Here is a 109,799-nt window from a genome sequence, read left to right on the forward strand (position 1 = left end):
TTGGGCCTCAGTCTCCTCAACTGTCAAGGACAAAATTCAAATTACCTACCGGGCATGCATTCATTCCTTAGAGTTTTACTTACGTGCCTGTTCTATGCCAGGCACTGGGGACACAGCCATGTTCAAGACAATGAGGTCCTGTTCTCAAGAAGCCCACGTTCCAGAAGGAGATAAGCAAACCTCTTGAAGACTGTAGTGCCCTCATGCTACTCTGGTCACTAACCCTGGGGCTTCCATGCACAAAAGCATCATGCCCCCCAAGAACCTGCCCCCCCCAGCCCCTTGACCTCAACTGCGCCTCAACTGCCCATGCCCTTGGCACATCCTGAACCTCTTCTTCATGACATTGATGCTCCCTCGGCACAGTCTTGTTTCCAAGCATCCACCTCTGGCCACCTCCTTTTCTCCTTCCAGCCCTCTTCCTCAAGCATGGCCCATAAAGCTCCTCTTCAGCCTCATTGACTTACAAGACCCTTTCCTCACCATCTGTGCAGTCACTATCCGCATCCTTGTCCAACTTAGATTCTGTGCTCCACCAATGGAGTGACCCCCTTGTGCTCCTCTCTCCTTCCATCTTATTTGTCTGGCAAAGCGCCCAGCTTCAGATGAACCCAATTCCCCTCTGCGCCTGCACCCTGGCAGCTGCCCATGGCCACGGAAATTACATAACCAGGCTGACCACATTCTCTCATGTTGTGATCTCGAAGCTCAGATAGACAGACTCTCAGGAGAGATGCTTTCCTCCTCCCAAGACCTTCCTACCTTCTCCTCTCCATCCCTACCCATTCTCATCTCAAGGATATCCTGGAGAAATAGCAGCTGACAGAAGTGAACACCATTGTCCTTCCACCACTTCATCAACAAGGGCCCCAGCAGCTGCACCATGTCCCTCCACCCCTGCAATGGAAGAAATGTCTGTTCCCCAGCCCGCACTCCAACCCCAGCTCCTTACTGCACAGCTCAGCACACTGAGCTGTCCCCTCTCCTCAGCCCAATGAATTCTACCACCATCATCATCATTTCCAGCCACATGTAAACATGCTCCATAATTTAACATCTTTGAAGGAAACCCTTGGGGGCACCTAGGGGGCTCAGGCGGTTGAGCAATTGATTCTTGATTTCAGCTCAGGTCATGATCTCACGGTTCGTGAGGGTCTGTGCTGACAGTGCAGAGCCTGCTTGGGATTCTCTCTCTCTCTCTCTCTCTCTCTCTCTCTCTCTCTCTCTCTCCCTCTCTCTTTCTGTTCCTCCCCTGCTTGTGCACGCTTGCTCTCTCTCTTTCTCTCTCAAAATAAATAAACTTTAAAAAATAAAAATAAAGAAAACCTTTGACCTCACATTCTTTTTTTTTTTTTTTAATGTTTGCATTTACTTACCTTTGAGAGAGCGCATGCACAAGCAGGGGAGGGGCAGAGACAGAGGGAGACAGAATCTGAAGCAGGCTCCAGGCTCTGAGCTGTCAGCACAAAGCCTGACACAGGCGCGAACCCAAAAACTGTGAGATTATGACTTGAGCCAAAATCATGTGCTCAACCGACTGAGCCACCCAGGCACCCCTTGACCTTGCATTCTGCTTCAGACCCCTCCCCATTCCCTTTTCCTCTTCACAGCGAAACTCCTCAAAAGAGTTGTTGATTACTTTCATTTCCACTTTCTCCTATTCTCCCTTTTGCCAATTCAAGTCTCCCCGTGGTCCCCCCTGCTCCATTACATCGCTTTTATCAGGGTCACCAACTTCCTTGCTCCCCAAAACAAAAGCAACCTGGCCTCCCTGACTCCTCAGGGAGCATTTGACACTCCACTTGGTTTTCTTCCATCCTCACAAATCTCTCCTTCCCAGCCTCTTCTGGCTCCTCCTCTGCCAGACTTCTGCCTGGGGCTCTGGCCTCAGACACGGTGTAGCTCAACTCTGGCTGCACACAGAATAACCTGGAGCCTTTTTATTTTTTTCAATATTTAATTACTTATTTTTGAGAAAGAGTGGTAGGAGAGAGCGTGCATGAGCAGAGGAGGGTCAGAGTGAGAGGGAAAGAGAGAATCCCAAGTAGGCTCCACATTGTCAGCACAGAGCCTGATGCAGGGCTCATGAAATCATGAACCATGAGCTGAAATCAAGGGTCAGATGCTTAACCGACTGAGCCACACAAGCGCCCACCTGGAGCCTTTTTAAAAATGCCCATGCCTGGGTCTGCACCCAGGGCCTGAGATTCCATCGGTCTGGGTGGGGCCTGGGCACCAGTGTGCTTTTTCAATTTCCCGCGTGATTTCAGTGTGAGTCCAAGGTGGAAAACCACTGCCCTAAGTGAGCCAAACCCGTCTCCCAGTTTCAAAGACCATCTAAATGCTCATGATTACAAAAGATATATCTTCAGCACAGACCCGTCCCCCTGAGCAACAGATTTAAGAATCCAATTGCACGCTAGACTTCTGGATGTCTGAAAAGTATCTCCAAACGCAATGTGTGAAAAGAGGTTGTGGGAAGGGGGGTTGTTTGCAGTGCTGGCCACAGACAGAAAAGTCTGGAAGGATGTTGAAATCATGGGGAGATAGATTTCCTTCCCACTTATGGAAGCTCCTCCTAAGACTTTACCCATGACAGGGAAAGTCTTCCCATGATCGCTCAGGTTGCCGGCCATAGGGCAAGCTAAGGCCAGGGGGATCCCCAGTCACTCTGGCTACAGCAGAGACCCCTTCACCCCATGGTGACAAGCCAGCCCTTGGCAGCTCAGCAAATCCCAGGACACACTGGAGGTTACTCAAAGTATTAGGGTGATGGCCAGAACTGGAACCCAGAACTCTGGATCTCTGTTCTGGCATGCTTTTCATTACAAATCCAAGCCTGTTTGCTTTATGGCAAAAAAAGTTTTTGTGAGGTCCCAAATGGTCTATGAAAGAGAATGTCTTTGCAGATCTCCAGGATTCTAGGGCCTCACCCCGGAACTGCAGGTGTCCCAGACACTAGGGGGCACTGTGTCCTAGTTTGAGGCCTGTTCCTTCCCTTGGGCTGCCTATGCAGGGAACACTGGTGGCATCATCCAGGTCTGAGCCTTGCACAATCTAAGGAATAGGACCCTGGAGTCCTCTGCTAGAGGGCTGCCAGGACCCCCAGGCTGCCACTTGTTCCTTTACTCATTTGCAGTTTCACTTTCTCAATCCTTCTTTCATCTGTTCATTCACATCTACTGTGTACAGACACTGGGGCAATGGTGGACAGGACAGACAAGTCCCTGCTCTAATGGGACTGACATTCTAATGGGGACAAAGGGCAATGAAGAAACAAGCACCTAATATAATGTGAGATGGTGGTAAGTACTATGGGGAAAAATAAAGCAGGGTAAGGGATTAAGTGCCTGATGCGAGTGAGGCATTAGGAGGCTATTGTTTTAGATAGGGTGATCAGGGAAGGCCCTTTGGAGGTGGCAGCAGCTGAGCAGAGACCTGAACAAAGTGAGAGAGCTGGTCGTTTAGATATCAGGGGAAACTGTGCCAAGCAGAAGGAGCTACAAGTGCAAAATCCCTGAGGCAGGAATATGCTTGATGTGTTGGAGGAACAGTAAGGAGGCCAGCATGCTTGGAGCAGAGTGAGCAAGGAGGAGAGTGGTGAGAGGTAGATTGAGCTTATTAATGCGATGTACATATTAAGGGCCTTAGTGTTATTTCAAGTGCAACAAGAACCTAATGGAATGCTAAAAGCTGAGGATGATGTGATGTGATTTCTGCTTAAAATATCACCTTGGCTGCTGCACGGAGACTCTGGAGTAGGTAAGGATGGAAGCGGGAAGATCTGTTAGACTGTTAAGATGTCCAGGCACAAGATGAGTGGCTAGGACAACACTGGCAGCAGTGACCAGATATGGAACATATTCTGAAGGTGGAATTTGCAGAGTCTGTGGTATAACAGAAAGGAAGAATAATGCCATATTTTTACTGGATCAGGTGGATGAACTGTGATGCCATTTACTAAGGTGAGGAAAAAGTTAGGCAGAAAATCACAAGTTCATATTGGGATATGATGAGTTGAGATATCTAGTAAACCTCCAAACAGATATTGAGCATGATGTTGGATATTAGAGCCTGGAGTTCTTGGGGTGATGTCAGGGCTGGACATATAACTTGGGAGTCCTTGGCATATAGGTGTTATTGATAGTCACAGGACAAGATGGGGTCCCAGAGAATGAATGTAGCCAGAAAACATATTATGGCCATGTTGAGAGGCAGATAAGAAGCCACCAAAGGAAGTGGAGAAGGAACAGCCAGTGGGGCAGGAGGAGGCACAAAGCCAGGGGAAAGAGGGAAGGCACCTGGACCAGTGCTGCTCCCTGGCAGGATAAGAGGAAGGCTGAGAAATCACCATTGACATGATGACGTGGAGGTCATTGGAGACCCTGAGAAGAGGAATCAGTTTAGAGGACTGGCGGAAACAATGGCCTGACTGAAGTGAGTTCAAGAAAGAGCAGGAGGTGGCTCAGCCAGTTAAGCATCTGACTCTTGGTTTCAGCTCAGGTCATGGTCTTGCAATTTGTAAGTTTGAGCCCCACATCAGGTTCTGCCCTGACAGATTGGAGTCAGCTTAGGATTCTCTGTTTCCCTCTATCTGCCCCTCCCCCACTTGCTCTCTATCTCTCTCTTTCTCAAAGTAAATAAATAAACATTTAAAAAAGAAAGAGCAGAAGGAAAGCAAGAACAGGAGGAAAGCAAGTGCAGACAAGGCTATAGATAACTCCTGTGAGAAATTCTATTCCCAAGGGGAATAGAACAAAAGAGCAATAGTTGGAGGGGAGATGGGGTCAAAAGAGGATTTCTTTAAAGATAACTCTTACAGTAGTTTGTTCAGTGACGGGAATGATGCAGAAGAGGGAAATGTGATGATGGCAGAGGGGGAGAACAGCAGCAGCCATGCCCTAGAATGAGCTAAGGGGTGGACGCCTATTCACTTACCCACACACTCTGGCTCTCAATTTCCCCTGCCACCTGCGCTGGCTGCCTGGGATGACCCATGGGGACAAAGTGGGGACTCTGCCACCCCCGCTAGATTCACCCTGTTACACCCCCACCACAGGCGCTGACCGCTCTGGAGTGGGGTACCAGGCAACAGCCCATTTCATCAGTGTGGGGTTGCCCCAGGGCAGAGGGCTGTTGACTGCCTGGGGTCAGGGAATGGAAAGGCCCACAGGTCAGGCTGAGAGCCAAGCCAGGGGCTCCCTTCAACTCTGTCCGCTCCTGCCATTATCTTCAGCCTTCTGTAGAGGGTTCTACAAACCTAGCTTCAAGATCCCCTGTCCCCATATCATCTGAACCCACCTCCATGTGCTCCACACCCGCAAGTCCTTCCGGTTTAGAAATTCTGGAGCCGCTGATGGCTTGCACCTTCCGCGGAACAACGCCTATCCTCACGATGGGCCTGCAAGGCGAGTATTATTGTCCCATTTTTCCGAGTAGGAAACTGAGATTCAGGATGTCTAGGTCTGTTTGGTACCGAAGGCCGCTTTCTTTCGGCTCGGCCAGAGGGAGGCGCATGGGGCTGCTCGAGCTGCCAGCTGGTCCCTGGACTAGGCGACCTGCAGACCAGACCCCGCCCAGGCCCCGCCCAGGCTCTGCCCAGACTCCGCCCCATCAAGGGATCGCGGGCAGCCACAGGCCTTCCAGCTCAAAGTAAAACGGGACTTCGCGATTGGGCGGGGCGGAAGGATTGGGTGGGGCTTCCCAGTTGTAGAGAGGCCGCTCGCAGGCGTGGCTTTGACGGGGCGTGACCTGTGGCTCCGCCCCCTTCCGCGAGCTCAAAGCGGACTGCGGCCGTGGGGGCGGGGTCAGAACACGGGTGGCCGATCCCAACGCGGTTCTGTGGGGCCAGCCACCGAGCAGCGCCTCGGCGGGGCCGAGCAGGTACTGGCGACCGCGCGGGCGTCTCGGGCTGGGCCAAGCTGAGGGCAGGAGCCTGCTGGGGACCACGGAGGGCACTGGGGTCGGGGCCAGTGTTGCGCTTCCTCTTGCGGGCCTGGGCCCCTGCCTCCGCCCCCGCCCCCGCCTTCCTGCGGCGAAGCCGGCTGCGGCAGGGCGGATTGGCGCCTGCGCTGCTTCCTGCGCCCGAGACTCTGCCAATGCTTTGGGCCCTGGTGGGGGACAGGGGAAACTGAGTCATGTCGGGATGGTAGTAGGCCTGTGCGGGAGGCACCACCCCCATTGGACTCCAGGATGAGCCCCCTACCTGGCCACGCTTTGGGGTCCTAGCCTTCTCTGATTTCCATAGGGGCCACGGCCCCTCTGTGCCGCCCCCAGCGCCTGGGAGTCCTCATCAGCCTCGACCCGTCTGGGAATGGCCAGGACCCGCTCCAGCAGCCTCCTTCCCCACCCCTCCCCCTCGCGTCCCGAGCCCCCGTGTGCTCCCTCCGCTGGCTCCGCACAGTGTCAGCTTACACGCCTTATATAGTCCGAGCAGGCTTCTGCGAGGCCTGCCTGTCGGGACCTGGGGGCGGGGGAGAGGAGCGCCGGCCCCTGACTCACCCTTCGGTCCGAGGGTTAAGGCTGGCTTGGGGGGAGTCCATGTCAAATTAGCTCTGCGGCCCACTCCGGAATGAAAAGAACCTCAAGACTGAGTGAAGGGACCCCCTCATCATCCAGTCCCGGGGGGGGGGGGGCGGGGATTGCCCCTGCCTCTGCAAAGTGAGGTCTGCCAGCCACACCTGACAAGATGTATGCCTACTGGTGCCCTGGGTGTGTTCAGAGGCTGCTCGTGCCTTCCTGGCACCAGTCCAAGGTTGGTATCCAGAGCTGGGCCTGCCTGTACACCCACCATGCTGTCCACTCACCTTTTCTTTCCTCCCAGGAGCAGGCACCATGGATTCCTTCAAGGTGGTGCTGGAGGGGCCTGCACCTTGGGGCTTTCGGCTGCAGGGGGGCAAGGACTTCAATGTGCCCCTCTCCATCTCCCGGGTGAGCCAAGGTTGTGGGAGGTGCTATTCCCAGGGGTCTTTGGGTGTCAAGTCTGTGGTGGGTGATGGGAAGGAGTGAGCCAGGTCCAGTAGGGCAGGAGGTTATCTAGGTCCAGAGATGTGGTGGGCACCCACCACAAAGGCTCTCAACCAGGTGGGTACTGGGAGAGGAGCACCCACAGTTCCCCAGCACTGTCTTGTACTTGATGCCATTCCACAAAGCTACTGGGGCCAAATCTGAGGCCCCTGGGGGATGCCCATTCTGCAGCAGGGGAGCCTGAGGTCTCCAGGAAGTATCTAACCTGCTTGAGGGAGCAGTGCTTGGAGCCAGGCTTCAGGAAGAGCACTCTTGACTGCAGGATCTCACTTCAACCTCATTGCCACCTGGGAAATAGCAATTGTCACCCTGTTTTTCCAAATGATGGAACTCAGGGCTCAGAGAGGTGGAGGGGCCCTTTCAGTGATTCCTTGGCAAGCAAGGATTTGAATTCAGGCACTGGGATGGTCTGCAGTTTGGTGGGGAGGAGGACCCTCTCCAGCCTCTGTGAGGTTCTCTATCTTCATCCCCTGGTGTTATTTAGGATGCAGTGGCCTCTGACCCAAAGCAAGGGTGTGGAATGGGGCTCTAGGGTTCTAACTTCAGCTCCTGAGGGCCTTCCCTGTGAGGGGCGGAGCTGAGGGGCTGGCTCCTCCCTGTGGCAGGGGTATTGCCTTATAAGCCCAAGAATGCAGCCCCACGCTGGGATGGCCAGCTGGTAGCTGGAGTCTGCAGAGGTGAAAAAGGCTGGCTGAGGCCTGAACCCCTAAATGCCATCGGTGGACCCCTCAGTGGGTGACCATGAGGCCATGGCTCCAACTGTAGGGTCAGTTGTGGGACACAAAGAGGGTGCCCAGAGAGAATGAGGCCAGCCTTTGGGCTGGTGTCTGTGGCCTGAGGGTCAGGAGGGGGTAGGGACTTCCTGCCCCCACATCGCCTGTCCAGAGAGGCCTACCCAATGAGCCCAGTGGGCAGGCAACTGTTGGCAGGAAGCCCAAGGCAAGCATAGCCTGGTGGGGGCCAGAAGGTTGTCTAGGCACTGCACAGCCTGAGAAGGGCCCCAAGATCAAGTTTGTCTATGGGAGTTGGCTTGGTGGCCAGGGCAGGGAGGCGGTCACTGTTCTTTCCAGGGACCTTTCCATGGGGTTCCCCTGGAAACTGCCCTACCCCTGGGTAGCTTACAGCAGTGGTCCCCCAACTACACAAACCCACCTCTACGCAATCTTCAACTCTTGCCAGCCCTGAGAACGTATTCTACATCTCCCTTTCCGGGAAAGTGCTGACCACTGTGGCTGGGGAGCCATAGGCTGGACTCTGAGAACTCAGTTTCTTCATTGGTGGAGATGGGCAACATAGTAGCCTGAGGGATGGACTTTAAGATGTGGCCTGTTGGGGGCACTCTGGGCCTGAGGTTCCTTGTCAGCAGCCCCAGCTGTGGGTGGGGCCACAAGCTGAGCCCAGCCCTGGAGTTGGACCTGGGCCCTGATGGGTGGTGGGGTAGGGTGGTCTTTTCTGAGGTAAGCCAGCCCCTCCCTCCCCCCTGACCCCAGGGAGGAGGGAGGGGCTAGGGCTGGCTGTGGGCCCAGGCCTGGGAGATGAGGTAATGTCTGAGACTTGGGGGTTGGGCCGCTCATTGGAGCCCTCAGGCTGACTCACCCCCACCCCTTGCAGTGTCCAGCCCTCTGGCTTTTCCCCTCCTTGAATCCTCAGGCCTCCCTGCTTCTCTAGCCACCCCACCCCACCCCACTCCCAGGGTTTTCTCCTGCTTCTGTCTCCACCTCTCTGATCACTGCTCTATCCCTCTTGTGCTTCCCATCCTCCTCAATCAGGAAAGGAAATTCCCACCCCTCAATTCCCCACCCCTCCCTGAGCGCCAGCTGCTCCTGCCCACCCCCAAGACCTCTATCTACCTCAGGCTCAGCCCACACCTCCCAGGAGTCAGCATGTGTGGGTAGGGAGTGGCTGGACCAGGTTTCCCTTCTATTGACTCACCATGACCTTGAGTAAGTCACTTCCTTTCAAGGGTGTCCCTTTTCTATGCTCATTATAAGGGGTTGTTGGATTGAACTGAAAGCAAGAGAGATCTAGGCCCCAGACCCAGCCAGAGAGTAGCAAGTTGTTCTAGGTGGGCTGACCTCTGAGTTGGGTCCCAGCACCCAGCAGAGGTAGCCTACTAGTGGAGCCTTAAGGTCAGCGTCAGACCTGGCCCTGCCTCTTGACTAACTGAGCAGCTTGAGGCAAGTTACATAACCTGTCTTTTTTCTCATGTGTAAAATGCATATAATCTGAGACTCCACTCCACAGGTTGTTGGAAGATTCACTGTTAGTATGTGACAGTACTAGGTGTTCAATAAATGTAAGCTGCTTTTGTTACCATGTAGCAGATGAAGAAGGAGGCACCCAGCTGTCTTGCCCTTGTAACCTCCCAAGCATGCAATAGAGCCAGCTCTCTCTTCTTGCCCTAGTCAGTCTTGCTGTCAGTCTCTGCATCTGGTCTCTCTGCCTTCTGGAGATCTCTCTGGAACCTCCTACCTCCCCTCTCCCTGCCTCAACTCAGTCTGTGCTTCAGCCCACTAGGGAGCCTCCTGGGGCCACGGATAGCCAGTACCCTGCAGTTCTACCCACCCCCCCTCCCCCCTCCGCCCTGACCTGTGAAGTGTGAATTTGCCTTCCAGCACTTCTCCCATAAAAGTCTACTTAATGCCAGGCTTCTTGCCAGAAACCTGGGCAGCCCTGTGGGCTTAAACCCATGAACAGCTGTCCCACCCATTTCTGTGTCGCTGCCTCCGGGCTAGAGGGCCAGTAGGGTCCAGTGGGATTTGTCAGGGTTACCTCTATCAGGGGTCTGGGAAATACCCCACTGGAGCTTTCAAACTGCTGATGGCCCCTCCTAACCTCAAGGCCAAGTCCTGGTTCCTTCCCCGCCCCAGCACTCAAGGCCATCATTAAGTAGACTCTCTCACCCCCTGGGCAACACATCCCGTTGTCCTTTCATCAAGGCCCACCACTTCCCAGAAGTCCTTCCTGGCAGGCTCAGTTCATGCTAGTGGTGACCATTACTGCCAGCCACTATTACCTTATTTGCCACAGGAACCAGAGATTCCCAAGGCAGAGCCCAAAGGATTAGGGAAGAGGGTGATGTGGCAATTGAAGGCTTGGGGGTGACACTCTTTTACAGCCCTAGCTGACACCTTGGGCCCCTTTCAAGCACTTCATGGGGTACCTGGAGATGATGGGGGCCTGTTCCTGGCTCTCAAAGGGTCCTGGCAGATCCCTGCAGATGGCTGCAGGACAGGGTGCTGGGATTGTAAGAGGTCAGTGAGAGCACCTCTTAGCGTCACAGAGGAGCTCACCATATGCACAAGCCAGAGGGTGGGCGAAATAGCCCAGGCAGGAGGCCAGCAGGGGGTTCAAGGGCTGTGGTTGAAGTTGAGAAGCTTGGGGTTTAACCTGAAGGTGGCTGCTTGTTGACATCATAGCAGTTTTCTGGGCTGCGGAGAGGAGGGTCATGGAGGTGAACAAACAACTAAATAGTGATTGGGGTGATTGTGAGGTTCAGGTGAACTCCACCCCTCCCAGATTGTTTTAGTATTCAGCAGCTGCCCAGAAATATGTTGAATGAAAAGGCCTCCAGGTTCTAGAAGTGGGGCAGCTTAAGCAGAGTTGACTAATGTTGGCTTCAGTTTGGTCTGCAGAGGCTTGGGCCTCCATGACCTTCCATCTGTCTGCAGCTGACTCCTGGAGGCAAAGCTTCACAGGCAGGCGTGGCTGTGGGTGACTGGGTGCTGAGCATCGATGGTGAGAATGCAGGGGGCCTCACACACATTGAAGCCCAGAACAAGATTCGTGCCTGTGGGGAGCGCCTCAGCCTGGGTCTCAGCAGGTACAAGGGCCCTGGCCTGTCTGGTGGATGGGGGCACGCTCAGGCCTGGCCTCCTATCACCCCTTCCCCTTCTCCTCCAGGGCCCAGCCGGCTCAGAGCAAACCGCAGAAGGTAGGCAACGGACGTGGGACATGTGAGCGAGACATCTGGGTGGTTGGAGGGGTAGGATTGGACTACTGGGCTGACCTGCCCTCCCCGGCAACTAGGAGCCTTGATACTTCCATCCCTGGCCTGGAGTAGAGGATGGGGCCAGAGCTGGGAGAGTCTGGGAGACTGGGAGTTGGTCCGGGGGCTGCCGCACGGTCTGGGCACCATGCATGACTGCCTATCTGTCCGCTGCCTTCCGCTGGCCTGTGCTACAAGCCGTACTCGTCTGCCCTTTGGCCCGCGTGGGCTGAGATCATTCCTCCCAAATGGGCCCCTTGAAACCTGAGCACCCCCCCACCTCCCCTAGGCCTCTGTCCAGATGTGTGGGGGTGGGGCTGGAGCACCGCTGTCCTCTCCACGACACGCCAGGGGGGCATTCACCTCCGGCTGAGCGTTCCCCCTGCCCAGCGTCCTCCCTGCCCGCCCTGCCCGGCTCTGTCTCCGCCCAGGCCCTGGCCCCTGCCGCGGACCCCCCGCGGTACACCTTTGCACCCAGCGCCTCCCTCAACAAGACGGCCCGGCCCTTTGGGGCGCCCCCGCCCGCTGACAGCGCCCTGCAGCAGAATGGGTACGTCGGTCCTGCCCACCAACCTCTCACGCCCACGCCATCTGTCCAAGGCCCCAAGCCCGCTGCCCGCGCTGCTGCTCAGTCTGCGTTGCGCCTCAGCCCGGCTGGAACCATGAGGCAGATCCGTGCGGCAGTGACCCCTGGCGGCCGGGGCGGGGGCTGTAGATACAGGGCCCCTCTGAGGGTGTGGCTCCTGCCCAGGGTCTGCCCTCCTGGAGGCTCTGAACTAGGCAGGGCCTCCCCACTGGTGGCCAGGGATTGGGGTGTGGTGTCGGGCCAACTGAGCCCCAGACACTCAGTACAGCCTTGACCCTGGCTACTCTGACCCCTTGCCATTTTTCTTCTTCCTTGTCTGTCCCTTTGTCCCTTTATCTGTCCATCTGTCTATTTCCTTCACAGGTGCAGACCCCTGACAAGTCAGTGAGCCCCCTCTGCCTGTTCCTTTCTTCCTTCCTTTTGGCATTCTGGGCGGTGGCCCCTCCCTACCCTAGCTGCCCTCCTTTCCTCTCACATAGCTACCCTCCCCACCCCTCACCTAGCAGGGCCCTGGCCTTGCCCTCCTCCACTCTCCTAAGCACCATAGCCCACATGCACCAATGCTGGGAGGGGCTGCCCCCACTACCCACCCCCAGCATGAAGTTCTGAGCCACGCCCTCCCCACAGACAGCCGCTCCGGCCGCTGGTTCCAGATGCCAGCAAGCAGCGGCTGATGGAGGACACAGAGGACTGGCGGCCTCGGCCCGGGACAGGCCAGTCCCGTTCCTTCCGCATCCTTGCCCACCTCACGGGCACCGAGTTCAGTAAGTGCCAGCCCAGGGCAGGGCGGACTCTCCTGCTGGCCCCTAGCCTGGGCCTGGGCTCAAATGGAGCCTGCTCTGGCGCCCTGTGACCTTCTGCCAGGGCTCAGGGCTGGGGTGGCCTTCTGTCTTCCCTTGGTCAATGCCTGCCTCTGCCCTCTCAGTGCAAGACCCGGATGAGGAACACCTGAAGAAATCAAGGTAAAAGGATGGGCAGTAGCCCCTCTTTCTTACCTCTTGTCTCTTCCATTCCAGCCACTGCCCTATGTCTGCTTCTGAGGGTCCACAACCAGGGCTCTCCATTTTCCTTCCTTTTTCCTTCCTTCCTTCCTTCCTTCCTTCTTTCCTTCCTTCCTTCCTTCCTCCCTGCCTCCCTCCCTCCTTCCTCCCTCCCTTCCTCCCTTCCTTCCTTCCTCCTTTCCATCCTCCCTCCCTTCCTCCCTTTCACCTCCTTCCTTCTACTTCCTCCTTCTTCTCTCTCTGCCCCCCCCAGGGAAAAGTATGTCCTGGAGCTGCAGAGCCCACGCTACACCCGCCTCCGGGACTGGCACCACCAGCGCTCTGCCCACGTGCTCAACGTGCAGTCGTAGCTTGGCCCTCACCGGCCGGCTGCCCTCTCTGCCTCTCTCTTCTGTTCCTCCCACTGAGGGCACCCCCTTTGGTTGCTGCAGCTTCTGCCTACCCACTCCTTTCCTGCCCCTGGACTGAGCCTCCTGCTGGCCTGGCAGAGAGCCTGGCTCTATCTGACACTGCCTTCCCTCTTTGCCCTATGGTACTGCTATCTGCCAGGTCTGTGCTGGCTTAGGCATGGAAATAAACATTCTCAGCCCTGCTTTCTCCGCCTTTGTCTTCTATCTTTGTGGGCTTGTTTTGGGTGTGGGGGTGTTAGGTGTTCAAACCCAGTGTGGGCCATGCCAGTCTGGGTCTCAGTGAGGGGTAGTACCTGCCATCAGAGCTAGATCTCTGGAATGAGGAAGCCTCAAGAGCTGCCTCAGAAGGGAGAGCCCTTCTCCACCTCCCAGTCCCACACAACAGACCTGATGGCTAGAACCTGACTAGGAGAAGCTGCCCTACACATACCTATCCCAGTGGGACCTGGAGTCCAGCCCAGCAACTCTCATGTACCCAGTCATCTCCCATGGGGCCAGGAAGACCAAGGTTGGGGGGTGGGGCCATGCCAGGAGCTCCAGCCATACAGGGCCTTGAATGGCAGATCTTGCAGCCAGGTGCCCAGGACAGAAGCCCCAGCCCCAGCCTCAACTACACCCCAGGAACCCTGGCCTGGTGAGAGAGAGTGGGCTTGGGCCTTGGGAAGGGTGGGTAGCCTCCAGGGGCATGCAGGGTGAGGGGGGGGGTGCTCCAAGTTGCCCCTGGCTCGACCCTCTGACACTTGGGGTCCCTGGGCAACCCCCTGGAGCCACTTTCCTTGGCCCTGGCAGGCCCTACCACCCCCAGCCCCACTAGCCGCCCACCCTGGGCTGTGGACCCTGCATTTGCTGAGCGCTACGCCCCGGACAAGACCAGCACGGTGTTGACCCGGCACAGCCAGCCAGCCACACCCACACCTCTGCAGAACCGCACCTCCATCGTGCAGGCAGCCACTGGAGGAGGCACAGGAGCAGGTGGTGGCAGCAATGGCAAGACTCCCGTGTGCCACCAGTGCCACAAGGTCATCCGGTGGGTGGCCTGGTTCCTTTCCTATCCTGACCTTTCCTGTCCTAAAGCCTGGCCCTGGCATCTTTCCGACCTCTGCTCCCCCGTCTGCCTCCCCACTCATCTCAGCTGTCACTGTGGGAGGATAAGGATTCAGTTCCCAGTTGCAGTGGGGGCAGGGACCTGGCCTAGGTCCTCAGATTCTGCATCCTGCATTACTTCCCCCACCCCACCCTGCATCAGCCTCTATCAGTGTTTGCCCTGCTGAAATGGAGGAAGTACCAACAATATATTCAAGCAGCACCCCTAGAAAGGCTGCTGTCTGGGCAGGGAAGGGCCTGCCCCTCCCAGCTCCTCTGCCTCTCCTTCCTGCTCACTTGGTCTCTGCCAAATCTCTGCTCTCAGAGTAGACAGGCCAGAGGCCTCTCTCTCCTTGCACTGTTCCCTGGGGCCCAGCAAGGTCACACAGCCCCCCAGAGTCAGTATGCTGGCTTCTAGAATCTTGGTAGTTCTCAGCCCTGGTCTTGTACTGCTCTCGACTCCTGTCAGCTCTCAGGCTCTGCAGAGAATCCCCTTCTTCAGACACCCTCATTTATTTGGGACCTGCAGGCCCTTCTCCAGGCGAGATGGACTAGGCAAGTGAGACAGGGTGGGCACCAGGGTCGGCTCAGTTACCTACTGGTTTTCGGAGCTGATGGGCACTCTGGGCCTCCCGTCCCCAGGGCACCAACTCCTCTGGTTTGTCTCATTAGGCCCAAGTCAGCCGCCCCCACCCAATGTAATCCTCCTTATTCCAATGCTGCCTCTGTCCCCATCTCTTGTCATCAAAGCAGCATAGTTTCATCACTGTGTCATCACTTGGGTCACCTCCCAAGCCTGTTTCTCCTTTATTTGGAAAATTGGGAGAAAGGGTTTCCCTTCCAGGCTTCAGAACAGGTGTTCACTAAACCCACTTGGGCTCTGGCCAGGACCTCCCACCTCTTCTGCATACACTCCCACTTACTGCCCTCGCCTCCCTCTTAGGGGCCGCTACCTGGTGGCACTGGGCCATGCATACCACCCTGAGGAATTTGTGTGCAGCCAGTGTGGGAAGGTCCTGGAAGAGGGCGGCTTCTTTGAGGAGAAGGGTGCCATCTTCTGCCCCCCCTGCTATGATGTGCGCTATGCACCCAGCTGTGCCAAGTGCAAGAAGAAGATCACAGGCGTGAGTAGGGCTGGCAGGTGGGTGGGAGGGTGAATCTGACCCTGTCAGCATGGGGGAGTACTATTGAGCAACTCTTAGGCCTAGAGGCTCTCCTGTCATGAGCCCTTTGGATCCTTAGAAGCTTCATAAACAGGCTGCTACATTGGCCTCATTTTGTGTTAACCAGGATCCTCTTAGCAAATGACCAAAATCCTGCTCAGAGGGGCTCAAGCAAGAAAGAGTGTACAGGTTTCCCCGGTTCTCTGAAAGTAGAGTGTTCCTATGAAAACTTTCCCAAGCCAAAATGGCATAAAGTGAAGAAGCAAGTACTGTTCATTTATATGGAAAAAAAACTTGAGCATTCCCAGACCCAAAAAATAACCTCTTGTAGGCTTTTCTGGTACCTTAGGACACATCTTGCTAACAGATGCACGAAGTAAATTGAGATAAAGCACAGATGCTCATAGACACAGTTCAGAACTGTGGCTGCTTGATGCTGAGATGCTGAGTGTGGTTTCCAGGGAAGGAGCTGGGCGGGGCCGCTTGCTGCTCAGGGTACAGGGTGTGTGCTGCCTCAGTAATGGCTCACTACAAAACAAAACGCTGAACGCTGTTTTCACTTTTCGCCTTTCTTCCTAAAAGCAAAATTCCTTATCGGATTCCTTTCAGTTGGTGGGTCTCTCATAAAAGTGAGGTGGTGTAACATTGACATTCGAAAAGCGAGGGATATGTGTATCAGCTCAAATAATCAGAACGCCCAAGGGGCACCAACTTCAGGCCCTGCTGACTGCAGGTCTCGGGGTCATCAGGACTTTTTCCACTACTTGCGTCTGTTTTTGTCTGCGTTGGCCTTGTTGCCCGCGTACTTTTCCCAAGAAGGTGGCAAAGATGGTGCCACAGTGGTGCCAGGGTTACATCTCCCCAGCTTAGCACTGCAAAGAGAAGCTTGCACCTCCATGCAAGCTGATGCGTCAAGGGGCCCGATGCTGATGCTCACTGGAATAGCTTGTGTCACATGCCCATCTCTGGACCAATCCCTAGGATTCGGATTAGCCAAGCCCAGGTGACACCCACTGAAGCAGGGGTCAGGCAGCCCTACCTGAACCATAGACTGAGTGAGGGAGGATTGGTTCCCTGAAATAAAACAAGATGACATTACCCAAAGAAAGAAGGTAGGTGCTGATGAGGCCAAAATAAGAGATGCTGGCTGTGTCCGTGGGATTGCATTCAGCTGCAATAACTAAACCCTACTGCAGAGATTTAAACAGAAGCGGTTTTTTACTTCAGCCATAAGAATTCCAGAGTTGGGGCAGCTGGGTGGCTCAGTTGGTTAAGCGTCCGACTTCGTCTCAGGTCATGATCTCACGGTTCGTGAGTTCAAGCCCCATATCAGACTCTGCCATCAGCGTGGAGCCTGCTTGGGATTCTCGCTCTTTCCCTCTCTCTCTGCCTCTCCTCTGCTTTCAGTCTGTCTCTCAAAAATAAAAAAAATAAACATTTAAAAAGAATTCCAGAGGGGCACCCTGGGTAGCTCGGTCAGTTGAGCATCCGACTCTGGCTCAGGTCATGATCTTATGGGTTGTGGGTTTGAGCCCCATATCAGGCTCCGTGCTGACAGCTCAGAGCCTGGAGCCTGCTTTGGATTCTGTGTCCCCCCTCTCTCTCTGCCCCTCCCCAACTCATGCTCTGTCTCTCAAAAGTGAATAAAGATTAAAGAATTTTAAAAATAAAAAAATAAAAATAAATAAAAAGAATTCCAGAGCTGAAACAGCAGCTTAAGGATGCCTATTAGTCTTTTCCTGCCTTTGGCTCAGAAATCCTTAGCATGTGGACCCTTGTCCCCAAGCCTATCATATCATGGTTACCAGATGACTACTCAAGCCCCAGGCCTGATATTCTTGTATATTCAGGCAGGAAGGAGAGGGAAGGGCCAAATGGCATTATTTTAACAAGGTTTTGCTTTTTGACTCTGGAAGAAAAACCAGAAACTTGCATCTTCATCTCTGTGTTTGGAATTGTTATCCTATGAGCACCTGGGCTGTGGAGGATTTTGGCAAACTCAGTATTTTAGCCTTTGTCTCCCATAAGAAAGGAAGGGGAAAAGGAAGAGGGTCATGACAGGCTTTGGGGAGGCCAATCCATAGTGTCTGCCATGTCAGTGCATGAGAGGACAGAAACTGACAGGTAACTCACTGTGTCTGAAGGGCATAGAACTATGGAGTGACAAAGCCAGAAATGCAGACACACAAATTTGTGATTCAAAATCCTGTTCTTTCCGGGGCTCCGGGGTGGCTCAATCGGTTGAGCATCCAACTTCGGCTCAGGTCGTGATATTACAATTCGTGAGTTCCAGCCCCACATTGGACTCACTGCTGTCAGCACAGAGCCCCGCCTCAGATCCTCTGTCTCCCTCTCTCTCTGCCCTTCCCTTGCTCATGCTCTCTCTCTCTCAAGAATAAATAAAAACATTTTAAAAAATAATAATAATCTTGATTTAAAAAATCCTGGGGTGTCTGGGTGGCTCAGTGAGTTAAGTGTCCAACTCTTGGTTTTGGCTCAGGCATGATCTCACGATTCATGGGTTTGAGCCCTGCGTCGGGCTCTGCACTGACAGTGTAGGGACTGCTTGGGATTCTCTCTGTCTCTCTCTCTTTCAAAGTTAATAAACACTAAAAAATCCTGTTCTTCCCACTGAAGCTAAGCACACAGTAGAGCCTGGCCATATTTTCTGCAGGGCAACCTAGCTGCCAACAGGAGCCAGGCTTGGGACTTTGGTCAGTGTGTGTCATGAGCAAAGAGTGATGGGCCATCTGCCTTCCCCCATTCATTCTCTTAAGTATGGGCAGTGTGCCAGATAGTGTGACCCATGCTTGAGGACACGTTGTGAAGTAACAGGCCCTGCCCGCAGGAGCTCACACTAGGATGGGAAGACTCAGAGGATGTCAGGAGCCAAGGGTACAGTCAGAGGCAAAGGGGGCAGAACAGGCAGGGTGAAAGCTAAAGGGGTTCCTGTTGCATATGTATGGAAATTGACACCCAGAGAGGAGGAGAAACTGCCCAAGGTTACAGAGCATGAGAGCTATGCTGGAGTGGCCCCAGGCACTGTTGACTCCCCGCTTGGGCTCTTCCTGACATTCATGCCTCTCCTTATTTCTGGATACAGAGGCAGAGGTACCAGATGTGGCCAGAGAGCTCTGTGGTGATGTCCATATTAGTAAGGATTACTTTGAGCATGAGCAGTAGAAAACTCAAAATAGTGGCAGCTTATTTCCCACTTAAGAAAGTCCAGAGGTGGGCAGTCCAGGACTAGTAGACAGATCTAGGCTTCTGTATCTTGATCCTTGGCCATTCTCAGCACAGGCTTACTAAACAGTCCAAGAAGACCCTTGAGTCTCAGCTAAAATCTCCACGTTTCAGCCAGCAGGAAGCTGGAAAGGGAAGAAGGAATGGAAGTCTTGTGGCAGCCATCTTTAGAAGATGCTGCCACCCAGCCCTTGTGCTTCCATCCCATTGGCCAAATCCCAGTCACATGACCCTGCTGAGCTGTAAGAGAGGCTGGGAAATATAGTATCTTTGGGGCAGTCATGTGCCCAGCAAAAAATGGAGGTTCCATCAGTAGACAGGAAGGGGGAATTGGATATGATCACAGTCTTTGTCACTGTAATGCCAATTTGTGTTGTGGTGCACTTAAAGTGTGTAGGCATCCGGCTTCACAATTGTACTATAGGAAGTCAGTTTGGTATTCCCGTCTTTTAGATGAGGGAATTTTGCCCAAGATCATAGTCATTTCCCAGCCAGCCTAGGCCACACCCCATTAAACTGTTTTAACAGAATGGGCTGGATCCCAGAACCTTTCCTGAGCTGGGCATCTACAAATCAAGGCCCTCCTGTTCAATGACTGCTCTGTCTGTGTTACACTGCACTCTTGTCCTACCTCACTCCACCTTCCCGGGTGGGCAGGGTTATCACCCAGGCCACAGATGGGAAGCCAAGGCTAATAGGGCCTGGCTGGCTCCCAGGTCCTGGAGTAAGCCTTGGGTGGCAAACCCTCTCGTGCCCCAGCTCAGGCTAATGTTCCACAGAAACTCAGGGGCCTTAGCTTCCCCTCTTACAAGGACTCAGGACCTGACAAACTCTAGGAAGCCCCCACCTCACCCTGGGGGGAAGGTGAAGGAAGCTTACCTCCGCAACCTGCTGGGTGCTCCATGCCCTGTCTGCACCCAGAGCTCAGAACTGTGCCTGCCCTGGGAGATCAGCGTGGAGCACGAGGAGAGAAATACAGGACAGTCAAATTGCCTCAGTGGAGGTGGAGGGAAGCAGCACAGCATGAGTGACACATTAGATGGGGCCTACCCTGGTTTGGGGACCGCATCTGGAATCCTATACTCTTTTCTTTCGTTCTTTCATTCTTTCTCTTTCTTTCTTGAGAGAGAAAGAGCACGAACCAGAGAAAAGGCAGAGAGAAGGAGAGAGAGAATCTTAAACAGGCTCCACACTCAGCACGGAGCCTGATGCAGGGCTTGATCCCATGACCCTGGGATCATGACCTGAGCCAAAACCAGGAGTCAGACACTCAACCAACTGAGTCACATAGGTGCCCTTGGAAACCTATACTCTTTAGGCTCACCTCTCATCACTAGCCCCTCTCCAGTGCTCCAGTCATGTGGGCCCTTTCATTTTGCCAGTGTTCTGTTTCCCTTACCACAGGACCTTTGCGCATTCTGTCCTCTCCACCAGGAATACTAGTTTAGCACCCTTTTTATCTTGTTCCTTCTCATCTTGGACTCATATCATTTCCTTAGGAACACCTCCCATGAGACGTGATCCTTCTACCAGGCTAGGGCTCCCACAGTTTGCTCATTACTTCCCAGTCCTTTTGCCCCATCTTTTCCCCAGGTGTGAACTCCATGGGCTGGGACCAGGGCTGTTTTGCTCTTGCTTTAGATTGGGCTCTGTGTACAGGAGGTGGTCAGTAAATGGTTGAAGGAATGGATGGAAGTGGCCTCTAAGCTGAACTTTAAAAATGAGTAGGAATTAGCTTGAAGAAGGGTCAGGAAAGAGCACTCCAAGCAGAAGGAATAGCTTGTATCACAAGGTAACACCTGGGAAGGGTGTGAGATGAGGCAGAAGAGGTGAGCGGGGGCCGTGTTAGGAGATTGGAGCTGGGGCTGATGAGGTCAGCTGTGCTGCAGCAAGCTTCCTCTGGGAAGGGGGAAACAGAGCTAGGGAAGGGAACAGGCTGCTGGGGCCTGGGTCAGGGCAGTGGGGATGGGAGAGGCAGACAGATTTAGGAACTAGGGCATAAAATAAACACTGGTAACTGACTTACAGGTTCTTCTGGATACCAGCAGAAATCTGCCTCCCTGCTCACACATCCACTGGACCCAGCTCTGGGCTGCCCATGCTCTTGCCCGAGCCCCCTGTCCTGCCAGCTTGCAGCCAAGTTCCTTCCCTTGGACCCTTGGTCCGCTCCTTGAAAAGAGGCAACACCAGACAGTGGGAAGAGCCAGCTTTGAAGCTAGCCAGACTTGGGCACAAAACCCATTTCTCCCATCTCTTGACTATGTGACCTGGTGCAAGTCACTGTCTCTGGGCCTCACTAAAATGGTGGCAGTAACTTCCTGGCCAGGATGGTTGTGAGGTATATGTGAGATGTGACATAGATGCAGAGGGCACAGATAGGCCGTCTGAGAGCTAGGTGCCGCCCACATGTCTTGCTTGGTCTACATTGTCCTTTTAAATTAATGGGCAATAGGGGCGCCTGGGTAGCTTAATTGGTTGAGTGTCCAATTTTGGCTCAGGTCATGATCTTGCAGTTTGTGAGTTCAAGCCCTCCATTGGGCTCGCTGCTGTCAGCACAGAGCCCATTTCGAATCCTCTGTCCACCCCCTCCCCCTGCTCCTCCCCTGCTCACACTCTCACACACACTCTCTCAAAAATAAATAAACAACAACAAAAATAATAATAAATTAGTGGGCACCATTTGAAAATCAGATTTCACTTTAACACCTAGATTTCAACCTGACCCTTCCAGGCATTTCTGCACAAACTGGTCTTCACCATCCCTACAGGCAGAAATAGGTGCTCCCCCAATGACACCTTGGCAGGCACAGGGTCTGGGACCCCCAACATAAATGTAGGAGCATTCTTTTTTTTTTTTTTTTTAAGGTTTATTTGTTTTTGAGACATAGAGAGACAGAGCATGAACGGGGGAGGGTCAGAGAGAGAGAGAGGGAGACACAGAATCTGAAACAGGCTCCAGGTTCTGAGCTGTCAGCACAGAGCCCGACGCGGGGCTTGAACTCACGAACCGTGAGATCATGACCTGAGCCGAAGTCGGACACTTAACCGACTGAGCCACCCAGGCGCCCCTGTAGGAGCATTCTTACAACAACCTGCAAGGCTGGGATTAGGTTCCCAGATCACAAGGGAAGGAACCAACTGTCAAGAGGAGGTAACTTGGCCAAGTTACCCAGCTAAGAAGCAAGGTCTGGTTGGAGCCACAGATCCGACCCCCTCAAAGCCCCACACTGCCCTCTGCCTGCTCTAGATCTGAATGCTGCTGACCCTGGTTGGCCCAAGGGTCCTCAGGATTGACAGCCGAGGCCAGTGAGAGCACAGACTCTCCCTGAGCCTCTGCTTCCTCCCACTCCAATAGTGCAGGTTAACTCGCAAATATTTGCTGATGAGCACCCACAGAGACAGGCACTGTTACAGTATATCCACTAATAGAACAGTCACAACTCGCTTCCTCCTGGACTTTACAGCTGAGCAGGAAGAAGGGAGGAAAGGCAGATGATAAGCCGTAGACACAATAAGTAAATTACTTGGTGGTGTGTTAGTAAAAGTGTTCAGGGATAAAGAGAACAGAGTTAAAAGTATTGGGAACATGGCATTGGAAAGGCAGATTGGGGGCACATGGGTGGCTTAAGTCGGTTAAGCATCCGACTTCAGCTCAGGTCATGATTTCATAGTTCGTGAGTTCAAGCCCAGCATCAGGCTCTGTGCTGACAGCTTGAAGCCTGGAGTCTGCTTCGGATTCTGTGTCTCCCTCTCTCTCTGCCCCTCTCTTGCTCGTGCTCGGTCTCTCTCTTTTTCAAAAGTAAATAAACATTTAAAAAAAAATTTTTTTTAATTAAAAAAAAAAAGGAAAGATTAGGAAGTATTAACTGGTGTTGTCAGAACGGGCCTCATGGAGAAAGGGATATTGAAGCAGAAACTTGAAGGCAGTGAGGGGTGAGACGTGGAGATACCTGGGGTAGAGCAGTCCAGGCAGAGGGGACAGCCAGCGTGAAGCCCCAAGACTGGCGGGCCCGGTGCATCAACCATAGGCAAGAGGCCATGTGGGGAGCTCAGAGGATACAGAGGCCAGAGGGAAAGGCAGGGAGGCATTCAAGCAGAGGGGAATGTGGTCTCACTCAGGTTGGTATCAGTCTGTAGGGGCAGAAGGAGGAGCTCAGAAGTCAGTGTTACTGTGCATCACCAAGGCCAGGGGTGCCTGAGGTTCACATCCCACGTCAGATAGGAAGTAAGAAGTGGGCAAGATCTGGATTCACCTTGAAGGCGGACCCAGCAGGAGTTCCTGGAAGATCCGATGTGGTGCATGAGAGAAAGCAGGGCATATGGCCTGAGCAGATGGAAGGATGGAGTTGCTGTCAACTGAGATAGGGACAGCTGTCGGGGAGGCAGGTTTGGGGTACAGAGGTTAGGAGCTGAGATTTGGACACGGCAAATCTCAGAAACATAGTGGACATCCGCGGGGAGACCTCAGGGCCGGAGGCAGAGTGAGAATGGTGTATGTGCAGATGTAACATTTACCACAGGAAGGAAGAGGGCCCAAGGCCAGCCTTCCTGTGTCCCCAGCTCTGGAGAGGAGGGGCCGAGCGGCCTGGTGACTGTAGCATCCTCCTAGGAGATCATGCATGCCCTAAAGATGACCTGGCATGTGCACTGCTTTACCTGCGCGGCCTGCAAGACGCCCATTCGGAACAGGGCCTTTTACATGGAGGAAGGCGCACCCTACTGCGAGCGAGGTAGGGGGGTGGCGAAGGGGGGGCACAGGTAAGGGATGGGGGTGGGGCAGGCCAGAACCCAGTGCCCCCTTCCTCTCTGCCTCCATCCTCAGACTATGAGAAGATGTTTGGCACGAAATGCCGGGGCTGTGACTTCAAGATCGATGCAGGGGACCGCTTCCTGGAGGCGCTGGGCTTCAGCTGGCATGACACTTGCTTCGTGTGTGCGGTGAGTGCCCCCCTCCCTGGACTTGGGTCTCACCCCTGTGCCATGTTCTTTACCAGCCTCCCTCCCACCCCCTGCCTCTGGAATTCCTGAGAGGTTGGGACGGGGACTCTCCTGCCACCCCCAACCGCATGTGACTTGACCTTGGCTGTCCTCAGATATGCCAGATCAACCTGGAAGGAAAGACTTTCTACTCCAAGAAGGACAAGCCCCTCTGCAAGAGCCATGCCTTTTCCCATGTGTGAGCCCCTCCCATCCACTGCTGCCTCATCCAGCCCAGCCAGAGGGATTGCCAGTTCTTGAGTCATCACCCCAGATTTCTGGATAGGGTTGGCAAAGGTCACCCCAACCCCAATTCCTGGCCTGAGCCTGGGGTTCCCTGGGCCCTGCCCTACCCCCTCCATTTCCCCCCACTCCCTCCACTACCACCACACATCGGTGCTGGCCACACCAGTCCCTGTTCACATTCAGTGCCACAATAAACCTATATCCAGCTATGCCCCATGTGTGCTGCCTATGCATTAGGAAAGGTGTGGTTTGAGGCACAGCAGGGTGGAGATTAAGATGGTTTTCCCAGGGCTAGCCATCCTGGTTATCCTTGTGATGGGGACTTGGACAGCTCATGGTCTGCAGGAGGAGGTAAATGGGGATCGCATGTGTGGGCCCCAGCACCTACAGGAGTGGGGGGCGCCTAATCTGGACTGGCTTGGAGGTCAGAAAGGAGGAGTTGGAGGTACATCTGCAGAGATGGGGTATGGAAAGCAGTGACAGCCAGAGTGAAGGCCCAGAGGTGTCAGTCCTGTGCTGCAACAGAGGGTAAGGCTGGAGAGTGCAGCCCTCAGGTCCTGGGAAGCCACAAGTGCCAGGCCAAGGAGCTGGGACTTAATCTTGAAGGTGGGGTAGGGGTGTCAGGGCACAGAAGAGTGTGAAATAGGAAGCAACCAGTTCAGATTTGTATTGTAAAAGAGCTCCGAGAACTGTGAGCAAGGTGGACAGAAGGAGAGGGACGAGGAGGAGGGGCAGGAGCCACAGGAAGGGAGGAGCAGAGAGTGATTTGGCAGAGATGGGACCCGATGACAGACCCCATGGAGCCTAGAGTGGGGGCCTGAAGGATGAGAGGTCAGGAGAGGCAAGAAGGCAATTCTGATACGCATCTGGAATATACCAGCCACTGCTTACACTGTCCCGTGCCATCCTCCCAGCCACCCTGTGAGGTGTTTACTCTCATTGTAGACATGAGAGGTTAGGAGACCTGACGAAGGTTTCATAGCTCCTGAGCCCTGAGCCACACTAGACACCAGGCCTGAAGCTGGGCACACAGTCCCGGGATGGGCTGGCACTAAGCACCTTCACCAGCAAGTGTCCCTTAAAAGCTCCCTTCTGCCTGCTATTACAAAACCTGGAGGCTCTGGTGGTGGCCCCATGTTTCTCTGGGGCCCCTTGCTTACCACTGATGCCCTCCACCACCCTGGGAGGACTGTCCTCTCTCCCATCTCACCTGCACTAGAGAGGGACCGAGGAGAGGAGCCCAAACTAGGGCTAGGATAACTCAGCCTGCCCATGGCCACCTGTCCTTCAGGGCTCCCTGGCATGAGGACCTTTAGCACATCTGAAGTTGCTGACATTCTCAACAGGTCCTTGGGCCCATCCTTTTTAAGAGAAGAAACGGCCACTCTGTTGTGTTCTCTTGAGGACCCCTGGAGCATAAGTGCAGCGCTTCCTGTGTTATTTTCAGAGCCTAGAACAGTGCCTGGCACATAGTGGATGCCCAATGAATGTTAAGTGACTGGATGACATGCCTGTGGGACATTTAGGTGACAAATTCAGAAAGCAGATGAAGAGTCAAGTCCGTATTCACCTCAGATTCAATTCAGGAATGAGTTTGGGACAGGGATGGGGAGGTCACAGATGCTTGTAATTGATAGCCAGAGAGAGGGCTGAGGAGCAGGGCCCAGGTAGGTCACAGCAGGAGTAAAGCAGGTGAGATGCGGTTTCCTTTGGAACTAAGACATCCCTAGCATATTAAACACAGTATCTTTCACTTCCACAAAGAAATGCACTCTCTCCCACTTCTCTTGAACCATGAAGCCCTCTCAGTCCATCCTTGGTTTCCATGGATACAAGCGAGCAAGAACACAGGGAAGGATGCTGAGTGCTGCTGGGAGCAGTCTGGGGGGAGCTTCTGGGGGCAGCCACTCTCGGCCTGAAGCAAGGGCCGCCATGTGTGAATGCTGAGCTGTGGCCACATCTGACAGATACCAAGGGCACCCAGAGATTCAGACTTTAATATGAAATCTGGTTTTTGGATGTTGGCAACTAAGTTAGATTCTTTTTTAACCTGTTTAAAAAAATAATAATAAACATGGAACAAATCCAGCATGAGGACAGCCACGGAAGAAATGAGAGGGCAGGAAGCGGCAACATCACAGCGCTGGGCAGAGAAAGCAGAAGGAGCCTCCAGAGGCAGAGGACAGATGACAGCTTCTGGAGAGCTAAGGGCAGGGAGGCGAGGGCAGGGCAGGAGTGTTTCCAGAAGTTGCCAACAGTGTCATCCAGGCAGATAAGGCCAAGGAGTCCCCATCGCATTTCGCAACAAAGTGATGATGTTTGCCAGATCAGTTTAGCAGAGAGCTGGGGCAGCAGCCAGGGTTAGAGGAACTAGGCGGGGGAGGGCCGGTGAGATGTAGAATGAGAGTAGATGAGAGAGTGTAGACAACTCTCTTAAGAGGCTTGGCTGTGGTGGGCCAGGAGGAAGTCTGACCACTAGCAGCTACAGTCAGCTGGGCAGCCAAGATGGGTGGAGGGAGGAAGATCGGCGGTATCTGCCCAGGGAAGGTGGTAGAAGAGAGGGAAGTTGGGGTGGGAGTGGGGTGGGGGCTGAGGCAGGGTTGGGGGAACAGTGGGGACAGAAGGGTGAAGAACAGAGAGTTGGAGACTGAATCTCAGGAAAGAGGAGCTAGCCTAGATGGAAATAAACACAAGCATGGAGCACCTGCTCTGAACATTGCCTCTCTCTACCTGGAACCACAGGGCAATAGCTTATATATAATTTAATCCTAGAAAATCACTTAAGAGAGATGTCACTAAAGGCATGTTTCATATGAGGGAACTGAGGCTCAGAGAGTGAAAATGACCTGTCCAAAGCCACTCAGCCAGAACATCTTGGATATGTTCCTCCAAAGATCAAAAGCTGAGGTGCTCCCCACTGCACCTCCCAACTGTCCCCTCCAAACCTTAGAGCTGCAAGGATCACAGTGTTCCAAAGCTGGGGTGTGAGGCTGTGCGGGTGGAGGCCATGGGAACTGGGAAATGTCCTTGTGCCAGGCAGGGGAGGCCATTAGCGCCCTTGGAGAGTGCAATCTCCAACCGAGGGGGCAGAGCCCACAGCGGGGGCATGAGTGGGCAACCAGAGAGGCAGCAGGCAGAGGAGGGGCTTTTGCCTGCTCTGAGCAGTTTGAGCTCATTTGAAGTCAGCAGGAAGAGAGGCAGTGCAGGGTGAGGGACTGGAGTACAGAGGACAGAGAACTGATGATTCTGGTCCTGCCTCCTCAGTGCCGGCTCCAATGTAGTCTTGGAACATGCACAGTCCCGTGGACCCCTCCAAGCAGTCCTACTAGGGGAAGGCAGCTGAGACCATGGGGGAAAGGGCTGGGCCCCTCGGTGCACGGATTCCAACAACCCTGTGAGTGGAGGAAGGGCCCCTCCTCAATGGAGCCTAAAGGGGGGAGGAGGACTAGGGCTCCAGGGGCCATAGTGGAGCAAGAAGCTTGCTGGGAGTCTGGGAAGAACTCACGGGGCCAGGCCAGCCCTGGGAGTTTGTGTGGTGAGGTCACTGCGAATGGCCAGGGAAGGCCCCAGGACAGGACTGGGTCCTTCCACTCAGGGCTGGGGTGGGGTGGGGCACTAAAAGGCCAACTCAGCTTTCACCCATTTCCCTGTCACTGACAAAAGTGACTACTACTTGGGTAGATTAGGAGGGACTCCTGCCATTCAAACGAGTTTAAGCTAAAACAGGAATAATTTGGCTCATTTAACTAGAAAAGTTAATGGCAGTGGGAGTCTCTCTGAGCTTGCTTTCTTGCTTACTCTCCATGTCTCAGCTCTGTTTTCCTCATGCTGGCTGTATTGTCAGGTGGCTCTCCCCATTATTGGCAAAGATGCCCCTCAACCAGCCCCAGGCCCACATCCTGCCAGCTCAGTAGCCCAGGTGGAAGCTTTCTTAACCGTTCCAGCAATAGGTTCAGAGCTAACACCCATTGGACCGACTTGGGAAACATGTCCATCCCTGAAGCAGTCCCTGCAGCTGACCACCAGTGTGGACTCCATGCTCCCCTCTGGAGCCTGTAGTGGAAAAGCAGCCAGAAAACAGGGATAGGGATGGCACTGGGCACACTTCCTCCCCTCCACACCCAGAACCCCGGCCCCCTGACTCTCACCCTAGTCTCCACAGCTATAGCCTCAAGAACTACTTCTGACCGAATTCTAGCCAGGCCACACCCCTGGAAATGGGGGTGACAGAAGGGGAAGCAGGGAGAGCATATGGTTGTGAAGTGACATGGGACAGACCTGGGTTCCCATCCAGGCTTTGTTCCTCACTAGCTGCATGCCTCTGGGCAAGTCACTGCCCCTCACTGAGCCTCAGTTTTCCCATCTGTAAAACAGTAATAACAGCTGACACATCAATAGCACCTACTGTATGCAGTTGTCATTTTAAGCACTTTCTAGATACTTTTTTATCTTTATTTTTTTAAAGAACTTTATTACTTTTTTAATTTGAGAGACAGAGTGCACACAAGCAGGGGGGAGAGGCAGAGAGAGAGGGAGAGAGAGAGAATCTTGAGCAGGCTCCACGCTCAGCACTCAACTCGGAGTCTGATGCAGGGCTCAATCCCATGATCCTGGGATCATGACCTGAGCTGAAATCAAGAGTTGGATGCTCAATCAACTGAGCCACCCAGGCAACCCTCTAGAAATGTTTTAAAAATCTTCAAACAGACCCTGTGAGTAGGTACCATCATGATCATCCCCATTTTATACGTGAAGATGAATGAGACAAGAAAGGTCCAGCAATGAGTCTAAGGACACATGGTTAGCAAAGTCTGTGCGGTGACAGCAATGGACTTATCAGGAGCAGAGCTAATGTGGTGAAGTGGCTGAGCACTCCCACCCCCTAGGGGCAGATGCCTGGGAAATGCTGTAAGCACTGTAATGATGACAGGCACTCTTGAGGTTTTGCTTGGTTGGAACCTGGCAGAGGCAGGATAAGGACAGAGAAGACTCTACCAGCTGATGCTGAAAAAGTCCTGAGGCCAACATATCAGCCTTAAAACCTTCCCTGAGAGATGCTGAGAAGCACAGAACCCTGGGGCGCCTGGGTGGCTCAGGCAGTTAAGCATCCGACTTTGGCTCAGGTCATGATCTCACAGTTTGTGGGTTCAAGCCCACATCTGGCTCCGTGCTGACAGCCTGGAGCCTGCTCCGGATTCTGTCTCCATCTCTCTCTGCCCCTCCCCCACTCATGCTCTGTCTCTGTCTCTCAATAATAAATAAACATGCAAAAATTTTTTAAAAAAGAGAGAGAGAGAGAGAGAGAGAGAGAGAGAGAGAGAGAAGCACAGAACAGAAAGATGGGCATGGGGAACAGCAAGCTTCAAGGAGAAAGGAAGGGGTTTCTCACCTTCAAGTCTCCATCTAGTCACATTTTATCCTTACACCTCATCAAAGAGGAAACTCAGAGAGGGGAAGCCTTTTAGCCAAGGTCACACAGCAAGCGGCCAGCTTCTGGATCTGAATCCTCCCTCTTTTTTGTTTTTTCTACTCTGGGGACCCAGAAGCCACTGGACTAGCCTACCAGTGTGGAGGGGAGCTTGTGCTTTGAGGATGGGAGAGACCTGATATGTTAGTGACCTGAAGGGTGATCAGTGCTGGGAGTGGTAGATAGGAAAGCCTGGTGGCAGGACCTCCAAGGAGGCACTCAGCACCCACCCAGCCACCAGGTGGGCTTCTGGGTTCATTTCAGGGGCAGCAGGTGGCTGAAGGAAGGCGGATGCACAGAGGAGAGAGTGATCAGTGTGACCTTCCTCTCACTGGTCAAGAAAACTGAAGATGACAATGGTGCCACTGAATTTGGGCAACTTAAGGGTCACTAGTGACCTTGGCTGGAATGATACCAGGGACAACAGGAGCAGGAGGAGACAGACTGCAGATATACAAATTATACGATGATGATGATGATGCAGAGGGATGAAGGGTGAGAAGATCAGAAAGAGTGGGCTCCAGGGCATGTAAGCAGGGAACCCTCTTTCTCTCCTGAAAATAGAGAAAACGGGGCATGGGACATGTGAGGACTCTGTACTATCTTTGTAATTTCTCTGTAAATTTAAAACTGTTCTAAAATTAAAAGTTTATTTAAAAATAAGGATGGCAAAGAGGTGAGAATGGGGTGGCTGGAGAGAGTTTGTAGGTGGCTGGGGGGAGGCAGGAATTTGAGGAAGGGAGAGCATGCTCATTGGACTTCTGTTTTTTGCATGTGAAACTGACTGAGCAGGAGGCTGGTGATGAGGAAGTGGTGGGGAGTCCTGGGCTAGGACATGTCAAAGGAAGCAGGAGGGGCATGAGGCCTGAGATCCCTCTACCTACCCTTCCCAGGCATCCTTCAGCCCTGCTGTGGTCTCCTCCCTAGAGGAATCCCAGGGACTCCCTAGAATCCCAGGGACTCTGCCTGGGCCTTGTTCCAAGTGGGGGCTATGGAGAAACTGCCAGGGCCAGGGGTCCATGGGCATAGTAGGTGCAGAGTTCCCCAGGCAGGTGTCTGTGAAATGTTTGGGGTTTTATTCCTACTCCAAAGTACCAGGATTCACTGCTGATCCACTCAAACTGTTCTCCTTCTCAGAATAATTGCCCAACTCAGAACTCAGAGGCCCAGCTGGGGACCACCTCTCTACTTCCTGGACTGGACCAAGTAAAGTTGGCTTGTTTCTGTCACCTTCCCGTAGAAGATGGGGGTGGGAGGCTTTGTAGGAGATGGAAAAGGCTTCTTAGAGCCGAGGAGGGTTTCAGGGTCTCACCTCAGCAAGGAGTGGAGATGTTCCAGGAGGCCCTGGCAATGGTGCTCACCCCCACACAGGGGACTTCTGTGCTCAGAGCTCTGGGAAACAAAGGTGCCAGGGGGACTGGCCCTGGAGTGTCCTTGGAGGGGCCTTGCCCTGGGAGTCTGGGGTTAGACGCTGCTTCCCTGCTTCCGGAACTCTATTTGGGATTCCTCTGAGAGGCCTGAGGCTCGGGAGAGAAGGCAAAGGAATTCCTAGGCTGGCCCTATTTGGAGGCAGCAAGTAAGGGAGGGGTGCTCAGAATAGAGGTGGAGCAGGGATGGGGAAGAAGTTCAGAATGCTGGGGTAATGAGCTGGGTTGGGGCTGGGCATGGTCAAGGAAGCAGGGATGGAGGGGTGTGGTTAGGAACTGAGATCCCAATGGGAATAGGGTAGGCTGGACTGAGTAAGGTGCTGCTAGCGATGGCTGACTGTGAATGTTTGGAGGTGTGGGCTGAGTATGGGGTGGGAGTAGGCAGGGAAAGAAATTGGATTTGGGGTGGAGACACAAGTGACAGTGGATAGTGATGGGGATGGACTAGGAATGGGCCCTTCGGAGGTGGGGATGAGCTGCAGATGGGCCAGGGTGGCTGGTCCAATTGGGTTGGGTTAGGGGGTTGGGACAGAAATGGGTTTAAACTGGTTTGGGATGACGGTGAGGCTGGGACGAAGAGAAATGAAGCACGGAGTGGGGCTGAGTGGGGCTGGGCCCGAATGGAATGAAGTGGGTTTGGAACTGGGACAAGGAGCTGGAAAGAAGAGGGGTGAAGCTGGGCCTGGGTAGTGGTTGCATACGGTAAGTGTGGTGAGGTAGGGTCTCGGCTGGGTAAAGGGCTGGAGAAGTGGGTGAGCGCCTACGTTGGGAACACTGTAGGCGAGGTTTTAGGACGTGGGTGGGACGCGCCTTGAGAGCTGAAGGGCAGACCCGCTCCCGGGCGAAGAGTGCAGGGGCTGTGGGTGAGGGGCGTGGGGGCGCCCCGGGGCAGGCCGGGAAGGGGGGGCGGGCCTCCCCCTGCGCCGGGCCAGGGCGGCGCTAGGACCGAGCGCGCGGAGGGAGTGAGCCGGGCGGAGCCTGCGCCCCCCGCCCCCCGCCGGCCGGCTCCCCTCCCCCCGGCCGCTGGCTCGCTCGGCTCGCAACGCTGCAGAGGCTCCGAGGCGGCAGCGGCGGCGACTCCTTCTTTCCTTCCCTGCTCCTCTGGCCGTCCGTCCGTCTGTGCGTCTGTCCGTTCGGTCTCGGTCCGGCCAGCAGCATGGCTGGCGTCAGCTTCAGCGGCCACCGCCTGGAGCTGCTGGCGGCGTACGAGGAGGTGATTCGGGAGGAGAGCGCGGCCGACTGGTGAGCCCCCCGCCCCCGCCCCCCCGGCCCCTTTGTCCCCGCGCCGCCGCCGCCGCGCCTTTGTTTCCACCCGGCTCCGCCGCCCTGCAGCCGGGAAGGGAGGGGGAGACCCCGAAATGGTGCAGCGGCCCGGGAGGGCCAGGGAGGGGCTGCCTTTGTGCGTGCCGGGGGAGGGGCCGGGCCGGGCCAGGCGGGGCACTGCCGGGCCCGAGCTCCCACAGGCGGCCCCAGTCTCGCGGTGGGAGCGGTGGCCCGACGCAGGTCAGGGAGAGGCAGGGTCCCAGAAGTGTGGTCCGGGGCCGCATGGCCCTGCGGTAGCCCATCCCCCGCCCTCTGCCCTTCCGCCCCGGGCCCGGGGGACAGGTGTGCACGGGGCGGCCAAGGGCACCTTCGCCACCTTCGAGCGGGCGAAGACCGGGCGGGGACGAGGCGGGGACCGAGCTAGCGGAGCCAGCGCAGCCTGCCTTGCCCAGCCCGGCCCGGCCACAGCACAAAGGAAAGCTAGGGCGGGGGAGGAGCAGGGCGGGCTGGGGGCCGGGGCGCCCCGCCCACCGGGGGGCCTCTCGGAGTTGGGGTGTGATGGAAAGACGTTCTTTGACACATAGCAATCACCCAGTGACTCCTGTTCCCCTCAGGGGTCGTGGAGGAGGCAGAGATGAGTCCTCTTCTCTCCGACCCGACCCAGAGGGGATTGTGGGGACTAGGCATCAGGGCTGGGAGATGCAACGGGGACTGAACTGCCTGGCTAGGTGGCCATCTGGGGTTCCTGGGAGGAAGCCCTCAGGCGCACAAGTGTGGAGGGAACCCCCAAAGAGGGATGAGAGGGCGAGTAGATCCACTGAGCCCCTAAGCCTCATGGCCCAGTGGCCAGGGACTCTCAGCTCCCTGGTGGGGGAAAGCTGAACTACCCTCTCCCGCTTCCCCAGCTGTTGTCTTCCCCTGAGCTGTATGAGGGGATGGGCCACCTGCTCTCCCTCTGGAGTCCCCTGGGTGGCAGGAAAGCAAACTGCCCCATTCAGGAATCATCTTGCCCCAAAATACTCTCTCCTGGGACAGGTACCCATTCTGTTCTCTAGGCCTGTTCTTCTCCTGACAGGCAGGAAACTGAGGCACAGAGAGAGGATAGGCGTGAGGGACCTCACCTGGGCTGGCTTCACCCTCACCTTAGGAGGGCAGTTGGGTAGGGACACTGACCTGGGGGCTGGAGGAGGGGCAAGATGGCCAGGCGCCCATGCCATGGTACTGCAGCACTGGCTGGCAGCCAGGCCTGGAGGGATGGACGCGGGAGACAAGCTCTCATGTCCTGCAGGTCAGTCACAGGAGAGGCCAGCACAGGCTAAGTGGGCAGGCGGCCCACCTATTGTCCCAGCCCTGCCTCAAGGGGGCTGAGATCATGGGAGGAGTTCAGGGCAAGTGGCCGGCTTGGCCTGGTGGAGAAGTTAGCCTTGGGATATGGGCCCTGTCTGCAGAGAGGCACAGCCCACCCTAAGACATCCCCCTCACCCCCCGGTCTGGTGGTTAGTGTCTGCCATCACCCCATTTCCCCCCTAACCTCCCAGAAATTGGGCTCTGGCGGCCTAGTACAGGGCCACACAACCACTGCTGGCCCACATCCTGCTTAGCAGAGGCCTGGGCTCCCAACGCCCAGCAGCATCCATGTGGCCAAAGCAAGTTATTCATCACTGGCATGCGTCACCCCCCCATCTGGGTTGTGTGTGGGACACACACACACACACACACACACACACACGCAGACACGCACCCTCGCACATGCACACATTTGCTCACTCCCAAGGGCCCAGATAGCATTTTGTAAAAAGAGTGTGAGAATCATATCCTGCGGAGTGGGCCATGAATTCCCCCAAGGCCCAATACAGAGCCAGGGGTACAGTGGGGTCTCAAGACTCATGGGCAGACCCTGCACTAGGAGGCCAGAGGAGGGCATCTTGGGTACAGTTGCTGTCTTGGTCAAGGGGCTTGGCACTGCCTTCACTTCCCTTGCCTCTGAGTGGGAGGGAAGGGGATGGGGGAGCTCACTCCTAGGTGGCAGAGCCTCTGAAATGGACCACTGCCCTGGCACTGGGCCCAGGAAGTCAGGTTATGTAGTGGGAAGAGCAAGTGTTGTCCTGGGTGTGACACTACTCACTGTGTGACCACACACAAAGTGTCTGCTCCCCTCTGGTCTTTTTGAAAAGATGAAGAGGCGACAGGACTCCACCATATCTGGGACCCCCAAGACCCTTCCAGCTGCAACATCCTGAGAGTAGGATTGTCCTGAAGAGTCCACCTGCCTTTGGTCCCCCACCTCAGCTGAACTCAGGATCTCCCGGGAGTGGCTACACTCCAGTCCCCACCCCACCCTAGTCCAGTGTCTCTGGCTTAGGTGGTTTCTCAGAGTTTGTGTCAGTATCACAGGTACCTACTGTTGCTGCCCTATGCTGGTCTTGGAACCCAGGGAGTGATAAGTGTGGATTGACCAAATCAAATGCTCAGCTTCACAAAGCTTACAGCTAGGGCATTGTCTGTCTTCAGGGGTTGGAGCTGGTAAGACAGGTAGATTCCTGGGCCTCCCTTCCTGATACCTTGTGGTGTCACCAGCTCCCACCCATGCAGGCCCAGGCTGCCTCTGATGTGTTGGAGGAGCTCAGGTCTAGTGAAAGCTAGGATGGGTTCAGATGCCTCTTGCTGTCCTTGCTGGGGTGTGGTAAGTGCTCTGGGAAGGTGCAGCTTAGGGCAGGGCTTTCTTGGGAGCTGGCACTGGGGGCCCTGAAGGATTTCAGCCAAGGGTGGGCAGTGGGGTAGAGAACTAAGTCTGGCCTTCCTGTGGAGGGAACCACATATGCAGAGGCTCCAGGGTGGGAAATATCCAGAATTGTGTTTGGGATAAGGGAGCCATCCAGCACACCCCAAGTGTTTGGTGTGGATATGGATGTCTGGCTGGAAAGACAGGTGGGGCGGAGCTCAGGGTTGAAGGCCTGCAACTTAGGCATGGTTTCTGCCAGGCAAGGGCTGTGGCCATAGCAGGAAAAGATGGCCAGAGGTGGGTAGGCAAGGGTTGGGGCGGAAGGGGTCCTTGGCAGGCAGGTGTTCTTGCGGGGAGCAAGGGCCCCCAGAGAGGCTGACAAGTTGTTCCAGCGAGATGTGATATCTAGAGCAGTGTCTGGCAGCCAGGGTCTTTGAGTTCTGCCTCTATTTCTGGTCTGCAGAATGGAGACAGACAGACTCTCCCTGCTTCTCTGAGGGCCCTTTGTTCCCAGTGGTGGGTTAGGGTAGCCAGACAGGTGGTGGGACAGCTGTGCTGGGAAGCAGCTGCCAGGGTTGGGGCCCAGGCAACAGTTGGACCAGGAGCTCCCAGCCCCACAGCCCACCTGTGTCCCTTTCTGGAGGGGGGGATCCCAAGAAGCAGGGGGCTAGGGATCTTGACTTGTGCTGACCCCTTGAGACTGGGCCAGGCCCTCCTTCCTTCCCTGGGCCCTCCTCCTTCCTTCCTCCCTCCCTCCCTCCCCCTTCTTCTCTCCCCCTCCTTCTCTCCCCCTCCTTCCTCTTCCCGCTCTCCCTCCCCCTTTCTTCCCTTGCTCCCTCTGTCTTTCGTTTTCTCTTCATCCCTTCACTTCCTTTCTTTTCTCTTTCTTCCTCCTTTCTTTCTGTTTCCCCCTCCCTTTCTCTTCTCCATCACCTTGCCTCCCCTTCTTCTAGCTCCTAGCCTCCTCCACTTGTTCTGGGAGTAGAGAAAGGAAAGCGTGGAGAAGGAGCTTGAGACCTCCTGAGCCTCCGGGACAAGGCTCTTCTTCCTCGCTCCAGTGGGTTCTCAGGAAACGTCTCTGCCTTCCCTTGCGCGAAATGGATGCTGTGCCACTGCTACTTGGGGAGAAAAAGCCAGGGCAGAAAAAGCTAAGGAGGGGGAAGGAAGAAGGCTGCTACAGTCAGCTTTCTGGTGAAGCTAAGGCAGAAGGAAAGGCCAGCATTCCCGGGAGGCCAGGGCCTCAGCTCTGGCAGAGGCCTAGGGCCTGGAAGGCCAGGAGAACATGCCAGGGGTCTGAGTCTGGGCAAGAGTGACAAGAGTGGCCACGTTGACCTCATCCCCATTTCTGAGAGGCCAAGATTGAGGCCAAAGCCATGTCCCCAGGGTCCTTTGTGTTCAGGAGAATGTGGGTAGGGTGGGCCAGTCATGTGCCAATTGCCAGGTTGCCATGGTTACCCAGGGATGCCCATCGAAGAGAGCACCAGGTTCTCTCTCCTCCCCCTCCCTTGCCATGGGAGGAGGGGCTGTGGGTACTGAAGAACACGCCAGGTAGGTTCCTGGCGACAGCCAATGGAGGATGAGGATCATGGTAGCCAGGGAACGGTAACCAAGGAACCGTCGCCTTGGAATCTCCCATCTCACACCCGCTCACTGGGTTGTAGGCTGCCAGGGCCCAGGCTCTGAGCATGGGACACATAGGCTCCCTCAAAGCCAGCGACCAGGCAGCGAATACTGCCCCATTGCCTACTCCCCAGCTGACCCAGGCCTCCCTGTCCCAGGTCCCAGGCTGCCTCCCACTGGGCTTCAGCCAGAATTGGTGCCTAGCCCTGCTGTCGTGATGACATGGCAGTGCTGGGCCAGAATCCCTACTCTTGGCCTGCCCCCTCTGTGTTCCTCCTCCTCCCCAGAGCCATCCCCACCCAAAATTGGCAGCCTGGGCCCTGACAGTACTCTGAGCCACCCCTCCCTTTCCCCAGGGCTCTGTACACATATGAGGATGGCTCAGATGACCTCAAGCTTGCAGCATCAGGAGGTAAGAATTCCAGCCATTCCTTTGCCTTCCTCTCCGCCCCCTCCTCTGGTTGTTTTCTTCCCCACCCGCCTGGCTGCAAGCCATCTCCTTGCTTGCAGCCAGTCGACCCACACTTGTCTGCCTGTGTCCTTCCTCCAGCCATCCCTAAGATCCCCAGGGTGGGGAGGGAGGGAGCCTTGCTTGCTATTTGATTATAAGAAGAGTGAGCCTCAGAAAGGGAGAGTGACTGCCCAAAGTCACTCAGCTAGGAGAGAAGGGGCCTGGCAGGTATGGCCCGGATCACTTCCACTTTCTCGGGAACCCAGGGGTTTTAAATTTTACCTCAGCGGGCACTAGCACGGTGTAAGAGATGGTGTGCGAACAGTGAGACAAGGGATGTGTGAAGAACAAACACTTCCTCAGTCCTACCCTAAGTCAGGCCCCAGGGGTTTCAGAGACAAAGCTCGCTCCTGCCTGCTGGCCCTGTCTCACACCAGCACGGAACTGCGGGGCCTCCAGATCTCTGGGTGTGCCTGCAGAGCCCACGAGAGGAGTCTTTCCTTCGGGCTCCAGGCCCTTTGCAGGGTAAGGGTTCAGGAGATGGAGAGTCCTGATACCCTCCTGATTCCCCCAGATGGGGGTTTGCAGGAGCTCTCCGGCCACTTTGAGAACCAGAAGGTGATGTACGGCTTCTGCAGCGTCAAGGACTCCCAGGCTGCTCTGCCAAAATATGTGCTCATCAACTGGGTATGCAGCTATGGGCTGGGAAGGGAGTAAAGGCCCCACTTCACCCACTGACACCACCAGAGAGCGCCCCACTAGCCCCCTGGAAAGAGAGCCCGGGGCCTCAGGCTGCTGACCCCTCTTGTCCTTTCCCGACCTCCTCTTCCCTGGGTACTTTGCAGGTTGGTGAAGATGTGCCTGATGCCCGCAAATGCGCTTGTGCCAGCCACGTGGCTAAGGTGGCTGAATTCTTCCAGGTGCGAGTGGGGTTGGGGCTTGTGGGAGCAGGGTCTCTGCACTGGCTGGTGGTAGTGATGGGACAGAGCCATGCTGCCTGAACACGACTTCTTGCTACAGGGTGTCGACGTGATTGTGAACGCCAGCAGCGTGGAAGACATAGATGCAGGTGCCATCGGGCAGCGACTCTCCAATGGGCTAGCGCGGCTCTCCAGCCCTGTGCTGCACCGACTGCGGCTACGTGAGGATGAGAACGCCGAGCCGGTGGTCAGTGTGCCTGGGGCAGGCTGGCCCTGCCAGGGCTGCACCTGCCCCACCACCCTTGGTCCTCACCCTTTGTGTATGGCAGCTCCCGGAGCACTCAGCCCATTCTCCCCACTCATGCCAAGCCATTTGACTTTGCAGGGCACCACCTATCAGAAAACTGATGCAGCTGTGGAAATGAAGCGGATTAACCGCGAGCAGTTCTGGGAGCAAGCCAAGGTGTGGACCTTGGCCCCAGCTTTCAGGCTGAGCTGCCCCTCCCTGACCCTACCCCAAGACATAGCTCTGGCTTCTATCCCCAGGTCCCTCCCTTAAACAATGTGTTCCATCTTGTTTGCTACCCCAGCTGAAAGAGGGAGCCCTTTTGGCTTTATGCCTATAGGGCATAAATCCCAGAACTGGTACCTCCCCAATCCTGGGTTGGGGATGGGCTGGAGGGGCAGAGGCGGGCCCCAGCTCAGGGCCTGCACTGCCTTGGTGTGGGGGGTTGCAGAAGGAGGAAGAGCTGAGGAAGGAGGAAGAGCGGAAGAAGGCTCTGGATGAGAGACTCCGGTTTGAGCAAGAGCGGATGGAGCAGGAGCGGCAGGAGCAGGAGGAGCGGGAACGGCGCTACCGAGAGCGGGAACAGCAGATAGAGGAGCACAGGTCGGCCCTGCCCCACCCCAGGCCACATGCTCCAGGCCTTCGGTGGGCCCACCCTCAGGTGTGCATGCTGGCTTATCGTTCCAGGAGGAAACAGCAGACGTTAGAAGCTGAGGAGGCCAAGCGGCGGTTGAAAGAGCAGTCTATCTTTGTAAGTTTTTAGCCAGGGCTCCCAGTCTCCTAGTGAGGGGAAGTGAGAATGGTCCTTGTGTTCCTGGGCTTCGCGGGAGGGGCGGGGGGATATCCGTGGCTTGGGGACAGTTCCAGGTGTTCAGGGTACCTTTGCATGGACATGGAGTATCACAGTGTGTCAGGCCTGCCACCTGATCATGTGGGCCTCTGTTCCTTGGCTGTGGAAAGAAACCTCCTTGGAAGAAGCTTCTTTTATAGAATAGAAGAGAAAATCTACCATGACCTTCACTGACCAGCCTCCCTCTACCCCTCCCAATGGAGCCTAAAAGGCTTGGGGTGGATTGGGCACACTTCCTGCACTTTGGGGTCTGGCGGCGTGGTCCCCACCACAGTTGTGCTGCAGAGCCACATGAATGAGCCCGGGCCAGTGCTCTGAGCATCTGTAGTATCTCCTTTAGAGTAGCCCCTGTTCCGAGGGTGCCGTCTGACATCCAAACATTGGGATGGGCCGTGGGACCTGACCCTTTAAAATCATAGTGGAGTTGAGTCTTCTTGCTTTGAATTGAATTTTGTATTTCAGCAATAGCTAAAGTCGTTCAGGGCTGAACATGGTATAGTTCAGGATGGGAGGTGGGTACTACTCATCTGGATTGGGACTATGATGGCCATTTGTGCTGCGGGGACACAGGGTCATACTCACAGGAGGCTGGGAGGGAGGAGACCGGTCAGCCCTGCAGAGGCCCTGGCATGAAGTGGCTGTCATAGTTCACTGTAATCACAGTAGCCCCTCAGGGCGGAGATGATGTGTGGTTAGTAAGCTCCACCTGCAATCGTTCATTCAGCAAACGTTTGTCACCTGCCATGTGCCAGGTGTTCGAAACAGTGGAGAACAAGGTGGGCAAGATTTTTTTCAAAATTAATCGGTGAATCCGCTTATTTTGAATTGTGCCGAAACGTATGTAACATAAAATGTGCCACCTTAACCATTTTTTAAGCGTACAGCTTAGTGGCATTAAGATTGCCAATATATTCGTATTGTACAACTGTCATCACTATTTATCCTCAAAAATTTCATCTTCCCATACTGAAACTCTGTCTGCATTAAACATTAAACTCCCCATTCTCTGTTTCCCCAGACCTCAGGCAACTGCCTTTCTACTTTGTATGAATTTGACGCCTCTGAAGTACCTCATTTGAATGGAATCATGTAATATTTTTTCCTTTTGTGACTAGGTTATTTCACTTCGCAGTGTTTTCAAGGTTCATCCATGTGTCAGAATGTCTTCCTTTTTAAGGCTGATAATACTCCATTGTATGTATACACCACATTTTGTTTACCCATTCAGAGCAAGGTCATTTTGAAAAAGTTGATTTTGACAGAAAATTTCACCATACGCACTCAGAAGTAGAAACAGTAGTAGAGTGAATCCCCTGATCACTCATCTTCCCCAGTTGTCAGCATTTTAGTCAAAGTCTTAGAAGTCTTAACACCATTACCATTACATTAGAGTCTCGTCTGGCCCTTCAAGTGTGGCTCATGTGACAGTGACAGTGGATGCTCTAGCAGGTCAGTGTGGTGACCCTACAACTGCAGGACTTTAAAGACAGTCCCGTGTGTGAATTTTGGAATTTAGGACCATAAAATGCTTTCTCCTTGCTTAAGCTGTTCTGCTTTCTGTCCTCTGTTAAGAATTGCATTCCTTATACTGAGTTCCGTTTTTGCCTGGGCTGCCAGGGAGCTCCCCATGTATCTGAAGCTGCTCAGGCACAGCAGTGCTTTTGACCCTATGATTAGTGTATTGATCTCACTTTCCTACCCAGAGCCCTAATTTGTTTCAGTGTTTTGCACGTTGTTGGTAGTTAAGGCTTTTGTGATGAGCTTGCCTCTAGTCCTTTTTTTGAATCTGTCAAAGGACTCTAGTGAGGTTACACTAGCCAGTGCTGGAACATCATCAAAGGCTGGTGGCATGTAATTTATAGGAAGGCAAGGACCCTGCCTGGAGCTGAGTGAGCTGAGGAGCAAGGGAAATATGAATGGAAATAGAGAGAGGTAGGTCAGAGGAGGACTTTAGATTTCATTCTGGAAGACACAAAGCTGTGGTTGGAGTGACATCCATCTTGAGGGGTACTTTGGAGGGCCATTTTCTTAATGTATCCTGAGGGGAAAATTGAAGTTTTAGATTATGTGCTCAAAACAAAGAAGCTCTGTAACTTCACCACCTTATCTGCAGCTTATTCTCTCTGCATCAGTCCCCTCCCCCAACCTACCCCATTTGCCACAATAGTAGCAGGAGCAGCATTGATTAAAAATCTTTGATGTAGTGAGTTCAGTTGTGCAAATGTGTGCCAACTGAACCATGTGCTGGCCGCTCACACACAGATCTGACTTCTCAGCCTGTGTCACCCACAGGGGGCAGAGGTGATGATCCCAGAAAAAGGAAATTATGATATAGTGTCATCTGTGGTGTATGCCTGGAACACCTCATGGAGACCCAAAAATGACCTGAATGGGCGAGGGTCCTTTTGTTCAGGAGGCAGTGCCAAACTGAGGCTGAAAGCAGGAAGAGTTGAACCTGGGGTGGGAGTTGGGCATTTGGGGCAAGAGGGATTGATCTCCCATGTGAAGGCATGGAGGTGGGAAATGGTGTGCGTGTTCCAGGAACTGTGACTACATTGTGCTGAGGACTTTGTGTTTCATCTTACAGGTAGTGTGGGTGAGTCACGGCGGGAGGAGAGTGTGAGAGAGGTGACGGGCTAGATCAGGCAAGCGAAAGGGAATGTAGGATAAACAAGGAGCCCCATCTGCCTTTACTCCTGGGGTTGCGGCCTCAAAACTGTCCAGTGCAGGTAGCTAGTGAAGTGCAGTAGAGGATGGTCTGCAGCAAGCTGGGGTGAGGGTTCCAGCAGTACAGCTCTGGCCAAGAGCACACGGGCCATTGTTGCCAGGGCTTCTGGCATTTCAGGAGAAACTAGAGATCCTGATTTCGGTCTGATACTCCTGATTTTTAAGTGGTAGCAACTAATGTTTTAAAAACATCATACTGGGGGTGCCTGGGTGACTCAGTTGGTTAAGTGTCCGACTCCTCTAACTTTAGCTCAGGTCGTGGATGGAGCCCCATATCGGGCTCTACACCGAGAGTGGAGCCTCCTTGGGATTCTCTCTCTCCCTCCCTCTCTGCCTCTACCCCATGTGTATACATGCACTTTCTCTCTCTCAAAATAAATGAGTAAACATTAAAAAAAATAATAAAAACATCATACTGGCAAAACAAAAGCTGTCTGTGGGCCATACTCAGCTAGTACTCACTCCGGCTCATGAGAAGCTCCCCAAGGGATGTTAAGCTAGGAGAAATCATGGTCTGATTTGGATTTTGGAAAAAATCTTTTTATGGGAAGAGAGCAAGGATATGGGACTAATGAGAAGCCTCCTGTCATAATGCCAAGATCCGGGCATCAGTGATGGGGGTGTGGTTGGCTAGGTACTGAGGTAGGAGGTCCAGGAAAAGTTAGCTACAAAGCAGGGAGCACTCCTGAATGACCCTGGATGCCTGTTGGATCTCGGGGTGATGGTGCAGGAGTCCCTGAGCTGGGTACCCAGGGCCTGTCTGAGCTGGAGATGAGGTGGCTGAGGGCCTTGTAGATAAAGGGACTATGCGACTGGGTAGTGAAGGGAGCAGGGGTGCCGCCCCCAAGCTGCTTCCTGCCAGGTTGTGGAGAAAACATGAGGCCTGTAAGAAGGCCAAGAGCTCCTAGGAGAGTGGGATGACCAGGACACTGTCTTTTTGGTTTCAGGGTGACCAGCGGGATGAAGAAGAAGAGACCCAGATGAAGAAGTCAGAATCAGAGGTAGAGGTGAGAGTTGGGGGAGCAGGACAAAGTGAGGTGGGCAGGGCTTGCCTTAGCTGGGCCTGGCTCTCACCCTTTCTTTGTGCCCCTAGGAGGCAGCAGCTATTATTGCCCAGCGGCCTGACAACCCACGGGAGTTCTTCAAGCAGCAGGAACGAGTTGCGTCGGCCTCTGCGGGCAGCTGCGATGCACCCTCACCCTTCAACCACCGACCAGGTAGTCCCAGGTCTAACCCCGCCCCCCACCTGACCCCCTCTCCTCAGGTTTTGGGCCTGAGCCTCTCTGCGACTCTTTCTTGGAAGGGAAGCCTTCCTTGCCCAAGGACCCCTTTGGAGAAGGCAAGGCCATCCATTCATCAAGTGTGCTTTCACCCACTGGCTCCCAGGTGGCAGGACTGAGAGGGGCTCAGGTGGGGGGGGGGGGGGGGTTGGTGTTGGCCTTGGCTGAGCAACAGGTAGTGCTAGAGGTCATCTGGGCAGCTCTGGCATGGGCTGAAACCACCCCTCCCGCCCCCTCCCCCCGCCCTTGAGTGTTGGGAGTGGCCCTCCTGGGGTTGAACTAGGTCTTGCCTGAAGGGCTGTGGGTGCATGTGCGGTGGACTCTTACTCTGGCCCTGAGTTTGAGCAGCCTGGAGCCTGTACCCAGTGCTCACCATTGGGATTCTCCCTGTGCAGCTTCCACCTCCCTCCACAAAGCACCCTCCTGCTGATCTGAGTGTTTGCCCCTGCTGTGTGCTTGGCCTTGTGCTGGGGTTCCAGGGGTGGGGCAGGCTGTCCCTGTACTGCTTTGAGTCTGGCTTTGTGTGGCAAGCTCATTGCTCTGCTTGTCTGGTGCTGGTGGGAATCATCTGATGGTTTGAGGCTGTGGCCTAGTATGGCTGATTGTGTGCCCTAGCGGAAGGCAGTTTGGACTTCTAGGGCCAGCCCTGGGGGCGGGTAAGGCCTCATGGGGGTGGGGGGGAGACTGACCCTCTCTTGTCCTCTGTCTCTCTCTGTCTGTCTCTCTCGGCAGGTCGTCCGTACTGCCCTTTCATAAAGGCATCGGACAGTGGGCCTTCCTCCTCCTCCTCTTCCTCCTCCTCCCCTCCACGGACTCCCTTTCCCTATATCACCTGTCACCGCACCCCAAACCTCTCTTCCTCCCTCCCATGTAGGTAGCAGCCCCAGGCCTCAGTGGGGTGGGGTAAGGAGGGCCCCGCTTCCCAGCAGTGCCCCTGCCCTCCCCCATCCTGACCGCTGATCTCTGGTGTTTGTCCCCAGAGCAGGTATTACCTGCCTCTTTCCCCTGGCCCTGAAGAGGCTCTTGTCCCAAGGGACCTGGCTTCTAGGGTCTGGAGCTGTGGTCTGGCCCCTGAAGGGCTGGGGGGCTCCTAGCCCCTACCCAGGCTCCAGACAGGAGGTGATGGCCAGGCCCCCAAGGTGGACAATCCTGGTCCCACCTGGCTCCCTTGGCCCTTACTGACCAGCCTGGGGGTTTGTTCCCATAGGCAGCCACCTGGACAGCCACCGGAGGATGGCACCCACCCCCATCCCCACCCGGAGCCCATCTGACTCCAGCACGGCTTCTACCCCTGTCGCTGAACAGATTGAGCGGGCTCTGGATGAGGTCACGTCCTCGCAGCCTCCACCACTGCCTCCGCCACCCCCTCAAGGTGAATGAGGGGCTGCACCCTAGCTGCACCAGGCCTCTCCCCAGTCCCCAGGCTGGGAACCCCACGTGGCCATAGTAACAACTCCTTAGGGATCTGGGCCACCCATCACTGGGCCTCCCAGTAGCTATGGCAGGGAGGAAGCTTGGTGTTGCAGTCAGACCTGCTATCTCTGAATCTCAGTATCTCTCACTGGAATGCGGATGGGGCCTTCCTCCCAGGGCTGCCGAGCAGTTTAAAGACACTAGGAGATAAAGGGGCAGCAGGGCCCAGTGGGTGTTCTGGAAGGTGCTCTGTATGGAGCTCTTAGTGGAAGCCTTCTGTCCTGGAAGTCAGGGGGTAGGCAGAGTACAGTAGGGTGGCTGTCCCAGGCCTGCTTCTTTCCCTGAGGGAGCTGACCACATCTCTCTCCTGCATTTGTGCTACTGCAGAGACCCAGGAGCCCGAGCCTGGCCTGGATAGCGAAGAGACCAGCAAAGAGGCCAGAGCAACAGCCCCTCAGGCCTGGGCAGGCCCCATGGAGGAGCCCCCACAGGCACCAGAGCCTCCCCAGGGGCAAGGCAGCCCCACGGAGGACTTGATGTTCATGGCATCTCCAGAGCAGGCTGTCCTGGCTGCCCCTCTGGAGCCTGCCATGGCCAACACCACCACAGCTGACATCCCGGTAGCTGATGCCATTGAAACCGACACTGCCACTGCCGATACCGCTGTTGCCAACACCATTTCCCCTGCCGCTGCCAGCCTCATTGACCTATGGCCTGGCAATGGGGAAGAGGCCTCCACATCCCAGGCTGAGCCTAGGGTCCCTACACCACCTTCAGGTGCCGAGGTCACTCTGGCAGAGGTACCCCTGCTAGATGAGGTGGTTGAGGAGCCACTGCCACTGGCAGGCAAAGGCTGTGCCAACCTTCTCAATTTTGATGAGCTGCCTGAGCCGCCAGCTACCTTCTGTGACCCAGAAGAGGAAATAGAAGGGGAGCCTCTGGCCACCTCCCAGGTCCCAACTCTGCCCTCTGCTCTAGAGGAGCTGGATCAGGAGCCAGAGCTGGAGCCAGAGCCAGAGCCCCACCTGCTGACCAATGGCGAGACCACCCAGAAGGAGGGGACCCAGGTGGGGCAGGGACAGCCTGGTGGTAGGGGTGGTGGTCAGGGTTCTAGCAGGCAGTACCTCCATTCTCTGAGACCCATATTATTGGAGGGAGGCTCCATTTCATTCTCCCTCCTTGGGCCATCTCTGCTTTTGTGCCCAAGGCAGGCATATGTTTCCCTGGAAACCACTGATAGAATCACTGGTTGCTGGGGAAACGCTCAGGCCTGGTAGGTCAGCCCTAGCCCTCCTGGGTGGGGCCCAGTGACCTGGAGCTTTCCTCCTGCAGGCCAGTGAGGGGTACTTCAGCCAATCACAGGAGGAGGAGTTCGCCCAATCCGAAGAGCTGTGCGCAAAGGCCCCGCCTCCTGTGTTCTACAACAAACCTCCAGGTAGTGCTGGGGTGGGTGATAGGGAGGAGTTCCGGTAGGGGTGCTGGGTTCAAGTGTGAAGATGCGCGCGCGCGCGCACACACACACACACACACACACACACAATCACTTGGGGGTGTTGCGTTCAAGTGTGGATACAGCCACAGCTCCCAGGGGTTTGGGGAAACAGCCATGGATGTGCTGGGCCATCTCCTTATCTTCCCTCCTTTCCCAACACCATAGAAATCGACATCACCTGCTGGGATGCAGACCCAGTACCAGAAGAGGAGGAGGGCTTCGAGGGCGGTGATTAGCGGTGGCGCCCGCCCTCAGGCTGCCCTCGCCAAGGCCGCCCACCTGTGCCGGCCTCTGGCCAGACGGCCCGCCGTGCCTGCACTCGCAGCAGCTCCGCCTGGCACCCACTCCGGATTCCGGCCCTGGCCCGGGACTTGGCCGCTTCCCCACCCACAGGGCCTGACTTTTACAGCTTTTCTCTTTTTTTTAAAGTTGATAGGAGACTTGTACAGTTGACTGGTTTTCCTCCCGTTGGTAGTTGAGACGCTGTTGCAAATTCTACCCCCTCCCCGCCCGGACCAGATTGTAGCTCTTAGTCCTCCCTGCTCACTCAGCTGGACGGGGTGGAGGCCTCGCCCTTCGTGGGAGCCTGGCGTCGGGGGAGCTCTGGTGGGAAAATGCCCCACCTCTTTTCCTAGTTTTATGTTTCTTGGAAAAATATCACTTTGTATTCTCTGTCCAGGGCTTCAGATATTTTGCACGAATTTTAAAACATGGCAATAAATGGCTCGTGGGCTCTGGCTCCCTGGGACCCCCTCCCCGCCCTTCTCTTGACCCCTCCCCGCCTGGCCCAAAGGAAGTAGGCCCAGCTGGGGCCCCTCGGCTTCCAGGCCCTTTCCTGCCCCCCTCCTGCTGGGCAGGTCCCAAGCTGGAGGCCCTAGGCGCGGATCAGGTTAGGGCTATCTATCCGTGGGGCCCGGGGCTTAAATGGCCCCTCCCTAACTCCTCCCTCTTTGCTTGGGTTCCTTTTTCACGTTCAGTAACTGTTTTTGGAAAGCACAAACTTCTGTAACGGGTCGTGCTCATGTCTGTTAATAAAGAAATCCAGATCCCTTCAGGCCTGCTGCTCCGGGCCTCCAGGGGCGGATCTGTGGTGTGCGGCCTCCCCTGACCCCCATTCCCAACTCTTCCCACCTCCAAGGCCACAGGGAGCACCCTCACCGTGATCTCACGGGCAGGGAAGGTAGGGTCTGGAGCTCCCAGGGGAATCAGCCTGTGAAGTTTAGTTCTTCAACCTCAGGTCAGTTTTTAGCCAGAAGACGCGTTCAGGTTCTGGGTCGCCAAGGCCCAGGCACGCCTGGCTACCAAAACCTTGGGCGCTAGCAGTGGGTGGCCCCTCCGCTTGTACCAAACCAGATCACACACCTTTATTATCCTCAAAATGTAACAAACGGGGTAAGAAATCCCTCCCTCCCCACCCCTCCCCGCAGTCCAAGGGAAGCGTTTAAAAAGCCCCGCAGTCAGGCCACGAGTTCGCGGGTGAGGCCCGGAACGCCGGACGCCCCTCTATACGGCTGTAGTCCTCCCGAACAAGGGGATGGAGACCGGCAGGCGCCAAGCTCCGTGCTCCAGCGGCTCGCGGCTGCTGAGTTCCGAGTCGGTCCAGCTGGGGAAGACCCGGCGGCCACGGTCCGCCTGCAGACAGAGCGCAGGGCAGGGGGCCGCAGGCCGCGGAGCGCTGGGCAGGTGCAGCGCTGACGTGTAGCCCCGGTCCAGGAAGAGCGGCTTGTAGCTGGGCGGCGGCTGCTCCTGTTTCTCCGAGCTGTCGCGGCGGCTCAGAAAGGGTGTGACGATCTTGCGGTAGAGGCCGCGCGTGTCCGTGAGCACCTCACTGTAGGGCGGCGGCGGCTCGGCCATCAGCACCGCCTCTTCATAGCACGGTGGCTTGGACATGTCCGATTCCGCTGCGGAGTGGGAAATGTTCCGAGGGTGAGGCCACCCGTCCCTGGCCTCCGGCCAGCTGCCAACCCCAGGCCCAGCCCGCTACCTCCTAGGTTCTCTGGGAGGCTGTCCCATGGAAGGCTCGCCTGTTAGTAGTGATCCCGCCCACCTCTCAGTGGCCCTCGTTGCCCACGGCAGAGGTCTGGGCTTACCTTGACGCGGATAACTCCAAGGCCGCGGCGGCACTGAAAGGTGCGGGGGCGGCGGATGAGGAAGCGCGTGGTGGTGTGCGTGCGGGTGTGCGTGTGGCTGCGCCGGCCCGTGGTGCAGCAGTGGGTGGACGTGCACGTGCTGATGCGCGTGCGCCGGCGCCTCGAGGCGGCCGCGCTGCGGTGGTGGTGGCGGCGCTAGGCCTGGGGGGCTTCCGGCCAGGCTGCCCTCGAGCTCGAGGGGCTCCAGCTCGAGGGCGCGGAGGTTCTGCTCACGTAGTCGTTCCTCCTGGCGCCGTTTGAGGCGGCGGCGCAGGAAGCTGCAGAAGCAGCAGAGTAGGACGATGAGACCCCAGATGAGCCAGAAACCGGCGAAGCACGTGAGGAACGTGTAGGTGCCCTGGGACATAACCATGGCGGCGGCGGGGCGGGCGGGTCCTCGGCTGCTTCACTGGACACTGGGTTCCTCTACGTGGCCCCGGGCCCGCGCCACGCTCCCAGGCGCCGCCAGCGTCACTCGGGGACCTGCGGCCGGGGGCTGCTCGCGGCGGGGCTCAAGTCGTGCGCGCGCCGGTGGGGAGCAAAAGCAGCGGCGCCCGCTCCTTCCCATGGCGCCGGTGGGAGCGCGGGTGGGCCTCACCCGGGGCCGCGCGGGACCTGTAGAACAGACACAGGGCGCGGTGAAGGCGCGTTGCAGCCCCGACGACTTCCCTGCCTGCGCCCGTGCCCTGCGCAGTTCTGGGGAAGCCTCCTCTGCGGGAACCCCCGCACTCCCCCCGGGGCGGTGACGTCACCATGGGGATGACGTCATACCTCGAGGTTTCCCCGGTAGGGCTTTCCCGGATCTGAGACCCGGCCGCCGCCGCAGCTGAGCCGAGGGGACTCCAGGCAGGCCAGCAGAGGGCGCGCGAGGGCCAGTCTCGGCCTCTGTACTCAAGGGAGGTTCGCTACCCCACGGGGTACCCCAGCTCGGAAAGGGTTTCAGAGGCCCGTGGACAGACCCTCAGGGCGCTGAAGAGGAGTTTCTGCGCGGTTGCTTTGCGGCGGGGAAAGGGTGGCCCACCTCCTATAGTCCCACAAGCAGCCCACCGACGCGCAGCTTTAGCCCTAGGCATCCGCCGCTCTAGGCCTTGTACCCGCTCCTACCCATGGCCGCGCAAAGCATGGAACATCTAGGTCCGCACCGCGGGCCTCCTGGTCGTCGCCGCTCTTGTAGAAGAGGCTCAGGAGGGGTCGTTCCGGCTATTACTGCGTGCCACTGGCCTGCTTTTGTCTGCACGTCCGGGCGTGGGCTGTTCCCTTTTTTCCTTTCCTCTAGGCGCCTCCGCCTGTCAGATCCCAGCTCTGTTTCCCCAGCCTCCTACCAATTCGCAGCCTCATTGGCCCTACCCTCCTAGCACCAGTAGGCCTTATCAATTCCTTTACGTTTCTGCAGAGGGTAGGAAAAGTAGCTCGTTTGCACGTGTATCACCTGGCCCATGGGCGCCTCTAGTTCTGCCTCCTTCTTCCTCTCTACAGCCAGGGTTTAGAGAGGAACCTTGCATCCTGAGGTATGTAGGATGGAGCCCTGACTATGGAGTGACGGGTAGCAGGCGATTGTTCACCACCCCCGCAGAACAGAAGGGTGCCCTTCTTGAATGCCTTATACCCAGGGTTTTCACATATAACCCTTTAGGGTAACTGCAGTTATTCCTATTTTGCAGACGGAGGGGATGGGGAGGTGGCAATTAGCTGTGTAGAGGGCAGATGGCAGTGCCTTAATTTGAACCCAAGCCTGGCCACAAAACCCTAGCCAGGGGTGGGAGAGTGCTGCTGCTTGAGCTACTTTGTGGGCCCCTCTTCCAGGAGCCCCATGGACAGCCCCCCATCCTCAACATATCCAAGGCACACACACACATTTAGCTCTGGGGGCCGTGGTGGGCCTGAGCTCCAAGCAGGAGGTCCACATCAAGCTGTCTCAGACTGTTCTGGCAGCAAGCTGGGGGGAAGCCAGGCCACGGGCCACCCCACACTTCTCCCAGATGGATCCTGTCTGATTCTCTGGCTGCCTTATGCCATGTGCCACTTGGTCCCCGTGCCAGTCCCTTTCTCCTGGGCCTGTGTTCCAGAACAGACAATGGCAAGAACAATAGCTCCACCCGCCCCCTCCACAACCCTGCCATGAGGCTGCCATGGCGACGCAGCCCAGATAAAAACACGATGCTGCCAGTCACTGGGAGTTAATTAAATCTGTTGTTCTCCTTTTCCTGAGCCCACAGGAATTTTCAGGAATGCTCTGAGGAAGCTGGCACTAACTAGGGGGCCCCTTGGCCTGCAGAGCAGGAATAGCTCCAGATCAGAAAAGGTACTTCTGGGACTGGAGGTGAAGGAGTTTAGCTGAATTAGAAATAGAAATACCTGCCAAGGACTGTCTACTGCATGTCAAGCCTTGTTCTAGGCCCTTTCCATTTGGAATCTCACATGATATGTAATACCTCCTTCTCAGTGGGGGCCCATTTGATAGATGAGGAAACAGGGCCAGAGAAATGATTTGCCCCAGGTCACACAGCTGATAAGGGGAGGAGTAAGGATTTAGCTGAGTCTGAATCGAGAGTCAGTCAAAATACTTTCCATTACAAGACTACTGAGACATAAATGAAGAGCCCAGTGCATGTGAGCACTTGGCACATGAAGACTTGGCAGCCATGGGGATACTGAGCTGACTGGCCAGCTTGTAGCCAAAACATACCTTTCTGTTCCTTCGCACCAAAGCCCTGGGGCTTCTGGCCACCATGCCTCAGCTCAAGAGTAGGAAAACGCTATAGAGTGGAGAAATGGGATGGCAGCTCCAAGGTTAACAAGGAACAAACAACAGAGACTCTGCCCTGAGGGGCCCAGCTCAGCTGACTGGGCATTAAGGTGGACAGAGGCAGGCCACAACCAAGACTCTCTGGGTGCCAATGTGGCCCCTCAGCAAGGAGGCAGGAATCACTGCCATATTTTATGGATTAGGGCGCTCTCTGTCATGCTGGCGCCAGTGCCCAGTTTGAGTGGGCATGGGTTTGATGCTAAACACTCCCTCTTAGGCTACTACTTCACTCAGTGGTACTCTGGCAGGCCCAGAGGGCATGGGTCCTGCCAGAGGCCTCCCTCCGGCCTGTGTCTGGCCCACAGGGAGTTGCTTAGTACATTTCATCTAATCCACAGTAGGTGCTCAACACATAAATGTCAAGAGACCTTTCCAGATGCTCTTCCTGACAGACCAGGCTTCTCCAATCTTCCTCAAAGAGCTGTCCCTTTACCCCTTCGTACTTCTGTGCAGGCTCCTGCCTGTGTCTGGGGAGCCCTTCAGTGCAGATCCTGCCTGCCACCTCTTACTCACAGTCACGCACCCTCTCCATCCCCTCCAGACTCTCCAGAGCAAATACCGCATTTGTCCAACTCCAGCTGTGTGCTAGGGGTTGTGCCTACCCCCTTAAGTCTGCCATTTTATGATTTGTTTCTTCTTTCTCCTTTCTTACCTTCTTGCAGGTTATTTGAACATTTTTTTTTAGGATTCCATCTTGATTTATTTACAGTGTTTGTGAGTGTACTGTTTTGTATGTTTTCTTAGGCCACACACTCACTGGGGTACAGCAGGGGGACACAAACAAGACCCCAGGGGGTGAATTTCTTAACCTCTGTAATGCCAGTTTCCCCATCAGTGACCATGGTGAAAACTGAGCTAGTCCATGCAAAGGGCTTGGAGATGCCCAACACACATTAGTGCTGATGATGGCAGCTTCGGAGCTGGGGATGCAGAGATGTGCATGTCCTTTAGGTGCTCCCTGCCTGAGGGCTGGATGTCACAAATCATTCTCAGTCATCCTACAAACTAGGTTAGCATTCCTCCCATTTGACAGATGAGAGCACTTGGCTCAAAGAAATCAAATGATACCCAAGGTCACACAGATTTCTTATTCTGGTGCCTGGTGCACTGCTGTGGGCATCTACCACATTGCTCCTCTGCATGAAGAACCCCAGTAATCTTAGACCCTTAAAATCTACTATATCTTTTATCTCAGTAAAGGGCCCACCATTTGCTCCAGCCACTAAGTCCTGTTTTTACCCTCAGTGCACTGTGCCTTCATCTGTCTACTTCCTTTGGTCCCCCTGCCACTACCTTCGCCAGGCCCCCATCATCTCTCACCTGGGCCCCTGTCACCATGCTTGCCACCGCCCTCTGTACTTCCATGCTATGCTCCTGTTCAGCCTACCCACTTTCCACAATGTCGTTTCCCCCAGGCCCTTTCCTGCCTGAATCCTCTGGCAACTCCCACCCCTTCAGGAAGCAGCCTAGCTCTTTAAGACAGTGTAGATGCGTGCCTCTTAAACTTGAATCAGCGTCAGAGCTATGGGGAGGGCTTGTTAAAACAGAGTGCTGGGCTCTGCTCCCAGTGTTTGCTTCAGTAGGTCTGGGGTTGGACCCGAGAGTTTTCATTTCTAACAAATTCCCAGCAGATGCTGATGATGTGGTCCAGAGAGCACACTTAGAGAACTGACCTAGATCATGGCCTCTGGGATGAACTCCTGCCAAGGCATCTTCAGCCTCACCTCTCAGTGCCCTTCCCTCTGCAACCAGCCTGTGTTTCCATCCTGCACTGCTAAGTCGTGCTTTCTTTCCCCGAAGCTCTTGCCCCCACACTTACTACTCAGCTTCATGGCCTCACTGTCACTTTGCTGGACAAGTCAGCTCCAGGTGGCCTTACTCCCCAGGGTTGGAGAAATCCAGGGATGTCAAAGTGTGCTGCGGTTGCCTGTGTGCGACTCCAGAGGTTGCATCTGTCTTGTCATCTGGCACACAGATGGCAGCTCCAAAACCACTTGGTAGGAGTGACTGGAGATGCCTAGTTCCCTGTTTGGTCTTATAGCCACAGGACAGGAAACACTTCAAGAATGGATCGGGGGGCACCTGGATGACTCAGTTGGTTAAGTGTCTGACCCCCGATTTTGGTTGAGGTCATGACCTCACCATCATGAGATCAAGCCCCATGTCAGGCTCTACACTGGGCATGGAGCCTGCTCCAGCTCCTCTCTCTCCCTTTCCCTCTGTCCCCACCCCCCACCAAATAAATAAATAAATAAAATCTTAAAAAAAAAAGAGCTGGGTCTGCATCCAATTCACTCCTGGGAAATGTCAGCCATTCACCAAAAAGTCAGTGAGAGAGAAGCCATCACCCAGCTCTCGACCTTCACAGGGTGGTTTACAAGTGAGATGAGGACCCATCATCCATGTGAATAAAAGAAAATGGAGGCATATGCGAGGGGCTCTGGAATGGACAGAGGGAATCCCAGATGGCAGGGTTTTTGGGTCATAAGGTACTCAGAGCCACCAGTCAAGCGAAGGGACAAAGACTCAGACCAGGGGACAGCAGTGAGAGAATGTGGTGTGTAGAGGGAGGATGGCTAACCTGTCCTGCATATCCAGCACATGCCAGTCCCATTGCTGGCCTCTTCACATTCATTATCTCACACCCAGGAGGTGGCTGCTGCCATCCCCATTCTACAGACAAGGAGTTGGGCCAGCTCAGGCCCACATAGCCAGGGGGTTGTGAAGTCCAGGTGACTGCAAGGCCCACTGTCCTGGCAGGAAGGCAGGCACTGGTAACAATTTTACAATCCTCCCACACCAAGACAGACGAACTGAGGCCAGAGAGAGGATTGCCGCCATAGTCAGCCAGGCGTAGAGCTTACCAGAGCCTCATTTCCAGTTAGGCCAAGGTACTACAGGTACTAGAGGTGCTACAGGTAGCACCTCTGTGACCCAACCCTGGCACTGGGCCAGGAACCCAGGGCTTGGAAACTGTGAACAGGACAACAGACCGGGGTCACAGAGAGCTGTGGGCAGAGGGGCCCTGCGTGGCTCAGTGTCTACTGTACTCACATCTCTCCCTCCAAGAGAGTTGGCCACACCTCAGGGGCTGGGGTGGGGGGGAGGGGGGAGACGAAGATGCCCTCTTCAGAGAGTCAGCCTGGCATAACACACAGAGCACTAAAGAGAGAGCTAGGGTTCAAATTAGGCTGTGTGGCTCCATCCCAGCTGTTCCCATGTCTGAGCTGGAGTTTCTTTGCCTGTAAGACAGGGATGATGAGACCTGCCTAGGATTGCCAACGGTGGAGCAAAACTGATGAGGGAAGTGAAAACACTTCAAGACTGGTGTACACAGCTGCATGTGACAAACCAAAAGCCAACACTTCGCAGCCTCAAGAGGCTCAAATATGGAAACCAGCCCATGGTACTATATCTACACAAACCTGGAAGTGGTCCAGCAGAAACTACCATCGCTTTACCATGGACCAGAAGTCATGGCCTCGTGACTCTCAGGCTGGACACAGTTCATGGGCATGTTTTGTTGGCCCACAATCAATTCTTAAAAATATCCTGATTAGTTGCCAAATTTAAAACCCAGGAGATTTTACATAAAAGTCTGGATTCTTGGTTCATCTTAAAAATTATCTGGTCATTCCAAGTCCACATTCTCACATGGTGACATAAACTGCAGCTGGGCAGCTCCCCGGCCCACCTCACTCATTCCATTGCTCCTTGGGCCCTAGAGGCCCAAGGGTTTCCACCAGCTGAACTATAAATGAGCACCCACAGTAGCCAGCAGTACATGGATGGGCCCATCTCTGCTGAATTCTACCACAGCTAGGGCTGCAAGCTGATCAGGCCACAGAGCCCAAAAACCAAGAATTTGGGCATTGGGGGGTTCTCAGGTAACTGAGGTAGCCCTCACTCCTTAGTTTCGCCCAGAGAGAGAAAATGGAGGAAGGGAGCCAGCCCAGCAGCAGCACAGTCCTATAGAACATCTGGGTGAGCAAGAATCTGGCTGATTTTGGTAGAAGGAAAAGTGTACTAAGGCTTGAAAGACGTAGGGAATTTCCTCACTGGAAGAATATGAAAGGAAGTTAAGAATGCTCCTCTAGAAGGCCCTACAGTTCTTTTCCGCAATAGATGGTGTGTGGCAGGCAGAGAGCTGCTGTGCCAGGAGAGAAACCTTCACTGAAAACTGAGTTCCACCACTTACTGGTTGTGTGACCTTGGGGAGATCACGTTACCTCCCTGAACCTTGGAGTCTTCATCTTTAAAATGGGGATCATAAACTTACCTGCACAATTGTTAAGGTTAGGAGATAATGAATGCAGAACACTCAACACACAGCAGGAACAGAATGAAAGGAGCCTGTGAATAATTCCAAGGGCACTCTTGCCTGCAGCATCAAGACTCAGGACTGAGTTCGGGCACCACCCGTCTAAGGACATCTTATGCCAAGGCCTCAAATGCCTGGGGTAACGGTCACCTCTGGTGCCCCAGGACACTTCCCTGGATGGGAAAGGAAACCCAATGGTGGTTGTGGTCACTGGGCTGTTGAGTCCAAGGTCTGTGATTGGAGGCTGGCATCTGCTGAGTCAGGTCTGGGAGAGCTGGCAGGAGGACCATTTCTCTCCCCAGCACCCTGCCGCTGTCGGCTGGGGGAGGTTGGGAGAGGAGCCAGAGGTCATTTCCTCTGACTCAGAGGCCATTCTCCTCCCAGAGGAGCTCCCCTAGAGGACAGCGCATCTCCATGTGGCGCTGGCCTGCCTGCTGGCCAACCTGCATGCCACCCAGCACAGTCTGGGCTTTGTGCTCAGACAAGAAAGGGACACTTGTGATCCAGACAATGGGCTGGGGCGCTCCCATTTGGCCTGAGCTTCAGCTTCCCTGGGTCAGCAATGTCCTTTTCCTCTGCTTCTACCCACTCTGCTCCCACCACTCCCTGGAGAATGGTGGCTTGGAACGTGGAGCAGAAACCCATCACCGGCCCTAGCCGCGGTTTGGCATATGCCCTGGCCATGAGGAGGAGGGACGTAAGCTTCTTTCTTCTCCCCTGGTAAGGAACATCGCCTCTGTGGCACCCAACTCGGGTCAGACCATTTTGCTGGCGAGTGGTGGTAGTGGTGGTGGGGGTGTCGGAACACAGACGCCGGACGGACGCAGCCATCAAGCCTCCTCCTCCCGCGGCAGGCCCAGGGGCTGGGCCGCCCCCACATTTGCAGCCACCCCAAGAGCCCTGCTGCGACGACTGCAGCCACGTGGGAGCTAGCTCGTGCCCACGGGGCCGCTCACCCCCCCACCCCCATCTTCGAGGAGCTGTGGAGGCAGGCACACCCAGACGGGTGAAGTTATTACCCCCACCGCTCGAGGGCGAGTCCCTGCACCCCCACTCCCCCTGAGCCCCTGGGCTGCGGCCCCGCGTGGGGTGGGGGAGGGGCGGGAGGGGGCGTCGCCGCCCCGCAGCCGCGTTGCCTGGGAGCGCAACCCCGTTGCTGTGGCAACCGTTTCCAAGCGAACCGGTGGCGGCTCGCGCCCGGCTTTGGCTCCCTCGCTCACTGGCGCCCTCCCTCTCCCTCCCTCCCTTCCTCCCTCCGGAGTAGGCTGGGGGAGGGGCTGGCCGGGGCGGGGGTCCGAGGCCGCGACCCGGGGCCAAAGCTCGGAGCTGCCCGCGGGGAGGGGCTCAGCCCGGGACCATCTTCTGCCCGCGCTCCGGGCCCGCCCGGCCCGCCGCCGCCGCCGCGGTACTCACGAGCCCAGACATCCTCCTCGAGCTCGTCCTCCTGGCTCGGGGCGAGTGGTGCCGGCCCCGCGGACAGAGCCCCCGGCCTGGGGGAGGCGGCGACGGCGGCCCCGTGTAGCTGACTGTGGCAGCGAAGGCGGCTGCGAGCGCTGGGCTCGAGCCTCGGGGCGCGCACGGGCGCGTACACGGCGCGTACCAGCCCGGCGTGCGCGCGCGCGCGCGCGGCAGCCGGCAGGGGGCCCCCACCCCCAGCCTTTCGCCAGCGAGGAGGCTGTCCTGGGAGCCGAAGGCGGAGGACCTGGCACCCACCTGCCGCGCGGAGATTCAGGCGCGGAGACTCACACGCGGGGCGCTGGGTTCACCCTGCACAGGGAAAGCACGCGCCACTCTGCACCGCTCCTGGCAATAGGCTGTCCGGAACGGGCGCACGCAGGCAGACCGGGTGTACACAATCGGCCGAGCACACAGGATGCTCAGTCAAGCAGCTGACACACACATACAGCTCAACCCGGAAAGCACACACAAGTCCAGGCACCGGCCACATCCTGAAATGCACAGCACACATGTAGTGGGCAAGAGTTGGAGCAGGCAGGTTACCCCAATGTTGTTCCAGCTCACCAAGGCATGGCCACTCCCAACTCATGGCCCCTCCCAGTGTGTCTTCAGAGAGCATACATCACCACTTCTACTAAGAAGTGGTACGGGGAGGAGACCCAGTGCTGGATCCATAGCCTTGGGCTTCATGGACCCTGCTCATACCCAGGGTACAGAGGTGAGCACTAGTGAGAGTCACCTCAGTGTCCGGCACCACACTGACCGCATAGAGCCTGCTTGGAATTCTCTCCCCTTCTCTCTGCCCCTCCCCTGCGCGCGCGCTCTGTCTCTCTCTCAAAAACAATTAAACAAAAAAAAAAAAAAAAAAAACAAAAAACCCTCCACCACCATACCAGCTGGGACATTTTGGTTTGCAAGTGACAGAATCCCAAAACAAACAGGCTTGGACGCAGAAGTGTTTGACTCATGTAACTGAGAAATCCAGAGGTAGATTTTAGCTACGATCACAACTGGTTCCAGGTGTCCCAACAATGGTATCAGACATGTATCTATTCTCTCCACTCTTTCTTCTCTTTGCATCATTCTTGAAAATTCCCATGTGGTGGCAAGGATGACCTACCTCCCTGCCCCAGCTCTAGGTTTATATCCTGCCACCCAACCCCAGAGAAGAGAACCTCAATTCTTTCCCAATAATTCTAGCCAGCCCCCCAAAAGACTCTTTTTGAATTCATTTTGGCTTAGTATCCTTCAGTGAACCAATCCAGTTGGAGGGATATGTGTTCAGCCACCCAGTATCCATTTCCTTTTCTTTGGTTACAAGGCACCCTATTTCATCAGGGCCGGGGGGACTCATTGCACCCCCTGGGTGCCATCATACTGGGCTTGTGAACCCAAGTGCCCTGCTCCCCCAGTGAACAGTGGGCAGATTTCCAGCTGGGCCATTTGGGCTCCTTGGGTTTGCAGTCAGGCTGAGTGATGCAGACACAAACACGGCTGTAGCCATCTTGCTTCTGGGGGTCATATCCTGATGAGAATGGGGACTGTGACTAAGACCCTGGAGGTGCCCCAGTTCTGGTTCTTCCTATCACATCCCTCCATAACCTTTTTAACACTCTAAGTTAGTTGGAGAACAGTTCTGTCGCTTGCAACCAAAGATCTCTAACAGCTGGGTCCCACACTCTAGGTGTATGTGTACACAGGGGGTGTAAACCCAGCCCCATCTAAACCACATGGACTGAGACAGGAGGCTCCCCAAAGTAAACATGGGGTGCCTTTGTACATGCTAAGTGGACACCCTGACAAAACCAGTTAAAATCTTTCAGGGATTCCCTTGCCTTCTAGATGAGGCATCTTTTACATGGCTTTCAAAGCCCAGTGTAGTGCTGACTTTGGCTCCAGTTGCTCCCCTCTTTCACTTATCACACACTCATCACTCACCCCACTGCACCCACCCCAAGCCATGCTAAACCACTAGAGGCCCTAGACCATCCATCTGGCTCCTCCACCCAGGTATATCTGGCTCTGAATCCTGGGGGGTACTAACTCTGACATTTTTGTGGCCAAAGGGGCGTTGACCCCCACCTCCTCAGCAGTCCCAGCCCCACCAGGTCTAGAATCATCCCTGCCACAGTGCTGATCACACTAGGTCTTACCTGTTCCCATTTCTATCTCCCTACCAGAGAGAGCTCCAAACTGGCGGGGGCCTTGTCTACATCTGGGTCGCCAATTCCCACCATAGAGCTGGGTGGTTAGGTGACCTTAAGAAAGGCTTGTTGGGAAGTGAATTCTGGGAGTTTTCACTACTAAGGAACTCACTGTGGCAAGAGCTTTGATGAGGTGAACTGTAGCCAACGAGTTCCCTGGGTGCGTACCAGGGAAGGGGGATTGTGGGAGGTACCTGGTGGGAGGTTGTGACCTACCTACAGGCAGAGTGCTCCAGGGACCTACTGGTCCACCTGGCACCCACTCACCCTTGCACACCTGCTCAGGGTGGGCTTTGTCTTCTGCACAGACACTGAACTGCCCTCCCACCAAAACAGAGCAAATGTATCTTAGGCCCCAACCTTACACTTATGGGTAGGATCCAGCTTCATTTTCAGCTGGCTTCCTCACCATTCTGCAGCAGCCATTAACCAGCTGGAAGACCTTGGGCAAGGCCCTCTCCAGTTTCCCTCAAGAAGCAGCAGCACTCGTCCCACCTACTACCAAGAGCTGAGCCACCACCAGAGGCCCCTTCTGCTTAATCAGTGCTTAGAGCCTTCTGGCTGCCCTGGAGATAGCTATTAGCCTGGCACCCAGCACCCACTCTCCTAGGAGGCAAGAGTCCTGCCAGTGACCCAGGGGCTCAAAGAGGGGACTGGCCGCTTTTATGGATTCTCATAGCTGCCCTATGAGGTGATAGGTATCACACCCATCTTTCTAGACAAGAGAAGGGCCTATGCAAAGCTAGCTTGAAAAGCGGCCTGATGAGACTTGAACCCAGAACTGTCCAACTGCAAAGCTCATGTGGCCCCTGTGGCACTAGTACCTAGCCTAGAACAAACCCTTACTGTGGTTACAGAGCATCCTTGGGGGGCTGGGGGCATTGCGTATGGACTATGGTGCAGCAACAGGTTTATGAAGTCTGGGACAGACTTGTCAACAGACTCTCATCCCTGTCTTTGCATAGATGGGATGCTATGGAATGTTGCCCCAATCCCTCTGTGCCCAGGTGAGTAAGTCTCCTTTAAGGCCTGGCTCAAATATTTTCAGAGAACCCTCCCTGATGCCCTCATGGCTGATCCCTACTGACCTCTGCCACAGCCTAATTCCCAGCATCACCACTGTCTCACCTCTACCCAGCCACATTTCCTGCTCCCCGGGCAGAGAGATGGCTCTAACATACCAGCCCTAGGCCGAGCACGCAACAGGTGTCCAGGTAAGACAGTGGGTAGATGTTTCTAACAGCAGCTTCCGCCTTGCTCCCCAGGCTGCTCCAAGCCCACAACTGGTGGCCAGACCACCTTGGCCTTGGAAGGGACCCTACCAGCTGAGCCTGCCTCTCTAGTACAGGTAGCGCCAGACTCACACCCTAGTGGGAACCCAAGGCTTCTTCCCTTAGGCTTCATCCCATCTAGGAAATTGAGAACCCACTGGGTATGCCCAAAGGGCACCAAGGCCTGGCTGCCTGGAGAGGCTACTCCAAGATCAGCTGGGGGTGGGGGGAGTGTGAGGGGGAGGGTTCAGGGCCTTGTTGGAAGGGCAGCCCCCACCAGGCCCACCTCTGATCCCTTCCCACTTCCGGCAGGGCAAGGGAAGCAGGAAGACCCCTGGAACACCAGGAGCAAGAAAGAGGCAGGCAGGGCAGCTGGCCAGGTTTGTGCTCGACTGTATTCACTCAGAGACACGTGGCAGCTTACATTGGACAAAATGAGTAATAAAAATTGGCTTTAAATACGGAAAAACCAGGGCCCTATAATCCCATGCTATCCTAACACTGGGACCAGGATGGCCATCACAATCTGGGAAGGACCAGAACTGGGGCCTGGGGTGCAGGTACACACCGCAGCCTACCCACTTCACACACACGCACACACTTGCACTCACACACATACCCCACACGCACACACAGGGAGGGATGGATTATTGCTGGGCACATGTGTCTATTGTTAAGAGGGGAAGTCTGGAATGTTTCAGAGTTGACTAAGGACAACCTCCCCCACTTCCCATGGCCTGGGCTGGGGCATTTCTGCAAGAGGTGTCTTCAGGACAGGGCCCAGCATGAGGGACAAGGCGCCCTGGGAGCTGGAAGGCAGAGGCTGACCCATCTGGGATAGCCTGGGCAGTGGACTGATGGGTCCCAGGGTCAGCCCAGTCTCTGGTCACACTTTGGCACAGGCCTAGGGGATACAGAGGCCCCAGTCCAGCTTTGACAAGTGCTGATGAGGGACAGCATCGGACCCCAGAGGTGATAGCCCTGAGCCCGGGGCAGCAGAGGCAGGCATGAGTTTCACTCAGAGGTCAGCGGTGGCAAGCACAGTGCTGGGGGCTCAGGGGCCTTGCCTGACCCAGCCTCGGCCTGTCCGAGCTGGGCCCAAGGAGCCTTGAGTTTGGCAGTGGCCCTTCTGCCAGCTCCAGGGTAGGTCTTAAGAACGCTCCGGTTGCTATATACATTCGTACAAATACATAAATACAGAAAGCCCCGAGCTCCACAGACAAGAGCTGAAGGGACGCACCTTTGTCCCAGGGACAGCCCAGGCCTTGCCAAACTCAGCCAGACCAGGGGCTGAGGGGCAGAGGACACTGGGGACAGCTCCGGCTGTGTTCCCCAGGCCACAACTTGAGTGGACAATGGGGAAGACCACTGTGCAAAACTGTAAACAGCGCTCGGAGTAGCTGCTACCGCCAACCACCGGTAGGGGCCTCAGGCTGGGGGCTAGAGGCGGGTTGGGAGCTCGAGGCGGGTGGGGAGCTCTTCCTCACTGTCGCTGCAGTTCCCACAGCAATCCTGGAGGGATGGGGAAGACACGGAGGGAGAGAGGCAGAGCGAGTGCCATTAGCCACCAATGCCATCACCCAGGCCGGCCCTGCCAGGAAACTGCCTGGAGCCATGCTCTGGGGTGGGGGAATCCCCATGAGGGGCCTGGAACAGCAGCTCAGGCCAGACATGTGTGGACATCAGTGCAGAGGCTGCTCATAGCAGGCTGAAGTAAGAGGGTCCAGGTGGATCTCAGGCTCTGCCAGAGCAAGACCCTGTCCAGACCCTCTCCCCTGGAGCTGGTGGAAGCAGGGCATGGGGAGACAGATGGCTAAGCAAGGCTAGCAGCTTGAAGGTGCCAGGGTGCAGGGAATGAAGTAGTGGGGGGGGGGGAGCGGGCACCAGACTTCTTTCGCCCACATCTCGCCTCTGCCATGGAAGGGCTGCCTGTGGCTCCCCGAGGCTGGGCAGCAAGGCCAACCCACGGGGAGCCCACACTGCTCACCTCTGGAAAGAGAAAAGAGGCCGTGAGCCCAGCCAGGGATAGGGGACAGGCGGGAATAAGGCCAGAGACCCTGGGCACCCCTGGTATGGCTGGAGGATGCCCACTCCCAGCACATGCGGGCACCGGCTCTGCCTCCCACCCACCGTCCCCTGGAGTCAAGCTGGGGGCCAAGATAGGACACTTCTGGGAGTTACCTGGCGGCTGAAGAGTCTCTGCAGCAGTCCTTTCTTGGGGGGTGCAGGTGGCTGGCCCTTCCAGTCCAGGTCTGGGGGAACTGAGCCATCTAGCCCAAAGACATTCAGCTCCTGGAAGCACTCGGTCTCCACCATCTGCCAAAGAACAGGGAGCTGTGAGAGCTGCCTCCAGGGCTGCTCCTTGGGGCCTCATCCTACCAGCTAGGCAGGCCCTTACCTCATTCTGCCAGGGGATGGGCACGCTGCCCGTGGCAAACTTCTGGTAGAAGTCTTGGTCAGTGGGCTCCAGCTCCACACCCTTAACCGTGGAGAACTGTTCGATGTCCAGAACATCCTTGCAGTAAATGGCCTGGGGCTGGTGGGGACAGAAGTAGCAGTCAGGAACTGCTACACATGTACACACACATGCACACCTGCCCACCTACATGCATATGGGCAGCTCAGCCCTGAAAATCACTCCAGCCCTGGCCTGGTTATGCCTGGACCCTTGCAGCCCTCTCTGGTTTGGAGTCAGAAACTAGATACTCCATGCCCTTCCGAAGTATGGCAGTCCCTTCTCTTTGAGGCCATTTCCCTCTATAAACTAGGAATCATTACTCCTCACTGCTTTCAACTGATAAGGCTGTGTAAAAGCCATGCCTTTTCCAGTTGATGGTAGCTGACCTGCTGCAGCCAACCAGCCCCCATAGTGCCTTGGGGAATCAGCGACAGGTACCCCCCCACCTGTACACGGCTGTCTGGGGGTACACCTGGTGACGTGTGTGCAGGCAGAATCTTAGCTGGTCCTCTCAGCTGAGCGTCCCCATGCAGGACCTGGAGCTATCGATAGGCCCTCTGTCCCACAATGTCCAATGGCCTGCTCCATCCCCTCAAGCTTCATGGCCAACCAGAGGATTAGAACAGTCTTCCCAACTCCCCATACCCCTGGGGCTCCTGCTGGAAGCTCACCTCACTCCAGAAGGCCACTGTCTTTTTCATCTTTATATTATTTTCTAAGTCCTATTATTAAGAATGTCAATTAAGGGGCGCCTGGGTGGCTCAGTTGGTTGAATGTCAGACTTCGGCTCAGGTCATGATCTCATGGTTCGTGGGCTTGAGCCCCGTGTCGGGCTCTGTGCTGACAGCTCAGAGCCTGGAGCCTGCTTCGGATTCTGTGTCTCCCTCTCTCTCTGTCTCTCCCCTGCTCATGCTCTGTCTCTCTCTCTCTCAAAAATAAACATTCAAAAAAAAAATTTTTTTTTAAAAGAATGTCAATTGAAACAACATAATGTGGGGCACCTGGGCAGCTCAGTTGGTTAAGCATCTTACTTCAGCTCAGGTCATGGTTGGTGAGCTCGAGCCCCGCCTCAAACTCTGTGCTGATAGTGCGGAGCCTATGTGGGATTCTCTCTTTCCCCCTCTCTCTCTGCCCCTCACTCACTCACACCCTCTCTCTCTCAAAAATAAATAAATAAAAACAAACAAAACAAACAAAAAACCCAACAACATCATAATGTAAAATGGTGCAGCTGCTTTAGAAAACAATCTGGCAGTTCCCCAAAAGGTTAAATGTAATGTTATCATATTAGCCAGCGATTCCACTCCTAAGTATATACCAAAGAGAAATGAAAACAAACGTCCTCACCAAAACTTGCATGTGCATGTTCATAGCAAAATTATTCATAATAGCCCAAAGTGGAAATAACCCTAATGCCCATCAACTGATGAATAAACAAGATATGGCCTACTCATAGAATGGAATGTTATTCAGTGGTAAAAAAGGAACAAAATTACTGATATAGGCTACATCACCTGTATGAACCTTGAAAATATGCTAAGTGAAAGAAGTCAGTCACCAAGGACCACATATCATATAACACTATTTGCATGAAATTTCCACAACAGGTAAATATGTAGAGACAGAAAATAGATTAGTGGTTGTCAGGGCCACAGGGAGAAGAAAATGGGGAATGACTGCTAGTAGGCATGGGGTTTTTGTTGGGTGGGGGCGGGGGGAGGGGGAAAGGGGTGATGAAAATGTTCTAAAATGGATTATGGTGATGGCTGCCCAACTCTCAATATGCTAACAGCCATTTAATTATATACTTTAAATGAACGAATTACAAGATATGTGAATCAAATCTCAATAAAGCTATTAGAAATGATATCACCATCAAACTTGCTCCTCATCTGTTGTTTCTAAAAAGCTGAATTCCAGGGCAATGATTTTCTAACTCTGAATAAAAGACCCAGGTGTGGTGGGATGACTTCCAGGTTAAATGAGATGATGTGCACCAGAAGCAGGAAGCAGGAGCAAACTCGAGTGGCGGGGCCAGACCTGAGGCAGGCTGCTCTCAGTTAAATCACTCACAGCAAGGCCCACACCCCAGGGTCTGTGAGGCCCACAAAACACAATCCTTCACAAGCCACAGCCCCCTAGTTGGACTCTGGCTTCTACTCACCCCCTCTAGGCCCACCCCCACACCTCACATGTCTGTTCAACATTCCCCAAAGGCCCCCCTGTCACACTTAGACTGCACAGGAGCGCCTGGGTGGCTCAGTCGGTTAAGCGTCCGACTTTGGCCCAGGTTATGATCTCATGGTTCATGAGTTCAAGCCCTGGGTCAGGCTCTGTGCCAACAGCTTAGAGCCTGGAGCCTGCTTCGGATTCTGTGTCTCCCTCTCTCTCTGACCCTCCCCAGCTCATGCTCACACTCTGTCTCTGTCAAAAATCAATAAACTTAATAAAAAAAAAAAAATTAAAAAAAAAAAAAAAAAAGACTGCACGCCTCTCCCAGCCCATGCTCACTCCAGCCACACTGGCCTCATCACTGTTCTTTCTCCCGAGGCTGCTCCTTCTCCCTGAAATACTCATACTTCAAAACTTGGCATGGCTCTCTCCTTCACATATTTCAGGCTTCTGCTTAACCATCAGCACCTCAGAGACCACCCTGTCTAAAAACACTCCCACTCGTAATCATTCCTTATTGTCTTCTTAGCCTGATTTATTTTTTTTCTGTTGCACTTCACACTACCTGATATTCCTTTTCATTTACTGCTTTATTTTGACATGCTCCCCACTACAACATGAAGGCAGAACTGGGTCCTGTTGACCTCATGATCTCTGAGGTCTGGCACATATGGGCATTCAGAAATTTGGAATAAACGATCACCAGTGTGGCTGACAGTCATCGATCCGGCCTTCCCAATCACCTTCCTGACTCCCCAGTGTTCCTGGTGAACTGTCAGTCAGAGGACCCAGTCCTCTTACATAAGGGAGCAGGGCAAGTACATAACCTAATCTTGGCCAATCACAACCTTCCCTGTGACTTTATACAGAGAAGTCTGAATTCAGCAGGAAGAGGATCAACAGGTTGAAGCACAGCCAAGAGATGAAGTCTTGGCAACACTGCATGAAGCCCTGATGTTGGCCCTACTCTGGGGCTCTCTAGCCAAATGAACCAATAAGCTCCTTGTTGGACATAATTAAGTTTCAGATGGATTTCTGCCCCTTGGAATATGATGATTCAAGGATGTTTCTGCCCACAGAATGCCTGACCCATTGAGATGCTCAGTAAATGGGTAGGACTCTACAAGGGAGAGGTCAGTACTACCAGGTATAGTGGGCAGTCAATATTCAGCCAGTCCAATAGCCCTTACCCCCGCTGGCAATGGCGTCTTGGTTTTCCTTTGGGAAACTAACCTCCTGGCTGGCAGTGGTTCAGGTGGGCAAGTGATCCAACCGTGATCACTGCCGGGCTTCTGAGCAATCTGTGGCAATAAGCACTAGCCTTAGGGTTACTTTTTTTCCCCCTTTCAGGACTTCTTTTGAAGTAATTGGGCAAGAGGTATACATTCTGTCTACCGGGCTGACTGAGCTAGTAGGATGTGGACCTGAACTGCTGGTCCACTACTGCTGCACCCTAGCAAGAGTAGTCAGAGAATAAAGACTGCACACTGGCCTGTACAGTGGAGAGGGAAAGGAAGACAGAATTCCTACAGTGTTGTTGCAGCCCCAGATCCAGGTATGCCAAAAGCTCTATCTATCCTGGGGCTTTTCATTTGTGTGAGTTCAATGAATTGTTTTGTTAGCCAACCCATCTGAGTTGCACTTTCTGACACTTGCACTGAAGGTGGCCTGACCACTGCTCTAAGAACCCCGGGCCTGAGTCCCCACCCAGGCTTGGCCCTACCCTCAGGAGTGGACAGCACTCACATCAGGTTTGAAGGGTGGCTCCAGCATGCCAGCTCCCAGCCGCTTAAAGTTCAGCTTTTTGAAGAGGGGGTGTTCCTTTACTTCGCGGGCACCACCTCCACGACACCCTAGGCGCCCAGCAGGGTCCTTGCACAGGAGCTGTGGCAGGGTAGGGGCAGTCAGAGGGACCTGGGAGAGGTGCCTGGTGCCCCCAGCCCCAGCCCGTCAGCCTCCTGCTGGCTTGCCATACCTGGGAGCAGAGTGAGCGGGCCTGAGGGGAAAAGCGCTCTGAGTATTCTTCAGGCACCTCCTTCACCAACCGTTCCACCTCCTCTCGCTTGATTTTCTTTTTCCTCTGCTGGAAGGGTGACTGGCCGGCAATCATCTCGTATAGGAGGCAGCCTAGTGCCCACCAGTCTGGGCTGAATGTGTACCGTTCGTTCTTTACCACCTCCGGAGCTGGGTAGGGTGGAACAGAAGTTAGGGCTGGGCAGGAGGCAGGAACCAAGCCCTGGGGCCCTGGGAATGCCCAGCACAGTGGGGCATCAGCTCAAATATCTGCCCGCCAGGCAGGCACTACCAGCAGCCTGGTGGGGACCTCAGCAAGTAGGACAGCACATGCCCCATCAAAGAGAGCACTGTGGCCCCGTAGGAGGCCAGGTCTTCTGATTTTTCAAGAGAAGTCAGAAATCCATATTTTTAATGGGAAGCTGTCTGGCGTATCAAATGTTAGCAACCAATTCAAATTGTTTTATTCTTTACCATGTTTATTTATTTTGAAAGACGGAGACAGAGCACGAGCACGGGAGGGACAGAGAGAGAGGGAGAGAATCCCAAGCAGGCTCCACACTGGCAGCACAGAGCCTGATATGAGGCTTGAACCCACGAACTGTGAGATCATGACCAAGAGTCAGATGCTTAACTGACTGAGCCACCCAGGCAGCCCTCAAATTGTTTTAAAAACAATTTGATTTAAGTACAAATGTAGGCCATATTAGGCCTGTGTGGTTACCAGTTTGCAAGCTCTGGATTTAAAACCAGAGAGAAGAAACAAGAAAGAAACTCCTCTACTGCATACCTACTGCCTGCCAGGGTGGGCACATGGGATTTTTGCCTCTCCTACCACTTTTTATCTAAAGGCAACTCTGAGAGCCAGTATGATTGCTTTATGGTTGGGCAAAGTGAGCATAGGAGCAGCAGTATGTGGTCCAAGGACACACAACAAGAGGTGGGGCCTGTAATTGGGGCTCTATCTGCTGTATCACATAATCTCCAAAGGGAATACTAGGGCCACATCTTGGCCCATACCACAGATGGGCATTCCCTCCCTGAATCTGGGTAGATCAGGGGAGGGGAGGACTTCTCAACCTTCTCATCTTTCTCTAGTAGCCACCTGCAGGCCTAGCCAATAGTACGAGCTCAGTAAGTATTTGGTGAATGAATGAATGATGCAGATTTGCAGGTGTGTGGGTTCCTGGCTGAGTCCTGGTCTCTTAATTTCTAATATAGGGATATCAGTTCTATTCCCTGAGACACAGAAGACTTCCACAGAAGTGGTGGGACCCAGCCCAGGACAGCAAGAGGACCCAGGAGGCAGGGGGGCCAGGGTGGAGGAAGACTCACCCATGTAGCCCACAGTGCCCACACGACCCTTGATGGTCTGGCCTTCTGGCACGTGCACAGCTAGCCCCAGGTCGGAGATGCGGATGTGACCTGAATGTGGGTGGACAAGTTGGGGGGGCCCATTGAACAGGTGGGCCAGACCCTGCCCCACTCCACTGCACTCCACCTCTGTGCACCCCGTACCCACCATGGTCATCCAACAGGATGTTCTCTGGCTTCAGGTCCCTGTGGGGAGAGAAGGGCAGGGTCAGATGTTGTTCAGTTTGCCAAGGAGCCAAACGGCACACCACCCCCTCCTAGCTCACTTGTCTCCTGGGATGGAATGTGCAGCAAGGTGCAGGAGCCATTTATTGCCAGGGTGAGAGATAGCCCTGCCCTCACTCACAGCAGCTCTGACTTGAGGGGGCAGCTGAAGGATCTACCCAGCCAGGATTCCTTCCTGGGAATCCCCAGGCAAGTGGAGAACAGCTCCCATCCGGGGGAATAGCACCAGTAGCCTTACTCACCACTAGTGTTAACAGGGTCCCACCCTCACCCCACTTTGGTGGCTGACTCTACCTTTCCTGTCAAATGGGGCTACTCATCTGTCCCCCTCATGGGGCTGTTGTGAGGTTCAAATGAAATCACTGCCGGTAACAATAGGCAGAGCTCCCCACTGCCAAGCCCTGCATGCCAGGCTCTGTGCACTTTACTGCAGGGAGCTGACTGGCCCAGGGTTATACAGAGACGGGTGATGACACCAGCATTCACATGAGTGAGCCAGACCCAGAGGCTCTCAAGTCTGCCCGGCATGGGCAAGCGTGGAGCCCCAAGCCCAGGCTCAGTAGGGCTCAAACCGGCTCATGCCCGCAACAACAGGCCCAGCACACCAACATCCTTCTGCGGCCTCCACCCATGCCCAGCTGCAGCCCCTGGCGGGGAGGGCCGAAGCCCAGGACCTGTACACGATGCGCTCCCGGTGCAGGTCCTCCAGGCCGCAGCAGATCTCCGCGGCATAGAAGACAGCCCGCTCCTCGGGGAAGCCAGCCTGGCCCATGTGGTAGATGTGGAACTTGAGGTCGCCTCCGTTCATCAGTGTCAGCACCAGGCACAGCGCGTCCTTGGTCTCATAGGCATAGGCCAAGCTCACCTGTGGCCGAGGGGACCCGAGCCCTCAAGCAGGGGCCATGGGCCACCCAGTGGCAGGGCTGGCACCAGCTGCCCAAAAAATCCTTCTCAGTGGCACTCCTTGGGGCCCAGCCTGCTCCCCAGGCCTGGTGTCAACACCCCAAACTGACCCTTCCCAGGCATCTCTGAGGGTGGGAACAGGGCAGCACAGAAAGGGACCTAGCCTGGTAAGTGAGAAGGGCAGGGCAAGTGCATGGCGAGGGTGAAGGGAGGGGTCTCCTGTCTGTACTTACTACAAACCTACTGTTCACTTTCTCCAGGATCTGCTTTTCATTGAGTGCCATGGCCTCCCCTTTCCGCTTCTTGATACGCTTCTTTTCCAGCTTCTTGCAAGCGTACATCTTGCCTGTTGCCCGCACCTGGCAGGCACACACCTGTAGCCAAGGTAGATGGGCAAATAGGGACCAGCTGTGTTCTTCCTGGGGCTATAGGAGCTCAAGGAGTGGGGGGTGGTCCAGGGCCTACCATACCCCTCCTCCCCACTCCATCAGGGGCTCTGGCCTGGCCACTTACCTCACCAAAGCCGCCTTTGCCCAGGACTCGATACTGCCTGAAGGTGTTTTTGGTCACTGGCTGCCTGTAGGCAAGGGATTTCGGAGCAAACACTGGCTGAGCAGGGGCCCAAGGCCCGTAAGAGCCCTAGCAACTTGGCCTACCGTGGGCCAGCCTTCAGGGAGCTCACCTTTCCAGCCACTTCCACTGTAGGAAACGGTTGAAGTAGATGCTGTCGAGGTAGTCGGCAAAAGGGGCCATGCTCAGGTACTCATGGGTCAGCCTGTTGAGAGGGCCCAGCCCACCAGTCAGCCCCCGACACCCCAGGTTCTCGGCTGGATGGGACGGGACCCCCTGTTATATGCATTCTCGGCCTAAAGGGCAGCCTCATTGGCCAACCCTCTTACTAACCCAACTAAGCAGGAGACATTCATCTGTGTCAAAGCTGAAGATTCTATAGAGAGGGAAGGCAACCTGCCCAAGCTCACACAGCAAGCGCAGGGCCAGGGTGAGAGGCTGAGTTCCCTCACCAGCTACTGAGCTGTTCACAGCCTTCCAGGGCCCACGGAAGCCCCCCCCTCAGGACACAATTCCAGGCCAATGGGCAGGGAGAGGCTTACCGGGTGAGCTCCTGGAAGAGGTCTTTGCAGGGCCCCTGCTCCAACCGCTGGGAGCAATTAGTCACCAGCTGCCGGGGGACCTCAGGGATGAGGTCAGGACCCTGGAGATAGGCAATAAACAGGTCAGTGCAGGGGGCTCCCTTCACCAGCTGCCTACACCCAGGGCAGAGATGGCCAACATTCTGGACCTGCGCTAGGAGCAGCTGTAGGCTAGTGGTGTGCCAGCCGGCCCAGCTGCTGAACTCAGTTCCACTGCTACCCTTGAGGCAGGGTGAAGCAGAGCCACTGGCAGGCTGCCTGGCCCACCCTCCTGGGCTCCATGCCCGTGGTCTGCCTGGTGAACCGGGAGACGCTCCAGGGCACTCTCTGCCCAGGCTGTGGTCATTCCTCTCCTCATCACTGAGCTCTGCCCGCTGCCGTCATCTCTCCATCCTTGCTCACTCACCGTGTGGCTCAGAAAATTCTGCATTAGCCGCCGCCCACAAGCCTTCCGCTTCTCATCAGGGGTCACTTCATACTCAGCCTGCAGGGTGGGAGGCAGAGAAGCTTGGGGCCTGGGCAGAACAACAGGTGTGGGGAAATGGGACACACTTGACCTAGGGACCTCTGCCCACCCTCGGGGCTGGGCTGGGCTGCACTCACCACTCCATCCAAGAAGGCTATGCAGCGGGTCAGCTCAGGCCTCGTGGCGCAGAACTCTCGAAACAGCAGGCGCCCAATGGGCTGCCGCTCGCACAGGCTGTGGTAGTCACGCTCTGCAAGCAGGGGTAGGAGCTACTGGGTTCCCAGACCTGGAGCCTGCTGGCAGGGCACTCCTATCCATACTGCCAAGCCCTGGCCCCAACAGTAGCTTCTAGCCCTGCAGTATGGAAGCCACTACCTCCTTTAGAACTGTCACCCCAACACTGAGGTGGGCACTACTATTATTTCCAACACAGTTTGGGACTCTGAGGCCCAGAGAAACTAAGCAATTAACTCAAGGTCACACAGCTTGATGTATGGCTCCAAAGCTGGGCCCTCACCTCCCACTGCTATCTCCTGGTTCACACCACCTACATACATCACAGTGCTGGGCTTGGGTGTGGTTGTGAGGTTCCGGCCTGGCCCAGGCTAGGCCCAAACCTGTTGCTTGCCTGGCGAAAGTGCAAGAGGAAGCTGTGGCTTCCGGCAAGCTCGAGGCTAAGCCTCCTTCCCAGGCGGTGGAAGCAGCTATGGTATACTCCTTGCCCACGTGCAGGCTGTCAGAGGGGCCTAGGCAACCTTGGGGGTTGTGCAGACCTGGGGCCTCAGCCAAGATAAGCAGGAACTGGCGTCCTGACCCCTCTTCTGGTCAAGGTTTTGATGCCCCCCCACCTGCCACTCACCCTGCTCGGGGCAGGGTTATGCTAAGCACGGGCTTGGGGCTCCTCATGCAATCAATCTGTGGGCTGACTCCAGCCTCCACTGTACCCTCTGTCCCTAAAACCCCAGGCATGACTCTCCTTTCCTCTGCTTCTCTCAGACTGCCCCAAATCTGACCCTGCCCTACTCCCCCACCCTCCCACCTACCCCAAACACCCCTTGCTGTCCTGTTTGTACTATGTGCTCCACCCATCTCAGGCCCAGGAACCGAAACTGGGTTGGGTGTTGCAGCCTCAGTCTTCCAGCTCCCCAGACCCTCCCCCCGCCCCCCCCCCCCCCCCCCCGCCAACCCTGCCCCTCTGCCTTGGGGTGAGGTCTCAGGGGAGCCTCCCCCAGAACACCCAGGCCTCCACCCAGGCCTCACCGAGGCTGAGCCGCAGCTCTTCACACTGGCTGATGTGGGGGAACTGCAGCATCTGTCGCCATTTCTTGCTTTTGCCCTTGCGATTCCCACCACCACCTGTGGGAACAAACAGGTGTTGGATCTCAAGTCCCGCTGCCACCATGCTTCCCCTGGCCGCTCAGTGCAGCCCAGAGACCTGGCCTTCTGGGCTCAGCCCAGGCACAGCACACTCTAGGAGGCACCTCAGGCCTTCATTCCACACATTTCAGCATGCCCTCACTGGGCTCTAGGACACGCACCGTCCCCTGGGCCCCTCTGCTAGGGGTTCCTGAGCTCCTGGGCTGGAAGATCCAACAGGGGTGATAAGGACAGGTCACCGGGTGATGGTGGGTTTCCAGGAAACCTTAGCTGCTTTCTGGCAGGTAGGAGTTTCCCGGGTGAAGAAAGCAGAGGACATGACAGCAGTGGGAACTATGTAAGTCAAGGCACAGAAGGGAGAGATTCTAGGACATGTGGGACATGCCTCAGAGATGCCAGGGGCAGAGGGCAGCCTGGGTCACCAGGAAGGCTTCAGGACCCTATACCTGGCCCTGAATCAGAGCTATCAGAGACTCAAACAAGGTGGTGGCTGCAGGGCTGGCACTCAGGATGCCCACTCCAGTACACAAGGGGTTCTGTGGCCCTGATACCTGCCTCATTTCACCTAGCTGACACCCTATCTGTAGCTGCTAAGACCAGGGTAGCAGCTCAAATGCCTACAGAGCCAGATAGGTAGGTAAAATGTAGGCCAGATGGGAGACAACAGGGAATGGTGGGGAGTGTGGTGAACTGGACTGGGCATGCCCCTTCCTCCAGGCAGGAATACGGATTCGGCGTGGCCAGCTCTTCTCACCTTTTAGCTGAGACTCCGGACATTATGTGAAATACTGGTTCCTATTTTTTGTAAAAACAAATTGCAGCCAAATAAATTAAACATGTTAGAGAGCTAGCCAGATGTGGCCCATGGGCCACGAGGTTGAAAATGGAAGGGCCTGAGTCTTGGAGCCCCACAGACATAGGTTTGAATCTCCAATTCGCACTTTAGGCCTGTTACTTGCCCTCTATGAGCCTCAACTTCTCCATACCTACTTCAGATCCAAAGCTGCCTCCAGAGGTGTTGTCAGACTGGGAGAGTCTGTGTCCAGTACCCAGTAGGGCTGTGGCAAGAGGTGGCCCTCAGCTCCAACAACTCATGGCAACCTCAGGCAGCCACTTTTTCCCTGCCTGGCCTCAGTTTCCCCTCTGCTTTACCCAGCCTTGTTTTCATCTGCCCTGGCTGAAGGCAGGTGGCACAAGGGAAGGGGCTGCTCAAGGGAAGGGGCAGAGTTGGGTCCCTCAATGGGTTCTGTGACCTAAGCAGTCGGGAGGAGGAAATGTTGCAGGGCACCCATTGGGAAACCTGCTAGCAGCTCTCCTGCGGCCTGCACCCAGCATACTCCACAGCCATTGCTCCATTCTGAATGAGCAACAGACCCCCACCCCCAACCCGGGGCAAGGCCTCCCCAGAAGGGGAACTCCTCCCCCACCCCCACAGGTCCTTCACCCAACCCTCTATCCGCTGGCCTCCCCCCACCAGTTACTTCCTCCTCCCCCTCCTCCCAGCCACATCAAGGCAGTAGCAAGAGTCACATGCAAATATCCTGTCCTGGAACTGCCACCAGAGTCAGTGGGGCTCCTCCCCAACCTAGCCTGGCCCCCTCCCTATGCCTCTGGGGGCCTGGGAAAGGATGGAGGACTAAAGAAGGGCTCACACCCCCAATGCTGCGCCACTTCATTCTCACAGCAATTCTGTCAGACTAGGCATAACCTCACGAGGAAACTGAAGGCTTGAAATGAGGAATCAATTTGTCCAAGATTACAAGGCCTGGAGGTGCCAGAGGCAGAATTCAAACCCAGCTCCCTAGGACTACAACCCACACTCCTTTCCCACCCCAAACACGCCATGCCAGCCATCTATTAGGTGTCAACTGAATACATACACTAAGGGTTCCCAAACCACTTAGGGCCTCATATCCCTTGGGAAGCTGGAAAAGGCCAGGCCCTAAGCTGTCAGCCAGCTAATGAAGGGATTCCAGTGGAGCCAGTCTATGGGCCAGGGTTTAGGACTCAATGACAACAGGGATTTCTTTAAGTTTGTATGTCCTGTCCCCAACTATTCCACAAAAAGGGTTACTAAAGTTTAGAGAGAAGAGACTTATTTAGAGCATGCAGGTGGGAGGGGCAGAACCAGGTTGGGGTAAGTGTTCTCCAGGGGAGGCATCAGTCCAGGTCTGGCCATACCACACTATGCCTCACCCATGGCCTGAAGAAGGCCGTCAGGAGGTGCCACACTCTCCAGCCAGGCAAAGCAGTGCTCTCAGCAGGCCGGAGGCCTGAACTGGCTACAGCCCTAGAGAGGGAGGCCTGGCCAGGCTCTCCCCACCCCTCCTCCCTAGCTGGCTAGATGACGAGGCAGAACAGAATCGGCAGATGCCCCCAGAGGCTAGGAGGAAGGCCTAGCCCTGAGACTAGATAAGGGACAGGAGATTAAAAAAAAAAAAAAAAGGCTCTGGGCACTAAGGACCCAGCCTGCCATGCCTATTTCCAGGCAGCATCTCCCAGGGAGCAACACACACTGGGCAGGCAGGGGGGTACCAGATGCTGTGCCATTTGGGGGCTTGTCTGGGCTTCCTACACACTGTATTGGAGGCATCCTGTGTGTAGGCCTGGGTCAACCACAGTCTCACCATATGACTTGGGGGCTAATCCCTGGTCTGAACCTCAGTTTCCCACCTGTAAAATGGAGCAGAAAAGTGAAACAGATGACTCTTTCAGCCTGGAAGCCCAGCAAAGAGTGGAAAATGACCATGTCATGACCTCCCTGCTCTAGAGGTCCAAAAAGAAGGGTCTTGTTCACTGCTGGTCCCCAGCACCCAAGACAGGTCAGGGCACATAATAGAAGGAGTGTTCTGTGATTGTGTTACTGAAGTGGACAATGACAGGTGAGGGCCAGATTGACCACAAGGCAGTGAGGACCAAGTCTGGTCCTCTGTGTCCCCCATGACCCTCAGAGGCCAGGTGCCTAGTATCACTCGGGACGGGAGTCATGAGGAGCTCAGTACACACTCACCAGACTTGATCCCTCTGCCAGGCCTTGCACTTACAGTCCCGCCAGCCCCACATGCTCTCTTCCTTCAAAGCTCAGCTCCCGCTTATTTCTGTGCCCATTTGGCCCTCTACACCGTGGGCTTTCTGAGGGCAAAATTCATGACCCATTCACCTCTGTACCCAGTGTCCTGAGGCACGAGACAAGTGGCAATCATGTTGGTAGCATATGTGACCAGCCACTGCGGTGGCTCCGTTCATTCATTCTTCAAACCTTTATCCTGCACCAACTTTGTGCGGGTCCAGGCTGGGCGCCAGGGTCTGGGCCTGAGGCACGTGGGGTAGGCTACCCTTTCTTGGGGCATCTTCTCACCTATCACCTGGGGGAGGCCTCAGAGAGGCTCTCCAAGGACCCAGGTCCCACCCTTCCCTCTTCCTTCCTCTCTCTTTCCCTCACCCCCCCACCCCCCCGCCGCGAGGGCGGTGGCCTGACCCCCGCCCCTTCCTGGGCCCCGGCACCCGGGGCAGGTGCAGAGGACGACCGGCCGGAAGGGCTCGCGTATGCGCGGGGTGCGGGGCGCGGAGCGCGCTGCCCTAGGGGATCTGGCGGCTGGGGCGCCAGCCGAGCTCAGAGGCCGCGCGCCCGCGTACCCCGCACCCGGCCGCCCTCTCGGCCGCCTCACCTTCCCGGGCCTTGAGTAGCACCGTGTTCGCTACGATGTTCTCGAGCTCCATGGGCTGCGGCGCCGCCGGGCCCGCCGGGCCGAGCCGCCGGCCGGGATCGCTCGCGGGAGCCGGGGCCGGATGGCGATCGGCGCGGCTCGGCTCGCAGTGACCGCGCCGCGGCCTCCCGGGCCTCCCCGGCCGCCGCCGCCCGCCGCGAACACTCCGCCCCCTCCCGGGGGCCACCCGGGCGCCGGCCCGCCCCGCCCCGCCTTCTGTTTACTTTACGAGGCCAATAACCGGGCGGGCGCTCCCCGCGCCGTCTTCCCATTAGACAGCCTCTTCGTCATCCCCCGCCTTCCGCGCCAGGGATTCGCTCAAAGGAGCAGGGAGGCGGGACTTTATACGTCACCTCTTCCTGGTTGGTCCGAGGTTGGGTTCAGCCCCTAGGTTCGAATTTCTGGACCTTCGTAGGGTAGCGAACTGCCAATTAGGGCCGAGCCCTCCGCGGGGACAACAGAGGTGGGTCCTCTTGGTCACGCCCTGAAATCTTGGAGTTTTATTGGATAAAATAAACGTCAATCATCCTCAGCACTGAACTCTGATTGGACCACCAAATAGGGGTGTGGCCCGGGTCCCTCTAACTAGTCTTGACTTTTCTAGGGTTTGTAGGGGATGCATTTGCTATCTTAGGGCCTCCTGCGGGCTGACTGTAAGTTGTTTTGGGCCATGTGTCCAGCCATATTTCTTTGGGTTGACCCATTCTGGAGAGCGCACATCGGAAGCGGGGAGAAGTCCAAAAAAGACTGGCGTCCTCCCTAGCGGCTCCCCAGCCTCCGGCCCCCGCCCCGCCCCCGCAGCCGGATGTTGTGATTTCTCTCCACCCACACGGCCTCGCCCGCCCTCGGCCTCTGCTGCCTTATAAGGCAGAGCTACCACCCCGAGACGTTTGGATGAACTCACACCCATTATACAGGTGGGGAACAGGAGTGCCAGAAGTCCAGTAGCTGACTCTACGCCAAAGGCCAGGAAGAAAACGAGGCTGATATCCCACTCCTGCTTTACACACCAGAAAAGGGAGGCTTGTCCAAACTGAGAAAGTAGTGAGAGTAAGGCAGAGCCGAATTCAGCTAGGCTTCTCTGATCCCTATCCATTCATTCATCCAAAAATACAGAGCACCCGTTTTGTGCTAGGCATTGAGCCAGGTGCTGGGAAATACAGTGGTATTAGCAAGATAGCCAAGCTCTCTGCTTACGTGCTAGAAGGGGGGTAAAGGTTAATCCTATAAGTAATCAAATAAATAGGATGGTCTCAGAGAGTAATTGACTGTTGAGACGCGGGCACCTGGGTGGCTCAGCCAGTTAAGCGTCCAACTCTTGGTTTCAGTTTAGCTCATGATCTCACGGTTCATGGGCTTGAGCCCCACATCAGGCTTCATGCTGACAGTGCAGAGCCTGTGTGGGAGTCTGCCCTTCCCCTACTTGCTCTTTCTCTCAAAAATAAATAAAACTTAAAAAAAAAAAGACATTAAGACAAAATACGAAAGAGTGAGGGGGAATGGTCTCAGGGTGTGACATTTGAGGAGATCCAATAGCCATATGTGACTCGTGGCTACTATATTGGGCAGCACAGAGAGTATTTCCATCATCACACAAAGTTCTGCCAGATAGCACTTGTCTGGAGGAAGGAGTGGCTTCCATTTGCACAAAGATTCCATGCTGACAACCTGAATTGGAGAAAAATGGTGCCACCAACTGAGAAGGAATGAAAGATGGTAGTCCAGGTACTTTCTGAACCCCTAAACTTGTCTTTGAATAGGCAGTTCTGTCACCTCTTGAAATTTATGCCCCAAGTCTCTGCTAGAGAGAAGTGGGGTTTTGTGTGTGTGTATCCAGATATTTGTGAGCAGGAACTTTATGGCTTCCTATTTCTCATCCCATAGACCCACACCCCAGCAGTAGAAAGATAGAAGCCAGGGAAAGAAGATGGTGCCTTTTTTCCCTAGTCCAAAATTGATGGAAGACACCCAGGTGTGCAGGGAGAACTGGGGCAGTTGTGTAGAAATTGCTGAGAAGGGGGAGTGTGTCCATGTGGGAAAGTTTCTTTACAAACTTCTGTAGATTGAGCCCTTACAGTATGCCAGGCTCTACCCTTTCAAATGTATTCCCATTCAGCTATCTCAACAAGCTGGCCAGACAGTATGAGTGCCTCTACCTCCCTAAAGAGGTGTGGCAATTAAGGTTCGTAGGGGCTGAGCCCCTGACCAAAGGTCACACTGAGGGAGTCAGTGGCCTCGATGAAATTGAAAGTTTCCTGATTCAGGTTCACTGCTGTTTTGTTTTTCCAGTCCCTATTTCTAAGGTCATTATTTCCCTACTTTAAGCTACTGACTTACAGAGTGATCATGGGAAGTATTGTTTTGTTTTGTTTTGTTTTGTTTTGTTTTGTTTTGTTTTAGAAACTTCCTGGTAACAATATATGAATTCTTGCATCAGTTAGGACTTCTGGTTGCAACTCAAAGTGGCTTAGGCAAAATAAGGAAATTTATTGGTTCAAGTAACTTAAGAGAAGAGGTGGTAGTTCTGACTTTGTCTTTGGATCCCAGGTCTGTAATGGTGTCACTCAAAATTTGTCCTTCCCATATTCTGACTCTGTTTTTAATCTGTGTTGTCTTTATTCTCAGGCAGGTTTTCTTTCTGAGGTGTTAAAGATGGCTGCCAGCAGCTCCATGCTCATTTCTTACCAATGAGGCAACTTCTATGGAAAGAGAAAGCCTCTGTCTTAAAGATTCCAGCAAAGATCCTGGGGCTGCCTCTTACCAACTTGATTCAGTCTCCAGGCTCCTAGCTGTCAGCACAGAGCCCAAGGTGGGGCTCTAACTCACAAACCCTGAGATCATGACCTGACCCAAAGTCGGACACTTAACTGACTGAGCCACCCAGGCTAAAGTGGCTCATTCAAACTGGTGTTGGTTGTTGGCAGGAGACTACTTTCTCCCCACATGGGCCTCTCTGTAGGGTTGCTTGAGTGTCCTCACAACATGGCAAGCTGGCTTCCCCCAGAGTGAGCAACTGCAATCCTTTTTATGACCTGGGCTGAGCAAAACCATCACTTCTGCCATATTCTATTGGACACAAAGAACAGCTCTGACTCTAACTCATGTGGGAAGAAACTATACTAAGGCATGAAATCCAGGAGATGAGCATCAATAGGGAACATCTTGGAGGCTGACTCCCACAGCATCCCTCCATCCTTCCTTCCCTGTTTGTTCTAGTTTTCCTATGTGTAGGTTTCCTTCTCAGGCAGTGTCTCCCCAAGCAGTACAAAATCAACATCTCCCGGCTTGCATTCCTGGTGACATGAGTGGGAAGAAAGTATCTTTTTTCCCAAAGTTCTGGCAAAAGTCCCAAGGCTGACTCTGGCCAAATTTGTGTATATGCTTATCCCTGAACCAATGGCTATGGTCTAGAGATACCATGCTCTGATTGGCCAGACCTAGGCCACACCCCCATGCCTAGAACTGAAGGTAGAACTGGAAGCACTAGAGACTCACCCAGAGGATGAAGGAGGAGTGGTTCCCAAAGGAAAAAGCAGGGTGTCACTACTGAATCAAGGTGAATGGTTTGGGGGCAGGAGAAATAATAATGCCATCCCATCTCCCACACTTTTGCTCCAACTGCACATTTTAGTACCTCTTGGTTTAGCATTTTTCTCATAGGATCATCTACTTTCTTGGCCCACTTTCTGTAGTAGGTAGAATTCTAAGATGGCCCCCAGGACCCATGGTGTATGCATACCTTCTCCTAGTTATTCAATCCACCACTAATCTAGATGTTCTATAGAAGAATTCTGCAAATGTAGGTAAGGTACCAAGTAAATAGACCTTAAACTGAGATTATCATTGGCGGGCCTGACCTAATCAGGTAAGTCCTTAAATGGAATGGGATTCTTCCTGGCAAAAGAGATTCAAAGTGTGAGAGAGCGTCAACATGGGGGAGAGTCTCTGTTGCTGGCTTGGAAGATGGAGGGGACCACATGGCAAGAAATGCAAGCAGCTTCTAGGAGCTCAGTCTGGCCCTTGGCTGACAGCCTACAAAGAAACTGGGACTTCAGTCCTACAAATCAAGGAACTGAGTTCTGCCAATGGCCTGAATGAGCTTGGAAATGGATTTTCCTCCAGACCTTTCAGAGAACTCAGACTTGATCACAGTTGTGTGATACCCTGAATAGAAAACCCAGTCACACAGTGCTGGAATTTTGAGCTACAGATTTGCAAATAAATGGTTATTTTTTAAAAGTTTTTATTTATTTTGAGAGAGAGAGTGGGGGGAGGAGGGTAGAGAGTGAGGGAAAGAGAGAGAATTCCAAGCAGGCTCTGCACCATCAGCACAGAGCCTGACACACGGCTTGAACTCACGGACCATAAGATCATGACCTGAGCCGAAACCAAGGGCTGAATGCTCAACTGACAGAGCCCCTGGTGCCCCAGTGGGTATTGTTTTAAGCTATGAAGTTTGTGGTTAATTTTAGGCAGCAACAGAAAATGAATATACCTCATCATGGACTCTAAGATCCCTTTAGTAGGAAGCTTCTCTTGGACCTCCTTAACTTCCTCCCAGTAGAACCTGAAACATAGGTCCTTCTTCCCACACTGTGTCAGTCCCTCACCAAATCCCAACTCCCCTGCCCTTGGGGGCCTAGCAAGGAAGCTGCTCTGCTTGACTTTCCACAAACAGCCTATGCCCCACCAGGCCCAAGAGGGCAGCTCGACCAATCTCTAATTCCCAGGACTCAAGGACCTTTGACCAATTCTATTGATCTGGACTCCTGGGCAAGCAGCTAGACTAACAGACGCCATGAGGGCTCTCCTGTTCCTGGGGTCCCTGCTGGGAAGCCTGGAGTCAGCGTTTTTGGTGAGAGCTGTGGGAGCCAGGAGGATTGTGCTGAGATGGCCCTGGGGGTCCCTATTACAGCCTTGGCCTCTGCTCATGACTTTTTGGTCCAGGTGACTAGAAGGCCTGTTTGGAAAGGCAAGAGTAACCCATAGGGCCTGGGGGAGGGGGGCAAGGAAGAGAGATAGCTAGAGCTGGTGGATATGAGAACATGGCCTTCATTTCTGGGGGAGGGGGACCTTGAGGAGACAATAGGAAGAGGAACAAAGGGTCTGGGTCTTTTGAGAAAATGCCTGCATTTCTGAGATGTGAGAGGAAGCTGAAGACTGGCATGGGATCAGAGGTAGGCTCTGACTTTCTGGGAAAATTCCCCTTTTCTCTCCCCTGTAGACTCCACCTTGGAAAGCCCCTAAGGAGCATAAGCACAGAGCAGATGAGCACACAGTAGGTAAGTATCCTGGCTGTGCCTCCTAAAAGACCCTTCAGTGGGAATGAGTATGGTGGGGAGTGTGGAGATGGTCAGTTTGGGGCCCTTGGCACACGGGGAGGGATCCGGGACATTCTTCACTTTGTCCCTACTTTGGCTAATATTCAGACCAGAGTGCCTACTATGTGTCAGGTCTTTTTCCCATGGGCACTGGGGACCCAGAGTGATAGTGAACTGTGTGCTCTTTGAGAGCAGGGCTTGGGCTATATCTGAGTTCCCAGCCCAGTGCCTTCCAGTCTCCCTCAGTTTCCCCAGCCTCTCTTCTTCTCCTTCCCTCAGTACATCTCATAGGCATCAGTCATGCCACACAGAGGCCAGGGCCCTTATGGACAAGAGCAGGGCTCTGAAGCCCAAATGCCTCTGAATCCTGGCTTCATCACTTATGTGCTAGGTGACTCTGGGCAAGTGACTTGACTTCTCCAAGCTTCATTTTCTCCACCCATAAAATGAGGGTGGTAATAGTAAATCTCTTAGGGTTGTGGAGAAGGAGAAATGAGTTGTTAATCCATGTGAGGCACTCAGCCCACAGACTACTGCATGGTGAATGCTTAAACTATATTAGCTTTGGGGCGCCTGGGTGGCGCAGTCGGTTAAGCGTCCGACTTCAGCCAGGTCACGATCTCGCGGTCCGTGAGTTCTAGCCCCGCGTCGGGCTCTGGGCTGATGGCTCGGAGCCTGGAGCCTGCTTCCGATTCTGTGTCTCCCTCTCTCTCTGCCCCTCCCCCGTTCATGCTCTGTCTCTCTCTGTCCCAAAAGTAAATAAAAAACATTGAAAAAAATTTAAAAAAAAAACTATATTAGCTTTTACTTATCAAGCTCCCTTTTAGATGGAGGATGTCTGTATCTCCCCTCTCCTCAAACCATGCAACAGCTCCCCATTGCCTTCATTCTTCCAGGCACTCAATATTTTCCTCAAATTGTGAACTAGATGGACCCTGTCCTGGTAAGCCTTGTGTGGTGAGGCCAGGCCCAGCCCCTCAGCATGGCACTAGGGCCCCACGCCTGACACTGCCTGCCTCTACCTCATTGCCTCATCTTTCCACACCCAGCCAAACTGCTTTCTTCTCTTTTTCCTAAGCCAACCTAAGTGCCCTGCCTTTGCCTAATCACCTACTTGAAGTCTTCCTCCTCTCTATCTATCCCATTTACATCTTAAGGGTCTCTCCTCATTTAATCCTATTCCTGGTTTGGCCTTCAGCGAGTGCTGCTGTGCCTTTGCCTTTAAGACAAAATAGCACATATGACATAACGACAAAATGCTTACTGAGCACATACTATGTGCCAGACTCTGTGCTAAGTGTTTGATAGACATTATCTCATTTAGGTCTCACAATACTCCTCTGAAGTAGATAGTCAAATCTTGTCATTCATGGTTGTCATGTTCTATCTATAAAGTCACAGAGAACACTGAATTAGCAAATACTGAATGACTGCTCCTAAAGGAAATTTAAGGTTAGGTTCCTGTGAGCTCTGGTCACAACATTTTCATCAATTGTCAACATAGAAGCTTATTTTATGTGTCATTCTGTTTCAAGATAGCTTACTTACTGTGTTGTCCCTTCACTCATAATAAAGTCATGGCCAGGAGCACTATAACTCAAGCCTGGACGAAGCTTTTCTCACACATAAATGTTCTCTAGAATATATATCATGGCCTGCTTGCACTTAGGAACATCAGCACCATATTTGGGGGCCATTTTCAACAGTAAAATCATCTACCAGAAGCACAAAATTTCAAAAATGTGGCTCTGAATAGACTGTGAAAAGGACACGTGGTTACAGGAGAAAAGCTGAAACAAGAAGCAGAGCATTACCTTGTTTCACCTTAGCTGGGAATTTGTGCTTCAGGACCTCACATTTTTCACCACTCCATGCACATCCATGAATGACCATAAAAGCACCATGAGAATTGGTTTAGGGATTACCAATACAGTTTAGCAAGAAGGCAGCAAACAGAGTGGCTATACTATACTGTTTTTAAAAATAATAATAGCTACTAGCAACATTTTTATTGTAAAAACTTTAGAAATTACAGAAATGCAAAAGAAGAAAAAATTCTTCCATAATCCGCTATCTTCTAAAAACCACTCCTACAAACTTTGGAGCATGTCCTTCTAGATTTCTTTTTGATGTATATGTAAATATATTTGTACAAAAATAGGACCACATTTGACATGCTGTTTTTTGGGGTTTGTTTTGTTTTCAAGATCTTATTTTTAAGTAATCTCTATGCCCAACATGGGGCTTGAACTTTCAACCCTGGGATTAAGAGTCGCATGCTCTACTGACTGAGCCAGCCAGGGGCCCCTTGACATGTCGTTTTTAACTGCCCTTCTTCATTTAAAATTATGAATACTTTTTTCTTTTTTTTTTTTTTAAGTTTGAGAGAGAGAGAGAGAGAGAGAGAGAGAGAGAGAGAGAGAGAGAGAGAAAGCATGAGTGGGGGAGGGGCAGAGAGCGAGAATCCCAAGCAGGCTATGTGCTGGCAGCACAGAGCCTGGAGGCAGGACTCAATCTCACAAACTCTGAGATCATGACCTGAGCCACAATCAAAAGTTGATCCTTAACTGACTGAGCCTCCCAGGTGCTCCTTGAACACTTTCCTGTACAAATATACCTGCATCATTTAAAGTGATTTTTAGGGGCACCTGGCTGGCTCAGTCAGTGAAGCATGTAACTATTGATCTTGGGGTTGTGAGTTAGAGCCCCATGTTGTGTGTAGAGATTGCTTAAAAATAAGTCTTTAGAGGCTCCTGGGTGGCTTAGTCGGTTGAGCGTCCGACTCTTGATTTCAGCTCAGGTCATGATCCCAGGGTTGTGAGATTGAGCCACAATTCCCTCTTTCTTCCTTTACCCCTCTTCAGTGCTCATGTGTGCTCTCTCTATAATAAACAAACAAACAAACAAACAAACAATTAAAAACACAAAATAAAAATCTAAGGGGTGCCTGGGTGGCTCAGTTGGTTAAGTGTCTGACTTTTGATTTCGGCTCAGGTCATGATCTCATGGTTGATGAGTTCAAGCCCCATGTTGGGCTCTGTGCCAGCACCACAGAGCCTGCTTGATATTCTCTGTCTCCCTTTCTCTCTGCCCTGTGTGCATTCTTTCTCAAAAATAAATAAATAAACTTAAAAAATATATAAAAATAAAAATCTTTTAAAATAAATAAAAGTGATTTTTATTATAAAATATGCATAACATAAAATTTACCATCTTAATACTTTTTAAGTGTACAATTCAGTGGTATTAAGTACACTCTATTGTTGTACAACCATCACAATCCATTTCCAGAACTCTTTTCATCTCTCAAAACTGAAACTTTTCTGCTATATAGTTGATCCCTGAACAAGAAGGTCAGAGGAGCTGAGGCCCTCCCTCCTGTGTAGTAGAAAATCCACGTAGAAGCTTCGACTCCCCACAACTTAACTACTAATAGCCTACTGTAGACTACTGATGGGAAACTTTACCAACAATATAAATAGTTGATTAACACATATTTTGTATGTTAACTGTATTATACAGTATATTGTATTCTTGTAATAGAGTAAGCTAGAGAAAAGAAAACGTTAATAAAAAATCATAAGGAAAATACATTTACAGGACTGTATTTATCGAAAAAAAACCCCACACATAAGTGGACCTGTGTAGTTCAAACTTAGGTTTTTAAGGGTCAACTATACTATTATTGTTGTCATTTCACAGATGAGGAAACTAAGGCTCAGTCAAGTGACTTCTACATTCAACGTGTATTTATTAAGTGGCTACTTTGTGGCAAGCACTCTTCTAGGCCTGGGGGCTACAGATTTGCCCAAGGTCACACAATTAGCAGGTGGTGGGGTCAGGAGCCCACTCCAGCTGTCTGAGTGCAGAAGGGAACATCTTAAGTTCAATTTGGCAGAACTGAACCTCTTGAAGGCATAACGATCTTTTCAAGGGTCTGTTTTCCAATCAGGCCCTGAGGGGTAGCACCTGAGCAGGGTATGGGGGCATGGGAAACATCATCAGGGAGTGTGTTATCTTTGCAGTTCTCACTGTCACTGGGGAGCCCTGCTACTTCCCCTTCCAGTACAACCGGCAACTGTACCACACATGCATCCACAAGGGCCGGCCTGGCCCCCAGCCCTGGTAAGACTACCCAGAAGGGATTGGAGCAGGGACCTGTGGGAGACGGATTCTGCCCATCCATCTGCCCAAGGAACACTGCTTGGAGAAAGGGGGCTCTGAGAGGGAAGGGTGGGCCAGTCCCCTGGGCAGAGCAGGGAAGCTTCATCTTTTTCTACAGGTGTGCTACCAGTCCCAACTTCGAGCAGGACCAGCAATGGGCATACTGCCTGGAGCCCAAGAAAGTGAAAGGTACTACACACAGACTTTGGGGTAGCTCAAGTCCCTCTCCTTCCCACTACTCTACTGGGTATCATCAGTTCTTACCCACCTGGTATTCTGGGTCCATCCAGACCCTTCCCTTCCTCCAGAGGGAGAAGTTCTAGGAGAAGGTAGCCTCATTTTGCAGGTGGGTAAACTAAGGCATGGAAACATGGAGTGCCAAGGTCATAGGACAAGCAGGTTTGGGTAGGGACTTATCTCCCATGACCCAGGCTGTCTGACTCAGGCTCCCCACTCTTCCTTCCACTGTATCCATCTCTCAGACCACTGCAGCAAACACAGCCCCTGCCAGAATGGAGGGACCTGTGTGAACATGCCAAAAGGCCCACACTGCATCTGTCCAGAACACTTCACTGGGAAGCACTGCCAGAGAGGTAAGGAGATGGTGAAGCCATGTGAGAGGTTGTTGGGAAAAACAGGGGCAGTCCTGGGCCCACTGAAGAGGTCTCTGGATCCCCGGAGACTTGGCATGATCCTGGCCTCTCTTGAGACCACTGCCCTCTCCCATTTGTCCCCAGAGAAATGCTTTGAGCCTCAGCTTCTCCAGTTCTTCCATGAGAAAGAAACATGGCATAGGCTTGAATCGGCGGGTGTGGCCAAGTGCCAGTGTAAGGGTCCTGATGCCCACTGCAAGCCGCTGGCCAGCCAGGGTGAGTGGATGGGTCAGGAATTGGCCTGAGAGGAGGAAGGCAGAGGTCTGGAGGAAAAGCTGTTAGGCAACCAGTCGGGGTGCCGAAAGAAAGGGGAATTTTCTGTGAGGTCTTCGGGCCCAGAGGTGCTTCAATGTGCTCCATCTCCCAGTCTGCCACACCAACCCGTGCCTCAACGGAGGCAGCTGCCTAGAGGCGGAGGGCCACCGCCTGTGCCGTTGCCGGGCGGGATACGCAGGACGCTTCTGCGACGTAGGTGAGTAGGGATCTTGGAGGAATCAGAAGCTCCGCCCCCAGGTAAGAAGGACTCCGGGAGAGGGACTCCGGAGAGTGGGGAAAGTGGCTGAGAGGGCAGTGGGAAACCACACCAGTTCCAGGCTGCAAGGAGCCGCCTCTCTCCCCAGACACTGAGGCGCGATGCTACGACGGCCACGGGCTTGACTACCGCGGCACAGCCGAGACTGCGCTGTCGGGTGCCCGGTGTCAGCCGTGGGCCTCAGAGGCCACCTACCGGAACGTGACTGCAGAGCAAGCGCTGAACTGGGGACTGGGCGACCATGCCTTCTGCAGGTGCGCTGGGTGGGGCGGGCGGGGCATCTCCCTCTGCCCCAGGGCCCTCTGGCGCTCCTTACCCTTTAACAGCGCCCCCTCCGGTGGTTACAGGAATCCGGACAACGACACCCGCCCGTGGTGCTTCGTGTGGAGCGGCGACCGGCTGAGCTGGGAATATTGCCGCCTGGCACGTTGCGAACCCCCAGTCCTAGAGGCTCCTCAGTTCCTGCCTCCAACCCAGGTCCCCTCTGAGCACCCGGATTTTCCCCTGCCCTCGCTTTCAGCACTGCAGAAGCCTCAGCCCCCGACCCCAGGTAGTTGGGAAGTGGCGGGAAGTCAGAGGGCGCGCGGCGAGCTACCTTCCAGCCCTTGGTGGGTCTCCCAGCACTCAGCCTGGGCTCCTCCCACAGCTTTGGGCGCGACGCCGGAGCAGCCCACTCCCCTGCCGAGTCCCAGCTGCGGACAACGGCTCCGGAAACGGCTGTCCTCGCTGAGCCGCGTGGTTGGGGGACTGGTGGCCCTGCCCGGGGCGCACCCCTACATCGCCGCGTTGTACTGGCGCCACAATTTCTGCGCGGGCAACCTCATCTCCTCCTGCTGGGTGCTGACCGCGGCGCACTGCCTGCAGAACCGGCGAGTGCCGCCGCGTCTGGCGCCCTGCCCAGGACCCTAGCTCCTCGTTCTTCCGAGCCCAGCTTCCGTGCAACACCCGAACCCATGCCCTACCTCCCTCTCCCTCTTCCCCAGCGCCCTAGGAGGGCGCTGAAACCCAGCAAGGGACTCGGGGGCAGGAGGCCTGTGGCCGTCTCTGAGCTCGCTTTCCCCTGCATCCCCTCCTCCCGCAGGCCCCCGCCGGAGGAGCTGACGGTGGTGCTCGGCCAGGACCGCCATAACCAGAGCTGTGAGCAGTGCCAGACTCTGGCCGTGCGCGCCTACCGCCTGCACGAGGCCTTCTCGCCCATCACCTACCAGCACGACCTGGGTGCGGGGGCGGGAGCGCCCCCTCGGCGACCAGGGGAAAGGGTGGGGGAGGGCTCGAAGTCCCAGCGTCTGGGTCTCACCCTCCTCCTCGCCTGGGTTAGCCCTGCTGCGCCTGCAGGAAAGAGAGGACGGCCACTGCGCGCTCCCGTCGCCTTTCGTTCAGCCGGTGTGCCTGCCAAGCAGCGCTGCCCGCCCAGCTGAGGCCGAGGCCGCCCTCTGTGAGGTGGCAGGCTGGGGCCACCAGTTTGAGGGTAGGCAGAACGGCTGGCTAGGGGCGGCAGGGACACCTCTGGCCACCGGGGTAGGCAAGAGAAATTCTCAGCCTTGGTACCACTAGGGACAGGTGGCGCTGACCTGGTGGGTTGGGAAGATTTGCAGGGCCCTTGTGTCTGCAGTCAGCTCCTGCCAGGGCCTGGGCTTCACTGCTGGGGCGGGGGAAGGGGAGGTCCCCAAGGCTCCTAAGGGGTACAGAGAGAATCACAATTTCCTTTGGTTACTTCTTGGTACTGCAATGCAAGGGCTAACAAGGATGCCGGCCTCGCGCTGGGGCAGCCGGTTGGCTAGTTGGGAAATATTGTTCGGAGACATTGGGTGGGAAGTGGGAGTGGGGTTCCCAAAGCACTCCTGCTCCGCCCCTTCCATTCAAATCCTGGCTCCTCTCTGGTCTCAGTTTTCTTGTCTATGAAATGGTTTTAATAGCAACTCTTCCTCACGGGCTTGCTGCAACAGAGGCCAGTTAGTGGGGAGTGAGCAGGGTCGCGAAGAGTGTGAGGAAGGCACTCTTGGTTCGCAGGGGCCGGGGAATATTCCAGCTTCCTGCAGGAAGCGCAGGTGCCGCTCATCCCTTCTGAGCGCTGCTCCGCCCAGAACGTGCACGGAGTCTCTTTTACTTCGGGCATGCTCTGCGCTGGCTTCCTCGAGGGTGGCACCGACGCCTGCCAGGTGAGCCCATGGGCTGGCTTGGTGCCCTCCTCCACCCCATCAAGTCCAGACTCCAGACCAAGGGTGCTGAGCCACGTGTCCCTGACCCAGGGTGACTCCGGGGGCCCGCTAGTGTGTGAGGAGGAGGCCGCAGAGCACCAGCTCGTCCTGCGAGGCATCGTCAGCTGGGGTTCCGGTTGTGGCGACCGCTACAAACCAGGTGTGTACACCGACGTGGCCAACTACCTGGCCTGGATCCAGGAGCACACCAATTCCTGACCATCCAGGGACTTGTCTTTCCCTCCTGGGGGGATTTTGGAATGGAAGGGTGGCTGATGCATAATCATGGATGGCAAGGGTTGGGTTTGATTCCTCTCAGCACCACCAGCCTGGCGCCAATAAAGTGCGTCTGAAAATGTGTGAGAGGCATAGTTCTTCAGGGGACCTGATGGGAAATGCCAAGACAGTAAACTGGTGCACTTCTCCATACTCCTCGGGGAACAGGATCTATTAAGATCTTAAACAAGGTATAGATTGGTGTCCAACTGATGTTCTTTGAGCCATACTGTGTACCAAGTCCTGAGCAGGGTGGCTCCATATATTTATCTCTTGTATGAACTAACTTTTTAACTTTTGAAGTTTATAGGACAGAGGTTCTCAATCTCTACTGTACATTAGAATCATCTGCGGGAGCTTTTTGAACCTGTGCCTGAGATCCACTTCAGATCAATTAGATCTCTAGGGAGGGGGTGTAGGTAGTGGTATGTTTTTAAAACTCCCCAGGTGATTCCATGTGCAGTCAAGGCTGAGCACCATGGTTAGAAATGCTTCACATTAAAACAGTGCTGTGGACTCTTAGAGCTGGCAATGTGGATAACACCCCCACCCAAACTTGCACTAGAGCAGTGGGGCTCAAATTGTGCCTGGACCACCAGCAGCAGCGTCACAAGGGAACTTGTTAGAAATGCATATTCTCTGGCTACCTCCCATACTACTGAATCAGAAGCTCTCGAGTTGAGACCCAGCAATCTGTTTAATGGATTCCCAGGAGATGCTGATGTTCCTAACGTTGAACCAAACTGAGGATTCTGGGGGGTTCGATGGTCACCAGTCTGGGAGGTCTAGCTGTCCAGACTTGCTCTCTTTCTTTTCGTTCTTTTTTTTTTTTTTAAGTTATTGTTGACAGAGACAGAGTGCAAGTATGAGCTGGGGAGGGCCAGAGAGAGAGAGGGAGACACAGAATCCCACGCAGGCTCCAGGCTCCACGCTGTCAGCACAGAGCCCGACATGGGGCTTGAACTCACGAATTGTGAGATCATGACCTGGGCCGAAGTCGGATGATTAACCGACTGAGCCACCCAGGCGCCCCTCTTTCTTTTTGTTCTTAAACCCGGGTGCACACTGCGCTCAGTGAGCCATTTAAGTTGGTTTCTCAAGGGTTGTACAGATCGGTGTGATTTTATCTTTCAGGCTAACTTTACAACTTTACACAGGTCTAAGATATGAGCTTCTCTCCCTCACCCCATGTACACATTCTCCAGTGTACATAGTGTCTCTGTGACATCACCATGCCTCGATGTCACAACCCCGCCCTGACATGCCTCACAGTGCATGGAGTTCCAGGCACACAGAACAGCCGGATATCCCTTAAAAGTGCAAGGCGAGGGGCACACTCTGAGCCAGAATGGGGGACTGGAAAGGCTATATCAGTGCAGTGCTGCGGGACCAGCGTATTGATGACGTGGCCATCATGGGCCACTCAGACAATCGCTGCGTGTGGGCATCGCGCCCTGGGGGCCTTCTAGCTGCCATATCACCGCAGGAGGTGGGTGTGCTCACAGGGCCTGATCGGCACACCTTCCTGCAGGCCGGCCTGAGTGTGGCAGGCCGCCGCTGCTGCGTCATCCGAGACCACCTGCTGTCTGAGGGAGATGGTGTTCTGGACGCTCGCACTAAAGGGCTGGATGGGCGTGCTGTCTGCGTGGGCCACACCCCGCGCGTGCTCCTGGTGCTCATGGGCCGACGGGGTGTGCATGGGGGCATCCTCAACAAGACAGTGCATGAGCTGATCAATGGGCTACGCAAGCAGGGCACATAGCAGTACAGCTAGGCCACTGGTGACTGCGTCAAAATAAACTGCTGGGCCTGGCTGGCTCATCCTGTGTTTTTGCGTGTTGGGCAGTTGCAGACGAGGAAACCAGTTTCCAGAAAGATTTTTTTTTTCAATGTTTATTTATTTTTGAGACAGAGAGAGACAGAGCATGAACGGGGGAGGGGCAGAGAGAGAGGGAGACACAGAATCGGAAGCAGGCTCCAGGCTCTGAGCCATCAGCCCAGAGCCCGAAGCGGGGCTCGAACCCACGGACCGCGAGATCATGACCTGAGCTGAAGTCGGACGCTTAACCGACTGAGCCACCCAGGCGCCCCAGAACGATTCTTGGAGAGGGGTTGCCTGATGGGGCTGGGATTTTGAGTTCAGAGGCTTCCCAGCCTCCTGTCCCCTAGACCTGGCCCTCCTATCCATGAATGCCCTGCAGAGGCCTCTGGCCTGACTTCCCAGGGTCCTTTCCCAAGAAAACTTTCCACACCTCTGTGTGGGACAAACTGTAAAAGTAGTTCCTCCCACACCCCTCCCAAAGCAAACCCCAGCTAGACCCTATGGGGTCAGGGAGTCAGGCTGGAGGCCAGTGTACTAGTCACCCCCTCTACTTGGCAGGAGGAAGCCTTTTCAAGTGTAAGTGGGTGATGGAGTAGGGCTGGTAGCTTGGAGAGCAACTCTGGGGCTCCCGGGTTCTTGCATCTCCTCCCACATATCCCAAAGGGAGTGGGAGAAGAGCACATGGCCAAGACCATCACAATGAGGTCTGGGCCCTATAGCCATCTGCCCCCTTGGAGTCCAAAGGCCCCAGAGGACTCTCTAGACTAGAAGGAGGAACTTAGGCATTCCCTACCCCTTGACCTTCACTCTGCAGGCCTCAGCTCCAGGGGCCCTATGGAAAAGGAGGAATTGAAAAGCTTGGATGGATTTGTTTGTTTTAGTGTTTATTTGGGGGGTGGAAGGGGCAGAAAGAGCGGGTGACACAAAATCTGAAGCAGATTCCAGGCTCCAAGCTGTCAGTACAGAGGGGCTTGAACCCACAAACTGTGAGATCATGACCTGAGCTGTAGCCAGACGCTTAACCAACTGAGCCACCCAGTGCCCTGAAAAGCTTGGATGGGTTTAAATGAGGCTTGGTTTATTGCCCAAAGTTAAAGGACAAAGGTGGGAGGGAGGGTGGCCAGTCCCTGCCCACTATGTGCTGGGGCCCAGAGCATGGCCTCTCTTGCCCATCTTCACCTTCCCTGTCCCCTCCCTCAGTGTCCCCCAACAAGCCCCCACCTGTCACTTGTTTTCTGGAACACTAATCTTATCCCAGAAAGGGGAAGTAAGGTGGGTAAGTCCAGAGGCAGAGAGAGACCAGAGGAAGTCAGCTGGATGGGGAGGGTGGGAGAGTGGGTGGGGATGGTACAGAGAGCCCTTCTTATGGTTGCCTTGGGGGTGGCCCCAGGCCCTAGGGGGGACTTCCAGAGAGTCTGAATCTGGTTTGGCTCATGAAGGTAGGGTTAAGTGGATTGTTGGGGTGAGCTTGCAGGAAATAGTGCTGCTGGACCCCAAGCCATGGTCTACCCCCACTCCACAGACGGAAGCAAACAGACTTATAAATGCATGAGAATTTAATTCCTTTTTCATCACGCAGTATTGGGAAAGGGGGTTGTAGTGGTGCCACAGAACAACTGGGTGAGGGGGAGAGTGGCAAGTAGAGAAAGGAAGGTGACAGAGAGGGTGAGAACTCAGCCAGTGACTCAGGCACCCACATCTATGCACAACCAAACAGCTGCAGGTCCTGTCCTCAGACCCACCTTACTCCTGCTCCACTGAGTCGGACTTGTGTGTCCAGGAGAACCAAGCACAGGCCTCCAAACAAAGCCTCCTGGTGTGCAGAGGACTCAAAATCATACCCAGGTACCCTGTAGCCTGCACACAGCCCTCCACGGGTGCATCAGTTCACACATGCAGGCTGACATACAGTATTACCAAACATGCCCACACATGCACACACACTGACTCTCAGTCACAGAAGCCCAGACCTCTGAGGACCTGCACAAGGACAGGCCCGTGCCCAGAGTACACAGACACACCCCTCTGCCCTTCTACAGTGGGCCCCAGGCACAGGCCCTTCCCTGCCCTGGGTGGCAGTCTGGGCTAGAGGCGGGTGGCATTGTGTCGAGCAGGCAGTGCCAGACGGGGGGAGGGTGTGGCAGGGGGCAGCTCCTCTAGGAAGACCCTGGCAGGCAGCGGGGGTGAGCGGGGCTCAGGAGTGGCACAGCACAAAGTAGCACGGGTGATAAGATGGTCCAGGGGCTGCAGGGAGTGCATCCAGTGGGGCAGGAAGTCCCATGTCTGCAGCCACTTGGGCAGGCGTCTGGGGCTGCGATTCTGCAGGACATTGACGAGCACCACAAAAGCCAGCAAGGCCCCAAATGGTGCACCCACCCCCGCCATGGCCTGCCAGCCTGCCATGGAGATGCCAAACACCAGCGAGGGCAGTAGCAAGAAGCACAAGAGGAGGTAGAGGACAGCGAACCAGCGGTACTTGGCAGTGCGTTTGCCCAGCGCCTTGGCCATGCGGATTGGCAGGCGCGTGCAGGGCACTGGGTACCACAGCAGGATGCCTGAGATGTTGAAGAAGAAGTGGCAGAGGGCAATCTGTAGAGGAGAGGGCAGAGGGGCTGAGGTGGGCATGGCTCCAGCTCCCTGTCAGGCCGGCAGGGATAGATAATAGGAGCCTGGCCTGGAAAGGCAGCACGAAAGTCACCAGAGGGCAGATGTGCTCCTGGCATAATACTGAAACACTTCTAGACCAGGTAGTAAATAAATGCTGCCCTAACTCTACACATTTTCCCCCACTGACCCCTCTTGCAAATTCCCCAACAGATTCTGCCCAAACTCAGCAGTAAAAAGATTCATTCTAGTTTCTGGCTCAGCTGCTCTGTCATCCTTATTGGTCCGAACCCTGGCCCCAGCCTCAGGTTTGTCATTACTTCTTTGCTCCTAGAACAGCAACCTCTTTGCCATCTTTCCCCCCCGCCCCACTTGTCCTTAATCCCTCAGAATGGGCCAGCCCCCCTCTCGCTGCACCCCTTCTTCAGAGTGCAAATCCCACTCACTGTCATTGGTGTGATTATGTGAGTAATGTCTACCCATTAGATGCTAAGGTTTTGGGGGTGGCACCCGGTCTCCTTTGGCCTGTATAGTTTCCAGAGCCTGGCATGGTGGGCAGCCCCTAGTAGGCAGTCAAAAACTCTGTTACATGATGTCCCACCCTGGGTCAGGTGCCACACCCCAGTCCCAGCCCTGTCTTGCCCCTGGCAGGCACCCTCCTAGGCGTACCTGGAAGGCGCTGGACAGCTTCTCCCTGGGGCTGGCCAGTGCAGCCAGGATGGCTGTGGTGGTCGTGCCAATGTTGGAGCCCAGTGTGAGGGGGTAGGCCCGCTCGATGCTGATCACACCCAAGCCTGAGGCCAGACAGAGAAGACAGATTCTCCTCAGCCCCCTCCTTCAGCCCTTTCCCTGCCAGCCCACCCTGCCCCACCCTGCCCTGCCATGGGCACTCACCAATGAGTGGGGTGATGGCTGAGGTGAACACAGAACTGCTCTGGACAACGAAGGTCATGCCAGCTCCCACCACCATGGCAAAGTAGCCTGTGGCCCAGGTGAAGGGGGCGGGGAAGTCTACGAGGACACCCCCATCCCAGCAGGGTCAGTAGGAGGGCATTGGGAGAGTAGCCAGGACCTTTCTTAGGGAGGAGGTATTGGATGCCAGCTTCCAAGTGGGGTCTTGTCAGTCCCCTGCTCAACTGCAGTGGCTTCCACTTATAGTCCTCCTACATGATATCAGATATCATGGCTGCTGAAAAGCCCTCCCTGACCCCTGGCCCTCTGGCGGACTTTGTTTCTTGCTTCCCTAAGCTCCCATAGATGTACCTTATTCCAGCATTTGTTAGCCTCTGCTGGTGCCAGGCAGCGTCTCAAAAGTTTGAAATGCAGTTTAAAATGAAAATCAGGTGGTGTCACTCCCCTGCCCCAACCCTTAACCCAAAAGTGGCCCCATTACCCTTAATAAAGTCCTGGCTCTGAGCACAGCTTGTGGGGACCCTGTGACCTGCTCCACCCTGTTACCTTACTGGCCTCTCTCTGCCTGGCTCACTCTTCAGATACATCTGACTACTACTCCTCATTCAGCCTCCTCACAGAGGCCGCTGACCACCCATTGAAAGAGGTATCTTCCATACTGTATATTTGTCACTTTTGATTTCTTCTCAGCAGTAACTTCTTTATCTGAATATATCCCCACTCAGTCATTTATTTTTCATTGTATATCCATCTCCCCCTCTGGCCTGTGAGCCCCCTGAGGGTAGGATTCATTTCTGGGGCTCACCTCTGTATCTTTGGCACTAAACCATGCTTGGGCACACAGGTTTAATAAATATCTGTTGAATGAATTGGTGGCCTCTGAGGATCTGTTTAGAGCCACCTGCTAGAATGGAACCACAGCCAGAGACAGCCACAGGTCCCCAGCTGCCAGCACCTCAGGGTCCTTAGAAATCACCTGGCCCAACCTCTTCTTTGTTCACAGAGAGAAACTGAGGCTCAGAGATGGCAGAGCTTTACCCAGACCACATAGCAAGTGGGACTTAGTGATATTTGGAAGGGCCCATCCTGGGGCCCACACACAACCAGTTCCTGGGGCTTACCAGTGTTGATAACCTTCTGAATGACCTTGGCCACTTGGCCCTTAAGCAGAGAGTTGAGCATCTTGACGAGGAGGATGAGGCAGGTGCATAGGAGCACTAGGGAGCCAGCTAGCAGAATGAGCCCCACAGCCAAGTCAGGGAGCCCTGTGTCCACGAAGATGTGGTTGCCTGGCAGAAGAGGTGTCAGGCTGCTGAGAGCTGAACACCCACAGCTGCTTCCCAGCATCCCACCTCTAGTACCCTTTTGGGAATGGAGTCTAAGGCCCCACCTCAGGCTACTTCAGCCTCAACAGCAGGGCCTAACCCAAGCCCATGAACTGGGATGATTGACAGCTGGCTTTCCTGAGGCTGATAGCAGCAGTGGCCAGGTTGGGGACACCCCTTCCTCTGCCCGGTTCTGCCTCTGCCATGCCAAACATCTCCCATGATGCAGACACTCACATTTCTCCATGGTGGCATTTCCAAGGTTCCAGCTGGTATTGGCCTCTGCCCTGGGCATGGGAGTGGGAGCCTAGATTAAGAGAAGCGTGACTTAGAATTTAGGAAAATGCAGCAGGCCTTGGGGATAAGGTGGGGGTTAGGAAGAGGTGGGGGATGGGGGGATGGAAGTGGGCCTCCTGGCTACATCCCCTTGGACAGCTTGCTTGTCTTCTTTGAGCCTGTCTCCTCCGCTGGAGAGATGGGGATGAAAACACCTGCCACACAAGAATATGGCCGTGGTAAGTCCTCTGAATGTTCTGTGCTATCACTCTGCTGATCTGGCTCTCACTGGAGCCTGCAGCCTCCTGATCCCGTGGCTTCTTGTCCTTGTTTCCTTCCACCTCTCCTTGGCATTGGGTGCTACTGACCATGGCCCTCCTTCTGAAGACTCTCCCTTCCCCATTCTTTATTATCAGTCTGTCTCTTGGTGCCTCCCACTTCCCCAGTGTCTGTGCCCCATTCTTTCCCCTGAGGCACCATCAGCCCAAGCCCCATTGTCCTCTCGCTCAAATCCTTACGGGGGGGATGTTGGGGTGCAGGGAGTGGGGGAACCACTGGTGGAGAGAAGTCCAGGCCCCACCCTTCCTCCATCCCCCACCTACTGTCAGTGAAGTGAGGAGAGTTTCTGGAGCCCCCCCCCCAATTCAAAGGGCCCAGAGCCAGGCAGGCCCAGGCCTCTGTCACCATCCAGGGACGTAGCCCAGCATGGCCAAATGGCCCAATTTTACAAGAGAAACCACATACTTTACAATCCTGTGAGGGCAACTAATTTGCAACCTCACTGGATTGAGGAATTATGATTTCTTTTCATGCAACTGGGGTGCCTTACCTTTCCCTCAGGATTCTAGCCTTGAAAAGAGAAAGTGAGCTGGGCTCGGATGGGGAGAAACCATCTCACAAAGGAGGAACTGAGCCCCAGAAATAGGCAGTTACTCCCAGGGCCCCAGGCAGAACACAAGAGCTACACATTTTCCTTATACACATTCTGCCTCTCTGGGAGCTGATAGGGGCCCTGGTCCAGTCCCCAGGGAGTTCTGCCTCCCACCCCCACCCCGGACCTCCCCTGTGCTGAGGGTAGCATCTCAGGTGCGGGACTGGCCCTTCAATGTTGCAGCTTCTTTGGGGTTTATTCCAAACTGTGTCATTTATAAAATGTATAATAGTAAGAAATATTTCTGGTGTCTGGCTTTAAATCAGGTTTATTTTAGTGACATGTGTCACTGTGAGTGGGGCACTGTGCTCATCTGTGTTCCAGCTGGCCACACCTGGGGCCTGGGGCACCCAAACCCAGGCCAGAAATGCAAACTGAGAAACCAGGAGAGAATATTCTCTGTCGGGCTGTGTTGGAAAAGCAGGCCAAGAGAGTGATGGGAGAGAGCCATGTGTTTGCTGTCCAGCAGATCTGAGCAAGTCCTGTTTCTTAACACCAACTACCTGGGGCAAGTCATGTCACCTCTCTGTACCTGTTTAAAGCAGCATAGCCAAAGAGCTGTTATAAAGGTTACAGGAGAAAATGTGTGTGAAGTGCTCTCTGCAGGCTTATGCCATAACAAGTCTTCAGTAAATTGTGCCTCCTAATACGGATTAGACCCCCCTCCATCCCTGGGCCCATTCAGGGTTGCATGATGGGAAGGGTGGATGTGTATGTGTTTGCGTGAGATTGACTTCCTAGGTCAGGATCAATGACTCCTGCACGTGTGCCCGAGGATCCTGGCCCTTTTGGGGAGGATCTTGGTGGGCCAGCCTGGAACCCTGGGAGGCAGATGACCCCTGAGATGAATGCATACCTGACCAGCCTGTGCCCCACTGACCTGGCTGGGCCTATGGATCTCTTAAGGGAGGAACTTCACTGGGGTCCCACTCAGGGCTGGCTGTATCAGGGCAGGGCAAGACTCAGGGCTAAGGCCTTGAGGGTTTTGAACCTTGACCTTCATGCCTGGGATTGTGTGGTTCTGGCTGAGCTCACAGAGGGGAATCCAGAGACTGTAAAGGGCAAGAGAGAAGTAGGAGAGTGGGGAGGCCAGAGAGTAGGTAGACTGCACAGTCAGGCTGGGGGTAGGTACTGAGGGAGGGGAGGGAGCAGGCCCAGGGCTTCCTTGTCCAGAAGGTGGGACCTCTAGCCTAGATAAAGAACTGGGCAGCCCAGGGTCTGGGACATATCCCTAGATGTGCCCATCCTGCCTGGGCCTGGGGGTGTGGTGGGGGTGGTGAACTCTGTGGGAAGAAGCTGGGATCTCAGCTTAGGGCTGGCTGGTGCTCATTTATTCTGTCAGCCGCTCCCAGCTATGTGATCCTGGAACACTTAAGCTCTCTGGGCCTCAATTTCCTTTCCTACAGTGTGAGTTTTATGATGCTGCCCACCTCTTCCCAAGAGACTAGTATTGAGGAATCTTGGAAGAGAGTTAGGATCTAAGTGCCTGTAGGGACACCCCAAATTAAGGAAGCACCTCTGAGATTAAGCTCACAGAAGACTGCCAGGCTCCAGAAATCCTTCCCCTGGAGAGAAACGCACAGGATGTGGGCCTGTGCTGTTGTTCAGCCTGCAGGGTTAGGGGAACTCTAGGGTCTTTGTTTTTCTGGAAGCAGAAATCACCGTGCCAGCAGCGCCGTCTGGTGGCAAAGAGGAGAAATCCTTTTTAGAGCAGTACCTACCACTCGGGAGCAGTCTCTGGGTGGTTGTGGTTGTCTGGTGGCATTCAGGCCTGGTGGGCAGAGCGGGGAATGGACACATATGATGGAACACCAGACTGGCTTCTGGATGAGCCAGCGATATGTGGGTTCCAGACTGGCTTCTGGAAGAGCCAGTGAGATGGGGGTTCAGAAGCATGGGCTCCAGATTCCACCAGGATTTTCATCCTACCTCAATGGCATGGACCTTCGCAAGCCTCTCTGAGCCTCAGTTTCCTCAACTATAAAATGGGCAAGTGATAAATCCTGTTTCCCCATTGCAAGTCTTCAAAGGATGCTCATTTAGACCAGGAGAGTATGGTTGACAATCCATAGGATAAGTACATAAGAAGGTAATTTTCCAAGACAGTGTTAGGTCCCTGGAGTGTCAAGAGGTGTTGGGACACTAAAACTGCCTCTGGGTTTTCTTCCACCGTCTCAGACTCCCAGTGCTGTCTTTGGTGACTTTGTTCCTTGGAGACTGTTTTGGGTGAGGTTGGGTCCAGTTTGGTGAAAGCTGGAGGCCACGAGGACAGGTTGGAAGGGAGACTCGGTGGCCAAAGGAAAAATTCAAGTCTTTGGTGCAGCAGAAACCACCAGCACACACAGCAAGAGCAAGCACATGGCTGCGGAGCCATGTTCCACAGGATCTGACCTAGAGAGAGGGTGAGAACAGGGAGCTTGGATCCCACCCCTCAGCTACTCTCCAAGCCAGGGAAATCCCATCTGGATACTGCTCTTAAAGAAAAGTTCTCCTGGGAGAGTTGGGATGAGAAACCAGTGCTCAGGCCAGTGGCATCAGGAGCAGTGAGGCCAGCCCCCGCCACGTGAACTTGAGTGGGTTACTTCACGTCAGTTGGCGTCAAGTTCCTCTTGTGGAAGATGGGATACTCATGTCCACCTCGCCAGCATTTTGTGAGGATCCCATCGGGACAGGGTTATGTCTGGTGTACGTATTACAAGGGGAGACCTGCTGAATGCAGCTGCAGGTGGGCAACGGGGATTTTAGAGCAAGAGAGGAACTCCACAGCTCAGGACCTCCCTTGTATGGTTTGTTTTGTGTGAAGATCAAATCGTGTGATTTCTCTGTCGTCCAGATTCTGCTATGAAGTAGAGAGGATTTGGGCAATTCAGAGAGCTGAGAGAGGGCCCAGAGGGTGGGTGAGAAGGTGGCACTGTGTTAGAGGGGTCACAAAGCCAGTGTAAGAGCTGCCCGTATGGGCTTTTTGATGTCAAACTGCCTTGAACACTCAGAAGGACTGAAACAGAGCTGTGCACCACTCAGATGCAAAGGAACCTCATAGGGCAGGGTTGAAAGGATCTTCTCTGTTCACGCTGAGATAAAGGGCCGGTAACATCAAGTAGCAAGTAGGAAGGATGAGGGGGCCAGGCTGTGCTACGCCTTTGGCTTCAGCTTTCCTTATATCTTGTTCCAAATGGAGTTGCTTCTTATATGTGATAATTAGGGAGAAGCAAATACTGTGGATTATGGTTTTGATGAAGCATTTCCTTTTTTATGGCTGAGTGAGAAAGTGTGCTAATTGCCTGCTTCCTTGTTAGCCTGGTGTAATGGCAGGTCCACAAGTTTCCAATCAATATCTTCATTCTGGGCAGGGAAACGGTGCAAAAGGACAAGCAGACACATGCCTGTGGCAGTCTCCAGGGGGAGGAACCCCTATGTCAGCACAAGTGGCTGTTGTGTCTCCAGTGAGGTCTCTACGTGGCCCTCTTGTCTTGTTCCTGTTTGTCCGGGTTTCCAAGGCATCCTTCTCCACCATCCCTACCCCTCCCCCCATTACCTGGGTCCCCAAACACAGCAGAGCTGAATCACTAGTCTCCCTGGCACCCTAGTTGGGGGGAGAGAGCCCCACACTGCTAGGCCTGCACACAGGGCCCTGAACCGGCAGGACAGGCTCTGAGTGTCTCAGCCTCTTGAAGCCTGTTCTCTCTACCTGTGAAACCAGAAGGTTCAGCTAGACCAGTGGTTCTCAAACTTGAGCATGGAGCAGACCTAGAGGACTTGTTGAAACATAGGCATGCCACCCCCTGCCCCAAGTGTTTTTTTATTTTTTTTAATTTTTTTTTTCAACGTTTATTTATTTTTGGGACAGAGAGAGACAGAGCATGAACGGGGGAGGGGCAGAGAGAGAGGGAGACACAGAATTGGAAACAGGCTCCAGGCTCTGAGCCATCAGCCCAGAGCCTGACGCGGGGCTCGAACTCACGGACCGCAAGATCGTGACCTGGCTGAAGTCGGACGCTTAACCGACTGCGCCACCCAGGCGCCCCCCAAGTGTTTTTTTAGAGTCTAGGGAAGGGCTGAATACTTTGCAGCTCTAATATGTTCCCAGGTGGTACAGATGCTGCTGGTCCATACTTTGAGAACCACTGGGCTAGATCAATTACATGCTGACTCTAGTTGATTGGTAATAGCTGCCTAAAGTCAGTGTGAGACTGGAAGGAATCAGGACAACATTACTTGGGGCTAGACCTGAGACTCACCTCCATGGTGTCTGGGTGGCACCAGATCCGGATGAGACTATGGTTTCTCAGGGACTCGTCACCGGTGGCAATGCTGGTAATCACAGACTTGTCCAGCTGTGGGCAAGATGTGGGTGGGGAGAGTGAGAGAGGGATCCTTACTATCCCCCGGCCCCCACCCCGTGCCAACCTTGCCCCCACCTGGATGATGAGCTTGGTGAAGGGCTCTGTGATGATCTTGAGCAGATCAGGGGCATCACGGCCACCACGGATGTTGAAGGAGGCAACCACCAGTCCAGTGACATGGTGCAGGTACCCAGTGGCAGCCTCCAGGGGCAGCAGGACCAGAACTGACAGCCAGTTAAAGCAGTCGTGCACCGTGGCCCCCGCGAAGGCCCTAGGCAGGGAGGCCACATTGCAGGGCAGGCCAGAGCCGGGATGCACTTACGGCTTGGGGCTCCTGGCACCTGGGACCACCCTCCCCTGACAAACACAGGCCCTCACCACTCTACCCCCTCACCGCCGGAAGTCAGTCCTGTCCCCCGCCTGCATCAAGGCCACAATGGTGTTGGTGACAGAGGTGCCAATGTTGGAGCCCATGATGATGGGGATAGCAGAGCTCACCTCCAGCACTGGTAGAAGAAGAGAGGACCTCCTAACTAACTATGTGAGAGCCACTCAGCTCCTGTCCCCACAACACATCCCTCCAGGTTCACTACCCATGTCCCAGCCCCCGTCGGGCAGTCCTGCCATGATGCTGCCCAGCCTTGGTGTCACAGGTTCATGTGGGCAGATGCTATATGTGTGCATGCATGTGAACAGATGCACTGCATGTGCACATATGCAGATGAGGGCACATGACTTGTATGAAAATGAATATCTGTGCTTGTGTGTGCACATGTGCACGAGTGTGATGGTTAGTGCCGTGTGTCAACTTGGCTAGACTATAGTACTCAGTCTTCAACCCAGCACCAGTCTAGATGTTGCTGTGAAGGTGTTCTGCAGATGCGAGTCACTTCTACAACCAGTTGACTTTAAATAGAGAGGATTATCCTTGATCACCTGAGTGGGTTTCATCCAATGAGATAAAAGGCCTTATGAGCAAAATTGAGGCTACCCAGCGTTGGCTTCTGCCCAAGAGTTCCAGTCTGCCCTTCCTCATAGCCTGTGCCATGGCTTTTGGCCTTGCTTAGCCAGCCCCACAATCATGTATACCAATTCCTTGCAATAAATCATATGTATATCTCTAGCAGGTTCCTTTTCCCCGACTGATAGAATAAGGAACTGTGTGGTGATGTGGAGCTAAGCCTTCCTGGGGCTGTACTCCCCATCTGGTACCCTTTCCAGATCTTGGGGCACCCCTCCTGGCTGAGACTCCTGGCCCTGACTTGGAGGACAGGGTGATTGATGCTGGAGCTCTGCCCTTTGCCTTTAGCAACCTGTCCCCACTCCTCCCCCCCCACCGCCCCCCGGCCTCCTGGCCCTGACACACCACCTCAGCCCCCATCCACACACCCAGCCCCCATGCTCTTTCCCTAGCCCTGGTGAGCCAACTCACAGCCAGAGGAGACCATGCTGACAATGATGGATGTGGAGGTGCTGGAGCTCTGCACCAGCACAGTCACCAGGATCCCAACCACCAGCCCTGCCACTGGGTTGGACAGGATGGCATTGTCCTTGAAGATGTCGCCAGCCACCTTCCCTGGGGAGCATGAGCCAGTGTTGCCTGATGCCCTTCAGGAACCCTGCCCTGGTCCCCTCCTCTGGCCCTACCTCCAGCCAGCTGGAAGGCAGAGCTGAGCACGTCCAGGGAGCAGACGAAGAGGTAGAGAAAGGCGAGCATCAGTGGCACCTTGAGGAGTGTCATGCCAGCCCGGCGCAGCTTCTGGGCCAGCCCAAGCTCTAGAGATGGGCCAGCCATGAGCACAGGGGCCACGGTCTAGGGCACTGACTGCTGATGCCCCTGCTGTCCACCCCCTTCCCAGGCCCACCTGGTTTCTGCTCTTCCTCCAGGGCCAACTTGGCAGGCAGCGGGTCATGGCACTCCAGAACCTCCCCATAGGGGCAGCTGTGCTCAGTAAGGGCCACAGGGCCCAGGCTGGGGAAGGCATAAGCGGAGGTCCCTGGGATCCTGTGTAGGACTGGGGAGGGAGGCTGGTCAGCAGTTCTCAGAAGCCCTGGGACAGGCAGGATTGGCTGGGGGGGGGGGGAGAGGGAGAGGGATGGAGACCTCACCAGGGATGTGAGCAACTCGGGGCACACAGGGACCAGGGATGGCAGCAGCACTCACCCTGAGGGCTGGGCACATAGGCAAAGGCTGTCCCACGCATCATGTGTCCCCCTCGGACTGGGAGTGGGGAGACAGCTGGGCCCCCCAGCCTCTCTCCATAGGACATCATCCTGGGCACACACAGTGGGGCCACAGCAACACTGAATGACAACTACTGTGTCCTGAAACTTACACATACACACCACCCCTCGACATCCATACCTGCATACTTACATGCACAAACACCCATGGTGCGTAAATCCCAAACACACACTCAGTGAAGTATACCCTCCACCCCCACATATACTCAGAGATGCATACTCAGGTGCTCAGCCCAGATTCATTTATTCTGTCATTCAGCAAGTATTGATTGAGCATCTACTCTATCCCAGATGCTGAGCTAGATGATGGGATACAGTGATAACTAAATAAATACAAGGACAACTGCCCCCTAAAAACTCAAAGTCTCATGGGGAGATAGATGTCAATGAAATAACCCTTCGAACAGATGGCAAGTGGCAATGGGGACATGTGTTCTAGTGACAGATACAGGTGCTACCAGAGTGCCCCGTGGCAGGGGGTGGATTCTTGAGGGAAGAGAGAGCAGACGATCAAGCTGAAATGAAGCAGGAGTGGGAGTTCCCAGATGGAGAGGGAGAAGGGCATGTGTGCAGGAGCCTTGGGCTGGAAGGAGATGAGAATGCCCTGCAGCTGGAGGGGACCTGGGAACATGTGTACTGGCAGAGGTTGCAGATGTGGGCCAAGTCTGCACATGCAGGAGGAGTTTGGACCATCCTGAGAGCAGTGAGGAGCCATGGACACCTGCTTGCTCATGGGACCAGTTGGACATGCACTTGGGGGAGGGTCCACTGGCCTGGATCCCAAGTTCCTGGGTTCCCCCGGAAAATGAACTTCTTTCCCCATCTACCTCCCTCCCTGCCAGATGGCCTTTCTCTCATGAATGAGTCTCAGACCAGGACTGGTTTAGGTAAAGAGGTTTCCCCCCTTGTTATCCCCAAGTCTGGGAAGCCCTCGGCTCACTTTAGGCACACCCTCAACTGCACCAGGAGTTCTTGGTTGATGGGGTAGCAGTGCCAATCTGCACTAGCAACACATATCCTTACACCCCTATAATGTCCCAAGGGCCCCTGGCTGTTGTGGTGGGGGTGAGGGGTGGCCTGAATTCCAAGCCCTGGTAGAGCACAAGTCCTTTTTACTTTGGGGGAGTGAGCCAGGCTGGACTGAGCCAGGCTGGACTGAGACTGAGATGTTATGGGTGCAGAAAGGGGAAGCACAGTTAGGACAGAGGTGAGGGAGTGGAGGTGATGGGCTATTTCCTACTAAGACTTGGGGATGGGTTTGGGACAGGGGGTCCTGGGCTTACCTTGGGGGTTCTGTGTTTCAGCTCCTGCTCAGCTGCTTAAGGAAGCCCCAGGGGCCTGAGGAAGAGCTGGGACCCTCCCCTATATACCCTTGGGTCAAGGGCAAAGTCCCAAAACCCTAGCTACCCTCCCTGTTCCCCAATTAACCTCACCCCTGAGATTCCTCCCAGTTAATTACTAATCGTCAGCTCTGCTGGGGGAGTCTGTGGTCAGGCTTTCCCTTCCCCTACACAGAAACTTAGGCTGAAAGAGACAGAGACCCAGCTAGGGCACAGACACATCTCCTGTCCCCAGGCAGAGACCCTGATGCCACTCAGGCACTTTGTTCCCAGGGTCCCCACAGGGATTTCATGGCTCCAGCCCCTTCCCCTCATGCTTGGCCTGACAGGACACCACACGGAGTGACCCAAATGCTCTGTAGCCTTGCCATGCATCTGGATGTCTGTGAGTCTGTCTGCAGGTCTTGGGGGACACTTGAAGGAGAGGGAACATGTGATAGAGGAAGTAATAAGAGAGAAACCCAGAAAGGCTGCATAATATTGAGTCAGGGAGGGTCCTCAGTACATGACTACAAATCCAGGATGCATCTGAGAGAATGGCCAGATCAGGAAGGACCTGGTCTTCATTTTAGAATGGTCCCTTTGGAGTGGTTGTCTGTCAAAGGAGGTGATTCTGGAAGCAGGAAGTCCAGTTAAGAGGCTGGATGGTCCAGAGAAGAGATGATGAGGTCTGAATCAGGTGGAGATGGGGAGCGATGGGGAGGAGAAGATGCATCCCAGGATAACTTGGGCAGTGGAATGGGTGAGGAAGAGAGTGGGAGAAAGGAGAAATGTGTGACAGTTGAGTATCTAGATTCAGAAGCTGATGATTCTATGAGATCTATTCCAGAACTCCTGAAACCCAGAGAGGGCCCTTAGGGAGCCTTTGAGAAGCTTGTTTCCCTTTCTTGGGACTGTGGAGCCTGAATGGGGCCCCAGAGTCACAAAATAGATGAGAAGGGAGCTTCCTTCTAAAGGAGTGGGATTTAACAGATCCAGCAATTGCGGGTTCCATTCAAGATCTAGCTTAGGCAACTGTCTGAGTAACCTGTCTAACATTATCCATTCGTCTGTCCATCCGTCCATCCATCCATCCACCCACCCACCTAGCCAGCCAGCCAGCCACTTGTCTATCCATCCATTCCTAACAACATGAGTTGAGTTCCTACTCTATGCTGAGCCAAGATTGGCAAGGCTAGCTCTCTCCTGGTCATTAAAATCCCTGAATCAGCTTGGGGTGCGAGGCAAGTCACTTCACCTGTAAAATGGCAATCGGCACCTCCTTTGCAGTGAGTTGAAGTCAATGAACTAACTGACCCATCTCAGTGCCTAGAAGAGTCCCTCAGCATGTGAATTCTCTTCACGCTCTTGTGCCCTTCTCACTGTCTCTGGGATGGCTGCAGTGTCCCAACCAAGGGAATGGCCCCACCTCCTCTAGATTCTCAGCCCTACTTCAGGTCAACAACTCCTTTTGCTCACTAGTTGCACTTTGATCGCTCAGGATCCTCTGAGTTACAGTCCTACTCAATATCTCACATTTATTAGGGTGACACAGACCCAGCCTTTCCTATCAAGGTAGATGGACATTTCTGCACAGTTCCCCTTTAATGTCATAAGGGTTAAGTAGTTCATCCTTAATTTGCAGAGCATTGTGGAGTTGTCCTCTGGGTAGTGTTCACAATGGACTTTCTGTTGAATGGTTAAGAGCAGAGATTGAGGCTAGCCCGGGTTTGGATCCCGCCCGGCTCCACCACATTGTGGCTGTGTCAGTTTAGGCCACAAAATCCCCAGAGGATCGGGGAGGGGTGGGAAGCAGAGATGCAGCTGGGATTGGTTTTGGGTAGAGTGACCATAAATCCTGGTTTGCCCGGTCAAGTCATGGCTTATGACTGTTGGCCCAAAGTCCCCATTCACTTAAAAAGTGCCATGGTTTGGAAAATCAACCATACATTCTTATGGCTTGTTCTGGGAGATTATGGAGAACTGGGGCAATCAGCCACCTGGTGCTTATTAGAAAGGTCTCCATTTATAGAAAAAGGAAAAGAAAAACAATCCTGCTTCTCAGAAACATTGTTGTAACAATACTGCCTTTCATCCTTTTCTCTATGCCTTTTTAACCTATTTGAGTGTTATTGTCTATGAAAGACTGCATCTTGCTCTTTTTCCACCTGCCATCACATGTTACTTTTCTTGTGTTCTTTTTATAAATTTTTTTAAATGTTTATTTATTTTTGAGAGAGACAGAGACAGAATGCGAGTCAGGTTAGGGGCAGAGAGAGAGGGAGACACAGAATCCGAAGCAGGCTCCAGGCTCTGAGCCGTCAGCACAGAGCCCAATGTGGGGCTCGAACTCACTGACTGCGAGATCATGACCTGAGCCAAAGTCAGACGCTCAACCGACTGAGCCACCCAGGCGCCCTTTCTTGTGTTCTTATACTCAGTGTCAGTTGCATCATGTCCTGTCATGAATCATAACTTATGTAGTGAACATTTGTGTGTCCCAGAACCTCTCCAAACTGGAGTGAGTGATTTGGGTAAGACGGGTTCGTGCATGGATAGGAGGGGTTTCGCTGAGCCAGGGAAATGCAATCATTGCTAAGTTCTTGTGTTGGAATCATTCTTTGGCTCAGAAACCCTGTTTTTTTTTAAATATATTTTTTAATGTTTATTCATTTTTGAGAGAAAGAGAGACAGAGCGTAAGTGGGGGAAGGGAGAAAGAGAGAGGGAGACAGAATCCAAAGCAGGCTCCAGGCTCTGAGCTTTCAGCACAGAGCCTGACATGGGGCTCAAACCCACAAACCGTGAGATCATGACCTAAGCCAAAGTCTGACGCTTAACTGATTGAGCCTCCCAGGCCCCCCAGGCTCAGAAACCCTGTTAAAGTCATATTGGGCTCAAAGGCTGTCTGGGTCCAAGCACACACCGCTCCCCCCCCAACCCACAGTGGGTCCAGGGACCTCTACCATAAGCCCTGTTCCTCTCCCCTGCCTTAGGTCAGATCCTAAGCAGGAACAGCTATATCCAAGGTGTTCCTTATGAACTAGGGGTGATACTTTTTTTAAAGTTTATTTATTTTGAGAGAGAGAGAGAGAGAGCAAGGGAGGGACAGAGAGAGAGGGAGAGAGAGAATCCCAAGCAGGCTCCGTGCTGTCAGCGCAGATTCAGGGCTCAAACTCACAAATGGTGAGATCATGATCTGAGCCAAAATCAAGAGTTGGAAACTTAACTGACTGAGCCACCCAGGTGCCCCAAGGGTGCTTCTTTTTAATAAAGCTAGGATCTTTGATAATTTTGAAGTCCACCTTCCCTGCTCGCATAAAGCTTGGGGCTTAGTGAAAGAGGCAGTTATCAATCAAATGCAGCAAGAGATATAATTACAAAATGCTATGAACAGTGGCTGCTTCCACGTATATTGGTGGGGGGACTGCTAAGTGCTGGTAAGAGCACCGAAACTTGGGAGCTGACCAGACTGGGTTTCGAGACTTCTGAGAGCAGTGGAGAAGGCAACCAAGACTCTGCTCCTCTGTTCATCTCATCCCCCTCCTGCTCACTTCCTGTCTCTTCCCTGTCAGAGACAGACTGCGCATGTCCCCCTGAACGATGACTCCTGCCCTGTCTGCCCACCTGCACTCTGGCCATGGCTTCTCCCAGACCTCTGGGCCTGGAGCCTGGGTGGTGGGTGGTGTCTCACAGTGAGAAATGGCACCCAGGAGGAGGAGCAGTTTGGGAGGGAAGATGCCAAGAACCGTCTGTACAGACTGAGTCTGAGGTGAGCAGTTGGATCTGTGAGTCTGAAGCACACGACGTGCTCCTTACCCCAAACAGGGCCTCCTGCACATTCCCAGCCTCAGTAGCAGCATGTGGTCCATCGATCTGAGCCAGAAACAGAGCAGGCTTCTTTGACGTGTCCTCCACCTCCACCTCCTGTCACTCATCCATCACCCAATACCCCCAATTTCCCTTCTGTGGGAGCTCCCTAAGCCTTTCACCTCCTCCCTGGTCAGGGCCACCATCTCTCATTGAATGTTCTCCCTGCTTCTGCCCTTGTGCCCTCCAATCCGGTCTCCAAAAACAGCAGCCAGTCATCTTTTCAAGATGCAATTCTGACTAGGTCACCTCTCTCTTTTCACACCTGTCCAGTTTGAAACCAGCATCTTGTCATGGCCTTGGGGCCAGAGCGACTTGGCATCTTGCCTGCCTCAAGGGCCTCAGGCATAGCCGGTGATGATACCCTCCAAGGGAGAATATGCACATGGAGGAGAGATGGGGCCCAGGGCTGAGTCCAGAGGAGCATCCACCTTTGAGGGAGGGCAAAAAAAGTGGGGGGAACTCCTGTGAGGAAACCGACAGGTACGACAGGGATTAGGAAGAAAAACAGAAAAGCAGATGCCCCAGAAGCCAGGGTTATCTCCCAGTTTTGAGAGATATACCATGATAAGCCGGGTCAGATGCCACAGAGATGTTGGGTAATGTGAGAACGGAGCAGATGTAGTGACCTGGGCAAGCTGTCCTGGGAGAGTGCTGGGGGTGGGGGCAGCTTGCAAGGGGTTGGGAATGAGCAGGAGGTGGGAGCTGAGACAGCATGGCCAACGTGAATGTGACAGACTGACAGATAGTGAATTTGATCATGCCAATGAAAACAATTTCTCTGGGAGTGACATGACTGCTGAGAAGAGGAGAGAATGATCCCAAGAACAAGTGCTTGGTCCGGGAATGGAGCAAGCTGTGAAAGTTGGCATAACCCGCTGTTTCTCCAGTCCTCGGCTAAGATCCATTTGGTCTCTAAATACACTCAATTTTCTGCATGTGAATTTCCTGCAGGACCTAAAGTTTGAGGACAACCAAGGGAAGAAAAACGAACATTCCAGACCATCCCTCCATGAACTAGATTTTTTTGAGAGAACTAACGACCACTATAATCCCACAACAGGGCTCCTCCTGCCTCTTTGAACCAGCATGTTTGTTCCACCAACATAAAAGCCCACTATGAGTCAGCATGCTGCTGCATATTGTGGACACAGCAGTGAATATTCCATCCAATTATTCAGGCCAGCCCCACTGTACACAGACACAGACGTGTGTGTGCATCACACACACACGGGTGCATCCTCTCTGTATGTGTGGTCAAGGCATCACCAATGGGCTGGTGACATAGTAGGGGCCACCTGCCACCTCCCCTTAGGAAACAGAGCAACAACCCCT

General features: G+C 54.4%; 7 protein-coding genes across 23 annotated transcripts; 4 read left to right on the forward strand and 3 right to left on the reverse strand.

Moving 5' to 3' along the window:
- The first annotated feature begins 5,769 nt into the window (after positions 1 to 5,769).
- PDLIM7 (PDZ and LIM domain 7) lies at positions 5,770 to 30,834 on the forward strand. Of its 10 annotated transcripts, none has more exons than XM_047866041.1 (13): positions 5,770 to 5,883; positions 6,824 to 6,930; positions 10,698 to 10,849; positions 10,930 to 10,960; positions 11,446 to 11,564; positions 12,228 to 12,364; positions 12,526 to 12,562; positions 13,575 to 13,645; positions 13,801 to 14,038; positions 15,038 to 15,218; positions 23,110 to 23,230; positions 23,323 to 23,438; positions 30,328 to 30,834. In XM_047866041.1, exons 2-13 carry the CDS (start codon positions 6,835 to 6,837, stop codon positions 30,700 to 30,702), a joined length of 1,674 nt encoding a protein of 557 aa, XP_047721997.1. In that variant the 5' UTR covers positions 5,770 to 5,883; positions 6,824 to 6,834; the 3' UTR covers positions 30,703 to 30,834. The 10 variants fall into 10 exon arrangements, with proteins under 10 accessions (XP_047721997.1, XP_047722005.1, XP_047722022.1 ...); XM_047866049.1 differs by having other exon boundaries at positions 13,584 to 13,645; XM_047866066.1 differs by lacking the exon at positions 11,446 to 11,564 and adding an exon at positions 11,964 to 11,980.
- Positions 30,835 to 31,166: 332 nt separating this feature from the next.
- Positions 31,167 to 46,695, forward strand: DBN1 (drebrin 1). 3 transcript variants are annotated; one of them, XM_047865989.1, is made up of 15 exons: positions 31,167 to 31,859; positions 36,579 to 36,634; positions 37,248 to 37,360; positions 37,519 to 37,593; positions 37,694 to 37,840; positions 37,979 to 38,056; positions 38,331 to 38,482; positions 38,567 to 38,630; positions 42,404 to 42,463; positions 42,550 to 42,673; positions 43,469 to 43,606; positions 43,944 to 44,108; positions 44,537 to 45,216; positions 45,482 to 45,584; positions 45,807 to 46,695. In XM_047865989.1, exons 1-15 carry the CDS (start codon positions 31,774 to 31,776, stop codon positions 45,875 to 45,877), a joined length of 2,112 nt encoding a protein of 703 aa, XP_047721945.1. In that variant the 5' UTR covers positions 31,167 to 31,773; the 3' UTR covers positions 45,878 to 46,695. The 3 variants fall into 3 exon arrangements, with proteins under 3 accessions (XP_047721945.1, XP_047721936.1, XP_047721925.1); XM_047865969.1 differs by lacking the exon at positions 43,469 to 43,606 and having other exon boundaries at positions 31,174 to 31,859; XM_047865980.1 differs by lacking the exons at positions 43,469 to 43,606; positions 43,944 to 44,108 and having other exon boundaries at positions 31,168 to 31,859.
- A 369-nt stretch (positions 46,696 to 47,064) lies between these two features.
- Positions 47,065 to 56,846, reverse strand: PRR7 (proline rich 7, synaptic). 2 transcript variants are annotated; one of them, XM_047866145.1, is made up of 3 exons: positions 56,611 to 56,846; positions 47,732 to 48,385; positions 47,065 to 47,542 (listed from the first exon to the last, which is right to left on the reverse strand). In XM_047866145.1, the coding sequence occupies exons 2-3, from the start codon at positions 48,141 to 48,143 to the stop codon at positions 47,145 to 47,147; spliced, it is 810 nt and encodes a 269-aa protein (XP_047722101.1). In that variant the 5' UTR covers positions 48,144 to 48,385; positions 56,611 to 56,846; the 3' UTR covers positions 47,065 to 47,144. The 2 variants fall into 2 exon arrangements, with proteins under 2 accessions (XP_047722101.1, XP_047722091.1); XM_047866135.1 differs by lacking the exon at positions 56,611 to 56,846 and adding an exon at positions 56,311 to 56,594.
- Positions 56,847 to 60,207: 3,361 nt separating this feature from the next.
- GRK6 (G protein-coupled receptor kinase 6) lies at positions 60,208 to 75,822 on the reverse strand. Its single transcript, XM_047866015.1, has 16 exons — positions 75,638 to 75,822; positions 71,853 to 71,948; positions 70,730 to 70,842; positions 70,533 to 70,610; positions 70,088 to 70,188; positions 69,658 to 69,750; positions 69,489 to 69,552; positions 69,209 to 69,349; positions 68,747 to 68,937; positions 67,996 to 68,033; positions 67,809 to 67,898; positions 66,436 to 66,644; positions 66,207 to 66,344; positions 62,229 to 62,366; positions 62,012 to 62,146; positions 60,208 to 61,342 (listed from the first exon to the last, which is right to left on the reverse strand). The coding sequence occupies exons 1-16, from the start codon at positions 75,687 to 75,689 to the stop codon at positions 61,271 to 61,273; spliced, it is 1,749 nt and encodes a 582-aa protein (XP_047721971.1). The 5' UTR covers positions 75,690 to 75,822; the 3' UTR covers positions 60,208 to 61,270.
- A 2,525-nt stretch (positions 75,823 to 78,347) lies between these two features.
- F12 (coagulation factor XII) lies at positions 78,348 to 89,393 on the forward strand. 5 transcript variants are annotated; one of them, XM_047865943.1, is made up of 15 exons: positions 78,348 to 78,485; positions 80,407 to 80,531; positions 80,901 to 80,958; positions 85,023 to 85,122; positions 85,280 to 85,350; positions 85,644 to 85,754; positions 85,899 to 86,030; positions 86,182 to 86,286; positions 86,435 to 86,600; positions 86,694 to 86,896; positions 86,993 to 87,215; positions 87,428 to 87,564; positions 87,665 to 87,814; positions 88,357 to 88,505; positions 88,596 to 89,393. In XM_047865943.1, the coding sequence occupies exons 2-15, from the start codon at positions 80,475 to 80,477 to the stop codon at positions 88,761 to 88,763; spliced, it is 1,830 nt and encodes a 609-aa protein (XP_047721899.1). In that variant the 5' UTR covers positions 78,348 to 78,485; positions 80,407 to 80,474; the 3' UTR covers positions 88,764 to 89,393. The 5 variants fall into 5 exon arrangements, 4 of the variants coding, with proteins under 4 accessions (XP_047721899.1, XP_047721889.1, XP_047721911.1 ...); XM_047865933.1 differs by lacking the exon at positions 88,357 to 88,505 and having other exon boundaries at positions 85,644 to 86,030; positions 87,665 to 87,864; XM_047865955.1 differs by lacking the exon at positions 88,357 to 88,505 and having other exon boundaries at positions 85,644 to 86,030; positions 88,596 to 88,659.
- Positions 89,394 to 90,112: 719 nt separating this feature from the next.
- On the forward strand, positions 90,113 to 90,627 carry PFN3 (profilin 3). Its single transcript, XM_047866160.1, has one exon. The coding sequence runs from the start codon at positions 90,169 to 90,171 to the stop codon at positions 90,580 to 90,582; it is 414 nt and encodes a 137-aa protein (XP_047722116.1). The 5' UTR covers positions 90,113 to 90,168; the 3' UTR covers positions 90,583 to 90,627.
- A 1,636-nt stretch (positions 90,628 to 92,263) lies between these two features.
- SLC34A1 (solute carrier family 34 member 1) lies at positions 92,264 to 103,306 on the reverse strand. Its single transcript, XM_047866002.1, has 12 exons — positions 103,198 to 103,306; positions 102,899 to 103,048; positions 102,681 to 102,809; positions 102,466 to 102,609; positions 101,428 to 101,539; positions 101,109 to 101,304; positions 100,929 to 101,024; positions 95,721 to 95,790; positions 95,280 to 95,447; positions 94,141 to 94,257; positions 93,916 to 94,040; positions 92,264 to 93,231 (listed from the first exon to the last, which is right to left on the reverse strand). Exons 1-12 carry the CDS (start codon positions 103,304 to 103,306, stop codon positions 92,728 to 92,730), a joined length of 1,920 nt encoding a protein of 639 aa, XP_047721958.1. The 3' UTR covers positions 92,264 to 92,727.
- Positions 103,307 to 109,799: the final 6,493 nt, after the last annotated feature.

This window comes from Prionailurus viverrinus, chromosome A1, assembly GCF_022837055.1.
Source record: "Prionailurus viverrinus isolate Anna chromosome A1, UM_Priviv_1.0, whole genome shotgun sequence".
Taxonomy (NCBI): domain Eukaryota; kingdom Metazoa; phylum Chordata; class Mammalia; order Carnivora; family Felidae; genus Prionailurus; species Prionailurus viverrinus.

Coding starts and splice junctions, on each gene's coding strand:
- PDLIM7 (XM_047866041.1), top strand. CDS start 6,835: ATGGATTCCTTCAAGGTGGTGCTGGAGGGGCCTGCACCTTGGGGCTTT. Junction 10,850..10,929: donor CTCAGCCTGGGTCTCAGCAG/GTACAAGGGCCC, acceptor CTTCTCCTCCAG/GGCCCAGCCGGCTCAGAGCA. Junction 12,365..12,525: donor CCTCACGGGCACCGAGTTCA/GTAAGTGCCAGC, acceptor CTGCCCTCTCAG/TGCAAGACCCGGATGAGGAA.
- GRK6 (XM_047866015.1), bottom strand. CDS start 75,689: ATGGAGCTCGAGAACATCGTAGCGAACACGGTGCTACTCAAGGCCCGG. Junction 71,949..75,637: donor GCTACTCAAGGCCCGGGAAG/GTGAGGCGGCCG, acceptor TTGTTCCCACAG/GTGGTGGTGGGAATCGCAAG. Junction 67,899..67,995: donor CATCCTGTTGGATGACCATG/GTGGGTACGGGG, acceptor ACCCACATTCAG/GTCACATCCGCATCTCCGAC.
- DBN1 (XM_047865989.1), top strand. CDS start 31,774: ATGGCTGGCGTCAGCTTCAGCGGCCACCGCCTGGAGCTGCTGGCGGCG. Junction 31,860..36,578: donor GAGGAGAGCGCGGCCGACTG/GTGAGCCCCCCG, acceptor CCCTTTCCCCAG/GGCTCTGTACACATATGAGG. Junction 45,585..45,806: donor GTTCTACAACAAACCTCCAG/GTAGTGCTGGGG, acceptor CCAACACCATAG/AAATCGACATCACCTGCTGG.
- F12 (XM_047865923.1), top strand. CDS start 80,475: ATGAGGGCTCTCCTGTTCCTGGGGTCCCTGCTGGGAAGCCTGGAGTCA. Junction 80,532..80,900: donor GCCTGGAGTCAGCGTTTTTG/GTGAGAGCTGTG, acceptor TCTCCCCTGTAG/ACTCCACCTTGGAAAGCCCC. Junction 85,123..85,279: donor CGGCCTGGCCCCCAGCCCTG/GTAAGACTACCC, acceptor CTTTTTCTACAG/GTGTGCTACCAGTCCCAACT.
- SLC34A1 (XM_047866002.1), bottom strand. CDS start 103,306: ATGATGTCCTATGGAGAGAGGCTGGGGGGCCCAGCTGTCTCCCCACTC. Junction 102,810..102,898: donor GGAGGAAGAGCAGAAACCAG/GTGGGCCTGGGA, acceptor GCCCATCTCTAG/AGCTTGGGCTGGCCCAGAAG. Junction 101,025..101,108: donor TCACCAAGCTCATCATCCAG/GTGGGGGCAAGG, acceptor TCTTGCCCACAG/CTGGACAAGTCTGTGATTAC.
- PFN3 (XM_047866160.1), top strand. CDS start 90,169: ATGGGGGACTGGAAAGGCTATATCAGTGCAGTGCTGCGGGACCAGCGT.
- PRR7 (XM_047866145.1), bottom strand. CDS start 48,143: ATGGTTATGTCCCAGGGCACCTACACGTTCCTCACGTGCTTCGCCGGT. Junction 47,543..47,731: donor TTGGAGTTATCCGCGTCAAG/GTAAGCCCAGAC, acceptor CCCACTCCGCAG/CGGAATCGGACATGTCCAAG.